This window comes from Dipteris shenzhenensis, chromosome 11, assembly GCF_047967505.1.
Source record: "Dipteris shenzhenensis isolate YYH24624 ecotype China chromosome 11, Dip_SZ_1.0, whole genome shotgun sequence".
NCBI classification, from domain to species: domain Eukaryota; kingdom Viridiplantae; phylum Streptophyta; class Polypodiopsida; order Gleicheniales; family Dipteridaceae; genus Dipteris; species Dipteris shenzhenensis.
Window position 1 is genome coordinate 9,417,184 of NC_141606.1, and position 144,179 is coordinate 9,561,362.

General features: G+C 41.7%; 3 protein-coding genes across 3 annotated transcripts; all 3 read left to right on the forward strand.

Moving 5' to 3' along the window:
* The first annotated feature begins 55,975 nt into the window (after positions 1–55,975).
* Positions 55,976–103,746, forward strand: LOC147896594 (ras-related protein RABF2b-like). The gene is made up of 7 exons (XM_087381369.1): positions 55,976–56,169; positions 56,463–56,540; positions 56,863–57,030; positions 60,976–61,024; positions 81,509–81,582; positions 89,799–89,892; positions 103,089–103,746. Exons 1-7 carry the CDS (start codon positions 56,131–56,133, stop codon positions 103,187–103,189), a joined length of 603 nt encoding a protein of 200 aa, XP_087237495.1. The 5' UTR covers positions 55,976–56,130; the 3' UTR covers positions 103,190–103,746.
* Positions 103,747–115,328: 11,582 nt separating this feature from the next.
* Positions 115,329–117,565, forward strand: LOC147896595 (eukaryotic initiation factor 4A-9). Its single transcript, XM_087381963.1, has 5 exons — positions 115,329–115,412; positions 115,844–115,918; positions 116,025–116,131; positions 116,250–116,680; positions 116,798–117,565. The coding sequence occupies exons 2-5, from the start codon at positions 115,851–115,853 to the stop codon at positions 117,431–117,433; spliced, it is 1,242 nt and encodes a 413-aa protein (XP_087238089.1). The 5' UTR covers positions 115,329–115,412; positions 115,844–115,850; the 3' UTR covers positions 117,434–117,565.
* Positions 117,566–135,154: 17,589 nt separating this feature from the next.
* Positions 135,155–138,137, forward strand: LOC147896596 (protein STRICTOSIDINE SYNTHASE-LIKE 5-like). The gene is made up of 5 exons (XM_087382043.1): positions 135,155–135,756; positions 135,860–135,927; positions 136,005–136,241; positions 136,337–136,469; positions 137,362–138,137. The coding sequence occupies exons 1-5, from the start codon at positions 135,382–135,384 to the stop codon at positions 137,623–137,625; spliced, it is 1,077 nt and encodes a 358-aa protein (XP_087238169.1). The 5' UTR covers positions 135,155–135,381; the 3' UTR covers positions 137,626–138,137.
* The last annotated feature ends 6,042 nt before the right edge of the window (positions 138,138–144,179 follow it).

The following is a 144,179-nucleotide window of genomic DNA, read 5'->3' on the forward strand; positions in this document are numbered from 1 at the left end:
AAGGTCATGATGACCTTGCCAACTAGGTGCAATGGGAGACATATGCCATGCTTTGGGTTGACAACTTTATTGGGAATGCGCAGACTCACTTCAACGAAGCATGCAATGTAGACCCTACTCTTGCACAAGATTTTGATGTCTTCAAGTTAACACAATGGATAGGTGTATGGGCCAAGCACAAGAGTAGGGTCCTTGCATCAGATCGTCATGTCATAGTGGCTAAGAGCTAGGACAAGAAGGCTGTAGCAGCTTATGGGCAAGCTACGTCCCTAGCCATAGGTAAAGAGTAGCCAACCTCTATAGCCTCTCAACCATTGAGAGGTGATGAGGTTCAAAGGGCACAACACATGGCTAGTAACATAGACAAAGTGTCACACTTAGCATATGCCATAGAGAGGGAGATACAAGTTGGCAAGGAAAATTTAAAGTTTGGTTGGTAGGAGCTGTAGGGGGTTGCCATATCACATAGAATATGCTAGAAAGAAGTACAAGGGCAATATTGGGATGCGTACACATGAGAGGCAAGGAGAGAACAACTCATGTAGATTTTACACCTAATCCTTGTACATGTGATCGCAACAACCCAAGAAGAGCCAGTATGGACTGTCACACCATACTTTAATGGCAGTAGCCTATTGTAGTTCCTTCAAATTCTGCCAATGGACCAAGGCAAGTTCACATGCTACTTCCACCATGTTCTAAGGGGAGGAGCAGATCTGATGGCTATAGCAACCAGGGGAGTCCAAGCTCTATTGGAGAAGGAAGATATTGTCTGAGTCAATGTCCTTTGTTGAAATCTCCTCCATATCATCCATGCACTTGTGGATGGTTTAGCAAGGCTCTCGCAAGGCTACACATTGGAAGGTGGATGCACATAGGCCTACAAATGGGCAATATCTTGTTGGATTTCATTGGAAAGTCTAGATGCCGAGTAGGCATCATATACTGGGCATGGACTTCTCAAAGAATTGAAAGGCATTCAAGCATCTAAAGAAGCAATCTTTGGAGACAAATGCCGACTTTGTTGAGTGAGCTTGCAGGAAAGAGGGAGAACATGGGGGCAAAAAAAATGGCTTGCACCCAAGCTACAGGAAGGAGTGTTAAGAGGTAGATAGATATGCCATGCAAATACATATGCATTGGGATGGATCATTGTTGAGATGATTCAATTTTTTGAATATGCCTTGAGTTACCTTGAGGATGATCGTAAAATGCCTCCTTCTCATGTCATTAATGCCATTAAGTGTCATCTAAAAGGACAAATGATGCATTGCATTGTCGATCAGAGAAAAGAACCTAGAGAGACCGGTGATATCTTAAAGAGAGTAGAATGTGAGGGAGAAAAGTCTATGAGGCCTATGGAAGAGATGAGCTTTGCACTTAGGTTTGCAACATTTTTTGGTCTTGTAATATTTTTGGGACCCCATGTGTTAAATTTATTGTAATGAAATTTTTGTCCAAAATAACATTTGATTTTTACCATTCAACAACATAAATAAAGATTGCAACCAATACATTTTGTTAAATTAAAATAATTTTGTTATAACTTATTTTGCATAGCATATGTAACAGCTTGCATCTTGCATGGGATATGTAACATCTTCATCTTGCATCGAGCATAAAACATGTGAAATTTGCATCTTGTGTCCTAGTTCACACATTAGCATCTCACAAATGTTGAATTTGATGCATGTAGACCTTGCATACTATCACACACTGAGCATTCGTTCTCTACAAACAAGTAATACTTTCATGTGAGAATGTCACAAGGAGAGGATACTCCTACTCTACCCCAAAAACTAGAAGGTTCTAGAACAATAGGCAAGCGTCCATTGATGCAAGAGGAGGCTGAAGAGGAGACTCAATGTGTCGAGTGGCTACAAAGGGTTGCCAATGCAGCGCTTGAGTATGTGCCATACACTACTGCATGTACATTTGTGTACGCTTAGCTTGGAGGTCTGTATGTTTTTAATTTTACTTTTTCCATGCTCCTAATATTATATGTATCATTTTTTAGGTCTTTTGTCAATAATTATCACATACAAACTAGCAACCAACAGCATGCGCATTGGTTTTGTAGGTATGCATGACAAAATATGAAGAGGGGAGAGGAGAAGAGTGGAGATGAGGAGAGAGGGCACAGCTAGAGAGCACACCACAAATGACTAACTGTACACTAGATTTAGTTGAAAAAATAGAATATATACAAACCCTTTTAGGGTTAGGGTTAGGGGATCTAACCCTTTCCTTTATAGCACTCTATAAGGTTAGTGCTATGCACATATGATCACGTGATGGTGCTATGCACACATGATCACATGATGTTGAGCGTGAACTCTCAACACCTTCCCTCAAGATCAACATCATGAAGTAGGCCTTCCCTCAAGATGATGATTCTGGGGAATCAAAGAAGGACTGAGCATTGCATTCCATCACACCCCTTTAATGGGAATGTCCTTCCTCTGCATCAAACCAAGAGCTAGTTGGTGTTTCTCGAATAGCTCTTTATCGAGTGGTTTGGTAAAGATGTCTGCAACATTCTCTTTGCTATCACAATGCTGCAATGTGATGTCACCAAGTGACACTCTTTCTCTGATGAAGTGCTCTCTGACATCAATGTGCTTTGTCCTGGAGTGATATACTGGATTTTTGGCCAATGCTTGAGCCGATTGATTATCACAGTATATTGTTGTTGGCTTTGACTCATCAAAGTAATCTATTTTTGATAATAGTCTTTTGAGCCATATAGCCTCACATGCACCTGCAGTGAGTGCTCTATATTCTGCTTTAGTTGAAAACAAAGAAACAGTTGGTTGTTTGTTTGACAACCATGATATAGCACCTTGACCAAGGAAAAATGCATATCCCTATGTCGATCTCCTGGTCTCATGATCTCCGGCATAGTCACTATCACAGTATCCATGCAACCGTGGATGACTTCCTCTGTATTCTATCCCAAACTGTCTTGTACCTCTGATGTATCTCAAGACTCTTTTGGCTGCATTCCAATGAGACTGTTTTGGATTTGCCATAAACTGTGCTAGTGAGCTTACTTAATAACAAATATCTGGCCGTGTGATTGTCAGATATATAAGAGATCCAATGAGTTGCCTGTAGTATCTGTCATTGACTGTAGGCTTTTTTGAATCTTTAGTAAGTTTCAAACTCTGTTCCATGGGAGTGGCTGCAATCTTGCAATCTTCCATATGAAACTTCTTCAGAAGACTGTCAACATATTTGAGCTGACTCATGAATGTGCTATCTAAATCTCTCCAGAACTCAATTCCAAGACAATAGTGCATAAGTCCAAGATCTTTCATGTCGAACTCTGCAGATAAGTCTTGTTTTAGTTTTCTGATGAAGCTATCCTTGCTTCCTGTCACAATGAGATCATCTACGCACAAAAGTGCAATAGTAATGTCTTCCCCTTGAACTTTGTAGTAGAGAGTATGATCTGCATTGGACTTCATGTATCCCAGATCAGTAAAATACTTGTCAATTCTGTTGTACCAACTTCTAGGTGCTTGCTTTAAGCCGTACAGACTTTTCTTGAGATGGCAAACCTTGTTCTCTTTTCCTGGTTCAACATAACCTGCTGGTTGTTGCATGTAGACTTCCTCGTCTAGATAACCATTGAGAAATGCATTCTTGACATCAAGCTGATACACATTCCATTTACTGAGTGTCGCTAGTGATATCAAGAACCATATGGAATCCATCTTTGCTACTAGAGCATAAGTCTCATCATAATGTTGACCATATTGTTGTGCAAATCCTTTTGCAACTAATCTGGCTTTGTATCTCTGAATACTGCCATCTGGATTGTACTTCACTTTGTATACCCATTTGTTGGCTATGGCCTTCTTTCCTGGTGGAAGGTCGCATAAGTCCCAAGTGTTATTTTTATACAAAGCATCCATTTCTTCATTCATAGCAGTTTGCCATTCGGGCTTGTCTACTATGTCTTTGAAGTACACTTGCTCTTCTGTAGCCATGATGGTAGTCATAAGAGCATAGTTGGTGGTTTCCACTTGAATTGCTTTGCCTTTCTGAGCATATGTCAATCTGGCTGGTGGTCTGCTTTCCCTAGTAGACCGTCTGAGCTGTTGTGGCTCTGCTTGGGGTGTTGCTGGCAACTCTTGCTCTTCTTCATCAACCTGTTCTGTAGATGACTATGAAGTCGATGCTTCTATCTCCTGTGTAGGTGAGGTTTTCCATTCTGATTCCTCATCAAAGATTACATCTCTGGAGATAATGACTTTGCGGTTGATGGGATCATACAATTTGTATGCTTTGCTTTCTTCACTATAGCCAACCATGATGCATTTGCATGACTTCGCATCCAATTTCCTGCGATGATCATCATGTATGTGGGCATATGCTATGCAACCAAATATGTGGAGATGCCCAATGTGTGGCTTGTGTCTAGTGAATGCTTCATAAGGAGTCATACCTTGTATCGGTTCGGTAGGAAGCCGATTAAGCAAGTAGTTAGCTGTAGCTATTGCTTCTGCCCAATACTAATTCGGAAGATGCTTTTCACTAAGCATTGCTCTAGCACTGTCTGCTAAAGTCCCATTCTTCCTTTCAGCTCTTGCATTCTGCTGAGGAGTATCTGCACATGTGAATTGTCTTCGAATGCCGTGATTTTTGCAAAAGTTCATGAATGCTGAAGACATGTATTCACCTCCTCTGTCTGATCTCATGACCTTGATCTTTTTGCCTGTTTGGTTTTCTACCATGGCTTTGAATTCTTGAAATCTGGAAAACACTTCATATTTCTCTTTCAGAAAGTAGACCCAACAATATCTGCTGTAGTCATCGATGAAGGTCAAGTAATAAAGTGAACCATTGATGCTGCGGGTCTGGGCATAACCCCATACATCTGTATGAATCAAATCAAGAATACCTCGTGCACGAGAGGTACTTCTGACAAAGTTGGTTCGCTTTTGTTTACCGAAGCAGCATGCTTCACAAACTTTTCCAAGAAACTGTAGCTTCGGAATCCCAATTGCCATATTCTGATTCCTGAGATCTAACAAGTACTTGAAGTTGACATGACCATATCTCTTATGCCATTTTGCAGATATATATATATACACTATAGTATATATTTTATATACTATTATATATATGTAATAATAATAATATATGTAGCATATATTATATTTTATATATATATATATATATATATCTTCTCTTATCTTATCTTATCTTACTATATATTAAGGAGAGTGCGAGGCAAGTGTGCGCCATGTGTCATGTGGAAGGTATGCCACATGTTGCATGGCTAAAGAAGTTGGAAACACCACCTGTCATACAGGTGGAGAGGTTTGAGGGGAGCATTAGTTGCCTAGATAATGTTTGGCATATGTAGTCGAGGTGAGGTTATTCCCTTGATGTCGGCACTTCTTAATCTCTAGATGCACCTCTGTGAAGGAGGTCAAATGTTTCTTCAACGATGAGTTGCATAGGAGCCCTCAAAATTTGAGCATGCAAAGGCAATGACCAATTGGGGTGGTCAAGAAAGGTAGGGAAGTTGATCATTATGGAGCCCTCTATTAATCTAACTCAAGTGTGTTTCGAACACCTTAAAAGAAGCTTGCTAATCTCCTAAGGAAAAGAAGTAGCATCCCTAGCAATATCACTAATGATGCTAGATTTGTGAAAGTTCCATCTGTTGCATTTGAGCTGACATGGCATGCTTATTTGGTACTGTAGCTAGCATCCTGTATAAGCGTCCTTCCTTCACACCTTTTGCTACTAACTGACCTCTTTTGGATTTGTCTCTGATAGTGCATTCATCACCATCGAAGATGACTTTGTAGTTGTGTTCCATCATTTGACCTACTGACAAAAGGTTCTTGCTGAGCTTCGGAACATAGAGCACATCTTTGTCTAATCCTTTTGTACCAGTGAAATTGTTCATAGGGATAACACGTGTCCCTTGAACCGGATTTGGTGTATTGTCTGCTGTGTAGATGACATTCTTTTGTCCTTCTAATGGCTTCATTTCCGTGAACCATTCCTGATGATTTGTCATATGAGATGATGCACCGCTGTCGATGTACCAAGGATCCTATTCCACTTGGTCGACTTGATAGTTGAATTCCTCTTTGGGATTGAAATCAGTGTCTAGGTGCATTGTATGCAATTCCTCGCTTGCAAGAAACATATTTCCATGTTCATTTGCAAAATGACTGTGACTAGAATGTCCACCACAATGATTTCCTCTTCCTTGGGAATTCCCTCGATTACTGCTGGATTGACCGCCTTGGTCATACTGCTTCTTGCGGCACTCTCTTTCATAGTGTCCAAACTTCTGACAGTAGTTGCACTGGATGTTTGACACATTGGTGGATGCATTCCCTCGTCCTTGAAATCTTCCTCGATTGGAATGATTTCCTCTTTGCTGATTTTGATGTTGTTGAGGATGATGCTGATGCTAATTCTGACTTTGATTTTGTTGATGATGACCACTTTTCTGATATGATCTACCTCTGTTTCTACCTTTGCCTCTGCTTCTGTCTGAAGCTATGAATGTTTGATCATTAGAATGACCTTTACGTGCTTGAATGGCCTGAGTCCTGAGTTCTTCACCAAGTAGAACTGACTGAAGTTCTTCCAGTGTTGGAATTTGCCGTTGGATGGCAATACTCTGGAGTAGATTCTCATATCCTTCTCCTAGTCCATTCAGGATTACTTGAACCATTTCTATGGGATTCATAGTCTCTCCTACTGCTGCAAGTTGATTGTTCTAGTCTTTGATGCGGAGTACATAAGCATGACCGGTTTCACTGCTGTTGCGAAAACTCTAGTTGATCTGGTTTCTTAGGGTGAGAATCCTGGATGTGTTCTTAGACTTGTAGAGAGCTGCAAACATATCCCATGCTTCTTTTGATGTCTTAACTATGTTGAGCTATCCTAGCATGACATCTTGCACATTCTGCTTAATCAGGTGATAGGCATACTTGTCTTTCTTATCCCATTCTGCTTGAGCTCGGGCAATGGCAGGATCTGCTAATGGTGTGAAAACTATTTGTGTAGATGTAGATCCTGATGTAGATTATGTTGTTGGTGCTGTGACAATAGATGGAGTAGAGCTGCTGGTGGCTGGATCGGCCAATGGTCTAGGTATAGATCCATCGACATACTCCCATTTGTCCTGAAGCACAAGAATGGTCTCCATTCGGTATTTCCATGTACCATAATTGGAGTTGTCTAACTTAGCAGATGCCTCCAGATTGAGGTTGCTAGTCGACATGGTGCAAACAATGTACTCAAAAAGTGTCCTGGAAAACTCTGTATGAATCAACTGCAAATACACTGAAGATGCCAAGTGAAATCTCTGTACCGTCGGTGAAGATAGAACTGCAGTATATAAAATCTGATCTGTGTTACAAGGCTTGTGGCAATGATGCTAGGAATAGCCAAGAGGCTTTACAAGGCTGAAAAATGATGTGCACGATGCCGTGAGATAGCCGAATAGGCTTTACAATGGTGGCATGTGTGTGTGAAATCAAATGATATCTGCCCACTGAATCAATCTACAATGCCTCTGAACTTTGAAGTCTGCTCACTGAACTGATGAACGTAAGGTTTCAAGTAATGTAATGATGTGAAATCAGATGTGAGTGTATGGACTGACTCCGAGTAGGTACTAGTCGGGAATTTCGAGCATGGCTTAGATTGGCAACTTGGGGAAATTCAAAGCGCCCTCTCTATGGCGATCTAGTCTACTCTGATCTAGATCTAAATCAACCGTCGATCGATGAAAGAGCAGCAAATAATTCCTTTTCTTTTGTTCTTTTTAAGTGCTGGGTCAGATGCATCAATGTAGAGGCAAATGTGCATGAAGGAAGTGGTTTTGACAGCGAGGCTCAAATGTGAGTGTAACTTGCGCCGAAGTGTGTGCATGGTGTGACGAGCGCGCAGAGCACAAAAAAACGAGCGACTTTCCTTTTTGGAGCACCCTCAAATTCTTCCTGGATCAAAAGATATGACTTGATCTAGGTGAAGGGGCAAAAGGAGTGCAAATGTGCTCAATGATGATGTGTCACTGTGAGTCACATGCAGTGATGATGTGGCACTGTGCCTAGCAAGAGGTGTGCCAGTGAAGCTCTGTGCTGAGGTGGAAGGAGTGTTCACATGAAGTGCCTGTGGAGCACTGTGTGTGCCTGGCAGGGGTCAATGCTTGGACAGCTGAGGTGGCACAGATGATCTCAGCAAGGTGACATGGCAATGTTGACATGTCACTGATGATGTGGTAGGTGATGTGGTTAATGACATATCACTGATGACATGGCAAGTGATGTGGCAATTGGTGATGACATGGCAATCGGTGATGATGTGGTAGTCAGTGATGATGTGGCAATCGATGATGACATGGCAGTCGGTGATGATGTGGCAGTCGATGATGACGTGGTAGTCGGTGGTGTGGACTGTTGACGTGGCAGATAAGATGCCATGTGGAGGATAGAGTTCCACGTGTCGATTTTTGGAGGACCGAAATCTTGGAGATGCCGACGAAATCTCAGGATTCCGTCGTCTTCTACGATGGTTTGTTGAGAAGGCCGTTCATTGGAGGCGCTCGTTGGTGAGTTTTGTGACTCTGAGAGCGGTAGCCAAAATCGTCGGGGCTTGTTGAAGAGGTGATTTGGTAGACAGAAGCTTCAGAGCTCGTTGAAGCAGGTCTTTGGTCATTTGGAGGTGCGCGTTGGAGGCGGCTTGCTATGGAGCTTCGCTTGAATGCTTGGGCTTCGCTGGAGTTTGGATATCCACCACCACATGGCTGTTGTCTTTGCCATTGAAGAGAGCAGCTGCATTCGCCATGGCTGGTTGCTAAGCGACTGCTATAGCAAAGCTCGCAAGAGACGGATTGATGTGTAGACGGACGATCCTGAGCTTGATGTCAGCTCCTACTGCAATAGTTCATTCGCCAATGAAGAGAGCATGTATGTGCCTTTGAGTTGTTGTGAGCTTAGAGGTCGTCGGTCAGAGAGCTCTAGTGCGCTCATTGCTTGGTCGGCAAGCTGTGTGTCGAGGGAGCCTGTGAGCTCCTAGTCAATGGAAATGGAGAGGCTTTTGTGTTGTTGGAGCTTGGTGGGGCTCTCAGGCTCAGCTGCTACAGTCCGGGGGTGAAGCCGGTTGAAGGAGAAGAGCGTGGAGGCTGGCGTGCTCCATGGGCTGCTAGTGATGGTGCTTCTTTGTCATGGGAAAAAGGCGAGTCGTACTTTTGTATATTTGCAGGAAAGTATGATGTGCAAAAGTACCTCGCAGAAATAGAGATTGGCGAGGAGCTATTGTGGGGAGCCGCTCACTGCTCTTTTGTTGCAGCCGTTGAGTCGATTGTTGCATGAAGTAACATTGTAGATGACTTCAATGGTCCTTGGGTGCATCAAGCTTGTAGGAGCGGACTTCAATGGTCCTTGGGTGCAGCAGGATGAAGACACTGCTGCAAGGAGTTCGTGGTGCTTCAAGTAGTTAATGGAGGTCACCGAATCCAGTTAGTGGCTCAAGGAGCACAAGGAGAGCTTGTTTCTCCCTCAAAGACTCACTAGTACTCAAAGAAAGTAGACCTCTCTTTTTCTTGACAATGGGATTTCTCACAAAGCTCTCTTCCCCACAAGATCTCACAATCACTCAAAAGAGATGAACTCCTCTTCACAAAATACAGACGGAAATTCTCTCCATGGACGAAATTTTCTCTATCACTCAATGCAAACCTTTCATCGTCGGAATGAAAGAACAATCACACTCTCAATCTCTCAATCACTCTCACACTCTCAAGAATCGCAATGCCTCAGCGGAAGGCAAGGGAGCTCTAATACCATGACAAAATATGAAGAGGGGAGAGGAGAAGAGTGGAGATGAGGAGAGAGGGCACAGCTAGAGAGCACACCACAAATGACTAACTGTACACTAGATTTAGTTGAAAAAATAGAATATATACAAACCCTTTTAGGGTTAGGGTTAGGGGATCTAACCCTTTCCTTTATAGCACTCTATAAGGTTAGTGCTATGCACATATGATCACGTGATGGTGCTATGCACACATGATCACATGATGTTGAGCGTGAACTCTCAACAATGCAATGGAAAGAAGTGAACAAGCTTGTCTTGAAACAAGAGCTTTTGGCAATGTGGCCCTTAGAGGCCGATGAAGCAGAAGCCTCAAGCAGCCATGCGAGGAGACGTAGAATAAAAACAAAGGAAGGTGGAAGCACCCCAACCCAAAGCATGAGAGATGGAAGATAACAAATTGTCAACACGAACGGATTTGACAAAAGGCTAGGTAGATATATATCGAGGTACATGGGAAGGAAGCACACCATAATAAAGTGGTGATGTACTTTGCAAAATTCTTATACGCACACTTCATAAAGGGTATGCAGGTTGACTTCTCATCTTATAAGGATAAGCATACGTATGGTCATATTGAAGTGACGATCACTCACTTACAATTTTCCAAGGCAATGTAGGGTGCACATGGGCTATCGGAGCTACAAGTGGTGCAGCTCTGTCAAGAGTACGTAACCTTGATTCGAGCAAGTCCTACACTTGGACACTAAAAGACCGCAAACTGAGCCAGAGCTGCAGAATGAGGTTATAGCTGTACGTTCCCAGATGAAGAGCCCGGAGGACATGGTTGCAAGACAAGAGGCCCATAATACACATGTAGCAGTGCTGAGTGATCAAATATGCAAGCGTGGAGGCATGGTTAGCTATTTGTTGGCATCCATCTTCTCAACCATATGCCATGCAACCGCTTCCCTCTGATAGCCCTCACAATTTTTTGTGCCCAATATGCCAATGTTTGTTTGATAACTCAATATGCTATTATGCTCCACCTTGTGGCCATAAATTTCATATATATTATCTAGCAAATTACTTGTGCCAACTAGATCTATTTGTACATTTTGTAAAGCCCAACTATCAATGGCATTGTACATGGTGTTAGCAGCTATATCCAGGACCATGAATTTCACTTATTTACAATGTATACATTTTCTATGATGGAAATATAGGACTTTGTTTCAAGTTATATGTTCTTTCAAGCTTATATGGTTGTAATTATGAATGAATAAAGTAATTAAGTAATTAAAATTTATTGAATAAAGTAAGTTGCAATTCTAAATCAAAATATGCAACTAAATGGAAAATCATTTATCAAACAAAGGAAATCCTTACATGTGCATTCCATCCGAATTGGCAAACTAGCAATCCTAAAACAATATGTAGGTTTCTATCTCGCATTAAAATGCTAAAAACTAAATGAGAAAGCATTTTCTATTTGCCATTGAAATATAAATTTAAGACTAAAGAATAAAGTATTTTCCACAAAAAATTTCATAAAAATTAAAGAACTGACCGAGTCATGGATAATTATATGCACTTTCATAACAAGCTCTCTCTCTCTCACTCTCTCTCTCTCTCTCTCTCTCTCTCTCTCTCTCTCTCTCTCTCTCTCTCTCTCTCTCTCTCTCTCTCTCTCTCTCTCTTAAAACTTATCTCAAAAATCAGCCAAAAAGAATGTTACCAAAGGTAAGAAATAGCAATTTGCATATGCTTCTTTTGCACATCATCGCATAGGCTTCTATTGCATATGATGGTGAGTGGTATGCCAGTTGGCATGCTCTTGAGCAAATGAACTTGGTCAAGAGCACTACAATTGGCATTACCACCCAAAGGCCTATGCGATGGCGACATGGAATAATCAAATCTTCAAAGCCCAAACTCTAAACACAAGACATTTACAATGCACGATGAGACAATATCATACTGCCACCCATTGACATCATTATGCGACAAGACAATACCATATAGTGCATGATTTTTATCCCACCCTAAACCTATGATCTACAATCAAAAAACAAGAACACATTTAGAATACAATGAGACATTCAATTCCCACTATCAGTCCCTTCCTCATCCTATTCTTAGGGTTCTGGGATCTGCAATGATGGCTCTGCTTCAGGTTGGATAGCATTAAGTGGGATATTATAGGTTCATTTTGGAACTTTCTCCTCATATCCCACATCTCCTAATATTTCCAGCATTTTATGATTGGCATAGATGTACACTAGCTTCTCATCCCCCGATCCTATAGAAGTCTATTTCATAAAGTACTTTGAATGTACTTATAATGATTCCGGTTTCTTTCTAAGCCAAAGTTTGAGCATGTCTGAGAAAGAACCCTCATTGTAATTGGGCGTAGAAGCTCACATGTGTCACCATTCATGAGAATTTTCCAAAAGATTGCAACTTCTCTGTTAAGGTGCAAGCTGTTGTAGCAGCTCCTTAGGCAACACAATACTGAATGCTCTTTCTTGAGTCACCAACAAGCAAGTGACCTCTTATGCAAGGTGCTCCCCCTGATTTTTGAATTCAGCAATACTTGCATTTCCACTCAATGTAGTCATGAACATTAATGAGACAAAGTCCCATTCTAGACCATGTGACTTAATTTCCCCCCCTGTGCACATGGAATACCTTTTGAGAGGATTGTGACACCCACATAAATCCTCTCGCTGTATCTTTAACAACCTCACAGTGGATCAAGCATTGTGGTAGTGCCCATTTTGGCATTGAGATCCTCTTTTGCAACTTCTTGTTCAACCTTGGGAACATTATAAGGCATGTGAGTACTGGCATGGGCATCACTCGATGCATCCACAATTTGTCTAGTCAGAACTTGTCTTGAAGGTTGTGGATAAGCATTTCTAGTTTTAGGCATTTTTTATTGTGCATTCATAGTCGCAACATGTGGCCTATTTCTGATCAAATCATTGCCATCTCTATGCCAAAACTTAATACTCCTCACTAAAAGTCGCATTCTTGCCTGAAGCCTGCATAAGATTCTTCTCAATCTGCTTCAAGGTTTTTATTCAAACCTCTTCCTAGTCCTTCCATTTCAAACTCTTTTCTTTCTTTGGTATTGCCTCCACTATAGCTTCCCAAATGGGACCCTTAAACCACATCTTTGCATACATATTAAAGTTCTCGAGCTTAATATGCTACATATCTCCCTACATAGTGCACATCGAGCAATCACATTGCAATAACTCATATAGGTGAGCTATTAACTTGGTCCAACATACTGATATGTCCCCCTATTCTTCAATCAACACCAATTCTATTTGTGCCAGTGGTTGCTCCTGCTAAGGTGATCCCCACCTTGGTGGTCAATGCTTAATTTCTAGTTTTCACTCTATTCTGTGTTTGCACCACAATGGGTAATCTGGGCCTTGATGGTGCCCATTCTCCAAACAATACTTACAGTCTTTATCAATTCTGGAATTTTGATGGACCTACATTGTTTGTGTATTCCAATGACCTCTCTTATTCCAATTGCCTCACTGATTCCAGTTGTTTCTCTACTGTGGAGTTGTGTCACACTATATGTTATCGCTGGATCAATTATTACTTGATTGGCTCTTGTTGTTAGCATGCAGGCTACTTGCTATGTCGAATTCATTTGGGCATTTGGATTGTATTAGAAAACCTCCATTTGATGGTTTTTCATGCGAATCACATGCCTTAAGTAGGATGTTGACTTAGTCACTCCCAAACTCTTAAGTTTTTCTTCTAGTTATTTCTCCATCTCACTGGTCTCCTTCTTTGCTTTCTTCTTTTCCTATTTAGATTTCTTTGAATCCTTTTTGGTCAATTTCCTCTTATTATGGTTCCTTGTTTTCTTTGACTTACTGTCCTTGTCATCTGAATCACTATCAGATTCCTCACTATGTACTTCTATGTTGTCATCCGTGTCACTACTATTAGACTCATCTATGTTGAAGTTAACCCATTGTTACAATCATCATCAATGGATCAACTTTTGAATGATTTGCACCTTCATTCTTCTCTTTTGGTAGCATCCACCAAGTCATTAAAGTCCTTCTGATTACAGATCTCCAATTCGCTCACTGCACTATGAATTTCTTTGTGTAATCCCTTGTAGAAGTACTCAGCCAATGTCTTGGTTGTGGGTCTTTTCGTTGCGTGTAATTGTGTGGTGAGGTTTCAAAACTTTTGTGCATAATCAATTTGATTACGAAGACAAGATCACACTCTGACCACTCTCCGAGCAAAGCCATATCTACATCATCCCAAGATGCCATTGGGATGCTTTCATCCACTCATGAGGGTTCTTTTGTATTTACTACTAGTTCAATACCATTTTGACATGGAGACCTAGTACAATTAAATACACATTGTCGATGCTTCTTCTATCACACAACATCAAATCTTGATCAAACTTGTGAATAGAATGATTCCACCACAGGACTACACCTGTTTTCCATCATCTCTACCCAAAACATTAACATCATTTGCAACTTTAGTCTAGTTGGAAGGGTACATGAACAAGGGTGCATGAATAGTAGAATTGCTTGTGCTTTGGGGTTTGCACATGTGTTCTTGATAGAAACTTCTACAACTCTCATCACTCATTATGCTAATTGCTTGGGAAATATACCCAAGAACATTCATGAGTAATCTTCATTAATTGACTCACCACTTGGTACCAAGCCCTCCCATCTCCTTCCCTTCTTCACCCCTCCTCTCCCCTTCCCCCTTCCCTCCCCTCAAAATTTCCCTTTCTTTTCTTTTAGGCTTCTCAACAGCCACGGTCGCCAGAGCATGCATTAGGGAGGCCCAATCCCCGCTTTCCTGTCCCCTCCCCTCCCCTCCCCTCCCCTTCCTCCCCTTCCCCTCCCTTGCCCCTTCCTCACCCTCCCCTTCTTTTCCCCTTCCCCTCCCTTCCCCTCCCCTCCCCTTCCCTTCCCCCGTCCTTCCCCTCTCTCTCTCCCTCCCCTTCTCTTCCCTTCCCTTCCCTTCCCCTCTCCCTTCACTCTCCCCTTCCTTTCCCTCCCTTTCTCTCTCTTTCCCCCTTTTGTTAGTAGCTGCAATGTGAATTCCACACTGATACAGATCAACTAAAAGCCATGAGGGCATGCCAATGCCACTTGGTAAATGCAGTGCATTGATGCTAACATATGTACCAATGGCCTTCCATCGATGATCCAAGGGCATGTACGTGCCATGTGTGCATATCTACTAGATTTTAGAGCTTATAAACTCTCAACAGGTGTTTATTAATACCGTTATGATATCTTGAAGGTCTCAGAGGACTCTTATGCTGTTAAAAATGTCATGCATGGACCATACATACTTACTTACTTACTTACTTACTTACATATAATTTTTTCATGCATTTAAATTATTTTTATTAATTTAAATTGTCAATAAGTGCAATCACTCATTTCATGGCTTCTAAATCACTTGCAACAGCCACCTCTCATTCTGACATCAATTTTATTAAAGATGAATATGGTTCTTAAAAACAAGAAATACAAAACTAGGATTTAATAGTAGTTTTTGCATTATTAGTGCAACATTATAGAGAGATTGTGAAGTTTATTATGTCGAAATGACAGTTCCAGAAAGTAAACTTTTGATTCTCAAATGAAATTTTTATAAAGTAAAGTTTCTATTTGAGAAGGATTTTCAGGATTAATCAAAAGGTAGACATATGAGTCCAAAATTAATGAAATATGTGTTTCATGTTTTGGATCATTAGCCTGTTGGAAGAGTATAGAGACTAAATTTGTAAAGCTATGATGGGATACATGTTGGAAAGCTGAAAGGAAAGCAAAGAGTGGACACAAACTCAGAATACTTGCATTACTTGGTTGTAGAATGAAGAAGAGTGAGGTCCTTAAGTAGGCACCTCATACATGCTCACTGACATCACTGATGACCTCAGAGCTCCACAATCATCTCCTCAATCTACTCCTAGATTCTCTCAATCATCCTATGTGGCTCTCCACCACCTAACTGTGCTTGTGGGCACCTAACTATGCCTCTAGCACTCACACATAGAAACATAAGGTGTGCCTGAGGCATACACCTTGAGATATCCCAACAAACCCCCCCTCAAGGAAATGCCTCAGGCCATGTCAAGGATACATCTAGTCTCATAGTTTCTCATGCCATCTCATGGTGGTCAAGGATAAATCTATGGCTAGGTTCTCATGCTAGCAAGGGTTCCCTTGGGTGTAAGGTAAACAAAAGGGATACAAAAAGACCTTCCAATGGTTATCTCCCCTGCATGTACATGCACACAATGTCTGCAGGAGGTACCATGGAACAAAACATACACATGGCCTACATCATAAGGTGACCAGAGGTGTTTACAAAACACACAAAACACAATAGTTTATTTTCATTCATTTTGGAGGACTATCCAGGCTGAGTACCTTGACATAAAAAGAGAGATCTGGAGCATACATAGAGATGTGTTTAAAATGCATAATCTTCAAAGGATGCCTCATCTTATGGAGGCTCATTAACTATAAGTAGATTTGCACTTTCTGTCTTTGCTTTGGCTCTGCAAAACTTCTCATTATGGTTGTTCTTGCCAAGTGCTTGCATGGATTAACTTTGAAGCAGTCCTTTGAAAGGTGATTTGTCTTTCCACAGTGATTGCAAGGAGTATACTTGCCCTTTTGGACTTTTACAGCATAAGCAGTGTCATTGCCTTTCCTGAGCTCCATATGCCTTTCTTCTTCTTGGAGAGTAGAGATAATACCTTCAAGGTTAGGATTGGGAAGATTTTTCAAAGTGCTAACAATGTGATCATAATCTTCAGGCATACTCTTAAGTAACACTGCCATAGCATCATCTGGAGTAATAGGAGAGTTGATAGAAGCTAATTGAGTCATAAGACTCCGCATATAGTTGACATGAGCTACTAAAGTAGTACCACTTGCCATCTTTAATTCAAAGAAAGAGATTTTAAGTGATAGTTTAGAGATGTGAGAGCTTGCACCAAAAAAGAAAATACATATTAGATCATTACTAGCTACTAACCTAAATAAAAAACTTTAACGTGTGATTAAACAATGATGTACATATACCCTACTGCTGATCATAGAATAGTATATGTCACTTATTACTACGCACATCAAAAGAAAAAAGAATTACACTTTGTATTTGTTATTATTTCTCAATATCATACTGGTATGGGATGGTATAAATATTGAGGAATATGACAAATATAATGTTGGAACCTATACTAAAATTACCTAAGCAATGAATGGATGTGGTAAAGTACCTTCTCTTGGTATATGGGAAGATAAAATAATCTTTCATAAGTTTTGAATTGGCTAAATTCGAGGATTACCAAAAGGCAAGCGACAAAAAGCGAGCGAGCCGAAAAAATCGAGCAATAAAAAACAACAAAATATTTATAAATCCCCCATTTTAGTAGCAAAAAATAATAACTTATTCAAAAGCCCATATGTTTCCTCAATGCTAGAAGGTTAAATATGCATATAACTTTCTGAGGCACTAACACTAATTTCACATCATCCATGAGATAGTTTGTATGTTCAATTTCCAATTCATTGTTTGTATTAAAGACAAACCGAACAGTAACTGCAATCAAGTTCTCTCTTTCCACTAGAGTAATTGAGATCATCAATGCAACCTTCCACATAGGTGGGGTGTTTCCAAGGACTCCTTGCATGGATTACTCTAGTTTCCATGCATATGTAAATGCTTAGCTTTTTTAACTCTGTTCACTCTTGGAATGAAACCCATGTTTCTTTGTTACTGGAAAAATATCCTTCCCTAATGATTTATTCTTAGCTCCCACTAATCTAACCAATGCAACAAATTAACCACAAATTCATATTTTGGTGCATTAAATTTTACTAGATGGTGCACAATTTTGGGAAAAAAACCCAAAATTTAACATCTTCTACCTTTTAATTGCACTCTAGGGATCACTCTTCATAAACCCATAAAGCATGTGCAAGCACGCATGTATTAAAAAGTACCCCTATTCTTGCACTTTACATTGTCATGTAAATGGTTGAACCCATGTATGTGTTTACATTTTAAAATATCTACATATATAAATTACATTAAGTTGCTATTTTATAAATCCCCTCATGCACACAAACAACATGTAAGTCGCCCCACTAAAAAATACCCCTCAATGCACAAAAGTGGTATGTTACATGTTTATGAGTGACCCCCTAGGATAATTGCCAAACCCAAATGGGGTCATGTTACAATAGTCCTTAACTTTAGACTACTCAATTTCAAGAAATGTGTCACATAACCACTCTTTTTAATACTTTATACTTCAAGCAATTATTTTATAAAAAACTTAGATTCTTTCTTTGCTTGCTTGATTTTCCAATCACTTCAACTAATTGTCGCTTGCTTTTTTGGGCTTGCACGCTTTTCTCGCTCGCTCTATTGACTGCCTCAATAAATTCATTATCTCTTGGTTAATGAGAGCTTAAGATCTCTTGAATAATTTTTTTGACCATGATGATACTTGATCAGAATATCCAAGAGATTACTCTTCACATCTCTACTCGTTGACTCGAAGAGTCAAATACACAACTGAGGTTAGTTGCAATCCAAGCAAGAGGGATGTTACAAAATTGTATTTCCATTTTTTCTTGCTATGGAAATTATTTTATTTTAGTCAAGTGTGACTATGGCAAAGTATTCCATAGGAGCACATCGGACAAGGCGGGAATCCTAGTGGATGCTTTGTGGGGTTTAGTTGGGGATGCCTAGCTACATGTGTTTTGCCAGGCTAGATGGTTAGTATTGTGGGTGATTCCATGTTAATACTAATATCACTAGTATTACTGGTGTTATTGCAATTGGTCGCAAGGTGTGTATTTTGATGTATGTATATCAAGTGTACAATTGTGTTGGGATTGGTGTGATGATTCATCAATTGATTGTAAAAACTAACAAAATTGGCTGCTTGAGTATAGATGATGAGTTGGATAATGAGGAACGGAGATGGTGAAGGTGTTTGGGATTGATCGAAGTATCTAATGGCTGTCAAAGGGATAATTTATTTTATAAATTTTGGATGAGGGCATATTAAGCCTTGTGATATATTAAGCCTTGTCATATTTTAAGCTAGTGGAGCTATGTTGAGCAATCCCTCTAATTATGGACAAGGGATGCTTTTGGATGTACTATTATTGGCTCTTTGCTTTTTGGAATTACAATTATAAATACTCTAGATGGGAAGCAAGAGCCACCATCTAGGGGGGCCAGATTGGACCCCATGTAGTGGACTCCATGCAATGCCACTCTCTCTTTCTCTTCTCTCTTCCACTTGTTTCCTTGTTCTTGGTTTCTATGGTTTTGGTATATCTTGAGTTTGTGAGCATGTTTGAATTTTTTAGTAACAATCCATTTGCATCCCTTTATTATCTAGGTAAAAGCTAGATAATGCCTTATGACATTGAACTGGGAACTTTGATACCAAGGTGGCATGTAGTCCCCTACCCTTTAACACCAAGGTGCCATGTAGTCCTCTACCCTATTTCCCCCCTTTTTTTCCCCCTTAATCTACTTTCGAATAAAAGAATCTTTGCATGAGCACCTATGATAATCTCTATGTTCCTACAAAATCTCTTGTCTTTTTTGTGATGATGAAGGTCTTTTGAAAAGACAAAGAGTTGGACTTTTCATAATAATGATTTAAATATGAGATCCATTATTCCTCAACCTCAATAAAAATTCGTATTTGTAAAACCATAACGACATTTGTGAAGCATTTGAGGGCTGAAAATGACATAAAATCCACAATTTTATCAACCATTATGATATTTAATGACATGACCATGTCATTAGGGCATTGATCTCTATTAATAAGTTGGCTTTGCTTCTTGTACCATTTGATTAACATCTGCAGTGCATTTCTTGTCATACCAGCACTCCATCTAATCATGCCCAAACTTAAAATACACATCACAATATGTGGTTCAGCACTCATCTTGATTATGCCCATGTTGGGAGAATTGTTTGCAACAAATTTTTTAATGGTTTGGGGTCTTCCTTGCATACCAAGATCCCACAAAGATTTCTTGAGTTTTGACTTAAGTTTCTCTTTTTTTGATGAGGTGTCAATCCTTCTTCTTTCCTTGTGCTTCTTTTTTTTCTTGGGATTCATTGCACCATTTTTATCAAAAGCAATAGCTCAATTCAAGAGTTCCTCATACATTTTGTTTGGATTCATAATCTTGGGGGATTGAAAATCCATCCACATGCATATAGTAATCATCCAAGTGCGCTTCATCCAATTTTGTGCTCAACTAGTTAATAAGGGCTTGCATCTTTAGAAAATCATAGATAAACTTATTATTTCTCTACGTCATGTCACCCAACTTGGTGTGCTCCTACCTAAACATTCTGAGAGATGCCTCAATCACATGCTGCCAATCCATGAAGTATCAAATCCGAAATTTGTTAAAACATCTTTGAGCGATCTTGAATAGGGTACATAAAACATAATTTATTAGTTATTGCTCCATTAATATCATGAACTTGTAAGAATCTCTACAAGTGACTATAACTATTTTCTTCCTCAATTCCTTTGAAGTCTTAGAATTTTACCTTAATAAGCTGCATAGGCTTTGTCTTGGTGGTCACAGCCTTGAGGCTCCTTGGTCTTGGTTGGACTATCTCATAGCGTGATCTCATGTTTCTATTATTGAATATTAATTCTCTAGATAGGATGAATATGAATATATGGGCTCAAATCATGTCGGATGTTTCTTGCTAGTTTCAAACCTAGCCTTATTGTCCATTTCCTTGGCTTGACGTGAAATCTCTACATGGACTCGGTAGCCTCCTTTGCCTCCAATGGGGAGAAACCAGCTTGATACTTGAGTTCCAAAACCTCTAGATATGATGTCAAACTAGGGGCATCTCCTTTCTCATATATGTGTCCATTTGCCTTTTGGAATGGGTAATGGCTACAATAAACTAGCTAGAAGTTTTCTGTCCACTTTGTTTTGCTAACATGGCAAGTACTTAGTAACATATTGCACCACATCTCTCCAAAGGCCCTCCCAAAAGAAACTCTTTGTGATGCCATAGGGGATGAATGCATCTCTTTGTGATGCCCATATGTGATGCCATAGGGGATGAATGCATCTCCCTCAACATTGACATTTTGTATTGTGAGTTTGGAACCATATAAGTTTTTTCCAAAAACCACAACAAGCCATTATGTAATCTAAATTCATGATGATAGTAGACAATAGACAATTTGCAAGCACACACTCTTGACATGGTGTCAACACATATTTTCTTTGCCCTTTCTATATTCAATGTCAAAGTTGTATGACCACTGAGTAGCCAACCACCTCTTTTTCTTGGCTAACATTTGAGCTTAGTCTCATATTAGATGTCTTTCCAATTTGCATTTGCGTGGAACATTGTCTCACATTCATGACCAAGAGTGTTCACTAGAGAGGCTTTGAACAAAGTCTCTACAACAAGTGAGTAGAGTCATCTTCGACTTCTAGTTCTACTCACAAGCCAAGCCAGATGTCTCAAGGGTCAATCCACATAAGCCACGACTTGAAGAGCATTACTTCTTCCCTATTTATCTCTTCGATATCTTCCAAGCCTCCTATAAACTTGCAAAGAAACTATGCGGGTATATACATTGTATGAGAAGATACCAAAACAACTTTCCAAGAAAGATTCTATTGATATGCAGTGGTCCTTATGCTCCAGATTCATGTTTCAACATAAAAGGGTTTTGTAGAAGAATCAAACATGAAAGTTGTTGAAAAGATAAAACAAGCTAGGCACATTCAGAACGAGTAGAATATTGAAGATCCAATTCAAAACAAGTAAAATTTTCTCAACAAAACACTCCTACTAGTAGAGCAAAGAGGGCAGATGGTAGCTCACATATGCATTGCAGTAGGATATTTCTTATGCTTTTCAAAACTTCAAAGTTCAAAGTGTTGGCCTAAGCAATTTTGAAGGTCTCTAATAGTGCATGAATTCACAACACAATGCATCCATAGATGCACCTGATAGATTCGCAAAATAGCGAGCATGTCTATGTGCTAATAAACTCAATGAAAATATGGGCACATCAATTAGCATGGTTATTAATGTGTCTATCAGTGCGGTTATACATGCATTTAATAGCGCATCTAAAATGTTTAATAGATGGGCATTTAGAGGCTTTTATAAAGGCACAACAGAGTTTGAAATTTTATTGCAAGAGGTTGATAAATGTGCATCAATGCTTGCCAAACATTGCCCATGATTGCCAAAGCACCTAATTTGATAAAAATGACAATGCTATGCATGTGTCACATACAATAATATACTTCTTGGCAAATGCACACATACAAAAATTAAGTGAGGTGAGGAGAATGAGACAATATATAAAATAGTTTTGCCAATATGTAAGAAATTTGGATGATACAATGATGGGCTTGATCTCATCCTCAATGAGATCAACCCTTGCCAAACTATCTACTTTAATAACCAAGCCAATGTGGAGATCTACAAATACATTCATCCCAATACTACTTGTGCTACTGTGCTCATCGAAATCATCATCACCAATGGTAGGCTCATCCTCATGGTGGGTAATGGCCTAAATATTTATATCTCCTATCTCATGATCCTCCTCCTGTCTTGTATCACGATCATCATCACCTCCATGGCCATGATCATCCTCCATATGATCCATATTAGTAAATGTACTATACATCACTTTGGAATGTGGCATAATAGGTATGATGTGCCACCACCTATTATTATCCACCATTGGTTGATAGACAACCTCCTCAAACACAAATACAAACATGTTAATTTCCTTGCGTTGAAGGTATCGAATATAAATAATTGAGCATTTTTATATATGTGTATAGTACCTGTTCAAATTGTTGTGGTAGTACTCAGGTGTGTCCTTGTTGCTTGGCCAAAACTTTGTGGAGTCAATAGCTACAAAGCCACTTGCATGGCATTTGATTGTTGCATTAGGGCCTCTTTCCACCACATCCCTAAACCACTTGACATCCAAAGCATACACACAGAAGCACTAAAAGTCAATCTTAATATCTTGGATTATACCACAATGATCATCCATGGCTCCATTGGCTCCCTCAAAGCTAGCAATGATGCCGCAATCTTGTGTGTTTCTCTCATCATCAATCCATTGTGTCCAAAAAATTCTTGCCCTCACACCATATAACATTAAACAAAGTACACTACACTAAGACAAAATCAATTGAATAAGCAATCTAAATTGTTGAAAGCTCCTAGCTTTGCATAACATTCTATATACCAAATTTTTGCATGCATCTTCTAGCATACTCCCATTATTCCATTGTGATATGCATCCCCTCGTCTCTCTCTTCTCTCTCCATTTTGTCAAGTAGCCAATCGATGTGAATATCCTTTGGAAGTGCACTTAGATGCTCAGGGTATGGCACATGAGATCCATGGTGTGTACAAAAGAGGACCCTTTCTCCTTGTCTTCTTGCAATAGAGGTTTACATTATTAGGCAACTCCATGTCCAATACTTTGCTCTGTCCTTTCCCTTGAGGCACAATAGAGGTCATCCTTAGGTCTTCTTCATCTCTCCATAGTCATATGAGAGAGCTATCCACATCAGCAAGAAATTTAACCCTTCAAGGTCTTCATGAAGTGCTCGAGGAAGAACAACCATCAGCATGTACAGTGTCACATATAGCAATCTCATCCACTAAATGCACTATGAGATGTAGTTGTCTTGTGAGAATAGAACGTGGAAAGGTCTCCTCCACTAAACAAACCACCTTCATTGACATAACTCAAGCATCCTCAAGCGTAGTTGGATCTATTTCCTTTGAGCTCACATACCTAGAAAACCTAGCAATATGAAAACCTTTACATCAAGCATTGATACGCTTCACATTTTGTACAGTGTGAAGTAACTCACAAGCTCGCCCATCTTGTAAATACAATCCTTCATGTCCTTCAATGCACAATGAGAAATTCTAGTAGGTAGTATGATATGAATACATGAGCGATGGTTGATTAGTTGCTTCTACACTCACAAATTTGGAAGGCAAAAGAGATTATGCCAAGTCATACTTACTTGGAGCATCTTGTGCCAATCATGAGATTTCAAGCCATATAATTCCTCTACACCTCTTTTCTTGCTCTTTGTGAGGCTCCCTTCAAACTCCTCATGCATCCAGTGGGAGTACGAATTGTAGTGATAGCTCGCTTCACCACCACCATCTCTATCTTTGATAACATCCATGGTGCACGAGGTAAAAAGACACGCCCATTTGGCCTCTCCTGTGGCCAGGCTTCATGCATCCTCCCTATGGTGCATAGATCCTCCCTTATGCTGAAGGAATCTCATGTCCCAATCAAATGATCCCAAATGGTAGATGCCACATTCTTGAAGATATGCATGGGATCAAGTAGGTGATTGATCTTTATGTGGGACCAATATGGTAGCTGATAAAAGATGGAGTATCTTAAAAAAAGATGGTTTTAGCGTGCAATCTATTCAATATAGCACACAATAGTTACGAACCCTTATCGGATCATGCCATGTGGAGGAGTCATGGAAAGGTCCCAAATTTGCTTCCAATCTCCTACAATGAGTGATTGTGGGGGGACTTCATTCCAAGGGGAGACATATCTAGGATGATCAGGTGGGAGAAATTGATGGTGATTCTCATAGACAACCTTCTTCAAGGCCTCTGAACTAGCAAAGGACCACAAACAAGACATGCATGGTAACCTAATGTAGTGAGACCTAAACAATAGACTCAATTGCATAAGCAAGGTGGGTTCTCAATGCCACATCGATTGCCTAATCATAATTTAAAGTTCAATGCTTACCTGAACACCCATCATAGCCTCGAAAGTCATGCATCATCCACATGAACATTGCCTTGCATGTGAAGTCTCATGGACGAGGGAGTACTAATGTCATGCACCTCGATACCTCTCCAAAGTATCTCCAACTCATCAATAAAAGGCTCCAGATACACATCCATATTTTTAACTTAATGTTTCCTTAGAATTAGAAGGGATAACATAACATGTCCTTTCTTAATCGCCATAGAGGGTGGAAGATTATAATTCACTAATATCACTGGCCATACATTGCAGGAGGTTCTTTTACGACCAAATGTGTTCACACCATCCATACCCCCAATCCAAGCCTCAAGTTCTTGGGTTCTTCATTGCAGCTTGGCCACGTGTCTTCAATATGCTTCTCCACTTGCCATCAGTTGATCAATGGGAGGAATGCCAAGACATGAGCTCTATAATGGATTTGCACTTTAACATATGTTGGATGCGAGGGATCATGGGAAAATGTCATAGAACCTTATGAGGCACATCCAAAGTTTTGAGATCTACTCTATATCTTGCCTCACCACAAGTAGGACACTCTCAAGCCTCCTTATGTGCTCCATAAAATAGAATACAATCATTGACGCATGCATGGATTGTAATCCAACCCTCCAAGAGATGTCACATAGTGCCTCACCATATCTCTTGAGGTTGGTAATTTATTCTCCCTTGGAGGCATATTAGACAATAGCCTACAAATGAAGATCATAAATGAGAAAAAGTATTTCGGTTGATCCATTAGCATAATTCACCATGTTAGAGAGCTTACTTGAGTAATGCATTCAAACTTGCATTGCTCCATCCATAAATGGTCTACAACTTTAGTAACTCAAGGGAGGCACGTAGAATAGAGAATGTGCACCCCTCAAATACTGGTGTCGATATTGTAGTAAAAAGATGGATTTGCTCCATGCTAGCATCCCTACCTAAGGACTGATGGGCAAATAAATCTCGTACCATATCATCGGACACCTCCTCCTCCATGGCCTCATGAGGCAATGGTGGAAGGCTACTATCACCATCACTCCATGCGTCCAGAACGATCCCTCTTGAAGATCCCATCTCATTACTGACGCTTCACCTCCGATTGAGTTTCTTATAGTCGATGCAGACCCGCCACTTGTTGTTTTTCTTTGGGGTGACTACCACTAGTGAAACCCATTCAGTATTTTGAACCGGAACAATAAATCTAGCTTCTACAATTTCTACAACTCTAAGTGCAAAGCATCGGTCTGTAGGGGCCCTCATCTCCGATACTTCTAAGCCACAGGCTTTTGCATCAGGCTTCAGAGCTCTATCTTGTGCTCTATGGCAGTCACATGGTGAAGATGGCGGTAGCTAGTTGCGAAGAGGTCAGGGAAATCTTTGAACATTTCAAGGAACTCATCTTTCTCACTTGGAGTGAGGTCTGGGGAAAGCATAGATTCAAGTTGTTGTGGACTAGCAGTTACCTTTTCTGTAGGTGGCAGGGTCGGAGACACCCCCATCATGTAAACTTCCTCCTCTAAGGACTCCTCCCCCCCATCTGATTCTTCCATTGATTCAAACATCGAGGATGATAGAGTATCACTGTCTTGTTCCTCTTCTTCTTCTGGTTTAGTGGCACCTGGTTGCACCGGATCTTCTCCTTAGAAGCACCAAAAGACATGTGTCTTGTCTTCCAATAGCTAATTGCATCACTCTTTCTCAACTATGGTCTCCCGAGTATGGCTGGGTAACTCCTGCCTGTATCTTCAATGTCCACTACATAGAAATTGACGGTGGTGGTCAACCCATTGACAGTGATGGGAAAATCCTCAATGACTCTTAGGGTGGCAAGTCGTCGACCATCTGCTACCTTGATTCGAGTGGAGGAATGCCTTGTGCATTTCAAATTCAATTTCTTCATGATTCGGGACACCATGATATTAAATAAAGCTCCCCCATCAACACACACACTTTTGACATGGCAATTATCTATGATGACATCTACTATACGTGGGTGCCGATCAATTTCTTCAGAGATAGAAGAGACCTCTCGTACCTTTCCCTTTTTCTTGCTCCTCCTTATTGAGAGCCCTTGCTGCAGTTCACGTCTCACCTTAGGGCTTAATGCTATTAGTTGAGGGAGTGTGATGCTCAAAGACTGATGAGCAAGGTCCTAAATGACCGAATAGTCCTCTTGCCCTGAGCCGATGGGAAAATCCGAGGGCGACCACTTTCTCTTGCGAGATCTTTTAGTCTTCCCTATTGGTGGGTCTGCCATCTCAACATCTGAGGGCTCTATGAAGGACACCTTCTTCCTGGGGTGGCCCGGTCCATGGTTTGGAGAGGGGTCCGAGGTGGTATGACTTATTTTCCTGAGGTCAAGGATCTCTATGTCAGAATCCTCGGTGCCTGATTCACTTAGAAGATTCACCCTTGGAATATTGGGACATTCGGTGCAATAATGACCCTTCTGGTGGCACTTGTAGCACACAACATTGGCACGTTCTCTTGGAGGATGATTGGCTTGATTTCTGATGCCCACCATCTCAAGCCGAAGATCATTAAAGGCCTTGGCTAGGTCATTGACTCCGAGTTCTTTAGCAAGAGGGGTCAGGGGAGTAGGAAGGAGGGGGGCTCGTGGGCAAGGCTGGGGAAATCTTCTAGGTGGAGGATGAGGATATACTCCTTGTTGAGGGTAAGCATCTAAGGGAGGACCATACATTTGAGGTGGAGGCGATGGATACATCCCTAATGAGGGGTGGGGGTATGCCCCTGAGTTAAGATCCCCCAGGTTTTTGTTGCAAGAATTGAGGGGGTTGCAGAGGGACAATCGTCTTCTTTAAAGCAGAGTCAGACTGAACTTTATCAAACTTTTGAGCGATCTCATGTGCTAGCACCATAGTTTCTAGATTCTCCCATTTAAGCTTGAGGCAGAATTTGTCACTTGCTCCTGCTACAAGGTAGCCCAGCACATGTTGAGTCATTCCAGCTCAAAATCCGGCATTGTCCTCCTGTAAAGGGTCTAGGAGCACGGCCGCTCGATCCACATATTGACACGACATCTCACCTTCTGACTGCTTCAAGTTTGCCACCTACAGGTACACATTCTCTGGCTCCTTTTCTTTGCCAAAATACTCAATCATCGCTACTATTAACCTTGGCCAACTTTGGTGAACATCGTCGGCCTGTTTCTCATACCACACTTGAGCCAAACCCTTTAGAAATGTGGGAAGAACCAATAGCCATCTATCTTTAGTAAGAAAGTTGAGAGAAACACAATGGCGCTTGAAGGCCACAAGATACTCATTTAGATTTTCTTCAACCCGTCCACAGAACACGGGAATGTCAGCCATGCTTGAAAAATGAAAAAGAGAAAGTCGAAATGAGGCTTATCTATTGGCAAACAATGGAAAGAGGTAGCTTGAACTAAAAATCAGGTGAAGATACATCCACAAAGCACACATAGGTAGGGTAGGGTGTGACTATTGTATTATTGTGAAATACTACATGGGAAGAATATTTAGCATAGAATAGCTCGTAGACAATCTTAAAAGCACCAACCCTCATGATATCGCATCCATCTTTACAAGCAAGGGTTAGAGATACAATGCTGCATGAGGTTGTTCATCAAAGCAAACAAGAATGCCATGACAAATGTCAACAGTTAGAGAGCTTGCACATCACCTTCAGCTTCTTCTAGTTCTTGTAATCGCCATGTTATTTCTTCAAGGGGTGTGCGGTCTAGCATCCTTCTTTTGAGCAATGTCCTAGAGGACCTTTCTGATGATTTTTCAAAGTCGGTAAACTTGTATCAAATATGCCCAACACTTAGTTTCATGATGACCACTGTGGGGTTAAAGGTCACTGTGCCTTAACCCCAGTTATGTACAATACTCAAACACATATATAAATGAATGAAAAAGAAGATTAGGGTGGTTCTGCACCCACCAAAACTTGTGTGGCTCTCTGTCTCTCTCTCTCGCTCTCTCTCCCTCTTCCGTTCTTGCTTCCGTTGAGAGCACTCTCAACTGGTATCAGAGCCCGGGTGATCTAGCTGAGCGTGCGTGAATGCTTAAAGCTCAGCAGCTCTGTGGGAGGAAGGAGAAGCTCTATGGGAAGCTTTGTGGGTGACTTTACTTGCATCCGAGTGTGCAGAGACCTTGGAGGAACCTTTGGAAAAGTCACTTTGGCTTTACGAAGTGGTTTTGAGAGCCTGTTAAGAGCTTTCAAAGAAAAAGTCGTTTTTTGAGCTTTTCCCTGTTCCGTTCGATGACAGAGACTCCGTATTGACTTGTGGAGGCAACTATTGCTTGCTTTTGGTGTCCACATTACTTCAGGAGCTTGGAAACACCTTCATTCTTGAATCTGGGATCATTTCAGTGGATTTCTGACTCACTGTGTCAGTTCCTGCGTTTTTTACCCGGGTGTTGGAACTCAAGTTTGGAGCAACCATTTGCAGATCTGTCAGTTCCGGTGGACTCAGGAGGTCCTAAAACTTCTATGTTGCTCATCATTCGCACTCCGGTGGAGTTTACAGATAGCTCTGTTTCAAAAAACGTTTTTCAGTCCGTGTGTTAGACCCAGTGATTGAGGCCACGGTTTCCAAAACCGTCTATCCCATTGCGTTTCGGACGCCCAAAAACCCCTACCTATGCGTGATTCGGTGGAGGATTTTCAGAGTTATAAATCTCTGTGTATTCGATTTCGTCTCTCTGTTATGCATTTTTTCATACTAAGGTTTTGAAACCTTAGATTTATGCCACATGGCAGTGGATAAGTGTTGACTCCCATTTCTCATTCATCGGTTGGGATTTTGGAGTTCTGGCAGAAGAGAGATATTTGCAGATTTTCTTGCTGATTCCGATTATGCAATGGCGCCCATGTTTTGAGGCATCTCAGGTTCTATTTTCAGTAGCGCTCATTACCGTGGGACTATGATTTCTTGAGCATACCTTATGCAGATCACTCTGGTTGCAGTTTGAGCAGTGTGCGCTCATTCGTGGTATGTATTGGGTTGCAGTGGATGATTTATAGGCCATTTGGATGCATTGCGGTCCTTGTTGGATGCGCTGATAGGCCCAAATTGCCTTGTGGGATGCTATTTTTTATGGACGCTTTGCACATGGATGCTATTTTATGCTGAGGGACAGCTTTGACACATTGCAGGTGACGCACTGATAGTGCTATGCTCTCTTGGATGAGACATTATTGATGCATATGCAGTGGACGGTGTTTATGCTTGAGTCATTTGGCACTTATTGGCATTTTCTTTTGGGCCAGATTTGCTCATGTGGATGCATAGTATATGCACATGAGTCAGATGCATCTTTTGATGCTTTGAGCTGTGAGCTTTGGTGATATTTCAGTCTATTGTGGCATACACATTTGGATGCACCTAGTATTTGGTGTGATTCTCTCTTGCAGGCACTAGCATTTGGGATTTTGCTTTATTTGCATCATGGCATCCTCTTCCATGCCTGAAAAGGAGTTTTTCAGCATTAAAAAGTTTGATGGGACAAACTTTTCTTTGTGGAAAGAACAAATAAGGGATGTGCTTATTCAAAAGAAGCAGATTAAACCCTTGGCAGGGATTGAAGCTAAGCCTGCAAATATGTCTGAGGATGATTGGAATGAGTTGGATGCATTAGCAAAGTCTACTATTAGACTTCATCTTGCAGAGTCAGTTTATTTCACAGTAGTAAATGAGCAAACTACGGAAGATTTGTGGAAGAAACTGTGTGCTACTTATGAGAAGGAAACTGCCTCTAATAAAGTTTACCTCATGAAGAGGTTGTTTGAGCTGTAGATGAAGGAAGGGGTCTCCATTGCTTCTCATTTGAATGAATTCAATATTATTTTCAGCCAGCTTCAGGCTCAGAAAATGAATTTTGATGCGGAGACTAAGGCAATATTTCTCTTATGTTCATTGCCATCCTCATGGGATACCTTCCGTACAGCTGTCAGTAACTCTGCACCTGGTGGAGTACTGAAATTTGATGATGTTGTGGGTAGCTTATTGGCCGAGGAGATTAGACGGAAGTCTATGGATGGCAACAAGCAGGATGCAGCCTTAAATGTGCAAAGGGGCAGATCACAGTTCAGGGGGAAGTCCCAAGAAAGAGGGAAGTCTCGTAGCAAATCCAAGGCACGGAACATTGAGTGTTACCATTGTGGCAAGAAGGGCCATATGAAAAAGGATTGCTACAATCTGAAAAGAGAGCAAAAGGATAAGAAAAAGAATGCAAATTGGGGTGCAAATCAAAAGGAAGAGAGTCCAAGGGAGGACAAAGGAAAAGTGAAGATCGAGGAGATCAATGCAGTCACACATGATAGTGACAATGATGTTCTCTTCATGTCTAGTTTATCTACAGAGTTGCTTACCACTTCAGATGATGCATATTCCCAGGATTGGATTTTGGATTCTGGTGCTTCATTCCATGTTACTCCCCATAGGGAATGGTTCTCCACTTATGACAGTGGAAAGACAGGTTGTGTGCATCTTGGAAATGACTATGCATGTGACATAGTGGGAGCAGGTGACATAAAGTTTTCTTTTGCAAATGGGTCTGCATTTGTTTTGAAACATGTGAGACATGTGCCTAAGCTGACCAAGAGTCTTATTTCAGTGGGTCAGCTAGATGATGCTGGTTTTCACACCACTTTTGGCTTTCAAAGTTGGAAAATTCAAAAGGGCTTTATGCTTTTGGCCAGGGGTGCCAAGTGTGGGACTTTGTATCCCTTACATGTATCAGGGGTATTTGATCATGTTGTTGCAATAACCGAGCAGCCAAGCACTTCTCTATGGCATTGCAGGTTGGGGCACATGAGCCAGAATGGAATGAAACTCTTATGCCGTTTGGGTTATGTACCGCATTTGAGTTTCTCTGATTTTGAATTTTGTGAGCATTGTCTCTATGGAAAGCAGACTAAATCAGCCCATAAAAGAAGGGGAAAGAAAGAGTTTGAAAAGCTTGATTTGGTGCATTCAGACGTATGTGGTCCCATGCCTACACGGTCATTAGGCGGGGCTGAATACTATGTGACATTCATTGATGATGCAACTAGGAAAGTGTGGGCTTATGCTATAGCTCGGAAGAGTGATGTATTCCAGGTATTTCAGAAATGGCTGGCCTTGGTTGAGAATCAGTCAGGTAGAATGCTTAAATGCCTACGGACTGACAATGGTGGAGAGTATCTCTCTCATGACTTTCAGCATTTCTGTGATACACGTGGGATTAAGAGGGAGCTCACATCCCCTCGTACTCCAGAGCAAAATCCAGTTGCAGAAAAGATGAATCGTACCATTCAAGAAAGGTTGCAATGCATGCTTTCCAATGCAAGTCTTTCTGGTGGTTTTTGGGCTGAGGCAATGAAGACTGCAGTGCATGTGATCAATAGATCACCTAGTAAGAGTTTGGATGGTGGTATTCCTGAAGAGGCATGGAGTGGCAAGAAGCCCTCTTACTCTCATTTGCTTATATTTGGGTGTGAGGCATATGCACATGTGCCAAAAGAGCTTCGAAAGAAGCTAGATCCTAAGTCTAGGAAATGCATCTTTCTAGGTTATGGTGAAAGTGGAGAGATGGGCTATTGTCTCTGGGATCCAGAAGCAAAGAAGATCATACGCAGCCATGATGTGGTCTTCAATGAGAAGAAGATGCATAAGGCACCCATGAGGGATGTGGAAATGAGGAGAATCACTTTCCAGGATGTGAATCCACCTGCATATGTTGATAGACAGCAAGCTGTCCATGCACCAAATGTGCAAGAAATGGTGCCACCAAGTACTCCCACAGGTATACAATCAAGGGTAGATGATGGATCATCTATTGGTGGAAATGATGAGCCAAATGTGGCTGATATGCAAATGGTACAGCAAGCTGAAATGCCCTTGAGAAGATCATCTAGAGTGTCTAGACTGCCTGATAGGTTTGTTCCAGGGGTAGACTATGTGATGCTTACTGATTGCGGGGAGCCTTCTTGCTACAAAGAGGCTATGATGCGTGAGGATCAACACAAGTGGGAGTATGCTATGCAATCAGAGATGAGTTCACTTATGAAGAATAAGACTTGGGACTTGGTTTCTTTGCCACATGGAAAGAAAGCATTGCCATGTAAATGGGTCTACAAAATGAAGGTCACGGGTGATGATGTGCCTAGGTACAAGGCCCAATTGGTTGCTAAAGGGTTCAAGCAAGAGAAGGGTGTGGACTTTGATGAGATATTCTCTCCGGTTGTGAAGATGACCACACTTAGATGCATGCTTGGACTAGTGGCATTAGAGGATATGGAGCTTATGCAAATGGATGTCAAGACAACTTTCTTGCATGGGGATTTGCATGAGGAAATTTACATGGTGCAGCCGGAAGGCTTTGAAGAAAAGGGCAAAGAGCATTTAGTTTGCAAGCTGAAGAAGAGTCTCTATGGTCTTAAGCAAGCGCCTAGAGAATGGTATCAGAAGTTTGATGCTTTCATTCGGTCCCAGGGTTTCAGAAGGAGTGAAATTGATCACTGCCTCTACACTAAAAGGGCTAAGGATAATAGCCTAATAATCCTGGCACTATATGTGGATGATATGCTATTGGCTAGCAAGAATACTTATGAGCTAGATGCATTAAAGGCCAAGTTGCATGAGGCCTTTGATATGAAGGATTTGGGATTTGCAGGTCATATTCTTGGTATGCGCATCACGCGTGATCGGAGTAGGAAACTCCTTTGGCTTTCACAAAAAGAGTATGTTACAAAAGTATTGCAGTGTTTCAATATGGAGGGGGGGAAGGTAGTGAGTACTCCATTGCCTCCATATGTGAAACTGAGTCATACAGATAGTCCCAAATCAGATGAGGAGAGGGCCATGATGGCCAAGGTTCCTTATGCATCAGCAGTTGGGAGTCTTATGTATGCTATGATAGCTACTAGACCAGACATTGCATTTGCAGTGGGAGTTGTTAGCCGGTATATGGCTAATCCAGGAAAGAGGCATTGGGAGGCAGTTAAGTGCATCATGAGGTACATGAAGGGTACCAAGGAGATGTGCATTTGCTTTGGTAAAGGAGACATGCGTGTACTTAGGTACACAGATTCAGACTATGCAAGGCATGTGGATAGTAGGAGATCCACTTCTGGTTATGTGTTCACCTTTGCAGGTGGTGCAGTGCCGTGGATGTCTCGTGCACAGAAGTGCATTGCTTTGTCTACCACAGAGGCTGAGTATGTTGCAGCCACAGAGGGTTGCAAGGAGGCTATATGGCTTGATCGGCTAGTGGGAGATTTGGGGATTCATACAGGTGTACCGACATTGCATAGTGATTCCATGAGTGCTATTCAGTTAGCACGGAATCGGGTCTTTCATGCAAAGACCAAACACATTGAGGTCAGGTACCATTTCATCAGGGAGGTACTTGAGGACAAGCGCATAGAGCTTGTCAAGGTTCATACAGATGATAACCCTGCAGATATGCTGACGAAGAGTCTACCTAGTCAGCGGTTTGAGTATTGTCGTGTATTGATGGGCATTGGATAGTATGCTCACTAGTTGTTCTCCCTTAAAGGCACATTGTCCTTTAAGTGGGAGGTTGTGGGGTTAAAGTTCACTGTGCCTTAACCCCAGTTATGTACAATACTCAAACACATATATAAATGAATGAAAAAGAAGATTATGGTGGTTCTGCACCCACTAAAACTTGTGTGGCTCTCTGTCTCTCTCTCTCGCTCTCTCTCCCTCTTCCGTTCTTGCTTCCGTTGAGAGCACTCTCAGACCACAACCTTTGCATTCCTTACAAATGATCACCCTCCTTCATAGCTTGTGGCTTTATTGGAGCGGTGCTTCCACTCGCTTCATGTGTGATTGAAGTACAAGCTTCACAAGCCAAGAAATCAGCAACTATATTTTGAGCTCGAGGGATATGCTGAATTTTTGCCTCTTCAAATTGTTGGCAAAGTTCCAATGCTTATTGATGTCATGGAACCAAGCCTTCGATCCACACCTTCCACCTTCGACTAACTTGTTCACACACGAGTTGAGAATCTCCTTACACCTCAAGTTGCTTGATGTGATGTTCTTGCACCTTTTGTAGCCCAAAAATGAGTGTCGAGTACTCAGCTTGGTTGCAAGTACTTGCTGGTGCAAACTTGCTATAACAATACACCTCACCCCCTAGTGAAGTGAGCTTCATACCCACACCAGCAGCCTTGGTCAAAGGTTTGTATGCACCGTCAAATTGGAGGAGCCAAGATGTCATCACACTAAGACTAAAATCCAGACATCCCAAGTTTCTCGGTAGTCCAAGATACGTAGAAGGAGAGGGTGGGGAGAATTTAATACTTGAGCAAGACATTCAGCACCAAATAAACTTGTAATCCTTTGTTGATAGTTTATCTTTAGACCAAAAAGAATAACAACTTGAAGCTCAAAATGAGGCACAAAAGGTTGATTAGGTACAAAGGGATTCCTTGGTCGAAACATTACCAACCGTAGCTAAGCCCTAGAAAACTTTGTAGTGAGATCAAGAATAAATCATTCAAGACAAGCTTTTCCTGTACCTAAAGGGATTCCTTGGTTGAAACATTACCAACCATAGCCGAGAGCCCTAGAAACCTTTGTAGTGAGATTAAGAATAAATCATTCAAGATGAGCTTATCCACAGGAATTAAAAAGCATATGCGCCAAATCTCCCCCCAAGCTTGGGGAGCATCCCACCCTTTGATGAATGTCACCCTTTTAATTACCTTCGATGTAGCAAGTAGCTCGATCACCGCACAATGAGTAGAATTGAAATCAAAGTCCTATCACTAGTTCTTCACCTTGAATCATCCATGGTGTATCATCCCACCCATCTTCTCCTTGAACAATGCATTGTACAATCAATTGTTGAAGATCGACATGAAGATCAAGAAAGAGATCTCGCCAATTAGTAGCCGTAATGAGCGGAGGACCAAGCACCAAATCCTTGAACTCGTCGAGAAGTGACATAAATATCCACCCTCCTCGTGTGGCATAAGGAATGAACTTGAAAAAGTTCAGAATCTACGATCTAGTATCAGATGTGAATAGAGCACATAAATGAAGTACTTTTGCTTTTTACAACAAGAGGAAACTCCCTACGGTTAGAGAGTTACAGTTCATGAGATTTCACCATATAAGCAATATCTTTACACTTTCATCACTTTCTATTTGATGTCCCATTGGTAAGTCTTCTTTTTGTGAATGGGGAGGTCTTGGGTTTAGGTCTTGGGTTCAATTCCCACTCCTTAATAAAAAGAGAGGAGAGGAGAGGAGAAGAGAAGGAGAAGAAGATAGGGGCATGATATCTTTTGCAGGGACCCGAAAAGTCTGTCCGCGATGCGCAGGTGCACCAGAAGATGCAAGAACCTAGGAAAACAGTCACGATCTCTCCACGACACGTAGATGCACTAGAAGATGTAGGAACTCAAAAAACAATCACAATTTGTGATCTGTTGGTGATGCGCGTATGCACTAGCTGCAAGCAGGGAGCGTGTGAGTGTTGCAGATGCGCATCAGTGGTTTTGTAGATGCGATCGACTAGAAGATGCGTGGCGCTGCACAGGAACCCAGAAGATGCACAGAAACTGCAGGCTAAAGGCACAAGAACCCAAAAGATGCAGCAAGTCAAAAAACATTTGTGATCTATTCACGATGCGTAGATGTGCTAGCTGTAACCAAGGAGTGTGCGGGTGTTGCAGATGCGCATGAGCGGTTTAGGTGGGGAAAAAAAGATTTAGAGGGGTGGGAATGAAGAGGGGGACTATGGCACAAGGGGGAAGGAAGAGGGGGAAGAGGAGCATGTACATGATGGGAGGTGGAATGTAGAGATGGAGACATCAAGGGAAGAGAGTCATGCTTTATTGGAAGGATGAGGGGGGAAATCAAAGTACTAGCTAGGTGGCTTTACAAGAATGAGCGTGTTCCATCAAGGAATAGTCCCCTCCTTTTATAGCTAAGAGAGAGGGTCTCTCCCAATAAATGCATCCTCCCACATGCATGGTATGTGTGGAAGAGTGTCCCATGTGGGCTAGGCAGTTACACACTCTCAATTGTGTGCAACAACCCTTTGCCTCATTTTTCCACATACATCAACCCCCATATTCCAAGTCTAAGATACTCCCTTGGTCTCTTCCCAATTTTATAATACGTTCAAACATCTAGGAGGACAAGTGGAGGGTTGGCACAAGGAATCTTGCCACCTCATCCTACTTTCCCACTATTTAACTTGCATTCTTGGACTTTTTACACCCGCCCCCACATGGGCCTATCCTACATGGAGGGAATAATCCAATATAATATCCATCTCCACCTATTTTATATTACTTCTCCAATGGTCCTTGGGCCATATCTCACTAAATGCATGCATGGGACCGCCTAGGTGGAGGGGTGGTGCATGGAGGACCCATGCCACCTTATCATTTTATATTATTACTACCATGGATTATGTACAACACACCTTATGGGTCCTCTTACATGGAAGGGTGGCACATGGTCATGCCCTGCCACCTCAACCATGGGGCTTATGCACACCATATTTTATTATACTACTACCACACATACAAGCACACACACATATTTATGCCTTTTACTTTGGTCAAATTTATCCATAACAGTAGTTGCAACACATCAGCTTATGTGAGAGCTTCTTTCAAAGCTATAAAAGATCTATCTTGACGCTCGGTCCATAAGAAATGCTTAGCTTTTCTAAGAAGGTCTATCAATGGATGTGCAATGTATGCAAAATTCTTGACAAACTTCTATAAAAGCTACACAATCCCAAGAATGATCTTAATTCATGTATATCTCGGGGTTTAGGCCATGTGACTATGCATTCAATCTTCTTTAGATCTACTTGAATCCCATCGGTGGATACAATGTGACCCAAATACTCTATCTGATCTTGAAAGAAACTACTCTTTTCAAGATTTATGTACAATTGATTTTCTTTCAAGAGTGAAAAGCAACTTCAAATGTTCTTTATGGTCCTCAATGTCTTTGCTAAACACCAGAATATCATCAAAAAATACTACCACACAATCTTGGTGTTTAAGAAAGATTTGGTTCATCATTCTACTAAAAGTAGCTGGAGCATTAGTTAGCCGAAAAGGAATAACTAAGAACTCATAATGTTCCGTTTGAGTTCTAAAGGCAATCTTGTAAATATCCTCTTCTGCCATACGAACTTGATGATAGCCAGATTATTCTATGATCTTCAGGTCAAGAACTTGGTAATCCAGGCAGTAAATCCTCTAAGGAATAATCAAAAATTTGAGAAAGAAACTTTTGATGTGTAAGCTTAGTGTTTGGCTGAGTAGCCATTACCGTATTCACCAAAATTAGATTATATGTCTTCTCACGTTTTCTAATTGCTCTTTTGGCTTGTGTGTGGTTGAGTAAAGGACTGATCTCAAGTTTCATTGAGCTTTTTAGACATATTGCTTAACTGTCCTCAATCCACATCCGATGTGAATTGTAATCTATCTTAGGATTATATTGATGCCTCCATAGCATTCCCAAGATGATGTCCACTCCCTGTAGGGGTGCCACTAGAAAGTCTCGTGTATCCTTGTAGGGTTGATTGAGATTTCAAGATTCTTGACCTCTCTAGTGCAATTGTACTTTGTTTTAGTAAAAGCAGCTTTACCTTATAGCTAGATGGGAAAGACTCTAGGTTTAGCTTTGCTAAGGCTCTTTTTGAAATAAAATCATGTGTACTACCTCATGCAGAATAACAACCTCTTTGCCATTAATGAAACCTTTCATTTTTAGAAGAGCATGACAATTATACTTACCTCCCTCTTGCTTGGCTGCTTCGTTGTCAATCATGTGCACTTTCACCATCGGGATCTTCTTTCTTTCGAGACACTCAGTGGCTATGTGTCCCACCTTGTTGCACTTGAAACACCTTATTTCTTTCTTTGGAAAATTTCCACCGTTTGGCTTCAAAGAAGAATCTATCTTCTATGGAACAAAACCATTTTTAGAATTAAAGAAAGGCTTTTTATCAAATCTTCTTTTCTTATGGAAGGGTACATGCCATTCCAAATCTTTCCCTTCTTTTGGGATTCCATTCTTCCTCTCACAATTCATTGTAAGAGAAATCGTGGAGTTCAGTGAGCAAGGATAAAACATGTTAATCTCGGCTCTCAACTTAGATTTTAGACCCGCCACATACTTCCTACATTGATCTTGCTTATTAACTTTCTCTAAGGACTGTAATTAGATCAACATTTGCCAAAATCTATCAGTATATGTGGAGATCATTTCCTTATCGAACTGCCTGAAAGTATCCCACTGTTGTCTGGCTTTTGCTTTGAAATGTGAGGGAAGAAAATTTCTCTTGATGAGCTTTTGAAAAGACTTCCAAGATTTTAATGTGGCTTTGACTGTCCTCATAATAAGATCATCGTGAAAATCATTGTTGGATGACTCATCGTCAGATGAATGCCTCTTCTTTTCTTACCATTGATTTTCTTTTCCAATCTCTCCCTATGCTCACACTCATTGGCCAAATGTGCCTGAAGTGCATCTAGCTACTCTTGGAGCATTGGTGGCTGTGGCTGGTGCGCCATGATAATGCGATAAAGACAAATAAAGTGAAACGGAGGGAAATAAGGATAATAAGTGTATGAGAATTAAATGGATGAAATAGAAATGTGATTCAAGTGTATGGTAAGACAACGGATGGTGGAAGATACTAAGTGTATGAAATATAAAGCAAAGAAATCACTTATCTCGCTCTTTGATGGGGTCATACTTTTTAAACACTTTGTTTTGAGATGAGTATTAGAGTATTTTAGGATCTAATTGATAGTTTAGCATTAGCCCCATGGTGACAACTAGAGTATAAGATTCGTAGTAGGAGCTCAGAGTGTTTTCATGGGTAAAGACTCTCGATAGTACATAGGTAAGCCTCTAGCAAAGACTATCAAGTAGTCTCCAACATGGATGTATTCACATCACACATATGATGTTCCATTTTCCTAAGCTTTTAATAAAATAAAGTTGTTCCTTAGTGGTCTATCAACAAGTACATTTCTATTGTTCATTTGCTTGTAAGTTCACTACAGGGTCTATTTCTTACTTTATTACATCCCATAGCTTTGTGTGTAGTCACTGTTGTAAGTTAGTTTATTGTTCAATTGCTCATAATAGAGTTGTTAATGCCCTAGCACTATCATGCTTTGCTGTTAGCTTTGTTCTTATATTTTTGCGATGCTACTTTCCTGTTACTTCCCCCATAATTTTGGCATGGACAATCCTAGTCCAATTATACTGGTGACCATTTTTAGTAGAACAAATCAAGTAGTTTGCTTCCTACATGTAGTCATACTTTATAAGAAACAAAACCCATTTCCAAAACTAGAGAAACCATTTTTTCCTCACTTGACTCCTACAATACTTTATCATGTAATATAGCCTAGTGGTTTGAGGCATACCAAACTCTACTACCATCTGTTGCATCATGCATTTTAATTCTACTTTGGTCGGGGCATCAAGACGTAGAGGCAACTAAAATACACTTGAAACATCCTCCTCTATAAAGTTAATACCTGGGGCTAACTAACCCCCAGACTCTTGCAAACTATTCGTACACCTGCAAATTAATTTTCCACTTCCACCTTGGACATTGGTGGTATCCTTCCAAATCCATATTCTGTAACCATATATGGTTCTCTGGTTTGTTGTCATCTAGGTAAAACTTGAAATCAATAAATGGAGATGATTCAACAACAATATACTGACTTACTCTCCTAGCTCGTTTGAGCTCTAACTCCACAATGTTGCCTTCCAGCTCTTCTAGCTACTATGCTTTTGAATGAAGGTCCTTTTATGGCTCAAAGGACACCTTGCACTTTCCCATGCTATAGATAGAGTTTGAGACTTGGAGTCTGCCTGTGCTACTATAGTTGCACTTGTAGTATTACCAGCTGCTGGCAATGGTCGACTTGTGTGCAATAGCCCTCGCATGCTAAGTTATCAATTGATCGATTTGACCTCATGTACACTGTACTTATCTTGAGGATAAGTATGATGCTAAAATGAATACTAGAATCAAACGTATGCAGTTTAAACCATCCCTTCAAAGTGATCACACGTGTAGACTATCAATCAATTGAATACGAGCTGTCGCCACCACCATATTATATTCAGATATTGTCTTGACTAGAACTTATGACTCTAGATCCTCTGACTGGGTTGTCATCTCTCGTAATCATATAAAAGCTTCATGTAGAATCTAGTAATCGATTTGGGAATACTTTGCCATGTATGTCCGCAATTTGAAATGTTCATTGTTTCAGATCCTCCACAATTCGGCATAGTCCCTGATATCTCAGCTTTAGCTTGCCTAGGAATCTTTGTAATCTAGAATTGTATCTTAATACCAAATTATCCATCTTAAAAAGTTTGATTTAGATATTTTGGTTCACCCATGCTCTTTGCTATTCCTGGGTGCCTTGCACTATATACTAACCCTGAATTTGGTCCTCCTCCAATTGAAGAAATTGTTCATGTTGGATGACTCTTCAAGGCTCATCTTCTAAGCCAAAATCATCATACTAGAGGATATAAATTCCATCAAAACTATAGCCTCTAAGCCATAAAACAACCAGAATGGTGTCATTCCTATGGTGACTATAAAAGCCATTCTATAAAGCTAAATCCAATTTTGTATCCCAATCCTTTTGGTTCTCACATATGGTCATCGTCAAAATCTTCTTCATCATGTTGTTGCTACTCTCCGCCTCTCCGTTTCCTTGAAAATGATACATCGTAGCCATCTTGTGAACCACCATATGCACATCTATCAATTGCTTCACCATGGCATTCAGAAAGTGAGTCCCTTGATCTGACACCAATTTGATTGGGCATCTGAACCGTGTAATGGTAATTTGGTACAAGAATTTTTCTATACTAGTTGTCATATTATCCTGGATTATGCATCACTGCCTGCACTTTGACCCATTTTGTTGAATAATCGATGGCAATCACCACAAACTTTTTGCCCATATACTGTGCTGCCAGCTTAAATGGACCCTTGAAGTCCAAGCCCCATTTCTAGAATGGCTCCAATGGAATAATCGGATTTAGAGGCATCATGTCTACATTCATTGGATAGCACTAGCAATGCTTTGCAAATTCATGCGCATCTTTGATCACAGTTGGCCACCACAACCCAGCTTGAAAACTCTTCTTTGTTGTAATGTCTCCTCAATGTCTCGTGCAAAGTGGCCACCAGATGCTCCCTAATGTGCTTCCATCAATACCACATTCTTTTCATGCTCCAATACACATCACTATAACACCTAACTTGCTCCTCTATGATACAACATTCTAGCAATCACCATGCTCTTCAAAGCCATCCATTTCCTTTGATGTAGTGACAACTCCTTTGGGAAAGGAAAACACCATTTGTAAAAAATTTCATTATGCGATTGGAGCAATATATGCTCGTAATGAGTTCCACATAATATAGGTCTCCATCTAGTACATCATTCAAAATGCGCTCCAAGATTGTTTCCCCATGAAAGGTTTGCTCTTCAAAGCCATCCATTTCCTTTGATGTAGTGGCATCTCCTTTGGGAAAACACCATCTGTCAAAAATTGCATTATGGGAATATATGCCCCTAATGGGTTCCACAATATAGGTATCCATCTAGTACATTATTCAAAATGCCCTCCAAGGGTGGTTCCTCTACGCATCTCCTTTGGGAAAACACCATCTGTCAAAAATTGCATTATGGGAATATATGCCCCTAATGGGTTCCACAATATAGGTATCCATCTAGTACATCATTCAAAATGCCCTCCAACGGTGGTTCCTCTACATCCAACCTGCTCAAATAATGTACTGCTACCAAATACTGGCTTCTTGGCATGTGTACTACTATATAATCAAACTCTTTCAATAGGAGAATCCATCTAGCCAATATTCTTGTTGGTTGCACCTTGTTCACCAAATACAACAATGCTTGGTGGTCCATGTGAAACACAATCTTGTTTCCCAATAGTAGGAATAGATCACGCCTAAACCCTCCCATTCCATCACCAAGTAATTGTGTTCTACACTAGTGAGCATAGGACTTGCATAATAGACCAATTGATACTAGCCCTTCTGCCTTTTTTGCCTCAACACCACACCAATAGCAATATCTAATGCATCCACAAACACATGGAAATCCAAGCGCCAGTCCGATGGTTGTAGTACAAGCACAACCACCACTAACATCTTTTTAAGCAACTAGAACACTTTTTCCTACTCCTTCCCCAAATGAACGGAGCATCCTTCTTTGCCAACTTTGTAAGGAGTTGGCAAACATATGATAGGTATTGTAGGAACGGGTTATGCCATTTCACTTGGCCCACAAACCTTTGTAATTCCTTGAAATTCCAAGGAGCCTTAGCCTTCTGGATGGCCTCAAACTTATGGGGATCAATTGCCATTCCTTCTTTTGTTACTGAAACACTTCTTCCAACAGTGGAACCATCGACGGATTCGCATTTGGATCTAGAAACTCTATTCCACATCTCATCATCAAGCTTTGTCCCCATGTTCACCTCTTCCACCACCATGATTTCTCATTCTCTTTTCTTTAGGGCCGTACCAAACTCTAGCCATTGTACTACACCTTCACTGTTGATACCATATAATCAATGTCCTTGGGTTCTACCTAGCGTGCAATTGTGTGTCCTCATACAAGTGAGTTGGTGGTATGAACTCTTGGGATCTATATTGTTCATGTGGCCAAATTAGATCTACCACTAGCCTCTTCCTAACTTTGAGAACCATTCAATGTAACAAGTGCTCTATCAAGATCTTCACCTTTGTCTTCTTTAAAGGCTGTCAGCTACCCTTCTGAAAAGTTTTCCAATGTAGGATGTTATCATTAACATGAATTATAGGTCTTACCTCCATATATTTTGGTGGTACTACACTAGCACTCTCATCTACTCTGATCTAGACCAACTGTCAATCGATGAAAGAATAGCAAATAATTCCTTTTCTTTTGTTCTTTTTAAGTGCTGGGTCAGATGCGTCGATGTAGAAGCGAATGTGCGTGAAGGAAGTGGTTTTTTTGGCGAGGCTCAAATGTGAGTGTAACTTGCATCAAAATGTGCACATGATGTGATGAGTGCATAGAGCACAAAAAAACAAGCGACTTTTCTTTTTGGAGCACCCTCAAATGCTTCCTGGATCAAGAGATACGACTTGATCTAGGTGGAGGGGCAAAAGGAGTGCAAATGGTGCTCAATGATGATGTGTCACTGTGGGTCACATGTAGTGTGATGTGGCACTGTGCCTAGCAAGAGGTGTGCCAGTGAAGCCCTATGTTGAGGTGGCACAGATGATGTCAGTAGATGATGTGGCAATGATGACATGGTAGATGACATGGCATGGGTGATGTGGCAGATGATGTGGCATAAATGACATGATAGATGACATGGAACTGGTGATGTGGCAGATGATGTGTCACTAGTGACATGGCAAATGACGTGTTATTGATGATGTGGTAGTTGCTTATGTGGCACTATGGATAGGGTTGCCACGTGGCAGTCTGTTGATCAAGTAAGATACTAAACTCAAGGTAAACTCAAGGTTACTTTCTAACCGTGGTAAGAGCTTATCTACCACGTGTCCTGCATAGAACAAGAGAGAGAAAAGTAGAGAGAGATAGAGGTGTAAAGAGATGGCAACAGAGATGATGAAGCTACGGTACTCGGTGTTGAACGATGACGACGAGGCCACAATCGATCATGAGATCATGCTTTTCATGGCATCCAAGAGCACGGGGCATGCAGGGACCCAAATTGGCTAGCCTCTTGAATATGGCAAGGCTTATGGGAGCTCTTTGAAGAGGCTAGTTGGAGTAGAGAGTCACAGGCAAGGCTTTTGGAGCAGACATTTGTGGGTTGGCTTGCATTGGCTTTGTCGGTGAGCGTTGAGGAAGCCGAGAGAGCTGACCATCTGTGCACTGGTCTTTGTTAGAGCCTCGTCTGTTGGAACCTCGTCTGTTGCAAGGTTATGCCTGTGGTGCCCGTTGCATAGGAGGCTAGAAAAGCCATGCTGGACAGAGTCGAGTCTCGTTCTGTGTAAGAGCTTGGAGGCACAGTCCGGTGCAGATAGTTGGCTAGACAGTGTGCTGGAGTCTGCAGGTAGACGTGAGGCTCGAGCTTTGGTCTTAGAGCCTTAGAGTCGTTTGTTTGCTAGAGAAGACCTGTGAGCTGCAATCGATCGTTGCAATAGTGTGGTTGATAAAGCAACGTTGAGCCCGTTGAAAGTTGCACGTCGTGGCTAAGGAGCAAAGTTGTGGTTGTTGTAGCTTTGGAGCACTTTGGCTCAGTTGGATGTTGCTAATAGTTGTTGTAGCTAGTGATGGAGAGGCTTGAAGGAGCTTTAGAACTTTCTGTCTCTCCCCAAGTTCTCTCTCAACCTTGCAGAGTGCTCAAAAGAAGAATGAACTCTCACAAGAAATCTCTCTCTCAATGAAACATCTCTCTCTCTCTCTCTCTCTCTCTCTCTCTCTCTCTCTCTCAAATCTCTCGAAGAAGATGAATGAAGAACTCTCAACAAATGGAATGTCACAAGGAATCTCTCTCTCACAAACACTCAAGAGAAGGAACTAAAATCTCTCAATCTCTCATGGATGGAAATTCCTCTCAAATGGATGAAAATTTCTCTATCACTCAACAGAAGTGAAAGAACACTCAATCTCTCTCATAATGATCTCAATGCCTCAGCGGAAGGCAAGGGAGCTCTAATACCAAAATATGAAGAGGGGAGAGGAGAAGAGTGGAGATGAGGAGAGAGGGCACAGCTAGAGAGCACACCACAAATGACTAACTATACACTAGATTTAGTTGAAAAAATAGAATATATACAAACCCATTTAGGGTTAGGGTTAGGGGATCTAACCCTTTTCTTTATAGCACTCTATAAGGTTAGTGCTATGCACATATGATCACGTGATGGTGCTATGCACACATGATCACATGATGTTGAGCGTCAACTCTCAACAAAAACCCTAACCCTAAGCTTAAGCTCAAGGGGTTCACGTGTATATTTTCATGTTCACGTTCAAACCTTAACCCTAACCCTAAGCTTAAAGGGGTTCGCATGTATATCTTCATGTTCATGTTCAATACAACTTGGTGTATAGGTAGCTATATTGTGTGCACTCCTCTCTCTCTCCCTCTCTCACTTTTGTATCATGATTTCCTTCCTCTTCCTTCCTAACCCTAACCCTAAGGGGTTCACATGTATATCTTCATGTTCATGTTCAATACAACTTAGTGTGCAGCAGGTAGCTATATCATGTGCACACCTCTCTCTCTCTCTCTCTCTCTCTCTCTCTCACTCTCTCTCTCTCTCTCTCACTTCTGCTATTAATTTTCATGTCCACACTAAAGGCTGCAAGTATGCAATCGGAAGTGTACTTTGCCATTTACCAACCTGGTGATCCCAAGAAGGATTATCCAATTTACTTTGCTAGCCTCGACAACTCAATGATGTAGAAATCCACCACACAACCACAAAAAGGGAAGCACTGGAATTTGACATTATTTATTGGAAAATGATTTTCTATTCTATGCCGGTCTCATCAAGCACTACTATATCTTGTGAATCATTCATGTATGACAAGAAGAATAATCAAATGCCTTCTGTTGCTTCAAGAATTCAAATTCAAAATAGTGGTCTGTAAAGGTTCCCAACACTACATTACTGATCATTATCCCATGTCAGATCTAGAGAAGCAACACCTAGAGTCGAAGATGACTTGCCTAACACCACATTGTTCCAAATCAAGGTTATCTCAAAATGGTGTGTTGACATCATTGGATACTTTTAATGATGGGAAGACCCCCACTAGAGTTGCGGCTAGTGGAAGCCCAAAAACTCATCATCAAAGCTACATCATATCACTCATAGCAAGCTGCTGTACAAAATAGGTGTAGATCAAATCCTGCATAGATGCATCATACCACATGAAATCCCACATGTCATCCATGAAGCACATGAAGGCATTGTAGGAGGACACTTTTCTAGAGAAGCCACTACTCAAAAAATTCTGCTAGCTAGCTATTGGTGGCCCACATTGTGGCAAGATGCCTATGAGTTCATAAAAAATTATGATGTATGCCAAATAACTGCCAAACCCCAACTCAAAGTCTTTACTCCCCAAACACAAGTGATGGTGCAACAACCTTTGAAAAATGGGGAATTGACTTTGTAGGACCCATATATCCTATTGCTGCTAAAGGAACATAAGCTTGGTACATAATTATAGCAACTTGTTATTTCACTTAATCGGCTAAGGCAAAGGAACATAAGCTTGGTACATAATTATAGCAACTTGTTATTTCACTTAATCGGCCTCTGACTAAGGCACGCATTTCGTAATAAAGTGATTCAAGAATCTCTCAGGATTCATGGTCATACACCAAAAGAGCACTCCTACTATTCCCAGGGCAATGGTATAGGCAAAATCTACTAATAAAATTATATGCATGATTCTCACAAAGGTCTTGGAACCCAAATGCTCTGTCTAGGCAGAAAAACTAAACTTTCAAAGTTAGCACAGATTTTATGCCATTTCAACTAGTGTATGGTTTGGAGGTAGTAGTCCCATTGGAATTCATCATCCCTAGTTTAAAAGTGGCAATATAGGAGTTCCTTAGTGATAAAGAATCCCTTTAAAGCACGACTGCTCCAACTTGAGAAGCACATTGAAATGAGATTAAGAGCCTACCATGCAATGACCACATAAAAAAGATGAAGGAAGGCATGGTTTGATAGATTTCTCAAGGATAAGGAAATTAATGAAGGTAACCTTGTCTTGCTCTAGTCTTGCTCTACAATGCCAAAGTCCACAAGGGAAAAATAAAGTATCAAGGCCAAGGTCCTCATAAAGTCAAGTAGATCACATCCATTGGCACCGTGCTCCTAGAAAGTTTGGATGGAGTGCAATTCATCTCGACAATCAAAGGTAGCAGCCACTACTACACAACTCGCAACTCATCCACAACTCGCAAGCCACCATCAACAAAACCAAAGATTTGGAAATCTGCACTAGATTGTTACACGATGTGCACTCACTTGCAGATGTACATTTTTGCACATATAGGTAGACCCAATCAGTTTCAAGTTGGGGCCCAAAGGTGATGATTGGGTGCTAGCTGCCCTGTGAATTCCCAGCAAATAAGCATCTAGTTAGTTCTTGCCTAGATGTTAGGACATGTACACTCACATGATTTCACATAGGCACATAGCAAATTCAATCAATAAAAACTATGTAACACGCTTTCATTTCACCCTCTCAAATCATGTCATGATTTCACAACTTTCACAATTGTCCTCATGCACAACTCTATTACACTTGTATACCCACTAATCTTTAAGTTCAATGACCTGGATCCAATCCTATCAAAAATGGATGTAGGATGGGAAGAAATGCTAGGAACCCAACCATTTATGGTGCAAAGTGACAACTTTGATGAAGATTCAATGCATGAAATGGAGCCAAGAGAAATACCAATGTAGCACAAGTCTTGTTCCCACTTCACAACCATTGACGCAGTCGAGTCTTTGGAACTTGTGTGCCCAACGCCATTGGCATATGCACTTTCCAATGGCACACATGCCTTTCTAGGGAAAAGGGGCTTGGAACCTTGTTTGAGTGCCTATAATCCTTGCAACAAGAAACTCCTCCCAAGAAAGCATACATTCAAGAATTTGTCCACTCATATCACTCCAAATATGAACAGGCTAAAATATGGCACCATCACTATAAATCAAAGACCACTTCATATTATTCTCAAAACTACCATGATCCAAAGTCAAAGACATGGTCTTCTAATTGAGCATTTGCAGTCTCTGTCTCAAGATCCTAAGGAAAATTAGGGCTATCACTATCAATGATAGTCTCTTCAAGATCACTATCCCATTCAAGGCCTAATTGTGACTTAGAATTGTTGATTTTAACTCAAAATTGATGATCATGTATGTAGTCAAAATGATGATTCTAGTTGCAGAATCAACGCGATCCTTGATCCAAAATTGTGATTCTATCTAGATGAATTAGCGATCTCCCATATGAAATTGACAATCATCAAGAATTGCAATTTAGACCCAAACCGGTGATTCCATAATCAAAATAGATGTTTGATTTGTTGGTTAGTATAGCTTATTTTACAAAGATTAACCATATCACTAGATAAAGATTATTGAGCACATGGTATCGCAAATATGGGTTCTTGACTCACTACTTCTCCTACTACTTTCTAGTAGATGATTAGTGATTTGTTCACTTGCTTAGGGAAATTCTTAGTAGTACTCCTAAACGACATTTTAGTATATAGTCATACTCTAGTTGAGCACGCTTAACATCTCTACATTGTCTTGAGAATTCTAAGGGAGGAGAAGTATGTTAAAATTATCAATTGTGAACTTTTTCATAAGGAATTCATACTCTAGTTGAGCACGCTTAACATCTCTACATTGTCTTGAGAATTCTAAGGGAGGAGAAGTATGTTAAAATTATCAATTGTGACTTTTTTCATAAGGAACTCATATATTTGGGACTTTGAATTTCTTAAGATAGGAAAGCATATCGCTTGAGCAAATATAGAAGGTTCTAAATTGACCAATCCCTTGGAATATAAGGCAACTTTGAGCACTCTTTAAACAATAAAACTTATTGGGTTATATTAAAGGGAAAGTCACCCCAGAAAAAGACCAATATACAAAACTTGGCTAGCTATAAAGAGCATGCTACTTGTAGCCTATGCCACCTTAGTAGCAAGATCAAACATTAATAGATTCATACTTACTTCTAGTAAATAGATACTAACCAAGGAGTCTTTTTTGTTGATCACACACTGAGATCACTTAGCAAGGATTTCAAGGAACACAGCACAGCATTCTCACAAAATCCCACTTGAGGGTTCTTGTAAAAAAGAGTCTGATTGCAAAGCCCCCAAATTGCAAAGAAGAGCTGCTATAAGGAGAGAGCCACTAAAGTCGATGGGAGACCCCCGGTTACCAACAAGGGCCATCCTCCATTAGGACCCAAGTGAGAAGCATACCTATATGTGGTTTTTTCCATTCAATCTACTGGTAGATAGTTTAAGACAAGTCTTTTGTATGGAGGTTCTACATGCCGGGGATATCAACTTTTTGTTAAGTTATTTAGAGTTCTTGTAATGGTGGTTCTTCCAAGTTTGAGTTTTGGGCTGTCATAGCAACTACCTACGCTCTTGAAGTCATGCCTTTCTCAACCATAGGACTTCCATCTCATCCAAGGGCCACACTCCATGCACCTTGTCATGAGTCATGCCTTTTGTCCACCATAGGATCTTCTCTCCATCCAACAGTACGGGTGCAGCACCCTTTCTCCACCATAAGGTAGTCCCAAGGGTTTGCATGTAGTACTCGATCTTAGCCACTTAATCTACATCACAATCTGATGGCCCATAAACATCACGACTACCATTTGCATTTTCACGCACTATCAACTTGCCTTGAACCTTTAGATCAACATGTGATCCAAAGGGATCTACATTTAGAGCATCCCAAATGATGCCACATGGCTCTCCCATCTAATAGCTAGAGTACTTGGGTCATTCTCCTCCCTTGGTGTTATGTAAAAATTCAAAAATGGCCCTCACATAAGTTCATCCATGATTCAAGTATGAAGCATCCTTTTGTTTTGACAAATGGATAGGAGGCTAGCAATCCTCCATTCTTAAATGCGTTCTCCTCCCCATTAGTTGGTTGGCTAATCATATCTTAGATGTTTGCTTTAGTCCTTAATACAAGAGTCCCTTCCCATTTTTGAGTTCAAAACTCCCTTTGTGTAAGGCATTGACTCTCGGAGCAGGTGAAAAGATTTGGTCGAGAAGGAAGAGTTAGGATTTATTGGCAGTGCTGACCCTACACCAATCTATTGTGCTAATACCTTAGCATGGACTAAGAATCCAATTCATCAAACGACCGAGCATATTTAGGTGTATGAGAACTTCATACATCAAAAGATCCATTCGAGTGATATGATACTACATCATTGTAACATAAAAAATAATGTTTTCACAGCTTCGACAAACGTCTTGGAAAGGAGCTATTCTTCAAGCATCAATCAAGTATCATAATGATGGCGCTTTGCTTAAAGGAAGGTGTTTAGGGTAAGGGAGAATCCTATCATGGAAAGATTCCAACACTATGAGGAAGCCTTTTATCATCATTTGCTCATTGTATTACAGAGTTGAATTTTCTTATTATCGATATGTTATTTCACATTCAACATGATGCTAACGTTAAGGGAGGGGCTTGAGAAATGCATAAACTTTGAGGACCAAACTAAGTGGTTGACATAAGCAACTCTAAAGACAAGCAAAGGAGGATGCTAATGAAACTTCATGTGAGTCTCATTGACTTAAGCCTTAAGGATGTGTAGGAGGAATCATGGAAGAAGTGCAACCTTACACAATATTTCATAAAGATTGAGGACCACATAGATGGTGGACATTGGCAACTTTGAAGACAAGCAAAGTATTTTAGGTTGACATACACATAAGTTTGTTGACCCACTTGAACCTCAAGGATGGTGGACAATGGCAACTTTGAAGACAAGCAAAGGATGCTAGCTGAACATACCCATAAGTTTTTTGACCCGATTGAACCTCAAGGACATGGTACGAGGCATCTTAATGAAGGCATGGAAGCTTGTTTTTGCTTGCCCCCCCCCTTCTCTCTTTCTCTCTCTCTCTCTCTCGCTCTCTCTCTCTCTCTCTCTCTCTCTCTCTCTCTCTCTCTCTCTCTCTCTCTCTCTCTCTCTCTCTCTCTCTCTCTCTCTCTCTCTCTCTCTCTCTCTCTCTCTCTCTCTCTCTCTCTCTCTCTCTCTCGCACAACATAGCTCGTAGCAAAGCAAGGTTCTTGTATAAGAATGTGCTTGTTGATTCGAGTGTCCCATCAAAATCACGTCTGAACAAGGGGAGCACTTTGTCAACTCAATCATTGCCATAATGACGAAGGTGTTCCTTGTACAACATAAAAAGTTAATGAGTTACTACCCAAGGGCAAAAGGCTAGGTTGAGTCAACAAACAAAGTGATTGAAAGGATCATACACAAGACAATGAACAACAACCAAAATGATTAGGACTACAAGTTGCACACAACAATTTGGGCATAGCAAACTGCATCCAGGTTACAACAATGCTGACCCCATTCCAACTCGCTTTTGGTCTTGAAGCTATGGTACTGATCGTATCCTCTTCTAATCTAGTGTTTCCCAATAATACTCCTCTTTTGCCTACAAAGGAGCTACAAAGACACATTTTTCAAGGTGTAGACTCAACTTGGAAATGCAACATCGTTTAATATGGATCCTTAAATGTAAAAAATGTTTTGCCTTCTTGCCTTGTACTAAGTTTGCGTGTGGTAGTGCAACACATGAATGGTCAAGAAAAAGCCATAAAAATTTGACTAGATGATTGTCCAAGATCAATGAAGTTAGCAGGCTGAGGGCAACTTGGATGTAATCCAGCAGAAAAGGAAGGCATGGCATGAACACTACATCAAGAAACAAAAATTCAAAGATGGCATGCTGGTCTCACTCTACAATTTTCCATTCGAAGCACTAAAATGAAACCTACAACATCGGGATGGGGTGGACCATACCGAATCAAAAAATTATTTGAGAATGGGACAATACCACTAGAAGATCTCAAAGGAATTAAACTACCAAAGTAGATCAATGGAATCAAGCTCAAAGTGTTTGGCGGCAAGCCAAATTTGTTCAGGCAGAGTTTGTGGTTGAAGCACCATAAGAATAAGAGCACCAACATCGAATCAAAGGAGGGCAAAGGATGACCCAAGGCAAGTCAAATCAGGATTAATGGGTGGAATTGCGTGCATGATTAGTGGGAAAAGGTGCATGCCCTCAGAAGATTGGAGCTTGAAAGAGTGCAAATCCCTGGGTGAATAGCCTAATCACAATAGAGAAAGGCAACAATGGTAGCGCACATTGACAGTTAAGAGACTAGTTGATCAAGGGATAACTCCACAACTAGTTGATCACTTTCACAATCTGCCACAAGCCTCCGGCTCCCCATCCATTCTCTGCATAGCCCACAAACCTTCTACTTCCCCTACAAGCCTTACACCTCCACCCATGATGGCTGTAGCAGAATAGAAAAGAAGAGGAACATGGAGGTGATAACCACAAAGTCACAACGCTTCAAAGTAGAAAAGCCAAAGGGACTAGGGCTCATCCCACTCGAGAATACCTACCATTTTGGCAATGATATGCTTTTAACTCATAGGCTTAGCTAATTGCTAGGCCCTCCCCTGCATACAATTCTATGGTAGTGAAGGCCATCAACTCATAGGTCCCAACGACGATGATGTTTGACATAGTAGTGCGACAGATCACAATCATAGAATAATTAGTCCTAAAAGTTCTTAAAATGCCAAACCCGAAGGGGGTGACAATGCCCATCATTTTGCATAAATAGCTAAGTGTGTAGAGTGTAGCTGCATGTTGTTGTATCTAGTCAATTGGCCACACAATACATAGATGTTCTCCAATCTCTTTTGCATTTATTTTGCAATACAATCTATCTATCGTCCTTTTTCTTGTTCAAAGTATTTTTCAAATTGCACGTTGCACCATTTCACCACTTACTAGTTATTTGGAAAAGGCAATTGCCCTACCACCAGATGTAGGATGACACTAAGGATGTTAGCCCGAACCGTAGCATGCAATCTACACATTTTGGCATTAATAAACAAATTGAGATTAATGGTAATTTTGACATAATGTAAAAAACAAGAACTATTCTAAATTTGGCAAAATTGGTTTTCTAACCTTCATTTAAAATAAAAGATCTTCCCAAGTAAGATTATCCTACAAAAAGTGTGGAAAATCATCTTGTTTCCAAGTATTAAGTATTGAATTTCCAAGAATCTCAAACTAGAGAAAACAGATTACATACAGTGAAACTCCAAGTATAAAATATTGAATTTCCAAGAAACTCAAATTGATAAAAAATATTACATAAAATCAAACTCCACTAAACATGAGATGTGTATTTCTAAGTGAAAAAGAAGACACCTTTCATGTGCTTTTTTAACAATACATACCAAGAATGAAAGAAATGTATACAAAAGTCATAGCACGTAAAGTTTAAAAAACATCTAGAGGATCACTCCTTCTTTTTGGAATCCCTACAAAGTCACCTCGTATTAGTGAATTGGTTTTTGTTTTTGCAGCATTTGGGGTTCCAGTTGCTAGTGACAATTGGGGCTCCAGTTTGACTAGTTGCTAGTGACAATTAATTCAAGGGACCTTGCCAAAGGTATTAATGGTCAATCATTGGTGTGTTTTGAGAGGAACCAAGATGAGAACAAGCTAAGGGCTCATGAGGTCATTAGCTATGCCCTAAGATATGTTCCACCAAAATGTTGACTAATCGTACCTTATTCTCATAGGTCTTTATGTCAACTGGGACCACTAGTGACTTATTCTTAAAAAAAGCTTCTTACTATAACTTTGCCATTTCTAAAAATGGATTGGTTGTTTAGTTATGATTTGTGAATGTTCCAAAACTTGACCAATTAATGGTACCTAATGAATGCTTCTTATTGTTCTTCCTATATTTAATTATATAATTTGACATGTAAATTCATAAATGAGAAGATGTGGTCACCTTTAAGGGATACTAAAGGGTTGGTGAAATCCTCCTTTAGAACATGACTAGATGTATGGTCTAGCCAAATTTTGGAAAAAGAAGAAAGGAAAGATTTGAGTCCACGCTATCAACGGATGAAGTACATGTGTGCTTTGCTTTGTTACATGCCATGAAAGGTAATAATGCATATAACTTATAAGATCGTTGGTAGCCTTGCCAAGGTAGTAGCATGCTTTGGTAAGCTCTAAATTGTGCTGACAATTCATCCATGGAATGAGTTGAGGAGAATGTTTGGCCATCCGAAGCTTCGGAGTTGAACCATTGTAGGAGGTGAGCGTATTGACTAGAACATGCACATGAGTTCTTTGAAAAAAAAAGAACATGCACATGAAAGTGTATACCATATGCTACGTTAGGGCCTAGAAATTCAATCTTGCTTTCTTGGTGTACCCACCACAGAAAGGCATCCATTCTAAGAAGGAATTTTGGATTGCAACTTTCTTTGAAACAAAAAAAGTAGGTGTTTTGCTTCTAGAAGCCAATTTTTAAAAAGCGTCCCCAAATTTTAGGTACTAAATACCCTTTGTGCCATCTTAAAAAAATATTATAATGCAGTAATGGATGAAACTTATAGAAGCAATGATATCAAGGATAGACGTCAACGGCTATAGGTAAAGGAAAATATTTATATGGGAAACAATGTTCACATAAAACTTGTAAACTATATACAATGAACATGGAACATTTTCATTTTTACCTTTAAAAAAGTATTTTCTCAATTTTATAAAATTGGCAAAGTTTTAGGCAATTTAGTTATAGTTTAGCTAAAAATTATGCAAATTCTCAAGAAAAACCTCATATTCATGAAGACAAGTCTAACTCTCCTAGCCCAACCCATGATGCAAGAAGTGGTACCCTGCCTAGGACCAATATTGCGTGCAGTAGTGCCTTAAACGAGGGCAACCAGCTTAAAAGGCAGACCTCCTATTGTTCCAGCTGTGCTGCCACTGCTCCGTAGTTTTGAGAAAACATGTTTTCTATGAACATTGAGAGCCTGTGCACCCGAGAAGAACCATCCGAATGACATGCAACTACCTGTATTTCAGCTATCCCCTACGTGAAAATAGGGTCCCAAGGAGCAACCGAGATGTCCCAAAAAAAAGAGAAAAAGATTAAGCTAGGTTCAATTGGCCTGCCTTGTAGTTTTTCAGTCACATAGGTATGGAGCACTGGGGTTTTGTTGCTGGAAATGTCTCACATGCATGCATAAGCGAGAGGCGGATCGGGCAACAAGTGGAACGGTGCGCACCATGTGCAAGTTATCCCGCAAAAGAGAACTCAAAAAATAAAGCCCCTGGTTGGTGTCCTTCAGTGAGACTTGCAAACGGCAGGCAAAAAAACAAGCGAGGTGTGTGAACCGGGTTGGATCGGAGGGGGGTTGTCAAAGGAAGGGAAGCAGGAAATGCAAAAGGAGCTTTTATGATTAATATATTTATAAAGTTAACAAATAAATAAAGATGTTAATATAATGCTAAGTGAGATTAGGTGGCAGTGTACGGCATCTCCCGTTGTCGGCTTCATTTTCTTCTCTTCTTCTTCTTTTTCTTCTTCTTCTCTTTTATTGTGTGAAATCTTCTCTGTTTTAAACGTCTGTCTGTGTGTTCTCCATCAATCTCCCTTTGATCTCTGCTGCTTCTGCTTCTTCTTTCCCATCCTCCAGCCCCATCCTTCTCCCCTCGGTTTTCAATGGCCACTACCGGCACCACCAATATGCAAGCCAAATTGGTAACTCCTCCCTTCCCTTCTTCTCCCCCTCATAGCTTTCCCTTGCTCCGATTTCCTCCCCCCTCCCTCCTTTCTTTGCCGCTGTAGCCTGATTTGCGCTTTCTGATCCCGCCGATTTAGCATGTTGCCGAACGCGCTACATGTAGTTTCTTTTCGAGACGAATTGTTAGTCGTAGCTTTTGATCTTCTGTTGTTAAAGGCGCGAATTGTTCCTGAAGCAGGTTATTCGTGTGCTCCCAGATGTTTCGTACCGGTATGGCTTTTGACTGACGATTCTATGGCAACATGGACAGGTTCTTCTGGGGGACATGGGAGCCGGTAAATCGAGCTTAGTGTTGCGTTTCGTTAAAGGGCAATTCTTCGATTATCAGGTTTCTATGCCAGTGCTCGCCACCTGTGATTTCCTTCTTATAGAAAAAAAACGGAAAACGCCACTATAAGTTAGAGTGCGAACTCTAGAGGTGATCTCTGAATCTATGTGGTAGACGATGCTCCACCTGGATTGTTAAATGTGACAATCGGCTTGTGAAATCGGGCCTCTTAGTGTCAAAACTATCATCTGCTTCAATTTAACACAGCTCCCGGCCTTAACTCTTTGTATTCGAATATCTCTTGCTTTGGCACATTGCGACACCATTCTGGGGATTTGTGTGAGTGTAATGCGTTATTAATCACGATGTGCTGGCATCACAGGAGTCGACAATCGGCGCTGCATTTTTTTCTCAGACATTGGCTGTCAATGACACTACAGTGAAATTTGAAATATGGGATACAGCAGGACAGGAAAGATATCACAGCTTGGCCCCCATGTATTATCGTGGAGCTGCTGCAGCAATTATTGTTTACGATATCACCAATAGTGTAAGTTCCCGCAGACCTGAACTAAAATGAAGCTGGCAATCATCACAGAGGCTGACCATCTGAGGCCTTCATGTAGTCTCACGATGAAGCTCACAGTTTATAGTAAACGATAATGTCATATCTGTTGACTTCGTTGAGCAGCGCATAATTTATCATAGCCTGACTTTACCTTAATCTACAAAGCCAGTATGAGGACGATAGATATGGTTTGGACGGTATTGGCTCCATGTGTAACGCTGGACGTTTGGCCCTGATGAACTTCATGGGAATGATGAAGCTGATGGTTGGTAACTAGGTGTGAAAAACTGCAATTTTTGTTTGTTTTGCTTCCACACTTTGGTCATGCTCATACTCATACTCTACATATAAGTTTTTTGCATGGTAATAGTTATTTGACCAAAATATTTCTGATATGCCCAAATATGCAACGAGCGCTTCTGAAATTATCCTGTATTATAGATCTTTTGCACACGTACGAGTATATTATCCTTCATAAATGCTATAATCCTCTGTTTTTTGTGTGTGTGGAATTCATAGCTTTTTGTGTGTTCATGATTGTGGAACATCCAAAACCTAAAGGCGGGAGCTTCAAACTCCATCTTCTGTCTTCAGAGTTTGTTTATCAGACCTTTTAATGTGTATGCTCTTTCACATGCCTTAGCCGTTTCCCTTTCACCCATGAGGCTCTCTAGGAAGGGTTAAGCAAATTTATTCACAGAGAGCCAGGGGTTCTCTCTCCCTTGCACAAGATCTTAAATAGTGTTAACTTGAATTGCCCCATGGGATCCAAGCACTGTGTCCCAAAGGGTTGAACCCAAGACGTGAACACAGACACTTCATGTGTGTGTGTGTGTGCGTCACAAGGACACCATTTTCTTGGCTGGGAGCATTCCATTTAGGGCAAAGGAAGGGGAACGGCTAGAGAGAACTTGGGAATGGTGTTCTGGAACATTCAGAACGCCTGAATGTTCCCTGAATGTTCCCTATGGGTTGTTCCGTTTGACTTCTGCTTCTTCCCCAAGCGCTTGAATGTCCCCTCTGGGATGTTCCATTTGGCTTCTGCTGCAAGCCCCAGCTCTAAATCTATCCTCTGCTGCCTTCTTGCCATCCCACAAAGTTGGTCAGCCTCTCCATCAAGTGGCAACCTCATCAAGGTGAAAAGGAGGAAAACAAGACTTGGATAGCTGGCAATAGTGACAAACAAGAGATCAAATGGTGGGAAGAGAAAGATGAAGAAAGCACATCGTTGAGGGAATGCAAGTGGTAAGGGGAAACTTACAAAGCCATAGGAGAAATTTGAGAGAGAGAGAGAGAGAGAGAGAGAGAGAGAGAGAAGAGAGAGAGAGAGAGAGAGAGATGGTATGATTTTATTAAAGTTCGTGTAAGATCTATGGGACTGACGTTCACTATTAGTAGTGGGAGAGAGAGATGGTATGATTTTATTAAAGTTCGCGTGAGACCCTTCAGTATCTATGGGACTGATGACCACTATTAACTAATAATGGTCTTTTACACCCAGTACTTGTTGAGCTAGCTTGTGTGCTAGTCGGAGTACTTTGTTGCGATGTGCTAGTAGTTATTTTATATAGCTTCCTCGTTTTTTGGATGGCTGCTCCAGTAGATTTCTCAGGTTGTCTATTCTGTCCCTGTATTGATGTGTGCATAAGCTCGGCATTTAGGAGTACATGCTGCTCATTTTCTCTCTCCTGTCAAAATCTTTCCTCTCTTGGGACTCTGGGTCTTGCCCATGTACCCCTCTCTACTTCTAAATCATGTGAGCTGGTTCTCATTTTGCAGATTAGATGCCTTTTGAACATTGAAATGTCCTCTCCGAGGTATTTCTGGATTGCATAGCTGACCATTGGGTTAATTTCCTGTAATGAGAGAGAGAGAGTACTGTCTTTAAAGGCTTCATGGGCCTATGACACAAAAAAATGCATCCAAAGTCAATCCAAGTACAAGCCCAAGGGAGTGCACGAGGCAGGTTGGCGTAAAGCAGCTCCAATGTTATTACAAAACATAACTATGTTCTAGTCCTATCATAGGATGACCATCATTACATCAGTCGAGAGTCTTTATGCTTAATTTGAATTACCTAATTTCCCCTCCCAGTAAACAGCCCTTTGCCTTCTTTCCTAGCTTCCTTCACTTTGGTAAGTTCAATGGTTTTTTGTTTGAGCTGGGTCGTGGTGCGCTCCTCAGATACCCTTGCTGCCCTGTCTCTAAACTTTTCTTGTGCTTGTGCCCCCCTTTTAAGGACACCGCTTATGTCTTCCTGATCTCACTCGACATGGAGTATTTTTCTCCTTGAGGCGATTCGACTTTATCTTCTGTATACTCCTCGTCAAGCTAGCAGCCCCCCCAGCCTTGGTTTCCTTGCTTTCTCACCTCCTCAGAGAGGTCCCATCTCTTGTTTCCTTGACCTTACCTGACTGGTGATCATTTCAAAACAAGCTGTGGTGCAGGCGGGGATGTATTGTATATGTGTAATACCTCTTGGATGACTTCTTGTTTGCCATTGCTTTCCATGTTGTGAAGTTTCCTTTCCATGACTGCAAGTTGAAGCTTGAGCTCTCTAATTTCTTGTCTACAGGAAATAAATCTGCCCCTGCAGATCTGAGGTAGCTGTTGATGGGCGTTGAGGCAGCTGCAACAGCTCAGTAGGAGTATCTGTTGGTGGAGGTTGAGGCAGCAAAGGTCTTCATCTTTGGGAAGCCTTGACTGCTTAATGATGGCCTTGACCGTGTGCACATCGCCCAGTTGGAACCAACTCCGAGTTGGGCGGGGGCTCAGCCCAACTCAGAGTGAGAGTGAAAAAGCGCCCGCCCCCCGCTTCCTCTAAGAGAAAAGGGAGGGGAGGGTCTAGGAAAACTTAAAATTGATTAATTAGTTGGGTCATAGGTGTGATAGGTTCATTTAGTATTGTCTCGGCTAACCATTGTGAATAACTAGGCTAGTCTACTGCCTCTTATCTATGTGCGATGATTCACTTGCCCACTTCTATGTCTACTCCTTCGTATTGTCCTTTCACTCGCACTCTCTTTCTCCCCTGCCCAGTCGTCATTTGATTCCTCCTCCCTTGGATTTTCCTCGCTCCTCCATTGGCCTATTCTTGTTCCTTGAATTCTGGATGTTCATGCCCAGGTTGATCTGGCCTCCTTCCTTTTGAGGACTATCTGCTGGTAATGTTAAATCAGTATCCACAACCACTTTTTTAAAAATCACTGCCATGTATCCAGTAAGTGTCTTTTTGAAGTTTACACTGTTTTGCTAAAGCAGCTTGAATGTTTTGAAACTGCATAAAAGGGTTGATTGGAGATTTCATCATTCTTTAATATATATGGTCTATTATTCATTATGCATGCATACTGTCACAGTAGGCTGTAGCCATGGCTTTATCAAAGTTTTGCATCCAATGATTTGTATGCTTTATTCTTTGTAGTGCAAATATGGTGATCGATTTCTTGCTATGTGCTGTCGTATTTCTTGAGATCTTGCGGATGCATGAGCGCATGGGGAACTTGCTTAGGGTTATCTTAATTGAGCATGATTAGGTTTGCAAAGACTTCCCTAAATGTTTCAATGTTTTGCCAATTCATTGAGGAATTTTGATAACCAAAGTCTCTTGTTGTGATCTCTTTGCAGTCTACATTTCACATTTTGTTGCATATAAATTTTCTTTGGATTCAGGCCTCTCAATTGTGATCCATTGTACTCTGAGAGAGAGAGAGAGAGAGAGAGAGAGAGAGAGAGAGAGAGAGAGAGAGAGAGAGGGAGGGGGCGGGGGCGAGGGCTCTGATACATCTAGTTGTGGTGTTTTTTCGAATGTTTGACTAAGATGCTCTCCAAGATTTTTTTTTTTTTTTTGGGGGGGGGGGGGAGTTATGCGCGCTATTCTACAAATATTAAGGCTAAAGAGATATAATGTTTGATGTTTTTTTGTAGGATTCCTTCACACGTGCAAAGAAGTGGGTACAAGAGCTGCAGAGACAAGGTAATCCTTTTGTTTTATCTAGTTTATTTTTCTTGACTTTCTTGCATTCTTGACAATAATCATGTGTTGTTTTTTATGCTGTTAAAGAGAGTAAATGGTATAGTTCGAATGTGGCCTTTTTGATTTTACTCTTGTAGATATATGTTCAGAATTCCAACTTGAAAGATGGTGATTTTGGTTAAAGTTGTTTAAGGTGCTTGAAAGTGTAACTGCATGATGGTTGGATATTCAATAGTCTCAAGGCAGGCAACTTTTATTGTACACCAAATCTGTTGGTATGGAAGGTACATGCAAATAGGACATACTTTTCTTACAGCTGAATTTAAAAAGGCTTACCAGCAACGAATTGTACAAGAACACATAATAGAATAGTGGTGGGTGAATGTAGAGGTGCTTGCATGTGTGCATGCTTGTGTTGGGTGCATGCATGCACTTATAGATTTTTATCGGTGAGAGCCTGCCTTGTAATACAAGTTGAGCTGCCACTCAACAACACTCAAGTCAACAGCAGGAGAGCCATGCAGACAGGCTTCCTCGCACAGATAGAGTCTAGACGATAGCATGAGACACAAACCCCTAGGGTTGAGCCTTCCGAGGGGACTTGGACTCGGGTTTCAAACCCAAGAAGATTTAACAACTCTTCCAAGACTTAAGGGAGGCAAGATACGAAATGAGCTCTTTAAACACCACATGAGATGTGCTTGCATCAAGTAGCATCCACACTAATTATGTTAAATTTGAAAATATGAGTACTTCTCAACATTCAAAAGAAAAATGCCTTCTAAAACATCCAGATGGTCACCCAAACTATCAACTTCATCACATACAAGAGAGTCTAGCTACTATGACATCCACCTTGGGAATCGTGATACAAGCCCCATCCAAGGTTTCTAGAAACATCTCCTCTGGTGACACGACCCCAGCACTCCTGAAACCTGTGATCTGCAAGCAAACACAAGAACACACCAAACGTGAAGAAATTGAGCAGGCTGCTCACCACCCAACCATGACATCTACGGGATGCAATCCCGAATTAGGAGATGTCCCCTCTGAGCCACAAGCTGAGCCATTGGCACGAACTCCCAACCGGATCGTAACAAGCTTGGTGTCCCATACCACCAGGTGGCGCTGTGAAGCCTGGGATCTGCTGCGAGGAACTCATACTTAGAGTAGTTTCTAACTTCTCAAAAACAAGTGTCCAGAAGTTACTTGTAAACTTCGAGTCCATGTCACTGACTATGTCAGAGGGCAAACCATACAGCTTAAGCAAGTGGTCCACAAACTCGTGAGCCAGCTGAACAGCTGAAATAGTTGTTCTAGTAGGTAAGAATCTAGCCATTTTTGTCAGACGGTCCACTATGGCCCAAATGGAGTCATGACCCTTGCGCGTTCTTGGTAAACCGGTAATAAAATCCATGGAAATACTTTCCCATTTATTACTCGGGATTTGCAATGGCTGTAATAAACCCGCGCTTCTAAGGCGTTCTGTCTTAGTAACCTGACAAACCCGGCAACCTACCACATAGTTTTCTATAAATGCACGCATCTTAGGCCAATAAAAGGTATGCTTCACAAGAGACAGAGTCCGATGTATACTTGGATGTCCAGCACTAGGAGCATCATGACACTCCCAGAGAATCTTGGATCGAAGATCCATAATATTTGGCACACATATCTTTCCATTCCGGAACAGTAATCCGTTCCTAATCATCCACTGACCTCCTGCCGCCTGTACTGTAGGTGGCACAATCCTTGAGTCGTGGTCAACCATGGAGCTCCCATCTTGGACTTTCTGCCAACAAGAATTGAAATGACTATCAGTTGCGCAAAGCCCTCTCATAGCTTTGAGGATATTTCCGTAAATGACATAGCATTTACAAACTTGACTCGACCTAAGGCATCCGCCACACTATTGAGCGAACCCTTTCAATAACGTATGTCAAAATCAAAATCTTGCATCAATTCTGCCCATCTAGGCTTTCGTCCCCTCAATTCAGACCCATCACACACATACTTGATTGACTGGTGATCGGTCAATACCAAAAACTTCGAACCATACAAGTAGTGTCTCCAAACTTTTAGAGCATACACAACTGCATATAGTTCTTTTTTTGGTGTGGGCCAATGATGTTGGGTGTCGTCTAGCCTCTTACTCTCAAAAGCTACAGGTCTGCCCTCTTGGAATAAAGCTGCCCCAATCGCAAAATCACTCGCATTCACCTCTAAAACATAAGGCCGGGTTGGATCGGGTAATGCAAGAACATGTGCTTCCTTGATAGTTAACTTCAAGGTTTCAAAAGCCTTTTTCAATGCATCATTCCAAGAGATCGGCTGGGTAGACCTGCGTCCACGACCTTTCAATATGTTTGTCAGGGGTGCCGTGATGTGTGAATAATCACGCACAAACTTCCGTAGAAATACCGTGAATCCTAGGAAAGAACGAAGTTGTTTCACACTCTGAGGGATAGGCCATTCCAAAACCTTCTGGATACGATCCATATCAATGCTAATACCTTTTGAAGAAAAATCGTGTCCTAAGTAAATGATCTCCTTCATAAAGAAGTTACATTTACTCATCTTGGCATAGAGCTTATGCTGTCTTAGAATAACTAAGACAATTCGGAGGTGTCCTATGTGATCCTCTAGCGTTCGGCTATATACCAAGATGTCATCTAAGAACACGACAATGAATTTGCTCAGAAAATCTCGGAACAAATCGTTCATCATTTGCTGGAAGGTGGCAGGAGCGTTGGCCAAACCAAAAGGTAATATGAGAAACTCGTAATGGCCATACCTAGTTTGGAATGCGGTTCGATCTATGTGTCTAGCATAGATACGGATTTGGTGATAATCCGTACGCAAATCAATCTTAGTGAATACTTCGCTCCGGCCAAATGATAAGGAAGAGGGTATCGATTTCTAATTGTCACTTTATTCAATCGTTTATATTCTATACACATTCTCCACGAATTATCTTTCTTCTTTCTTAAGAGGACAGGTGCTCCCCAAGGTGATTTACTTGGGCGGATATAGTCCATATTCAGATAATCTTGTAGCTGTGAAGCTAACTCATCCTCCTCAAGCTGGCTCATCCTATAAGTTGGAACACTAATAGGTTGAGCCCCAGGTACTAAATCTATGCGATAGTCTACTGCCCGCTTCGGAGGTAAACCTTCTGGCAGTTGAGTTGGGAATACATCTATGAAATCATCCAACAACATTCTCAATTCACGGTTTTCAAACACACTTAAATCATTTTTGTTAGTAACAGAAAGAGGATTACCAAAAAGCGAGCAGAGAAAAGCGAGCGATCCCAAATAAGCGAGCAAGATTGAATAGGTTTCAAGCGATTGAGAACCTCATCCAACATCTTATTCCTCGCAATATCATTGGAACAATTGATGTGATCATAAGAAAATCAAACATATTCCAACAATGAAGGCATGCCTGAAACTCACAATTAACTTCTCTTTTATCCTCATACTATGACATTTGAGTCATTGTGGAGAGGTAGAGACACAACAATACATAAAATTTGTGATAAAAAAAGCAAACACTACTTAAATTGAACATCCACACATCAAGATAATGGTAGAATATATGGCTGAAAATATGTAAACATGATCATGTGCTACATATACATATCATGTCTTTTATGCTTGCAGAAGATCGTCCATACATTCGATCCAAAAACATGGAAGCAAAACCAACTATGTTAAAAGAAAAAAAACACATTTTTAAGGATTAATTTTGCTTAGTGAAAATACCTATGTAATCTGGACAATACCATGCTTTGAAAAACTTAGGGAGCCAAAAAAGATTTTGTCCCTCTATACTTTTATTATGACCAATGTCTGAACGATAGTTCTATCGGAACTAGAAATGAATGCATCTAAACCACTATGTTTATTGCTCATCCAATATCCTGTAGACTATTATGTTAAACTCAATACGTGACCACAAACTCAAGCATAAGAGGAGCATGATTCAAGTGAAATAATTGGCAAAGACACTCTGTAACTAGTATCCTGTTGCATCTAACGGAAAATATGCACCAGGCGTTAACAAGCTTCTATTTCCACCCCTATAAGCAAACTCGTATCTTGTAGTATGAAAAACTTTAAGGAAAACATTGCACTTAATGCATCGATTAAGCCAATGACCACTCATTAGGCACAATCAAACAATCATCAAGGAAAGTCTAGTCAAGCAAGTTGAAGCGAAAAACCAAATATCTATTCGGATCTATGTCGTGGTGTATCCGCCAACCATGAGTAGCAAAAGAACCTATGAAAAAAGCAAAATAGGGATTGTTCCACTCTACCATGACCACTTTCATGCTACAAATAAGGGAATACATAGTCGTTTTAGGATACTTTTTGTAAACTACTCGGTGCTTTCTATCAATTCAGACAACGGATTTTGTAGAGGCGTTTGAATGAAATGATTGCGAGTTGCCAAACACATATACTTGAACTTAAGAGATTGCAATTAAGCTGGAATTAAGACTTATACAGCTTAAACACAAAGTGACATCATTGGAAATTGCAATATGATTGAGGGGCCAAGACGCTCCCCCCCCCTTATCCAGGCTCACTTTATTCTTGGAAATGGAGATACAAGACCATGGTGCAATGCACCTTCCAAACTGATGAACTTAGTGAAAGCCTAGGACCTAGATACAAGACTGAAGATGTAAACTACTCGGTGCTTTCTATCAATTCAGACAATGGATTTTGCAGAGGCGTTTGAATGAGATGATTGCGAGTTGCCAAACACATATACTTGAACTTAAGAGTTTGCAATTAAGCTGGAATTAAGACTTATACAGCTTAAACACAAAGTGACATCATTGGAAAATGCAATATGATTGAGGCGCCAAGACGGGCCCCCCCCTTTATCCAGGCTCACTTTATTCTTGAAAATGGAGATACAAGACCAAGGTGCAATGCACCTTCCAAACTGATGAACTCAGTGAAAACCTAGTACCTAGATACAAGACTCAAGAGCATATGTGCAAGGTAGACAACAAAAAGGAGGACTTCAAGCTCAAGTTTCAACTCTTGGCTTGCCCCATCCACAAGGAAGAAGCCTGTAACAATCACCACTTACATCCAACATTAGAGACAAGCACTAGTTTCTAGAAAGATAGTAGAAACAACATGAAAGTGCTGGAAATGAGATAAACTTGATAATACAGGCTCCCTTCGTGACTTGATCCTTTTGTAGATGAAGTCCTTGATGCCTCTGAAGCTACCTTGGGTGAGGAGAGTGTGGAAATGGGGCTGGAATGAGAACAGCTTAGAAAAACAACCTGTAGGCTAGAGAGAGAAAGCTTTTATGGAGTGATAGCTGTAGAGAGAGAGTGCCAATGCTGATCTCAAGGGAGGGGATGTAAGAGAGGAACTGCTGCTGTTCCAGAGGTGCACAGAAAGGCAGATTTCTGCAAGGGGAAGGGGCTGGAACAATAGAAAGAGAAATTCTGCAGTAGAGAGAGAAAGACTGCAGCAGGAGAGAGAAAGGGGCTGTGGCTGCTCCAGGCTAGGAGAAGGAGAGAGGATGCTGCTGTTGTTCCAGAAGAGCTGAGAGGGGGCAGATTTCTGGAGAGGAGGGGCTGGAACTGTAGAGAGAGAACGTGCTGTTGTAGAGAGAGAAAGTGCTGCTGAGGTGAGAGAATGGCCTGGGGAGAAGCTGGCTGCACCCAAGGAGCTGGAGAGGTTCTGCTGCATCATCCAAAAGGAGGGAGAAGAAAAGTGACGAATTTTTCATGTGAGGAATGAAGGGGAGAGGCCTTCTTTTATAGGCTCAGCCCCCCCCCCCCCCAGGCCTAGAGGGGAAGGTGGACACTTGTCCCAGATTTTTGGTGGGCTGCAGTCCCAAAGAGGACAGCCTACAACCTGCCCAAATCTACCAGATTTGGGGCCAAACACTTGGCCTGCATGCCCTGCCACTTGCCATGCATGCTGCCACATGTGTGGGACAGGTGGACTGACCTGCCAGCTCAGATTCCATGTGGCAGTCTGCCACGTGTCAGCTGCCACGTCACTCACAAAAACCCTAAAATTTTAAAGTTGTCAGAATTCAATTCTGATCGCACCCACGGGTTCCTAATAGCTTAGACTATCTATTGACGTACTCTAAGGTCATAATTGAGCCATACTGAGCTCATTTGTTTGTTGTCTTATCTTGTATCTCCATTACTCTTGGCATGCTTCCAGGCCCACACCCAAAGCTCAGGGAACATTCTCTTGAATGGTTCCTAGGTCAGTATGCAATCTGTGCATTTGATTGGTCCCATGTTTGGGTACTCAGGTGGGGTGTGGTTTCCATATGTTCCTCTCAAAGAGAGGCCATCACTCTTGTGGGTCACTAACGCCCATAACCCCAAGTAAGGGGGTCCACCCTCAAATGCTAGACCTAGTCCCCATTGTCCGTAATTGAACAGTAGGAAAACATTTCATTTCTTAATAAGCATACTATTGAAAAACAAAAAGAAATAGTACCAAGCAAGTGGATACATGTTGAAGCAGGATGACACAAGAGCATATGTATAAGGTAGACAACAAAAAGGAGGACTCCAAGCTCAGGTTTCAACTCTTGGCTTGCCCAATCCACAAGGAAGAAGCCTGCAACAATCACCACTTACATCCAACATTAGAGGCAAGCACTAGTTTCTAGAAAGATAGTAGAAACAACATGAAATAGTGCTGTAAATGAGATAAACTTGACAATACAGGCTCCCTTCGTGACTTGACCCTTTTGTAGATGAAGTCCTTGATGCCTCTGAAGCTACCTTGGGTGAGGAGAGTGTGGAAATGGGGCTGGAATGAGAACAGCTTAGAAAAACAGCCTGTAGGCTAGAGAGAGAAAGCTTTTATGGAGTGATAGCTGTAGAGAGAGAGTGCCAATGCTGATCCCAAGGGAGGGGATGTAAGAGAGGAGCTGCTGTTGTTCCAGAGGTGCACAGAAAGGCAGATTTCTGCAAGGGGAATGGGCTGGAACAGTAGAGAGAGAAATTCTGCAGTAGAGAGAGAAAGACTGCAACAGGAGAGAGAAAGGGGCTGTGGCTGCTGCAGGCTAGGAGAAGGAGAAAGCGTGATGCTGCTGTTCCAGAAGAGCTGAGAGGGGCAGATTTTTGGAGAGGTGGGGCTGGAACTGTAGAGAGAGAGTGTGTTGCTGTAGAGAGAGAAGGTGCTGTTGAGGTGAGAGAATGGCCTGGGGAGAAGCTGGCTGCACCCAAGGAGCTGGAGAGGTTCTGCTGCATCAACCAAAAGGAGGGAGAAGAAAAGTGACGAATTTTTCATGTGAGGAATGGGGAGAGGCCTTCTTTTATAGGCTCAGCCCCCCCTGCCCCCCAGGCTTAGAGTGGAAGGTGGACACTTGTCCCAGATTTTTAGTGGGCTGCATTCCCAAAGAGGACAGCCCACAACCTGTCCCAAATCTACCAGATTTAGGGCCAGACACTTGGCTTGCATGCCCTGCCACTTGCCATGCATGCTGCCACATGTGTGGGACATGTGGACTGACCTGCCAGCTCATATTCCATGTTGCAGTCTGCCACGTGTCAGCTGTCGCGTCACTCCCCAAAACCCTAAAATTTTAAAGTTGTCAGAATACAATTCTGATCGCACCCACGGGTTCCGAACAACTTGGACTATCTATTGACGTACTCTAAGGTCATAATTGAGCCATACTGAGCTCACTTGTTTGTTGTCTTATCTTGTATCTCCATTATTCTTGGCATGCTGCCAGGCCCACACCCAAAGCTCAGGGAACATTCTCTTGAATGGTTTCTAAGTCGGTATGCAATCTGTGCATTTGATTGGTCCCATGTTTGGGTACTCAGGTGGGGTGTGGTTTCCAGATGTCCCTCTCAAATAGAGGCCATCACTCTTGTGGGTCACTAATGCCCATAACCCCAAGCAAGGGGGTCCACCCTCAAATGCTAGACCTAGTCCCCATTGTCTGTAACTGAACAGTAGGAAAACATTTCATTTCTTAATAAGCATACTATTGAAAAACAAAAAGAAATAGTACCAAGCAAGTGGATACATGTTGAAGCAAGATGACATTCCCTCCGTCTTTCATTCGGTTGTCCTCAACTGGAATGCAATCTAGGATTTCAGGACACTCCTGAAATGTAGCTCTGTCCACCCATTGGGCATCGGTGGATGGGAGTTCTCTGAACTTTTAAAGGTACATCTTGCGAGTCATGCCTCGACGTCCCGTAGTGAAGTTTTGCAGAATTATTTGCTCTGGGATCAACAAGATCGCAGTGTCCTTTACTTCAGGTGCATCGTCCAGTGTGGGCTCTTGAGGTGGTTCCCCAATGAAGGGTTTCACCAAGCTTACGTGAAAGACATCGTGGATCTTCCAATGCTCTGGAAGTCTCAATCGGACTGAGACATAATTTATTACCTGCAACACCTGAAAAGGACCATAATATCGAAAAGATAGCTTGAAGTAGATGCGCTTTTTGCCTACTTTGGTTTTTAACCGGGCTTTCTCAAATTTCAATAAGACCCATTGGCCTTCTTTCACTGCAAAAGCCCTCCGCAAAATCCGTTGTCTGAATTGATAGAAAGCATTGAGTAGTTTACACTTTTAGGGTTCATTCCCGACCATTGAAAAGGGAGCCAATGCTATCTGTTTGTATTCATAAAATCTTTATGAACATTATCATGTTCAATATAAGGATAGGAGCCAGCTCAATGGGTAGTCTTAAACAAATATAAATACTATTCGAATTTTAACCTTATGCAAAAGCTTTTTTTTTAACACAAAGTAAAACTTGATTATACATATAGATGGGAATCAGGTCACCATTGTAAGTATGGATTTAGTAATTAAGCTGAAAATATTCCCTTAGAAAAGGGTCATAGCTCAATCAACATAGTATCCATATTATATATCCAAAATTTACAAGATCTCATTCATACCATTATAATATTTTCATCACTTGTCATAAGTACTAACCTCAATTGGCGTTATGTATTTGGGTTTGAATAGTGTTTAGTTTAGGATATAATGGAGCAATATATTTATGTAATATCTAGTGATCATAGTTTCTAATATAGGATAAAATGAAGCATAGAGTAACGTTGTCATTCAAAAATGATAATATACCTTCTTTGACCATATACAAGTATCATGCATTCGTAAAAAAAGTTAGTCATAAAATGCAATATAATGTGCCCATAATGCATGTACAGTAAATTTTCACACATTAGAATGTGAGAAAGGGAATAATTTAACTATGAAATCAGGGATCAATATAGGAAATGGTCTTCTATGCACACATGTATGCTAAGGGTCCATCTAATACAATATTGGAAATTAATGTGAGTATGAGTGTATGCATCCATCGGTGATGTATATGACTGTATGCATCCATCCGTGATGTACATTGTTATACTAATCCATGGTGCTTTACGGCTTGAGTTGTTTGTAGCGCAATTAATCACAACAATGTTGTATTTTTTTAAAGAAAAATGCCATAAAAATTTCATGTAGCAAAACACAAAAAAATAAATGGCATTTGTAGCATTAATCCAAGCATTTCCTGCAAACAATCTCCATCCCTCCCTTTCCTGCTTATTCCTTTCGGCCACCTTCACCCTCTTTTTGCCCTTCAAGACTGCCTCTTGCCTCCTCGCTTCCTTGCTTCCTCACCTCCTCACCTCCTTGCTTCTTTGCCTTCTCACCTCCTTGCATCATGCTTGTTCCTGGCGATTCCAAGACCGCCGTCCCTCCCCTCACTGGCCAGCTCCTCTACTCCTCACGTCGTCCTTCCCCTCATTTTGGTGTCTCCAATGAATAGCTTGGGGGTCTTGTTTTTGGAGGGGGGAAGCATAAGAATGTTAACACGTTAATGCGCTGTCATTTTCGTGCTTCTGTCACCCAAAAACATGACTTGCAAAGCCCTTGCTTAAGCTTGAATGAGCCGCTTGATTTTGGGGGTGTAATGGTAAAAAATGGTAACATGTTGAGCCATTTTCGACCATTATGCCCCCAAAATCAAGAGGCTCATTCAAGCCTAAGCAAGGGCTTTGCAAGCATTGCAAGTCCAGTAAATGAAATCAATCAGATTAGGAGTTGGCAAACTCGATTTGGGAGAGGTCAGAAATACTGTCTTTGAATAATGCCTTGGATCATGGGATGGGGTTCTCATGGGATGGAGTTTTGATTCCTCTTGATGCTGAATATCCAAAATGCAGATGTACCACTGCAGTGCTTCTTCAATCTCTCTTCATACTCAGAATTCTCTTCTGAATACCAAGTTGCTGAAATCTCTTTATAGTAACCTGCTCAATAAGCTGAAACATATTCTCAACAAACCGGTCAGTATTAAAACGATTCTCTCACCCAAATGTGTTATTGAACTAGATAGACTTTGGCTATAGATGATTTTGCGATGGAGAACTACTTAGTCTATAGAAACTAGACCTTCAATCTCTTTTTCCAACTCTTCTATTTCAGCCCTATTCATCCTATCAGACGCTCTACACGGGATTTTCTCCGTCTATACTCCACAATGAATATGTCTACTCTCTATTCAGTTCACACATCCATACACCAGTGTTGGCTGAATGGATAGCATTTACTCTTGGTTCTATGTTCACCGTAGAGTCTTGGGATGAGGAGGTAGAAGCCTCACCCTCCTGCTTGGATGCTTTGCCTTTCCCTTTTACAGAATTGGTTTTGGCAATTTTGGCTAATAGAGTAGGACATTTATGCCATGGATGCCTTGGCTTATGTTTCTTACATCCGAAACATTTACCCTCCTTAATTAGCTTTTTCTTCTCATCATCAGTTATGGAAGGAAATGGTATCCATCCAGGATGTGATTGGTTGTTAACATTTTTTACAATGGCTTTCTCATTTCCTTTGTTGAAGGGTTTACGAGGATTGAATTTCCTCTCAGCAATCTCAGCCAATTTAGTGAGGTCTTTCAAGGTGGTTGGGTTGAACATTTCAACCTCATACCTCACTTTCGGGGTTAGGGCAGCTAAATACTTCTTCCTTTTATCATCCTCACTCTTCTCAGGTAACTCTAAAGAGAGTTTCCAGAACCTAGCTGTAAATTCAACGTTACTCTCATTTTCGAATTGCCTCAACCTTTCCCAGCGGAAGGTCAATTCTTCTTCATGCCTTGGAGGTATGAAAGTGGCCTTAAGCTGCTCTACAAATTTGGACCATTGAAGAATAGGCTCTTTTCCCGTTTGTGATAAGGACCACCACATTAAAGCATCCTTTTGTAGATGCAGTGTGGCAAGAGCAAGCTTCTCATGGTCGGTCTTATCTTAATGAGCAAAATATAGCTCAAAATGGCGAATCCAATTGAGGATTTTATCCGCCTTTCTTGCTCCATCATACTTTGGGAACTCTATTCTCTATGGGGTTGGAATTTAGCTCTCTTTGAGGGGGTACTTAAATCGTCATCCCCAAAATTCAGCACTCTTAGTCCCTAATTTTGTCATAATAGACTGTTCAATCATATGGCTAAACTGAGAAACCAGCTTATCAACGGGAGACTCCTCTCTCCCTCTTGCACTTGCCTTATAATCCATGTGTATGGGATTTTGAGTTAAAGGCGTAAACTCAGCGTCTTACTCTTGGATAAACTCGTTTCTCCCTTCATTTTTGAAGGAAAACTCCCTATCAAGAGATTCTTGAAGGAGAGATGAAGGTGATTCTATACGTGGGTTATCATACAGTATACTCAATATGTGTGTGACTCTCATCTACATTATCCTCTTTAGGAGGAGGTGATGGTGTTCTCTCCCTATGTCCTTCTGGTAGTGGAGGAAAAAGGACAAGTTCATTATTAAATATCCCTCCTCCTTCCATTCTTTCCTTTTAGTAATACAAGAGAAAATGGCTTGCTGTAATTTCAGAAAAGGGGTTTATTTTACAGCAAAAGTCAAGTGTTGTAGAGTTGGTGGTACTTATCCGACTCCCGCTTCGCTTGTGTCAAAAAACTTCTTCATCTGACCTCTTCTTCCTTCTCTTTTAGCCTTTCTTCCTTGTTTTTATGCTGTAAACTGGTATACTCCATTTGGGCTACTTGTTTTGAGCGGAATGGTGCTCTAGATACCGTTATAGGGGGTACTTGATGGGTGGATCACCCCCTTAAAATCTTGTTCCAGTCCGACTTTTCGTTGGGGAGAACGGGGGGGTCTCTTTTCCTCACGGTTTAAGGGTTTTAAGGGTCTATTTGCACGGTGGTGGGGGGGGTTGGTGGTGGTGTTTAGGACACCCTGTTCCCTGTCCAAAGACCACAAAAATCAGAGAAAGCCCTTACCTCAGGGCTTCTAAAACTGAAAAATCCTGGCTTCTAGGACTGCTGCAATTTTTCACACGGGTGCCTGCCAGAGGCCTGTTTCGCGCACAGAGTTCCTCCCGTCCCCTTCACGTCCAACACAGGCATGTTGCTTCCCGCATCCTTTTTTCGCCCGCAGCTCTCCACGCGTGTCCTTCTTGCCGCTCTCTTGTCTTGCGCCTTGCATGCAGTCTTTGCCTGCGCTCTGTCTCCTACGACTTTTTTCCACGCAGCCTTCTCGTATGCTTGCGCTTGCTGTCCGTACCTCCATCCCATACACTCTTCTGTCCCGGTCGGGGATTGTGTCATAGCTCTGGTACCAAATGTGAAGAAACAGCCTTCTTAAGAATGCAAATGTGTGCAATGCATGCAGAATTTGAATGCCAATTGGCCCTCCAATGGGGAAGAGCGTCCTCGTGAGAGTACTTGGTTCTATTTTGACCTACATGCAAGGTGGGAGAGAGATGGCGGATGAATGTAATGTGAATGAAGAATGCTACGTGAGATTCACAATGAAAGGGTGATACCCTTTCACTAATGTCCCTTGAGATCACTCAAGTTCCGTCTTTCCATTTACTATCCTTAGCCTATGACCCATGCATCTACCATTCAATGCACCTTATTGCACCCTTCCCTTCCTATTGCCCTTAGGACCTAGACACGTGTATGCGCATTTTTATTAATAGAATAAGTATCACATGTCCAAATTTGATGCCAGCTCGACTAGTCCTATCTTCTCAGATGATCCACCGCCATAACAAATCGGTCGGTGTCCATCATAAATACAAATACACGTTACACCATTGGCGTATAATATATACTAATCACGGATTAGTGATTTCTCTTGTCATGATAGGGGTCCCATGAACCTGTTGCCTGTGATGATGAATGGTTCTGCCCTTGACTGAAGGTGACGTGTGTAGTAGTAAAATAAAAAACATGTGGATATGATAGCCCTCATGGAATCTCTAAGGGGTCTTGATTTTGGCCATGATTTGCACATTCTAGCACTTGACCCATACATCAATTTCCAACATTTGAGGCATATAGTGGCTTCGCCCACGCAACGTTGCCAGCTGCAATCCAAGCATCAAGCAATCTCATATTCTGTATCCAGAGACATCATGGGGGATAGAGCCTCTTTTTGGTAGCCTCACTAGCAATATGTATTGGAAAAAAAAAGTATTCAATTATTATATTCTTCCTTGCTATATGAATGCTCTTAATGCATCCAAGTTGTAGAACTACTTCAATACTACTGCTTAGTTATATTGTATAATAACCTCCATATGTATGCTCGTGAGACAACAAAAAAGAGACCTGGCAGCCCAAAAATGACAGCGCATTGATGCGCTGCCATTTTTGGGATACCAGGCCTCTTTTTTAATGTCTCACGAGCATTAACGCGCTGCTTATTTCAAGCATTCAGGCCCTAAAAGTAGGACCCCATATCTTTGGACCTATAAATTCAAATGGGATCATGTCATATATCAAATCGAACGGCGTTAACGCGCTGCTTATTTCATGCATTAGATATAACTTCATAAAATCCTAAGTCATGAACTTAATACATTAAATGTTCAAGCATAAATAATAGTCGTGAAGTTAATACATTAAAAGCATTAATCAAGACCTAATGCACCGTATCAAACTTTGGCCTTAACTCTCGTTCCATAGCCAACGTAAGGCCAAAATTCTCATTCTTAAGAATATGTGGAAAGACCTTCTGTTTGGCTCACTTATGGCAAAAAAATTTAATTCTAAATAATAGGTGGAGTGAAATTGTGTTTGTGTACCCAGTACACTTTAGATACCAATCCGTGCACATGACATTCGGCAAGGACTCCGGGTACCCCACGATCACCTTGAGCCGAGGAACCTCATCATCTGCCAAAACCAAGGCCATGGTAGGCAGGGACTCTACTGCTGGGCCAAAACACGTTCCGATAGAAGATATAATGGAACAATACTCCTTCAGAAGGTTGGGGAAACGAGGCGTAACTGGTCTACTCCACAAGGGCCGGAGTGATGTCGGGAAACTCAGTTGGAGAAGAAAAACCTAGCTGGACAAGAAAAATCTCTCCCCCATAGATGATGACCTCTTGAATGTGGTCACCCTCTAAGGCCTCTCGCTTGTATCCAATCACGAACGTGGCTCCGAGTGGGAGTAAGGCCAACAATGAGTGATGTCGGGAAACTCAGTTGGAGAAGAAAAACCTAGCTGGACAAGAAAAATCTCTCCCCCATAGATGGTGATCTATTGAATGTGGTCACCCTCTAAGGCCTCTCGCTCGTATCCAATCACGAACTGGCTCCGAGTGGGAGTAAGGCTGACAATGCGGCCGGCTACTGCTTTGTCCTGAAATGACTGAAGGGCAATCTTCACTTGTTTGTCCTCTAGGGAAAAATGTAATCCGAAGGGCTGTGGGATTCGAGGGAGCTGTCATGAGAGCCCCTCTAGCCAGACCAAAGAGGTCATGACCTTGATTTCGATCCCGAGAACCAAGAACAAAAGCTGCGTCTGCTACCAGGAAAGAGGAGGGTAGAGGCGGGGAAAAGGAGGGAAGGGGAACGAAGGGGTGGGAAATGCAGGAAGAGGGAAACAAATGAATACTGCAAGCAGCCCCGGAAAAAGGGTGGGAGCTAATGGAGCATCTTCATCGACATGTGGGTGTTGGCCCATAGGGTGGTGAGTGGAGTATCTGGGTCACCATAGGGGCATATATAAGCAAGGCAGGGCTGCCACATGGGCAGCGTGTATAGAATGGGCCTGTATGACTGCTACATGGCAGTCAGCTAGGGTCTGCAGGGTCAGATTATAGCTGTATGGATGTACCTGGAGCAGGTCTGCCTGCGCAGGAGACAGCTACAAATGGGATGCTGCAGGAGCAGGTTGGGGCAGGAAAGGCAGGTCGAGGCATGCAAAGAATGGGCCAGAACAGTGTGCATACTGTACGGCTGCTTGTGTTGGGCAGATGCGTCTGCAAACTGGTCGGCCAGTCTGTGTGGCTGGCTCGGTTGTTTCTAGGGGCCTCCGACCTTATAAAAGGGGGCTTAGCCCTGGTGCTTATCTATTCTCCAATTCCCTACTACTGGCTGTCTACCAGGGCAGCAGAGAAGCCAAGGATCATCCAGAGATTGGGCAGAATGGTCTGCAGATCAGCTATAGGGTGAAGAGAAGTACCCTGCACTTGGGATTTATGGGTTCTAGTTCCAGCAGCAAGCAGATCTGAGATTGTTGGAGCACTCAATCTGCAGGTTCTGATCAGGAAGAGCAGCAGCAAGGAGTGTCCATATAAGCAAAACCAATACACAGCCCACTGAAGCTCAATGAGAGCACGGAGGCTGATAGAGATTGGAGGTGTCAGAAGAGGTCGACAACAGTTTTGGGTGGTTAGGGATCCACATCTGGGCAGCACCCTGCCTACTAGATGGTGGCACCTGAACACATTCTTTTGTATCAGGTTTTGTCCATTTGCTTTGACTGTTTTCTCCACTGTTGCACTGTTCAATGATCTAAGTCTATATGCATCTCTCTATGCATTTGTATACACATTAAGTAGAGATTTCATTTAGCACACTGGTTTTTCGGCATATGATTTTGCTACCTCCACCTCTGTTTTCTAACAACGGAAGGAGGAGCGGGTGTGAGGCGGAATAAGCAGCGGAGGCTTGGGGGGGGCATGGCAGGGCTGAGATGGGGAGGTGGAATGGCATTGGGGTGGAGACAAAGTGGGCAATGAGGAGGCAGCGGAGAGGAGAGGCTAGGCAAAGGGGAGGGGCAGCTGTTTTCGAACTGCTGCCTGGAGCACTGCGAACAAGGAAGGATGGTTGTGGTAAGCTGTTTGTGAACCGCCCTTCTGGCTGTTTTGATAGCTGCAGTGGCAGACTTTGTCAATTGTAGTGTCGGATCCTGGTGGGCAGTGTATTAAAAAAAATGCGTCAGAGTATCATGATCTACATCGATGTAGAACTCTAAACGATACAAATAATGCCTCCATGTTTTCAAAGCATGGATAACTTATTGCGTACAACTCTAATTCATGAGTTGGTACTTTGTCTGAGGTCAAGTCAGTCAAAGGCGATGCTATCTCAGAATGTCCTTTGATATGCCTTCGAAAAAATTGGACAAATCCCAATAATAATCGTTAAGCGGTCAAACTTTGAGGCATAGGCCAAGTCAGTGTCGCAGCCACTTTCTTTGGATCCATTTCCACCCCATTAGGAGTAATAATGAACCCCGTCTTACAATGCTCATTGCAGTTTTGTTTTTATTTACATACGGATTGGCTTTCCTCAAAGTATCAAACAATTTTCTTAAGTGTTCATGATGTTCAGCAATACTTTTTTTAAAAACAAGGATATCGTCAATAAAATGTACTACAGACTTCTCGATATATGGGCGTAGTAAATCATTCATAAGCATGACGTATGTAGCTAGAGCATTGGCAAGTCCAAATGGCATTACCAAGAACTCATAATGTCCAAACTTGCCTCTAAAAGCGGTTTTATACGTAACCACACTTTTTTTTTCCCCCAAAGATACGTAACCACACTTAAGATCTATCTTATTGAAAATTATGGCTCCATGTAATGCATCTAGCAATCGTCAATCCGAGCCATCGGATACCTGTGCGTAACAGTATTGTTCAATCCTCTGTAACTTGTACAGAGACGGAAAGTATCATCTTTCTTCTTCTTCAATATCATTGGCGATGCAAAAGGTGAGAAACTGGGTTGAATCTATCCCAGCTTGAGGTATTTCTCCAATTGCCTTCGCACCTCAGCTTCTTCAGTAAAGTTAACCTATAGGGAGACCTATTTACAGGTTTTGCCCCCAGGATGAGTTCAATTTTATGTTGAACATTCTGCTGTGGAGGCAAACCATAAGGCAACTCATCCCTAAAACAATTAGATAACTCCTCTGCAATTTAATCAGCCAACTTAATGAAACAAACAATCAACCAAAACACAAAACTATCACGGGCGATGACACAAACTATCCTCCCAGTCAACCTTTGGAAGCAAGCTTGATAGATCTTATGTTCATTTCGCATGTTGTATGCTTTTTCAGAGCCCCCGGTTCCCTAGATGGTTCCTGCCACATGTCACAAATCTGAGCCCTCACTTATTGCCTTATAATTAATTGTCCCTAGGCACTTTCCTTAAGTTGGTGCACTTAGGCTCCTAACCTTGGAATCACCTAGTCAGTGCCAGACCAGACCTTGAAATTGACTCCTTTGACCATATGAATAAAAGCTCAATAAATATATTACATAAGTCGGTCTTCTAAAGGAGAATGTCGACTGACCCTTCCAAGGTCATGTTAGCTCAACTAGAGCATAACATTCCAGTCTTAGCTCTATCCATAGCTAGGCGAATGTTAGCTCTTGCAAGTGCTAGCATCTTCCGTAGATTCGAGATAACCAAATCCTATCATTCAGCTTGAAAATAAAATCCTTTACTTGTAGCGACTGAGGAAGAGGTTCATAAACTTTCATTACACATTCTCTAAATTTATTAGTGTATTCAGCCACAGTGTAAAATTTCTCCGACGAAGGTTTCAGTGCACACTTGATAATAAAGCACAATAAATATATTACATAAGTCGGTTCTCTAAAAGAGAATGTCGACTGACCGTTCCAAGGTCATGTTGCCTCAACTAGAGCATAATGTTCCTTCCCTCTTTAGGCATCAGCGTCCTTGATGACGAAACATGGGAATCCGTGTACAGATGCAGATAGCATTTTCAGATTTCATCATCGAGGATGCTGATGCTTGAAGAGAGAAGGAATGTTATGCTCTAGGTGAGGTAACATGACCTAGGAAGGTCAGTCGACATTCTATTTCAGAGGACCGACTACAGTGCACCTGATAATAAAGCACAATAAATATATTACATTAGTCGGTCCTCTGAAAGAGAATGTTGACTAGGTCACGTTACCTCAGCTAGAGCATAACATTTCTTTCCTCTTCAGGCATCGGCATCCTCGATGATGAAATTTGGAAATGCTAACTGCATCTGGTACACAGATTCCCAAGTTTCGTCATCGAGGACGCTGATGCCTGAAGAGGGAAGGAACGCTATGCTCTAGTTGAGGCAACATAACCTTGGAACAGTCAGTCGACATTCTCTTTTAAAGGACTGACCTATGCAATATATTACTGTGCTTTATTCAATCAATGGCTGGATTCTTCTTCGAATGCCAAGCCTTTTCCAGGGCTGTATCTACGTGAGCAAGTTTGATAATTGTAGAAGTCAAAAGCAAGCTGGACTTTGAAATGACCAGGCTTGGCATTCTTAGAAGAATCCAGCCATTGATTGAAATAAAGCACAATAAATATATTATATAAGTCGGTCCTTTAAAAGAGAATGTCGGGGACCAAGGTCATGTTACCTATATTCCTTCCCTCTTCAGGCATCAGCGTCCTCAATGATGAAACTTGGGAATCCGTGTACTAGATGTAGAGAGCATTCCTCAATTTTATCATCGAGGATGGTGATCCTTGAAGAGGGAAGGAAGTAACATGACCTTGGAAGGGTCAATCGACATTCTCTTTTAGAGGACTGACTTATGCAATACATTTATTGTGCTTGTTTTAATCAATGGCTAGATTCTTCTTAGAATGCCAAGCCTTTTCCAAGGCTATACTATGTGAATAAGTCTAGTCATCTCCGAGTCCAACTTCCAAGCATAGTCCTGAATCCGAAGTTCCAACTGGGTAATCCTTTGGTCCCATACTTTAGTTGAACTTCCATCTCCCATCTGGACTGTATATGCATAGTCAGATGGACTAGTCTTTAATTTCAGCCTCTTTATGAGCTTGGAGTTGATTACATTGTGTTGTTTGACTTAGCCTCGCGGATTTTCTTCATGTTGTTCTTGATTTGTGCAACCAGGCTTCTATGACATCTGAGCAATGGTCAGCCATCCGACTAGAATACTTTTTAGGCCTATAATTGGCAATATTAGGGCCAAATGTAAAATGTGAATATCAAAATAAAAAAACTATGAACCAAATTAGCAAGGTCACGAGCGATGGTGCCTGCTTGTACCACCTAGCCAACATGTGCGTAGCATGAACATTAACACGTTTTTCCTTTCCTACATGCATACAACAGAGCCGACAGCTCCCTAGATGGTTCTATTTGCCACGTGTCAACATTATGAGGTCCATTCTTGGTACACCATTTTACCCCTCTCTTGGAGTACATTTATTACCCTTGCCCCTTGGCTTTCACAAATATTTGGTGCACCTAAGCCCCTAGCCTTAGAACCACCTAGTTTGCATCATTTTGCCCTCACCAAGGACCTTGATATGAAATCCTTTGACCATATAAATAAAGCACAATAAATGTATTACATAAGTTGGTCCTCTAAAAGAGAATGTCGACTAACCCTTTCAAGATTCTTCACTGACAATTTTGCATGCAGGCGTACCTTGACAGGGGTTGTTAACGCGTTTTGGCTTCGTTAAGGCTTCCTTCTCAGTTTGACAATTTTGGGAAGCTTCAAACCTTGAAATAAGGGTGGGAAGCCCTTGGATTCCTTTATCCAGGACTTTAGAGAGATGACGGCTAAATTCCTTGAGTTTAGCTAGTAGACGCTCTCCTTTTCTAAGCCTCACACTGATTCGCTAGCGCAGGGTGATTTCTTGAGCAAGGGGACTATTTTTCAAGTGCGATAAGCCTGGTCACTTGTCGAACGGGTGCTATTTAAACTGTGATAAGGCTAAAGAAGTAGTCCATGTAGTAAGACTACAAGTAATCATCTTCACATTGCTAGTCTCAATGTCTTTTCTTCTTGTTCAACTTGTGAGCATTGTCATTTCAATTTCAATGTGTTTGGACCCCATGATTTAATCCGCATGGTGGGTTGGATAACGGGCATCCAATTCATGTTGTATTTGATGATGGGAGTACTCACAACCTTCAATTATGTAAGGATGACATTGAATAGGTATACCTAAGCTCATAAAAACTTTTGGTAATTGCTTATTTTCCATGTATTGTGATGTATTTTAAAAGCATATGGAATGCATATCATTAAGATGTTGTAGATCTCAAGTGAATTGTTATTCTTTCATTTTTCCCAGATGATTGGAATGAATGTTAGTGTGAAAAATGCCTTAATCAATGATGTGATTGGGCTTGCTTGCAGGAAATGCAAATTTGGTGATGGCCCTTGCGGGAAATAAGTCTGATTTAGCTTCCAAGAGGAAAGTTGAGTCGGAGGTAAGACATCATTTCATGCTACTTATCAATGATATCCATGGCTAATACTTAAGAGCTGATTTCATGCTACTTATTGAAACAGCTCCTAACAGGTTAGGCGCCACTAACCTGGGGTTCTAGGATCTCCTCTATCTCCATGCTAACTTGCAAAATCAACAAGCGTTAGTGTACAAGCACAAGGACACCTTGGGTATAGGTTAGTGCGTCCCTCAGGATCACCCCCGAGCTAGAGGCTAGGTACCTCTGACCATAGTCCATCCAAGGTAAGATTACGTGTCCCAGACTACACAGCCCCATCTGCGCACATATGTCATTATGGTGACATAGGCCTGGACGGGCACTCAATCTAGTTGGGTCTTAAGACTCTACTCCCAAGAATGGCCCATGTCACCACAATGTAAATATCCTAAGTCAAATTATAGTTGACCATTTATCTAATCATAATTAAAGAGTTTTCATATGTGTTAATTATGGTCAAAGAGTTCCTTTAATGGTCAAAGAATTGACTACGGTCAAAGATACTTGACTCTGGTCAAGTAAGCTTGACTTAGGTCGGAGAGACTTGGTTTATTACCAAGAGGGTTAACTGCGGTTAACTAGAGAACCACAGAGCTGACTATGGTTAGAGAGTGTTGACTTCGGTCAACGAGACTTGGCATGCACCAAGAGGGTTAACTACGGTTAACCAACTTCGGCTGGAGAGACTTGATTATAATTAAGGCGCCTCGACCCTTGGTCAAATCCCCTTAATTATAATCAAGAGTGTTGACTCCGGTCAACCAGAGAATAAATATATTTATACATATATTTGTTATATGTGCACATGTGTTGAGTGGGGACGCCCACCGTGACTAGAATTAGTCCACAGTGTTATTTGCATGCAAAGTGCTAATAATTAATGGGTACCATGGTGGTGTGCTTTAATTAATTGTTGCAGGTACTAGGAAGGGTTATTTCCCTAAGCGCTTCGGAGCCTAACAAGCATCTAGAAGGCGGTTCGTGTGACCAAGTGCTTCGAAGACTCCAGAGTCGCCCTTAGTGGCATGTAATAGGACTTAGTCTAGATTTTAGACAAGTGGCATGTTGCCAATTTGAAATGATCTTGAAGCTCTTGTAATATGGTTTTAGGTTCAATTTTGTATCAGGCAGCTCTACGCTGAACTCTTGTAACAGCTTTCTCTCTTCATGAATAAAAACCTTTGGGGGGTCCAGCCCGATGCTTTGTCCTGGGCCCTAGTGCATCTGTAGAGAGAGTGAGGGAGTGAGGAAGAGCTTATGAAAGAGTAAATTGAGCGCAAGAGTTTGGAAGAGTAAATTTGTTTCGCAGGATTTTGACGTTGGTTTTGGAAGAAGGTTACATTGGTATCAGAGCATGGTTTCACAGCTTCCTCAAACTGTGACGATCCAAGAGGATTTGTGGACGTGAAGTCCCTGGGTGATTGGTGATTAGAAGATCATGCCACCTGTCGAAGTTTTAATTTGGCTGCCTTCAAGAAGCGCCAATAGTAAGGGTTAGCGTCTGAAGCCAGTTGATTAGAGCGAGGTCATGAGACAAAGAGCCCAGTGGCCTTGGTCTTCAAACACCCCTCTTTGCTTGATGCAGATAGAGTATTGCTGTTAGCTGTGGGGAAAAGAACCGACGCTTCCACACAACTGTGATACGAAGAGCCAATGGGGTTCTTGTGATCACGCAGGGTGCCAAGGGTGTCTGAAGGACTATCCACGCAGGCTATGCTCATGGAAGCGTAGTCTGTCAACCAACGGAGATTCGGTGGTAGAGCTGCGTACGGAGAAGACCAATGACCTCGATAGAGATCTCCACGCAGAGCACGTTAAGAGGCACCTTCACGCGGGAATATGGCGTAGTTTTGTTTGCTTGACGGTGGCCGGGTTGGTGACATTGAGCGCTGATAGAAGTCCCACGACGGAGGTCTCTAGAAGACGCAGGCGCTACACGCGAAGCAGATCAGCTTGCCAAGGTCTCTGACCTTAGGCTGATGTGGCAACCAACCTGACGTGGCAGAGGTAGTCTTGGTCAGCAGACACGTGGCAGAGGGGTCTTGGCAGTGGTTTACTTCCTACACAGGTACTCATGGAGTTGTTCACCTTGGGAACAATTATGCATGTCAGATTGCAGGGATTGGCAGTATACAGATAGTATTCCTTGATGGACGCATATTTATGCTTGATGGTGTTCGCCATGTGCCGCAAATCAAGAAAAATCTGATTAGCACTGGCTTGTTGGATGACAGTGGTTACCACACCACATTTGGGGATTCCAAATGGGTGATTACTGATGGCCAGGGTGTAGTGGCTGAGGGTTATAAGAGTGATACCTTGTACCCTCTTTATGTTTCCAGTGTAGGTAATCATGTTGTTGCCATAACCGAGCTGCCAAAGGTTTCATTGTGGCATAGCCGGTTGGGACACATGTCCGTTAAAGGAATGCAAGAACTGTCACGTTTGGGTTATCTGCCGTCTCTTTCATTTTCAGATTTGCCTACTTGTGATCATTGCATATTTGGCAAGCATTCTATGACTCCTCATAAGAGGAGAACTCCCCAAAATAGAGCACCGCTTGATCTAGTGCACACTGATTTGTGTGAGATGCCACAACTATCACTAGGGGGTGCAAAGTATTTCATTACTTTTATTGATGATGCCACACGCAAAGTGTGGGTCTATTTCTTGAAGCATAAGAGCGATGCCTTAGATGCTTTCAAGAAGTTTGTCGCTCAGGTTGAGAATCGGACAGGACGCAGGCTGAAATGCCTCAGATCCGATAATGGGGGTGAGTATGTGTCACATGCTTTTGTACAGTTTTGCGAAGCCAAGGGCATTAAACAAGAACTCACAGCCCCTCATAATGCATCTCAAAATGGTGTGAGTGAGCGGATGAATCGAACTATTCAGGAGAAAGTTCGATGTATGTTGTCTTATGCTGCATTGCCCCATGGCTTTTGGGCAGAAGCTGTGCAAACAGCAGTTCACATAATTAACAGGTCGCCGAACAAGGCTTTGGAGTTGAAAGTGCCAGAGGAGGTGTGGTCTGGCAAGCCACCTTCATATAAGCACTTACGTGTGTTTGGCTGCGAGTGCTTTGCTCATATACGCAAAGAACTGCGCACCAAACTGGAGCCAAAGTCTTTCAGATGCATCTTCATGGGTTACGGTGACGAAGGTGAAATGGGGTACAGGTTATGGGATCCCGTCAAACGGAAGATTATACGCAGCAATGATGTCATCTTTAAAGAGGATAGTGTACACAAAGAACCCGTGCAACCTGTGGAATACAGGAGGGTTGTTTATGATGATGTCGGACAGCAAAGAATGCCCATTAATATGCAGCAGCAGGCTGCTGTAGATAACCCTGTTCAAGAGGGTATACAGGCTGAAAAACAGCCAGACAATTTTGCCAATGATGCACCACTGGATATGCCAGCAAATGGGGCTGTAGAACAGCCAAATATGGTGGTACAGCCACCCATCATGCATGACGAACAGGCTAGACAGCAGCCTAATTCGGAACATTTTGTTAGGAGGAGCACCCGTGTACAACGACCTCCTGACCGGTTTGTTCCAGGAGCCAATAATGTGGCTGATTTGATCATGCTGACAGATTGTGGTGAGCCTTCCAGCTTCAAGGAAGCTATGGGAAGAACAGAGAAAAGGAAGTGGGAGAATGCCATGCAGTCAGAAATGGACTCCCTACTTCAAAATGATACATGGGACTTGGTGCAGCTACCTGCAGGCCAAAAGGTTTTGCCATGCAAGTGGGTTTACAAAGTCAAAGTGGATTCAAATGCTTTACCGAGGTATAAGGCCAGATTGGTTGCCAAGGGATTTAAGCAGGAGAAGGGCATTGACTTTGATGAGATCTTTTCCCCTGTAGTCAAGATGACTACTTTGAGAGCAGTGTTAGCTCTTGTTGCTCATGAGGACATGGATTTATGTCAGATGGATGTGAAGACTGCTTTTCTTCACGGAGATCTCCATGATGAGATCTACATGAGTCAGCCAGAGGGATATGCTGTTAAAGGGAAAGAGCAGCTTGTGTGTAAGCTCAAGAGGAGCTTGTATGGACTCAAGCAGGCGCCAAGAGAATGGTACAAGAAGTTTGATGCCTTCATGCAGTCCCAAGGGTATCATAGGTGTGAGACCGATCACTGCTTGTACACCAATCAGCAGGAGATTAGTGCTTTGAAGAAGCAACTGCATAAGTCTTTTGACATGAAAGACTTGGGTGATGCAAACCATATTCTTGGTATGCGGATTATTCGTGACAGGTCCAAGGGACTTTTGTTTCTGTCACAGAAGGAGTACATTGACAAAGTACTGCAGAGGTTTTAAAATGGAGAGGGGGAAGTCTATAAGTACCCCGTTGCCTCCACATTTAAAACTCAGCAGTAAGGACAGCCTCAGATCAGATGATGATAAGGCTGAAATGGCCAAGGTTCCGTATGCATCTGCAGTTGGTTCTTTGATGTATGCCATGGTTGCCACTCGTCCGGATATTGCTTTTGCGGTGGGAGTCATCAGCAGGTATATGGCAAATCCAGGCAAGCGGCACTGGGAAGCAGTGAAAGGTGTCTTGAGGTATCTCAAGGGTACCAAAGACTTGTGCATATGCTATGGTAGGCAGGATGCATTGGTGCATGGTTTTACAGATTCAGACTATGCAGGGAATGCAGATAACCGGAAGTCTACTACCGGTTATATTTTCACATTTGCAGGAGGTGCTATATCATGGGTGTCTCGGTTGCAGAAATGCGTTGCATTGTCAACCACTGAAGCTGAATATGTTGCAGCCACTGAGGCTTGCAAGGAAGCAATATGGCTTACTCGGTTGGTGGGAGATTTGGGCATTACAGGAGATATGCCAGTTTTGCATTGTGATAGTCAGAGTGCTATCATGTTGGCAAAGAATTCGGTCTTTCATCAGAAGACCAAGCACATAGATGTGAAATACCATTTCATCAGGGAGGTACTGGAAGACAAGCGACTTGAGCTTGTGAAGGTGCATACTGATGATAATCCTGCAGATTTGCTCACTAAGAGCTTGCCTACAGAGCGGTTTGCACATTGCCGCCACATAATGGGATTAGGATGAGACCATTCTTATTTTATGGTCTTGTATACAGTAACTGTATATTGCTGTAATTTTTATTCTTTTCTCCCCTTTAGGCACATTGGCCTTTAGGTGGGAGGTTGTTGGGGTAAAGGCACATTGCCACCCTTTAAAATGTTATGACACCTATGACTGTCTTAAGACAGTCATAGGGTGAATCCCTAATCCTAATAAAACTCTTGAGTTTGTGGTGTGGCTCAACAGTTTACACACCCACACTTCTTGTGTCTCCCTCTCTCTCTCTGTCTTCGTAGTTCCACTCTCCCACTCTTTCCCTCACATCCACCAGTCACTATTCCCTGAAAGATGGGTATTTAATGAAAGATGACTGCCTATGCATCACCCAAGAGATCAGGAAAAAGATTTTGGAGGAATGCCATGCACCTCCCTATGCTGGACATAGAGGAATTACAGCAACAACTCAAGCACTAGAGAGGTATTTCTTTTGGCCAGGGATACATCAGTTTGTTACTGAATGCCTTACATGTCAGAAAGTGAAGTATGATAGATGGAAGGCACCTGGCCTACTTATGCCTCTTCCCGTGCCTCAGGCACCGTGGGAAAGTATTTCAATGGACTTCATTTTTGATTTGCCAAGATCAAAGTCAGGGAATGATGGGATTTGGACTGTCATTGATAGATTCAGCAAGCAAGCTCATTTCATTCCGGTTCGTAAAACCATAAAGGGAGATCATATGGCTAAGCTTTTCATGGTTCATATCTTTAAGCACCATGGTATGCCTAAGTCCATTGTCAGTGATCGAGATCCCAGAATGACTAGTCTATTCTGGGGAGCTTTATTTGATAATATGGGGACAAATCCGAATTTTTCTTCTTCTTTCCATCCCCAGACAGATGGTCAAAGTGAAGTAGCAAATTCTACAGCATTGGATATGCTGAAATGTTATGTGGGTGACCAAGGTTCAGACTGGGAAAAGTACCTACCATTGGTAGAGTTTGCTTACAATAATACAGTACCGGCTCTACAGGGAAAGCCCCCTTTGAGGTCATCTATGGGAAGGTGATTTTGCCACCTATACCAAGGACGAAATATTTGCAGCTGATTAGTTCGTGAGAGACCTCCAGACAGCTTACAACCAAGTCTGGACAGCAATTGAAAGGTCTCAAGAGAAGCATAAAAGAGCTGCAGATAAGCATAGGAGACAATTGAATCTCAAGGAAGGGGATGAATCTCAAGGAAGGGGATTGGGTACTTTTAAAGTTCGAGAAAGCTAGGCTCCGCAAGTTTAAAGGCAAAGAGAAAGTGTATGCAAAGTTATCTTCCAGATACTATGGTCCTTTCAGGGTTACAGAAAAGATTAATGAGGTTGCATATAGGTTAGCATTGCCAGAGCAGTGGAGGATTCACAATGCATTCCATGTGAGTCTTTTAAAGAAATTCCAGGGGCGAGAGCCTACAGAGAGGATCCACCAGAAGTGGATGAGTCATTGTGGTGACACAGGCCTGGACGGGCACTCAACCTAGTTGGGTCTTAAGACTCCACTCCCAAGAATGGCCCCTGTCACCACAATGTAAATATCCTAAGTCAAAGTACAGTTGACCATTTATCTGATCATAATTAAAGAGTTTTCATATGTGTTAATTATGGTCAAAGAGTTCCTTTAATGGTCAAAGAATTGATTACGGTCAAAGATACTTGACTCTGGTCAAGTAAGCCTGACCTCAGTCGGAGAGACTTGGTTTATTACCAAGAGGGTTAACTGCGGTTAACCAGAGAATCACATAGCTGACTACGGTCAACGAGACTTGGCATGCGCCAAGAGGGTTAACTACGGTCAACCAAGATGTGCCAACTTCGGTTGGAGAGACTTGATTATAATTAAGGTACCTCGACCCTTGGTCAAAGCCCCTTAATTATAATCAAGAGTGTTGACTCCAGTCAACCAGAGAAAAAATATATTTATATATATATTCGTTATATGTGCACATGTGTTCAGTGGAGACGCCCGCCGTGACTAGAATTAGTCCACAGTGTGTTATTTGCATGCATAGGGCTAATAATTAATGGGTACCATGGTGGTGCGCTTTAATTACTTGTTGCAGGTACTAGGAAGGGTTATTTCCCTAAGCGCTTCGGAGCCTAACAAGCATCTAGGAGGCGGTTTGCGTGACCAAGTGCTTCGAAGACTCCAGAGTTGCCCTTAGTGGCATGTAATAGGACTTAGTCTAGATTTTAGACAAGTGGCATGTTGCCAATTTGAAATGAGCTTGAAGCTCTCGTAATATGGTTTTACATTGAATTTTGTATCAGGCAGCTCTACGCTGAACTCTTGTAACAGCTTTCTCTCTTCATGAATAAAAACATTCGGGGGGGTCCAGCCCGACGCTTCGTCCTGGGCTCTAGTGCATCTATAGAGAGAGAGAGGGAGTGAGGGAGAGCTTATGAAAGAGTAAACTGAGCGCAAGAGTTTGGAAGAGAATTTGTTTCGCAGGATTTTGACGTTGGTTTTTGAAGAAGGTTACAGCCCAAGTGAGCAATACTCTCAATTATTTAGATACATGGTGTCTTAGGGGTCTCAGGCTTAGGGACTACCATTAATACCATGTCCCAAGGTTAGGATACATGCCATAGGTTAACCTGACCTCCAAAACTCTAGCCACATTATGTCCAGACATGGACATAGACTTATCAATGATATCCATGGTTAATACTTAAGAGCTGTACTGAGGTGTGCTGTTGGCTTTTTCTTATCTTTCTTCCCTTTTTTATTTATTTTTGGGGTTCCCTTTGAGTTGATTGTTTTGAGTTCTCTTGAACTGAGGCATGAGATGTATCATTTCCTTCAGGCTAGATTATAGTCAAGACTATTTATGAATGAGAGGAAAAGCGATGGAATAAAAAAGCAGAATGAAAGGAACAGTTCTCCTATGAGGGACTTGGATTTTATTATGGCAGCTATTAGCCCAATTCTTTTCATAAATATTATGAGCATAATTTAGACTAGGGTTATGTATGACCACAGACTGGTAGATCAGTCTTGTCTTTTGGGCAAATGTAATTTTTCTGTTTCAAATTTGGAATACTCCTCTGAAGCGGGTTTTTAATGCTGTGCTTTCTACTTTCAGGAAGCTCAAGCATATGCTGAAGAGAATGGCCTTTTTTTCATGGAGACTTCAGCTAAGACTGCACAGAATGTGAATGAGCTGTTTTATGAAATCGGTATGTAATTTCTCACCCCCCCCTTTTCCCCTCTGCATAGTTTACATCTACAGACTTTGTCTGACAACCTTTGGGTTGTACAGCACATGGAAGAGTGTGCATGCAGCTAGAGCAACATAAGTGATCCCTAACAAACACAGTTATTGTGTTGCTGAGTGCGAAATAAATTCCAAGGAGTAGTAATAAAGTGTGGCAGATAAGAGATGCATGCAGTGAGGTTGAGTCATATCCAGAAAGTCTGGTAACTCGATACAGGAAGGGTGCCAATAACTTTTGCCCAAATGTAGAAATAATATTTGCTGCTTAAAATCTATGTAAAAAATCATACATTTGAGTTACTCCTTACTAATGCCCCAGAAACGTTTCATCAACATACAAGGCAAATCTCTGGTACTCTCTCTCTTCTCCCTTCCAGTATCCCCTCTTCATTACATTGACATCAGAGCACTTTCTTTGGGATCACCTTCAGAGCGTTTCCAACTTTGCAGCTATTTGGCAAGAAGCCAACACTGACTATTGTCAACAATCTGCAATGGCACTTTCTGCGCTGCTCTAGCTTCTGTTGTCCCATTTGCTCAGCCAATTGCCACATCAGCCGCCCATCAGCTGTATTCAGCATCCGCTCTAACCGTGCATTAGTCCAAGCCAGATGTGATTCAATTAAAATACACACAAGTTTCAACCACATAGTCAGCTCAGCCATCTGCTCCAAGTCGTTGGGCATCCTGTACGCTTGTTTGTTGTTTTCTATCCTTTGCGCAGCCCTGCAAATCGAGGGCTTTCAGCCATATGCCATCACTTGTTGGTTGCTAATTGCCATACATACTTTTGTTGGCCTTGCCATCCATACACACCTGCTAATAGTTGGTCATACACTGCTGTCCTCATCAGCCTTCTTCTGCACATGCTAGCCTTTGACAGATTACCTTAGATTAGTCCCAATCAACCAGCTACGGGTGATAACGTTTATGGCATCTCATAGTGAGAGAGAGCTTCTTTGTGGGCGTGCCCGCCTAGAGAGAGGAGTGGGCACACACACTTGCATCAGTGGGTTTGGGGGGCTGGGTAATTGATCATAATCTCCAAGGTCAGGGCAGACTTCAGGCCCGTTTAAGGGTGATTGGGACAGGCCAACTAGGCCCAAGGTTAGGGCAGGGTTGGAGCCTAGTTTTGGGCACCCGAACAGGTTGGGTCACCTGACCTGCCTGGTGACACATCCCAGCACTCCTGAAACCCCTGATCTGCAAAATAACCACACACAACATCAGAACTGAGCAGGCTGCTCACCACCCAACCGTGACATCTACGGGATGTGAACCCGAATCAGAAGATGTCCCCCCGAGCCACGAGCTGAGCTACTGGCACGAACTCCCAATCAGATCCCAACCAGCCTGGTGTCCCATACCACCCGGTGGCGCTGTGAAGCCCTGGATCTGCCACTGGGCCTTGGGCTACGCTAAGATGCAGGCGCGCGTCCGCGACACAATCCAGGATCAGACCTAGCACCTGGGAACGAGACTTGCTCCCAACTGCACACTGAGAACTGAACCCCCTGGGCCCCTTTTATAGACTCGGGCCCCGGCGCCAAAAATAGCAAAGACCTATAAATAGTTCATACCCTTGCCACTCAACCCGAGAATCAAGCCTGCCTAGCTCTAAGCCTCCCCAGGCTAACCTGAGCTAGTTCTGTGTACCTAGTACACGTCAGATACCGATCCGTGCACATGACATACTCCCCCTCCTCTAAGAACTCACTCCTGAGTTCGGTAAGAAATCGGGAAATGTTCTTTGGAGGTTTTGTAACGTCTCCCATGTTGCATCCTCCTCAACACGATCCTTCCACTTAATCTTGTATTCCGTGATAGTACGATTTTGAATCTGTCTTTCACGAAATTCAAGAATAGATTCAGGTTCGTGAGGAATAAAAGTTAAATCTGTAACTTCTATAATCTCATGAGGAGAAACAATTTGATCATCTGCACCCAATACTTCTTTCAGTCTACTGACATGAAAGACTGGATGTACTTTAACATCAGGAGGCAATTCTAGTCGATATGCAACTGGTCCAATTCTTTTAATGACCTTGAATGGGCCACAGTATCTGGGGGATAATTTCGGAACCAAACCAGTACTTAGGCTCTTGGATTCCTTAGGAATTCTCAAATATACCATCGTTCCTTCAGAGAACTCTCTAGGTGAACGATGTCTATTAGCATAAAATCTGTCCCGATCTTGGGCACTTCTAATAGACTCCTTGGCAAACTGCAACATTTCCTGCATGTCTTGCAAGAAGTTCTTAGCAGCATCATTTTGAATCCCTTTTAATCCAACCATAACTGGTGACTTAGGTTGAAACCCGTACATAAGCATAAAAGGACTATAACCTGTACTAGAATGCTTTGCACTGTTGTAAGCAAATTCAATCATGGGTAGATATTCTTCCCATGAAGACTGTCTCTTAGATACATATGCCCGAAGCATGTCTTCAACCAACTGGTTGACCTTTTCTGTACTGCCATCAGATTGTGCATGATCTGAGGAACTCATACTTAGAGTAGTTTCCAACTTCTCAAATACAAGTGTCCAGAAGTTACTTGTAAACTTTGAGTCCCTGTCACTGACTATGTCAGATGGCAAACCATACAGCTTGAACAAGTGGTCCACAAACTCGTGAGCCAGCTGAACAGTTGAAATAGTTGTTCTTGTAGGTAAGAATCTAGCCATTTTTGTCAAACGGTCGACTATGACCCAAATAGAGTCATGACCCTTGCGCGTACGAGGCAAACCAGTAATAAAATCCATGGAAATACTTTCCCACTTATTACCTGGAATCTGTAATGGCTGTAATAAGCCCGCGCTCCTAAGGCGTTCAGCCTTAGTAACCTGACAAACTCGGCAACCTACCACATAGTTCTCTACGAATGCACGCATCTTAGGCCAATAAAAGGTATGCTTCACAAGAGACAGAGTCCTATGTATACCTGGATGTCCCGCACTAGGAGCATCATGACACTCCCAGAGAATCTTGGATTTAAGGTCCAGAACATCAGGCACACAAATCTTTTCATTCCGGAACAGCAAGCCGTTCCTAATCATCCACTGACCTCCCGCCGCCTGTATCCTAGGTGGCACAATCCCTGAGTCCTGGTCAACCATGGAGCTCCCATCCTGGACTCTCTGCCAATAAGAACTGAAATGACTATCAGTTGCGTATAGCCCTCTCAAGGATTGAAATAGGTCTGAGGATATTTCCGTAAATGACAAAGCATTTACAAACTTAACTCGACTTAAAGCATCCGCCACACTATTCAACGAACCCTTACGATAACGGATTTCGAAATCAAAATTCTGCATTAGCTCTGCCCATCTAGCTTTCCTTCCTTTCAATTCTGATCCATCACACACATACTTGATTGACTGGTGATCAGTCAATACAAGGAACTTTGAACCATACAAGTAATGTCTCCAAACCTTGAGAGCATACACTACTGCATAAAGTTCCTTCTCAAGTGTGGGCCAACGATACTGAGTGTCGTCTAGCTTTTTACTCTCAAAAGCTACAGGTCTGCCCTCTTGGAATAAAGCTGCCCCAATCGCATAATCACTCGCATCGGCCTCTAAAACATAAGGCCAGGTAGGATCGGGTAATGCAAGAACGGGTGCTTCCTTGACAGATAACTTCAAGGTTTCAAAAGCCTTGTTCATTGCATCATTCCAAGGGATCGGCTGAGTAGACCTGCGTCCACGACCTTTCAATATGTTGGTCAAAGGTGCCGTGATATATGAATAATCACGCACTGACTTCCGAAGAAATACCGTAAATCCTAGGAAAGAGCGAAGTTGTTTCACAGTCTGAGGGATAGGCCATTCTAAAACCTTCTGGATACGATCCAGATCAATGCTAATACCTTCAGAAGAAATCTTGTGTCCTAAGTAAATGATCTCCTTCATAAAGAAGTTACATTTACTCATCTTGGCATAAAGCTTATGCTGTCTTAGAACAAGTAAGACAACCCGAAGGTGTCTTATGTGATCCTCAAGCGTTTTACTATATACCAAGATATCATCTAAGAACACTACAACAAATTTGCCCAGATAATCTCTGAACAAATCGTTCATCATCTGCTGAAAAGTAGCAGGAGCATTGGTCAAACCAAAAGGTAATACGAGGAACTCGTAATGACCATACCTAGTCCGGAATGCGGTCCTATCTATGTGTTTAGCATAGATACGGATTTGGTGATAACCCGTACGCAAATCAATCTTAGTGAAATACTTCGCTCCGGCCAAACGGTCTATCAAATCATCAGAACGAGGTAAAGGATAGCGGTTCTTAATTGTAACTTTATTGAGTCGTTTATAATCTATACACATCCTCCAGGAAGAATCCTTCTTCTTTCTTAAGAGGACAGGTGCACCCCAAGGAGATTTACTTGGGCGGATATAGCCCATATTCAGGTAATCCTGAAGCTGGATAGCTAACTCATCCTCCTCTAGCTGGCTCATCCTATACGGTGGTACACTGATAGGTTGAGCCCCTGGGACTAAGTCTATGCGATGATCTACTGCCCTTTCTGGAGGTAAACCTACCGGCAGTTGAGCTGGGAATACGTCCTTAAAATTATCTAACAACGTTCTCAATTCTCGGTGTTCAAACACACTTAATTCATTTTTGTTAATTACCGAAACAATAAATGAAGAAAGTGGAATCAAAACACACTGATAGACATCATAATGAGAAGTGTTCAATATATTCTGAAGCTGCATCGCAGATACAATAGGCCCCTGAGAAGGGATAATCTTATCACACTGAATACAAAATTGGGTGCCTTTGTCTTCAAAAGAAAGGGTATGCTCCGTCCATCCGATCTGGATATTGTGGGTTTTAAACCACTCTATCCCGATCAGCAAGTCTACATGCTCTAAATGCATAACATAACATGTGAGAGCTCCCGTGTAGGCTTGAATCCGGATGGGAAGCGCTTCAACCTTGCGATCCCAAAACTGCTTCCCGGCTGGAAGCTGCACCTCGTAGGTGTGGTCGCTAGGTACTGTGGACAGCCCCATCTTCTGCACAAATTTGTAATTAACAAAATTGTGAGAGCTGCCCGGATCAAAGAGAATGTGAACCCGTTGGTCCCTAACTTCTCCATAAACTCGGAAAAGATCATGGGAACCAAACAACGAAGTATTAAAGGTACAATTGCAAGAAAGGGGGCAGGTAATGACATTTACTGAAATACCTGTCATCGTAACCTGGTTGGCTCCCTTGGCTGCGGTACGCGGACCTGCCTGGAGCTTCGGTCCTAGCACCAATTTCTGGTTCTTCCGCTTAGGACACTCATTCTTCGTGTGGCCCCGCTCCTCGCAATAAAAACACCGGCCCTCTTTCTTGAGCCTGAGAGTGCGAAGGAAACGGGCTTTACCATTCTTCGCAGGAGTTAAGCTTTTCCTGGAGGCGTTGTCCGTAGACTTCGTCTCCCCAATACCAGTCGCATGCTGAAAGAACTTGCGTTTGTTCTTTCCGCTGGTCTCGGTAACTGTGGTTGCCTTGGTTCCGGCCATGGTATCATCATATATGCGCGCATATGTCATGGCCTCCTGCAATGTTGTGCACTTGTTATTCTTAATCTGTAACTTATAGGAGTCTGGCAAACCATCCACGAAAAAACCTAACAAGGTTACAGGATCCATTTTAGTGGCCCTGGTTTGCAGATCCCTAAATCTCTGAAGATAGACTTCAAAAGTTAAGTTCAATTTTGACATATCGAGGGCTTTGAGCTTGCCGACGATATCGTAGTCATCTTCCTTCTTCAGGAACTCCTTCCTGAAGATACCCTCAAATTCTGTCCAAGTGTCAGGCTTAGGCTGGAGTTCTTTCCACCAAAGCAAGGCTTTACCTGACATAAACCCTGCTGCTAGCTGAATCTTTTTCTCGTCTGGATAGGGGTGAAATTGGAAGTGAACTTGCCACTTGTGCAGCCAAGTGTCAACCACCTCCTTTGTTCTTGATTTCTGGTCACCTGGAAAGGGATCCGGAGTGATATTCGGGCCTAGCACGGAGGCCATGGCATCCACATGCGTGAGTGCCTGAACCGTGCTAGCCAGAAGAGTCAAGGTAGCTTGTATCCCTTGGAGTTGATGTGTCAACCCCGACTGATTAGCGTTGACCTGCTCAAATTTACCATCTAGAGCAGTCGTGAACTCACTGAAGGCTTTCTTAGTGATCAGGTCGTCATAGAGACCCTGATCATCCTCTCCCACTGGAGTGTAATCTAATTCCTGCTCTCCCATAGTGAACTCGGGATTCGGAGCATCAGACATGGCTGAATACTAACTCGATTACAGGCTGAGAGAAATAAATAACTGAAACGGAGCACGGAGGGAGATGGAGTAGAAGAAAACCGTCCCAGATAAATCTGACAGAAAGGATGCTGAAATCTGGAAGACCACGAGCCCTGGTGCCTCCCCGAATCTGCAACCGGATGCGCAATCAACGATAGAGGCTGTACGGACTGCTGACGTGGCCTGTACGGCTGCTGACGCAGTCCGTACGGTGGCTGTAGGTGCAGGCGCAGCTGCTGTACGGAGCAGCTGCAGGTACCGAAGTTGACGGTACAGTCCGTACAGGCTGTACGGCTGTAGCTGCAGCTGTACGGGCTGGTACGGGAGCCTTGGGAGCAGCGCTGGGCTGACGCAGGCAGGGGCTGCAGCAGAGGAGCTGGTCGAAACTGGGCGCTGCTGAAGGGCGAGGCGGGCTGGCTCAGATCTCAAGGTAAGATCTCGAAACTGGGGCTGCTTGTGGGTTGCCTAGCACCCAGCCCCCACCTATATAGGGTGCAGGGCGGCCTAATTTGGAAGCTAGGCTTCCAAAGAAGGCTGAGCCCCTCCAGCTTTGGAGGGGTGCTTTTACGAAAAAAGCACCTGAGCCCCTCCAACTTTGGAGGGGTGCTTTTACGAAAAAAGCACCTGAGCCCCTCCAACTTTGGAGGGGTGCTTTTTTTCGCAAAAAAGCACCTTCCTCCTGCCCTTCTTCCTGCGCAGGCTGCACGCAGGCTGTTCGCAGCCTGTTGCGCAGGCTGTGGTCAGCCTGTTGCGCAGGCTGTCCTGCCCCCACAGCCTCGCCTAACTGCGTCCTTTCTACTCCCCGCATACTCTACTCCCAGGCTGTCAATTTCCTGCCCTTCTCACCTTCCTTTCTGCTCTCCTTCTCCTCCCTCAGACTTCTCTCTGTAGCCTTCAGAATTTTCGATTCAATTTCACTCCTCTTCTCCTTCCTTTCCCAGATATTTCTTCACCCCTTCTACCTCAGGTAGACAGCAAAAACGCAGCTGGAAATCTCGAATTTTAGGGCATACCTGGAAGAGAAATCCGTCAAATTTCTCGCATCAGAAGTTCCTACCTCAGGAGTTGGCTCTGATACCAACTGACACATCCCAGCACTCCTGAAACCCCTGATCTGCAAAATAACCACACACAACATCAGAACTGAGCAGGCTGCTCACCACCCAACCGTGACATCTACGGGATGTGAACCCAAATCAGAAGATGTCCCCCCGAGCCACGAGCTGAGCTACTGGCACGAACTCCCAATCAGATCCCAACCAGCCTGGTGTCCCATACCACCCGGTGGCGCTGTGAAGCCCTGGATCTGCCACTGGGCCTTGGGCTACGCTAAGATGCAGGCGTGCGTCCGCGACACAATCCAGGATCAGACCTAGCACCTGGGAACGAGACTTGCTCCCAACTGCACACTGAGAACTGAACCCCCTGGGCCCCTTTTATAGACTCGGGCCCCGGCGCCAAAAATAGCAAAGACCTATAAATAGTTCATACCCTTGCCACTCAACCCGAGAATCAAGCCTGCCTAGCTCTAAGCCTCCCCAGGCTAACCTGAGCTAGTTCTGTGTACCTAGTACACGTCAGATACCGATCCGTGCACATGACACCTGGTCGGGTCAAACCGACCTAACCCAACCCTGTTTGGGTTGGGTCAGCCCGACCTGCTGGTCGGGTCAGGCCAACTCTATGATTGGCCAGTCAGCTTGCTCTAAGCAGGCCAACCAGGTTGGGAAGGGCCCTATTTATAGGCCCCCCCTCTCACGCTTCATAGTCACTTGGGTCCTTTACTTGCACTTGTCTCCCTCTGGCTCTGGCTGAGGTTATACTCCAGCATATACAGTTTTCATTGCCTAATCTTGTGTCATTTTCTCTCTCTTTCTCTCTCAAATGGTTCTGCACGTGCACTACTTTCATATGGTACAGAGCAGAGGTTGTCCAGGGACCGGGAGAGCGTCGAACTGACACAGTCGAGGCTGTGTGACGTAGATCTGAAGGTAAATTGAGGGGCTAATCGTAGATTGCAGCGCCTGCTACAAGGTGATTCAAGGCAGGAGGCACAGGTGGCTGTTCAGAGCAACCTGCCTGGAAAGCATAAGGGGTCGATAGTTTGTTGGAGATGGTAGCAAGGGTGCCTCTTTCTCTCTCCCACACCCCCATTCACCATTTCCTCTCTTCTTCTTTGTCCTGAGGGCTGTTTGTTTTCAGGTTCAGGAGAGGCATGTGAGGTTGGTGGACTGGACCCCCGTGTACGAGTAAGGAGGACAAGCTCAATGGCACAAATTATGCCCATTGAAGCTGAACATGAAACTTTGGTTCTTGCACAAGGGCATGTGGGAGATTGTTTAGGGATTCAAGAGAAAGCCTGGGCGTCCACGGAGCTCGATCCATTGTGCAGACCGTGAGGACACTTTCCTGGAAGAATTACAGGACTGGAGGGAGCGTGATTCCAAGGCGCATTTTGCAATGGTGCAGACTAGTCTCCCTCGTAGTGTAGACATTGACTAGTGCTTTGGAGGTGTGGTCCGAACTGGAGGATCTCTATGCCAGGGATTCGTCCATGGGGGCTGTCACTTTGCACTCGAATTTTGGCTGCCTTGATTCTCACTAAGCTGCCACCAGAGTACAAGATGATTTCTCAGTGCCAGGTCATGACAAGTTCGTTGGATTGCGATGATCTATACTCCCTTCTCTTAGAGGAGGAGTTGGTTCTCTTATCCTAGGGCAAGCTTTAAGAAGTCTCTCAGAAGTCTCCTGATGGTGGTAAGGCATACGTAGCAGTACAGAATACAGGAAGGCAGAGGTGCTATGTGTGTGGAAAGAGAAGGCATCTGGCCAAGGATTGTCAGTCAAAAAACAAGGCTGACGACACAAAACTCAGATTCATCTTCCGACCAGTGTGGTACTCCAGAGGCATCAATTGCTTAAGGACTCTAGGTAACATGTGCTTTGTGACAGTAAGGCACGTGTAACAGCCAGAGAGGGTGTGTGGGCAGGAGAGAGGGCTGATTGCAGCTCCTATCATTTGAAAGTTTGGCAGGCAAGGCAAGACTACGGGGATATGGACCAGATATGCTCGAAACTCATTGCTTGATCTCATAGAGACTATGGACACGGTTGTGTTCCAGAGCTCATTGTTCAATGTTCTTGGACATGATTCACCAGAGGATATTAGGCCACAGTTCATCATTCCCCTTCTGGAACTCAATGCAGACTGGTATTCGATATCAATGCTGAGAAAATCTCTTTGCTGTTCAAGGTGGCATTATGTTTCAAGGATCCGAGCTGTAAGGTGCTCTCTCTGAGGTGAATTTAGTATTTGTGGTGTTGAAGGGTCCATGGTTACGTCTTCTTTGGCTTGCATCTTCAGATCATTTGTACACCATGAGCTGCAGAGAGGGTGTTAAAGTATATGGCATCTCATAGTGAGAGAGGGCTTCTTTGTGGATGTGCCTGTCTAGAGAGAGTAGGCATACACACTTCCATCAGTGAGTTTGGATGGCCAGGTACATGAGCATAATTGCCAAGGCCAGGCAGACTTCAGGCCTGTTTAAGGCTCGCTGGGGCAGACCAACTAGGCCCAAGGTTAGGGCAGGGTAGGGACTTAGTTTGGGCACCCAACCAGACCTGTCTCGTTGGGTCAAACTGACCTAACCCGGCCCTTTTTGTGGTCGGGTCAGGCCAACCCTACGGTCGGCCAGTTAGCATGCTCTAAGCAGGCTGACCAGGCTGGGAACTCCCTCTCACTTCATAGTGGTCACTTGGGTTCTCTACTCTCACTTGCCACCCTCTGACTGAGGTTGTATTGCAGCATATATATACCAGTCAAAGCCTAATCTTGTGTCAATTTCTTTCTTTCTCTCTCACATGCTTGTGCACTACTTTCACAACAGGATCTTGGTGCCTTGGGTGTTCTAGGTGCTTTATTGGAAATGTCCTATCGGAAAAGTCCGTTATAATTTCCTAAGGCGTAATTGTCTTAAGTGTCTTATCTGCCTTATTTGCCTTATTCCTGAACCAAAGTGGCAAAGGAGTGCCACGGGAACAAAGGGGGCATATGGTTGTTGGAGATAAGTGCACACTAAGTGTACTATTTGCCTAGTCTACATTTGTCTAGTCTAGTCTAGTCTTTGTGTCTTGAGTGTGTGCCATGTGGCACCTCTACAATTATCCCATAAGCACTCTTGCTTTATGTCTTGTACTTTGGCCCATATATTCATGGGTCACATCATTGCAATCTATCTAGCTTGTGTCTTGTCTACACTCATCTACAAGGTAACTCTTTGTCTGTCTTTCAATCTTGTTCTTATTTTACTTCTAGTTTTCTAGTTTCTAGTTCTTGCTTTTATATTCCTACATGGTATCAGAGCCATGTAGATCCCTCTTCTCTCTCCTCAGTCTGCTGTAGCCATAGCCGCCTCTTCTCAGATCCCTGCCACTCTCTGCGCCACCGCTTCTCTCTGCCAGATCTGCGCGCCAGATCTGCACGCCATTGCGCTGCCAGATCTGCTGCGCACCATCTCTGCCAGATCTGTGCGCCCATCAGCTCTTGTCCCTGCTGTAGCTCCCGCTCCTGCTGTCGCTCCTGCACCTGCATCAATGTATGTACAACTCGAAGTACAGCCAAGACTGTCCGTACAGTCCGTACGACTGTACGGAATCTGTACCTGCACGTACCATCGCTTCGACATTGTACCCTCTGCTGGCAGTTCGCCTGTACCTCTTTCAACAGGCTGCACCTCTCCAGTTGCTGTTCGTGATCTGCGCCATCTTCACGGAGATCTGCGCCATCTGTTCGTGACTGCACGGAGCTCGCGCTGCCTGCACCTCCTGGACCGCGCCCCTTTTCTGCGCCTCTGCCTCTGCCTGGGATTAAGGTACTGTGCATTGCCTCTTTCAGTTTGCTGAGCAGTCCTTTTTTTGCTGGTTCCTCATGCTTCGATGGGCTGTCACATGCTATGGCCTTGACAAGTGGTGAGCGAGCCGGCTTCTTGGATCTCTTCTTTCATTTATTTCTGCAATCTTGTAAGGGAATAGACACTGCCCTTGCATCTTAGCAAGAGGTAAGACCTTCCCACATGGCCTCTTCTACTCATTCTCTCATGTCTATTGACAAATTTAATGGGTCCAACTTTCATACTTGGCAAATCAAAATCAAGTGCCATCTTATGAAAGGAGGTCTTTGGGACATTGTTCACCGTGCTGCTCCCGAAGATCCCGACATTGAGCAAGTTGTCACTGCCAAGAACGACAAAGCCTATGCTATCATCTTGCTCGGTCTTGGAGATGATTACATTCATCACATCTCCGACATACAGTCTGCTCCTCAAGCATGGATCACTTTGGATACCCTTTTTGGACCCTGATCTAAAAACTCTAAGATTGCACTTATGATCTCATTCTAGTAAAGTCTCCCATCTCCGAAGATATTGTTATTGCTGTGCTTCTCAAAAGCTTACCTGGCACCTATGCTACTCTTGTCACTACCTTCAAGTATCACAATAATCCTTCTCTTGAAGGTATCATCAATGCTCTCCAAGAGGAAGAAAGAACTCAACAACGAAAGGTAACTGACACTGCATTTTTAGCAAAGAAAGGAAGTTCTAAGGTAAGAAAGCTTTGCACCCATTGTGGCAAAACTAATCATATGGAGAAGGACTGTTTCAAGGCTCATCCATGCACCATTTGTGGCCGTGATAATCACCGGGAGAGGGACTGCTACTCCAAACCCTCTACATCAGCCCCTGCATCTACCTCAGCCCATGTTGCTGCAACATCTCCATCAGCAGATCCTGTTGTTCCTTCCTCATATGATGAGAAGTGGGCTTTCTGATTAGTTCATATTTCTTGTCTACCACTTTGACCACCGATGATGTAGGTCAAGGGGTTCTAGTGTCTTGGTCTTTCTGCTTGTCTACAGCCAGTCTTCTGTCTATCTAGTCTTGTCTGTCTGTCTATTTGTCTATCAATTTGACTGTGTTTTGTTTTAGATCCATCTTGTCCCTACCCTTGTGGACCCATATGAGGATATCACTTGAGGAGGGGTGTCTCAGGATCTTTGTCTGTCATGTCTTCTGTCTTGTCTCTCAGTCTATCAGTCTTTATGTCTGTCTTCTAGTCTTGTCTTTCTGTCTTACTCCTAGTGTCCACTTAAGGAGGGTGTTGGAGATAAGTGCACACTAAGTGTACTATTTCCCTAGTCTACATTTGTCTAGTCTAGTCTAGTCTTTGTGTCTTGAGTGTGTGCCATGTGGCACCTCTACAATTATCCCATAAGCACTCTTGCTTTATGTCTTGTACTTTGGCCCATATATTCATGGGTCACATCATTGCAATCTATCTAGCTTGTGTCTTGTCTACACTCATCTACAAGGTAACTCTTTGTCTGTCTTTCAATCTTGTTCTTATTTTACTTCTAGTTTTCTAGTTTCTAGTTCTTGCTTTTATATTCCTACAATGGTGACGATGGATATGATGCTTTTTGGCTTCCTGTATGTATTCTGGTTCTTTGCAAAGCCTGATCTGAGTTAACAAAGCTCTGCATTGTAAATCAAAGGCCAACATTTGGCAAATCTCCAAATGCAAATAAACACCAAAAATATTTTTCCAAAATATCAAATAAGATTTTAGAGCGAAGCAAGTATGCTTAAGCTTTCTACCTGGTCCAGATATATCTCACAGTCCTGCACGATGATGACTTTCTGGATCTTTGCGAACTCTCATTCGCCGAGTCAGGGTTTTTAACTTTACAGATATGATGGTGGTTTTTACTCAAGAAATTGTGTGGGTCTGGAACACTTTACTTCCATAAAGAGTATTTACTATCTGCTCCTTTTCATGTTTTTGTCATGATGCAGCAAGGAAGCTACCAAAAGCTCAACCAGTTCAACCTCCAAGTGGGATGTTGCTGAGTGACAGGCCTGTGGATAGAGCAGCAAAGAGTTCGTGTTGCTCATAGGGTAATTCAAGGCATATGGATTCACGCTGTCATCTTCCAATGTGTGATGCTCACACTGTTGTGCAGAGTACTTCTATGAAAGAAAAATAGATCGCAACTCTAATCTTGATCCATACCCAAGGCGCCCTCTCTAAAATTTGCTTGGTAAGTCTAGGCTTAATATGTGAGGAAGAACTGGTATGGTGATTACAGGGATGAATCTAGTTGGCTCTTTGACTCAAAAGTATTTTGGCTGGTTGGACCTGGTAAATGATGCCATTGAAGACGGTCGTATTGAATTTGTAGAATTCGGAAACTGCTGGTGCAGATTGAACCGCACCAGATTTGTGGTATTGTAAAAAGTGATCATACTAATATAACGGCTTCCTGGACTACGGGCATGTATATTTTTTGTATAGGAGGGGTGGTTTCAATGTTCACCTTCTCTGTAAGATATGATTTTTTTTGGGTGTGCAGCATGGGTAAATGGTTTACATGCAATGGATGGTATTTAAGAAACTCCAGTGAGTGTAGACAAGTTTGGTAAATCATAATTGTCCAATCACACGTTATTTTAAGAGGATCAGATTGCTTCTCCTTGGGCACACAAAGCAAACGACGTCAGAGAAGAGGCTATTCATTTTGCACAAGCTAGATCTGAAGCAGGTGAGTAAAGTGCAATGGAATCGTGTCATATGAGCAGGGTGGATTTGAGATTTGAGCATTTTTTAGTCACTCTTTATAAGCTGTACATGATTATCTGTTTTCATTTGTAAGTTAATTTATGAATTTGCGCAGGATTTGTTTTAATTTTGACATTTTATATAAGCGTGCACTTGACAATGTATACTGAGTGCCCAATGCAATGCTTTACAGGTGAATGTGGTTGTTTCTAGTTGAAACCTTCACTAAATGCATGTTACCATGGTGGCAGTCACACTCGTGTGTGTGCGCGCTTGCAAATGTTCATACATACATGGTGAATGCAGATTTGCAACAATGATAAGTTACCTCTTTGTCAACATGCATGAACGCATGCAATACTAACTGCTACCCCTTTGTCAATATGCATAAATTCATCCATACTTCTACCAATAACAAGGCTGTAATATGTGTTTATGCATCATCCTAAAGACATGGATGTTCATCTTCCATTTCTGCATTGTACCTATAGCACTAGTGTGAAACGCCAGAAAGCTGCCCTATCTTTTATTTCACTGCCTTCCCCTTGTTGCTTATATGTGCAGCCATGTCGATTGATCTTTGAAGCAAGAAGGCATGTCTACAATAATTTTTGAAGCAACAAGGCATGTCTACAACAATTTGCGCTAGTATGTGAGAGGCGATGTGAGCAATAGACTAGGCAAGGGGGATTAGTCTACCTTGGAATCCACGTTTGCCCTTTGGACAGGAGGTCAAAGCCTCATATTGCTTGATTTTATCTCATGGCTACGGAACGTAGGCATTCAAGATGTCAAATCGGCAGTCTTGAAAGTCATAGGTAGGGTCAGTAATTTGAAAACAAGCTTGTCCTCTTCCTCTCATGTTGTTTGGGATTTGTATTGATGGATTGGCATTGACAAAGTGAGGTAGGTTTTACCTGCATGAATTGCTATCCTTTATCTTGTTGTATATAACACAATATGCATGAATTACTATCCCTATCTTGGTCTGTGTGTGAGGTAGGTGTTACACGCATGAATTACTAGGGATTGGGTGGGTGGGTGGGTGTGTGTGTGTGTGTGAGAGAGAGAGAGAGAGAGAGAGAGAGAGAGAGAGAGAGAGAATCGCATAAGTATGTGGATGATCTATGGGTGTTTTGAGTGGGTGTTTGGGGATAGTTGTGTTAGGAAGGTCAACCTTGGCAAAAGTAAGGTCATGATCTTCAAAATGAATGTCCATCATGAGACTCTTTTTTGTAGAAGAGCAGGTATGGAATGTGTGTGTCTTATAGTCACTTGGGATAAGCAAAATGTCATCTCTCCTCCATTTGGTTCGAAGATTGTGATGGCTTACGCCCTTGTCGAGTGCTATGCTAAGCGAAACTATATAACTCAAAAATAATCTCAAAGACAAAAACTCAGTAGTCGAAACCCAGCACTGTGGTAGTTTTGCAAAGATATCCCAAATCTTTGTATGTTAGGTTGTCTCGTGCTTTGGTGGAGGGCGTGGTCTCCTCGACCTTTGTACTCGAAGAGCAATGTCAAGGGTGACACCTCATCTCGGGTGATCTCATCCAAGGAGGGTGGAGATGGGTCGAACCTCGATTGTGCGTGCTCTGGTCGCTCTTCATCGCATGTGTGGACTTTCGTGCAGTGTCGTCGATTGAAGTGTTTGGAGATGTGACTTGTGTAGAGGAAGCTCCATTTTTTAGTTCTAGGGGCGACTTTGCTCATGAAATATAGAACCCTCCACTAGGGGCCACCAAGTCCTTAGCGTCAGCTTTGAGACAACAAGGTCACAAGTAAAATTTGGAGGGTTGCTTTTGATCATAGTTTTCTTCGTGCTTTCATCCTTAGATTGATGGACAAAATTTGAGGCAAGGAATATACTATTGCTTCATGTAATATCTTGGGAAAAGTACATGAAATGATAATTTTAGAGTAGGGAGGCCAAGAGATGTCAAGGTTTGAGTTTGTTCGCTTCTCCACTTTACACTTGGCTTTAGAGGATGGAGGGCAAGAGATGTCAAGGCTTGAATTTGTTCACTCCAGCGTACACATGGCTTTAGACGGTGCATTATTACATTTCTTTAAAGGTAGGGAGGTCAAGAGATGTAAAGGCTTGAGTTTGTTCACTCCTCCACTCTACACCTGGCTTTAGATGGTGCATTATTACTCAGATTTTTTATGCTAGTTCAGGCAGCAACTAACCAAATCATGTTGCAATCCCAAAACTTTGAAAATCATGTACCCTTGAAAGTAAAGCTTCTACTCTATTGTTCCACCAAGATTGCAATAGGTGATGCCTCTTTTGGCACCATCGAGAACTAGGAAGAGCCTATTGTTTGCCTATTGCTTGTATGATTTTTTGCCTTGGAGGGTGGTGAGAATCAAAGCACATGGACTTGAATTTTGGTCGATGGAAGTATTGAAAAATGTAAAGCTAGATTGATAATATGCCAGGAAAGCAAGCATAGAATGTCAAACCTTCTACACCTGTAGCCAACTCTAGAAGGAGCATCAAAGCCACCATTGTCTCATTACTACTTCTATGATCAAACACACACAAACGATTTTTTGACAAAACATAGGAGAGAGACTCGCATAACTACATTGAACTTTTGAAAAATCAAGATCTTAACATGAATATCATTAGAACTAATCATCCCCTTTACATGGCTATTCTTGCATATTTATCTGATGAGCTTTGAATTCAAGATCCATGTCTATGGATTCAAGACAACTTTTAGGCTAGCGTATATATTTACTTAGCTACTAATTATCATGGATGCACGAGATATCCATCATGAAAAAATAGCAAATATACTGATGCCACTCAACTGGCACATGAAATTTCGAGGGGCATCTTTGTGAGTGTTCACTATTTAGAGTATACAAAGCAACTACTCTATTCAAAGATAGATCTCAACATAAAATACATGCCATTTTATAGATCTAATAGAGCTATAAGCCTTTCCATTTCACAAAACTTGAATCCTATTGAAATGTTAAAAGATATTAAAATTTAATACCATTTGTAGCATAATGTAAACAAAGAGTACTCACAAAGGAATTGCATTTTGTTCCATATCTAAACAAAACTTTTAGCATCGTGAAATAGGATTTCAAGTATGATGCACTATTTTTTTTGAAACAAGCCAAAATAATATATTTGTCAAAAGATGTAAAACCTGAAATTATCTAGCCAAAGGATAATATATGAACACATAGAGGACATCAAGATATCAAGAAACAAGATACTGCCTTAATGGCTAATCTAAAGTAAATAGAACTTTGGAGAGGACTTTAATCCTTATGAGGGACCAAAGGAGTTGTCGATGTCTTTTCTATTCACAAGAAATAGACACCCTATACATAGGATCTGGATGGCTCGGCTACCACATGCCAAAGGGTTGTTCCCCTTGACTTCCTTCTTCATGGCTAGGAATCCTCTTCATCTCCCCATCATGATGGATCTAGTTCTCATGGAAGGATGAGGAAGTTTTGTCCTTTCTACTACTCTTGACCAGAAGGCGGTTCATCAAGCTACTCCTTACCGAGTCTTTGCAAGTATAATCTATCAAGTGGGGTGTGTATACAAATGGGGGTGCATGAGTTCTAAAGCACAAGAGGTAGGATGTTTACATGGTGGCAAAGGTGGAATGATAAGGTAGCAACTAGGGGGGTTCAGGATTAGATGGCATAAGTTGGGAGATAGATACAAAGACAAGTAGAGGCATAATCGGTTGTGTTATGATGTAGAGAAGGGGAAAGGGGGAGGGAAGAACAAAAGATAAAAATTTAACAAGGTAATTTAAACCTAAATCCATAATAAGGAATATCATCTATAGCTAGCTTATTATCTTTTTGATGGATGTTAATAGGAAAATCCCTCATATCACAACAATATATATTGTAATAGTTCACCCTCAAAGGAACATAGTACTGGTTTAAGTCGTGATGAGGAACAAAATTATTACTTGAATGCAACAATCATCCCTCTGAAAAATGACCAAGTAGAATATCATTTGGGTAGTATGTAAATTTGGAGACCGGCCTTTGAAAACATTCATAGCTTGGGGAATGCAAGGATTGCATTTGTGCAAAAGAGGACAAGGTGTTTTAGGAATCCACGTCTTATTGGGTCTATTGGACATATGGCCATATCATGGATGGAAAGCAACTTTGCTATGATACAGACGTGATGCCTGCAATAAGTAAACTACACTTGATGTGGATAATTACAAAAGATTTGAGGTTTACACCCTATAGAAGGACAAGATTTGGAGGGTGATGAAAAGACTACTAGCTATAGTCATTTTAGCAGATTGTGGAAGTCTGAAGAACTTTAACAATGTGCAGATACCAAAAAAAGTAAGAAAGGGAGTATGTCGTATAGATTGTGGAAGTCTGAAGAACTTCTTTAACAATGTGAAGATACCTAAAAAAGTAAGAAACGGAGTATGTAGTATATGTGCAAACGTCAAGAGTCGATGATGACAAGGGGTATCGACCTCAAGCGGATGAGGTATCAATATTTTGACATGTAGAGATCGATGCTCTAAAATATTTTGAGTCTTTTTTGTAATTTTTGTGCTTTTTTATATGCAGATCAAATCAATAGTGCTCTTAAGCACCATAGAGCAATAAACTCAAGAAATGCTCCAAGTTGGCAAAGCATTTAAGAAAGTGGTTAAAGAATCTCAAAAAGTATCTTGGGATCTTTAAGGATTATTTGCTACACTTTATGAGAGTTCTAAAAGATGTGAAAGAAGACACATTTGTGCAAACACATCTTGTGGGATGTCATTCGTATTATGAAAAGCTCCAAGCTAAGGTATTTTCAAAGTATCCCAATTTGTACAATGATCCAAATCTATGGGTCACAATAACTCATTGCATTATCACATCATGGGAAACCCCCTTTCCAAGAACATTATATATCTAGCTTGACAATCAGCAAGAGAAAATAAAAACCAAGCATTGCTTGCATATATGTGTGTACTTGTGTTAGTCATACTCACAATCAAATAGATCAAATGTTTAATACATTCTCCAATAATTGATCTTGAAATTCAAGCATTATATCAAGTTGGTGCCTTATTGCCTAGTTTAAACAACATGCATGCTTCAGATTGTGATGGCACATATGAAAATAAATAGCTAAAATATCCGAAATCAAAATAGAGACTTGAAAGAAAATATCTACATGAACAAACTCCTTGCACTTTAATAGTTTGTAGCCCTTTGAGATGGGACCAAGACCTGAAAAGTGAAAGCATGCAATTTTGTCAACTCACTTTTCTAGCCCAATCATAAATCTCTTAGGGATTGCTCACATTGCAAAATCAAAATAGAGAGATGAAAGACAAGATGAGTGTAGGTGCCCTGCATGAAGAATAATGTGTTGCTCTTTGATGTAGGACTAGGACCCTCATAAGTGATAGCATATAGTTTGGTCATCTTGTATTATCCCTATCCAAAACCTCTCAGGAACTACTTAAAGCACAGAATGAAAATAGAGACATGAAAGACAAAATGCTCTACATGAAAAAACTATTTATAGGTCAATGGCTACATCAAGAATTTGTAGATTTTTCAAGTATGACTATGACACTGAGAATTTATAGCATACAATTCAGTCATCTCACATAGCTAACTAATTCTAAACCTCATAAGAACTACCTACATGTACTCAACTACTTTTAAAACCCTTAATCCTCTAGTGCTAACTAGTCTAAGTGACCCCTGATTCATCTAGCTATGGGCCTATCATCAAAACTAGTCTACACCATCTTAAAAATTGAAAAAAAGTGAGCCCAATTCGACTAACCCTAGTAAGTACATTATTTTACGCAATGAAGATCCATGTCCTACAAATGTGAAGAAGCTATATGTAGAGTAAGATTTTGGCGCCACAAAACTATATTAATCTATTTTAAAGACAGATGAACTTTCAATGCAAACATTGTGTTTAACTCAATGCCATTCCTACTTTCTCCCTTGAAATCACTTTTCTCTTCCATAATCATCTTAAGAGTTACCTCAAGCCTAGTCCTTTAGCCTAACCTAGTAGCTCTAGGCATAAGATTATACAATTTAAGACCATGCATTTGCTCTCTCTACCTGAGTCAAAATCAGTTAAGAACTTCAATGAAATTGTATCAAGGTAAAATTTTAGTATATACTAAGGATGTCATGCCAAAAAGTCCAAGAATGGGTGTCATGCCAAAAACAGAGGTAATGAGAGAAAATGAGAGCATACATGGACATTAGATTTTTGGAAACCTATGTACTTGTTGTAAAAGAAAATATTACTAAGTCATATATAAGGATATCATTGTATACATACTTTCCTAGGGAGAATAGAGCTATTCTATTATCTATCACATTGTCCTTTTTGTTCATCCTTATTTATTGATTGTCTATCAAAGAGTTCAAGATTCCATCATTTGGCCTTTGAGTTATGATTTAAAATTCTATTATGTTGCGCGAGTCCAAACGTTTTGTTTTGCCTTCCTTCAATCCCTTTAATATAAGAGTAAAATGTCATTCCCTTGTTTCACCACCTACTCCAAAAGCGTTTTCTTAAAGCATTATATGGTAGGACACAAGCAATTATAGCCCCACAATTAATATATCAAGAAACAATTTATAAAATATTTGTACATGATAGCTATGCTTATGGATGAAAATGTGACAAAATAGTTAAATTTTGGGTACATAGAGGCTCTAGAAGAGTGCAATACACAAGTGATAAACAATCAACTCATATAATGATACAAAATAGCATTTATTTTTTAAAACAAAAAATGTCCTATCATAGTGGCTTTCTATTTTTATGACAAAAATCCACATAAAACCCATGAAGCAATACACCATTTGAATTTCCTTTAATTTCTTTCCCAATTATGAGAAAAAAAGAACATTTCCCTTTCACACTCCAACAAAGGATCTTCATATTTATGTCCCTTGGAAAGGCTACCCGTCGTCAAATTAGTGGCCAAAGGGGGGAGCGAGGGGAAGACTTGGCTACTAATAGAAGACCTAGGTTATGGGTTCAGTGACCTCCTTTATGCCATCTAAGACCATCTAAGACCTAGGTTATGGATTTAATGACCCGCTTTATGCCATCTAAGACCACTCCCACCTTACGAGAGGAACAAACTTGGCTTCTTCTTATGCCATCTCGGATACCCATGCCCTTATGTTCGTAACTCAATAAAAGAGTTAGAATATGATCATAGGCATAATATATTTTGTGCTATGATACCTTATGTTACAATTAAACCATGTAGCTCATATTATTGATCATGAATATGTGGAAATTGATTAGCCCATTCCTTAACTAAGCATTCATTGCCATAATCACACATACTTTCTTGCGAAAACGCATGGTTAATGTTTCATGATGTATGTATGCATATGGCAATGCTCTCACATACATAGTAATTCAAATATAATCATCATTTATACATAAAGATAACAATTTAACACACACTTACCATGTTTACAAGGAAAAGACTTCATAAATAGACTAGAATTGAAACATAGAAGGAAAATACTTCATAAATGGAATTGAATTGAAACATATGCAACAAAATAACCACTCATGCTGCACGATATGGGGCCTAAATGGGAGGACCCGACCTTGAGGGAACTTTACTTACTTTCCAAGGATACATCCACTTAGGGCCCTTGATAAATCATCTTTAGCAACATACCCATGAAACCCTCATGATCTTGCATGAATTCTCATTCCATCATCCATGTCTCATGATTCCTATAATCGAAGGAAGGAAAACACCAAGGGAAAGAGATACCAAACTTCTAGATGCTCATCTAGAAGTCAAGGTAGTTTTAACATAAAAAACAAAGAAAATTTGATGAAAACATAAGGGATGGCCATAATCTTTTATTGAAGAGTTCATCTTAGTCTTGCTAACTCGAAAAGTGAGGGAAAGGGTATCACACTAAAAATTTGCAAGGGAATTCATGCCTTCAACAAAATGTTAATTACAAGATAACTTGCAACACTCAACACAGAGTAAACATGCAAGAAAACAGACAACAAACCCTTGTATCTTGATGAAGATGCCATCCAAGAGTTATGCTCATGCATTGCTCATGCCCAAGGTGGTGGAGACGCAACTAGGTGTACGAGATCTAATTTTCCCCAATCAAATGGTCTCATTTCTCATAAGTACGTCCATTGGTAAGCTAGGCTATTGGTATTTCCCTTAGCCTTAGCACATCTCTAGTGCAACATTAAACAAATGCTTTTTTTTCTAGCCTTTGGGTAGCCATTTGGCATAATATCTTTTGTAAGCTATCTTTTGTAAGCATATAGCTATTTAGTATAAAATCTTTTCCCTTACTAGGGCTATGGCCATCATCAACCTTTATATGTACTTAGAGCATATATAAGATCATATCATCAAGTACTCATCATGGCACTTCATAGCCACATTCCCATTGCACACGTAGATTAGCAATACAATGGATGGTCAAGATTTGCATTATAGTAAGCTTGACACATGGTTAAGATTTGCACATAAATTCAATGTGTAAGGGTATCTTTAATCACAATATTTGTGAATGTAGGTCTTTAAAGCTGGAGTATGTTTGAGCGAGTTGTACCTTGATGAGATATTATGCAAAAATTGATGTGATTATAGGGTTTGAATGCTCTTTCGTTCATAATGTCAATCATTAAGATATTTCATATAGCAGTTATGCACTTAATAACCTACCAAGATTATCCACAAAGGTATTCCATGTAGCTCAATAACCTACAAAGATTATTAGCAAGTTGTGCTGCATCACATGCAATCGATTCCTTAGTTTTATGCCCTACTATCTCATACAATAAAGAAAACAAATGCTAACCTTCTTTGATTCTACAAGTCATATCTAGACCCATCAAAATTTTGACTCGGACTGATGTAAGTCCATTGATGTTTGTCATGATGTAAGCATGGAGGAAATCTGGGAGAAACATGGGTGCATTTTGATCACAAACAATGTGTTAGAGGTTGGGATAGCATGGGGGACATCTTCTCATTCTATTCTACCTTTCCATGGTGTCTTTACAAGCTTTAATTGAGTCGCAAGGTGGAAAACACATAATTGATTAAGGCACTAATAGAGAGAATTGCTAATGAATGTTGATATGGACAACACCAAGAAGAAGAGCATATGTTGTAAAATAATGTCAATGGCATGTTAAGGATCTAAGGGAGTAGGTAGAGCAGCATGATTTGAGCATGATGTAGACAAATATGATACGCTTAGTAAACCACAAGATGATTGAGGCAAGGTACAATCAAAACAATATGGTATGGTGATAAAGCGGGGGTTGTAAAGAGGAGATTGATTAATGAGTAAGTCCCTCTATTTATGAGAGGGGGGGCTCCCCTCTTATTTATGAGGGTAAGAATTCAAAACACTTTGACAATTTTTTCTTTCGCAACATATACATGTAACCTAGTAAAAAGATCCTATAAAGTGGTAAAATATGTTTTAAGTCCAAATCTCCCCTTTTTATAAAGATTTTAAGCTATCACTTTGATCTTAGCTTCATTGGGTTTTCGCCACCTTTTCATCTAAGAAATCAATTGACTTTTGCCATTGAGATATAAAGGCCTTTTCAATTAGGTTTCTCCTTAGGTCAAGTTATGTGTATGGAGTAATTTGTTGAGATTATGGGCCTTGAAAATAGGCACATGGGAAAGCAAACTAATAGGGGAATTAGCTATGGCCCTTTAGAATAGATACATGGTAAGTATAGAGAGTAAACTAATAGAGGAATGAGGTTAGAAAAGTCCTCCCTTCATGAGACTCACAAGTCAATTTACCTTCCATGTCTTGCATGTTTTATTTAGATTTGGCACCATGTTTGGTATGTGGCAGTTTGCTTTCTCTAAGTGGTAGCAACACAGTTAACACAGCTTGACACTATTCAAGTAGCGCCACTAATAGCAAGAGAATAATGTTAGCAAATAATACCTTAGACCTCTCCACCGTTATCTTGTATGATCAATTGATTTCCTTTGAAATTTGGATATTATTGCCTTCAATCCACTTGTGTGTGGGGAAACTTTGGCTTATATTCCTTTCGAACTTTATATAAAGTTAGTAAATGACCTATTGAAGCAGGCCTATGAAATAAAGAAATATAAAAGGCTACATGCAAGCAATATCTTATACTAGTTCCTTGTCAACCTTGAGTACACCACTATCCTTTACCAAATACTAGGTTTGTATATTTTGGCTACACCTTTAGGTAAGCTTTAGTGATGGTGGCTATGAGGATGTCTTTTATGAATTTGCCATGCATTTACCGTTTAATGACTAGGATAATCTTTCAATGTGGCTTAAAAAGCTAGTTAGTGCAAGTTAACAATAGGTGCCACCTTCTTCCATGTGTGAATGAATAAGTCCCATCAATCCTAGCAATGGTCTTTGACGTGACTTGTTGGCAGATGTACACAAACTCTACTTATAGAGTGTAAATGGTGGGTCAAGGATTGTGAAGTAACTCTATCAAGCCATATCTTCATCAATTGTTGAACCATGGTTGGCAAGATAAAGTGAGGTTACCAACAAAGTTGATTAATACATCGATCTCTATCAATAACCTTTGAAATTATGGAAAAAGCAATTACATAAGGTTCATCTTAGCAATCAATGGTGAAGTTTTCGAGTTCCCATTTTCCTCTTCATTTACATTTGATAATTGTTTGCTAGTGATATCCTTTTCAACAAACTTTAATATACAAAAATGGTCGGTTATCCTTGAAATGGAAGAACTCCACACTCAAAAAGGGTAAATTGACCTTAAGATTCCTCTTTGCATAGAATTCCTTAGGCTGACACCATTTCCTATATCTTACTTTTGGAGGTAGAATAAAGAGGTCTCGAAGTTATCCATCTATTGGTTGAAGTTTTTAGGGTCTTGGCCTCTTTTCTTGTTGTCAAAATTAGATGACCAATAAGATACCTAGCTTATTATCCTCTTAGTTTAGGTCATGTGAAAAAAAGGAAAACGACACTCTTCAAGATATGACTTGACTCTAAGACTTCTCGCTTATCCCCACTCTGGGTCGAGTCTGAATTAGCTAGGTTAAAAATGGAATAAAGTTGGGATAGGCCACACTTTTTCCCATCTTTTTCAACATGATGGGAAGAGCCAGTTGTCTTCACACATATTTCATAAGCCAACAAGTCTTCACACATATTTCATAAGCGCACACTATACTTTAGGGTTGAGGAGGGGGGTGAAGGATAGGAAACGAAATTCTCTCAAGGGAGAAACAAGATGGATGGAGTCGTGTCCACGTGAGGGGGGGAAGAGGGGTAAACTTAGGGCAAAAAAAATCGGTGGGAGGGAACCGGAGGTAGGCGGTTGGAAAGGGGGGGCCGACCGGAAGTGGCCGGTGGCAAAGAAACCCTAAAACCCCGTTGCCTAGTTGGGAAGAAGTCTCCTTGATCATTCTTCTTCAGTGTGAGCTGCAATCTACTGCAGCTCTGTGGCTGCCCCAACCTCCTCTGCTTCTCCATAGCCTTCTCTTCCAAGCTCGGTAAGTCTTCTCTTCTCTCTTCCCTTTCTTTCTCCCCTCCCCCTTAATCTGTATTTCCGCTTTGTGGCTCTTCATTCAATCCAGTAGCTTTGTTTCTGCGCTTTCCTTTCCTATCGCCTGTTTCAGCTTTCGTACCTTGCATTGCTGCTCCTCCGCCTCCTTTGGGCTTGCTTATCTTGTTCTCGATTTCACCCCCGCAGTCTTCATTTTGTCAAGGATTCTTCCGTAAGGTGGAGTTTTGTCTTCAGGGCCTGCACCTGGTTCTCTTTTGGTCGTAGTGGGTACTTCCTTTGGTTTGCCACGTGATTGCAGCGATTACCTTGGTTAATGATCTCTTAGATTCTGTCGGCCTGCTCGCCTAGCTACGCGTCGGTCCCCAGTTGTTGGCGTTCGAGTTCTCTGCCTTACATGCTTTTTGTACTGCATCGCAGATCAATCATGGCAGGGTTGGCTCCAGAAGGATCTCAATTTGATGCTCGTCAGTATGACTCGAAAATGGATGCTGTGTAAGTGGAAGATCCATATCTTTGGCTGTAGGATTGCAGTTAATTCAATCTGGTGGTGTAATTTTACTCTTCTTGATGGATATTCATACGTCTCCGTGCTCACCAGGTTGTCAGCTGAGGGGCAGGACTTAATATCATCTTGGGAGGAGGTTAATGATTCTTTTGATACGATGGGCCTTCACGAAAACCTTTTGAGAGGGATATATGCTTATGGTATGCAATCATATGAGTCTTGTGTGTATATTCACGTAGTATTGGATGTCTAGCCCTGTTTACACTGTATTATAATGCGTTTGGATGTTGTCTTAATTGTCTGATTTTGTACCTTTAGGTTTTGAAAAGCCCTCTGCCATACAGCAGAGGGGCATTGTACCTTTCTGCAAGGGCCTCGATGTTATACAGCAGGCTCAGTCAGGAACTGGAAAGACTGCCACTTTTTGTTCTGGAATATTGCAGCAGTTGGACTATAGCTTACTCGACTGTCAGGCACTTGTGCTTGCTCCCACACGAGAGCTGGCCCAGCAGATCGAAAAAGTTATGCGAGCTTTGGGTGACTACCTTCAAGTCAGGGTTCATGCCTGTGTTGGTGGGACCAGTGTGAGGGAAGATCAACGTATATTGCAGGCTGGTGTTCATGTCGTTGTAGGAACTCCTGGCAGGGTTTATGACATGCTTCGAAGGCATTCTCTCAGGCCAGATTACATCAAGATTTTTGTACTTGATGAAGCTGATGAGATGCTTTCGCGGGGGTTCAAGGATCAGGTATTTCTTGCATTCTGAGCATTGAGCAGTGGTGCATTCAGTGACCTCATTTTTGCTAATCTATGATTTGTAATGCTATAAAAGCTTGTCTGAAGATGTTTGGCCTCCTGTCTGCAGATTTATGACATTTTTCAGCTCCTTCCCCAGAAGATTCAAGTAGGAGTGTTCTCTGCTACTATGCCTCCTGAAGCCCTTGAGATAACACGGAAGTTCATGAACAAACCAGTAAGGATTTTAGTGAAAAGAGATGAGCTCACTCTGGAGGGTATCAAGCAATTTTATGTGAATGTTGACAAGGAGGAGTGGAAGCTTGAGACACTATGTGATTTGTATGAGACGGTTGCTATTACTCAGAGTGTTATATTTGTCAACACTCGACGCAAAGTGGACTGGTTGACAGATAAGATGCGAGCTCGTGATCACACAGTTTCTGCCACGCATGGTGATATGGACCAGAATACCCGGGATGTAATCATGAGGGAGTTCAGGTCTGGTTCATCTCGTGTGCTGATTACTACTGATTTATTGGCTCGTGGAATTGACGTGCAGCAGGTATCATTGGTTATCAATTTCGACCTCCCTACCCAGCCTGAGAATTATCTTCATCGTATTGGTCGTAGTGGTCGGTTCGGAAGAAAGGGTGTTGCCATTAACTTTGTCACCAAAGATGATGAGAGAATGCTTCAGGATATCCAGAGGTTTTATGGAGTTGTGGTGGAAGAATTGCCCTCAAATGTGGCTGATCTCATCTAAAGATCTTGCGTTAACTATGATGACGACAAATTGAGGACTTGTTATTTTTATCACAAAGCTGGGAGATTTTGTCAACTCCTTGAGAAATTTGTTGTAGATGCTCTAGTTAATTATTATTGTGTCATGTTTTAAGTGAGATTTACGATGACTATTACTCTGAAGCTGTTCTTGGTTACATGCCAATGTTAGAGTAAACAGGCATTTGAGTTATGTGGCCAAGTGCATCTAGGCAGCTGGGAATGTAATAGTTTTCATGAGCTAAATGCCTTGCGTTTCAAGTTTTGGTGCCTTAGACCTCCTTGCAGGCTATTCGGTGCTCATAATCTTGTCTAGGTATATTCTAGATCTGTAGGCGGCGTTACAGTATATGGACTAACAAGCTTGTGTATGAATCCTCCATGATGCCATATGAGAATGCATTTTCACTATGTATATCCCGTTTTCAGGCTGGCCTGATTTTTGATCTTGTGATGACTTGGTAACTTATAAAGCAGTCTTTTTGTTTAGCTTTCCTTTTTCCAAGATAATGAAATGCCTCAAACTACATGAGAAACTCTAGCACGAACTACCTTTAGCTAAGCCATTTGCTGCTGGTAGGTTATGTGATTAGATTGTAATGCATTGAGTAGTCTGCTTAAATCCCAACTCAATGTAATGGATCTCTCAGTAGACAGTTTCTTCTAGACATTGTGTAGCACTCTGTCCCATTCCTTGTTTATTGGGTGGTTTGCTTATTTGTCCAGTGAGTGTTGTGTTGGGGCGGTATAGTGAATGGGTTCTGCAAAGCCCCCCCCACGTACTGAGACATGACTATCAGGGAGGTTCTCGAAAGCTTTCAAGGGAATAATGGCAAATGAAATATAAGTTTGTGACATGCAGTGCGGTAGTGGCTTACTTGGACGATTGGTGTGAAGGAACTCTGCCAGTTACAAAGTAAAGATTTCAACTCTAAAATCACACCTTCAACCCTGGCTTCATGTGGACTTTTTTTCTCAAATGGTTATGAAAGGCACAGGTCATTATATCTGTTCTGATGGAAGCTTGCCCTTCTTAGCCCTCAAGGAAACCTGAGGGCCCAAGCCCAGTTATGGAACCTATTAAGGGTGGTTATCTGGCAAAATAAAATGCCAAAGGTTAAGGTTTTCACCAAATCCAACTTCCCCCAGACTTTCTGCAGCTACCTCAGTTTGAGATCCTGGATATTCAGGACTATTATATACCTATGTAAGATTAGGATATACCCAATCATATAAAATCAGATTTTAGTTATTCTAAATTCAGATCCATCCCCTAGCATCCCTTATCTATCCTCTACTATTCCTTGGTCTCTCCTTTACACCCCCGAAATGAACCTGCAATTGCCATGTTGCTTGTGGATATGACCTCTCGACTGCCACTCCTCAGCTTCCTCGTGCAGTTCCTGCTCCAGACTATCATATATAAGTGAAACAATTTTGCATCAACTATGTCACTCGAGCAGGTCAATGTTATAGGGGTCTCAGTACCATGACGGGGCAGAGGGTTGTCCTTGGGTGAACTTACATGGTAACAATCGCAATGGACCAAAATCGAGCCTAGGAGTTGCAGACCACTCCCTGTCCTTGGTTGAAAACTTACATGTCAACAATCTCGACAGAACAAATTTGAGCCTATAAGAAGTTGCAGACCACCCTTTTTGCAGACCACACTTTTTGGAGACTGCCTGTCCATAACTGAGGCGAGTTGAATGGAGCTGATTTTTTTCAATCTTTCTGAACTGCTAAGGGTGTCAAAGAATCCTAGTGACAAAATCCTCGAGTAGAAATGATTTCATTGAGTATTAGTCCACCTCTTAAAAGTAAGATGGACAAGGAAGCGTAAAGCTACTTGGCCAGCAAGGTCCAAGTCGTCATAATGTTGCTTGCAAAAATTGGCAGTCTCTAGGAGACTGTCGTAACCGATTGACCAATTCTTGGAGAACCAACAATGTTGACGTTGATCCCATAAATCAAAGCATATACAAAGTCCTCTATTATTTAGCCATTTTGACAGCTTTGGGCTAATCTGTACAGGCCGATGTTAATCAGGGAGTCTATTAAGCAAATATTCACCTCACCTCCCAAAATTGCGGATCCCAGCCACCATACATCTTCGCATGCATATATCAACTTGGTCAACAGATCAGACTACATGAGAGAACAATTTCTTGCCACTTTGCATTGGGGGATGTTTTTAGGTGAGCATCTTTTGGTGAGCGTGCACAAAATGGTGAGCTCTCTCTCTCTATCTTCTATCTTCTCTTTGGATGTCTCTCTCATCTTGCATGTACTCTGTTTCTTCTTCTCCACCCCCCTGCCCCCCCCCTCCCCCCTCTCTATCCTTTACATAACTTGCCACAAAAAGGTTTAAGAAGGTGGTTGAAAAGTTTTCTTGTAAAATAGATCAAGTTATAACTCAGGATATTTATGAAACATTTGAAATAAGTATATGTCGAAATAAAACCATTTGCTTAAGATGTCAATGTGGATTGTCGAGGTTTATAACATGACATTGATCAATCATGAAATGAGTCGTGACTGTAGACAACAAACATATAAGATCCCCCCCAAAAAAACCACCCACAAAAAATGTTGATTTGTATTATTTTAAAAAAAACTACCATGTGGTATTTTGGTCATTAAAATGCCACGTGGTAATTTTTTTTTTGGGTGGAAAAATTTTCAGCTCTCTAAATGGAGAGAGAGAGAGAGAGAGAGAGAGAGAGAGAGAGAGCACATACAAATACAAAATAATTTTAAGCATTTTTCCTAAAATAACAAAAAATCTAAGTTTGTATGATTGGATATATTCTAGTCTTCCAAAGATATATATTTTTTCTTTAAAAAGTTGCCAAAATTGCCACATGGCCTTTTGGCGACCAAAATGCCATGACTGCACTGCGGCAGTGTTCAAAATGATAGATTGCATCTAATTATTACACCAAGAACTAGTGCAATGGTCTCTCCAAGCCAACCTTCAATTTTAATGATCTGCATGGGTGCGTACTCAGTAACAGGTGGCAAAGCTGCAGCAAAAGGCTGCACGATGATAAGTGATCAGGTGGCATGGGCCAGAGACTGCATTGCACGAAGCAGTGTAGAGATGCCATGTGTTGAGCATGTAGTGTTCTAAACAAATAGATTTCATCTCATTATTATGCCAGTGCGCCTTCATGACGTCGGGAAAATTTTCGATGAGAGCGTGGATCCGTGCAAAATTCAAATATTCACCCAAGAGAGTATCACATCGCGACCCCCAAAATGGCCCCGAAAATAGTTTCGTGATTGGCTACACCCAAGCAAATGTTGACCCGCAAATCCATGAGGCCCTCAAGTCTCCAATTTCTCAATTAATCCACTTAGACTAGGGTACCAAGGGGGGTGTTAGGATCACATGAGGCCTATTCTTTCAACATCACAAAGCAACACAAAGGATATTCATCACTAAGGGTTTACAATTCATAAGATGTCTCACACACTCATGTACAAGTCTCTAAATAGACAAGGGAAAGGAGTCTAGTTGTCTTGCATAAAGCACACCACAAGTGTCCACATGCAAGGAGGTGATTACAACCAATTGCCACATGGCATCCAAATGTGTTGGAGGCATAGCATACAACTAGAACCTTAGACAACCCCACTTATGTTTAGATAGTTGCAATGTGGTGTTGGATGTTATGATAATCTAATTTTGAATAGGGTTTGATGAAGGAGCGTAGTTGTGGTGCTAAGGAATGCAAACATGCTAAGATGAGTTTGCGAAGGTGAGACCTTGTTCTCTCATTTTTGCTATATCATCTTCATGCTAGTCTTCTTTATGTTACGTACCTTGTTAATAGTGTATGAATTCTTGTACTAATCCATACTTTCTCCTCCTTTGCTAGTTGCTATTGTTGTGGAAGGTGAGGGCTTTCCTTTTCCCCATTTACTATGTAGTCTTCGCACAATTCTTCTTTCTACCATGCAACTTGCTCCTTGTGGATTCTCATAATCCACACTTCCTCCTCCTCTATTAGTTGTTGTTGCTGGATGAAGAAGAAGAGAGATTTTCTTTAAAGGTTGCTTCAATTTGAGATGACAAGCATGCATGTTGGAAAGTTGTTGCAATAAAGCGGTAGTCATCATTGGTGGTTCTTGAACAAAAGCATGATTGATCGATTTAAACACTGAGGGAATGGTAGGATTCCTATGATGAACCATCCCTCCCCCCCCTCCCTTCACTCCACCCTCACTTGGTCTTATCTAAGGGCAGACAGCACTGCACCATTGGGGCACAAGGCCCTTGGTTGGTGATCAAATATACACACACCCCACGCTCTTGCACACGTTAAATCACCAACTAGGCCCTTGGCCATTGTCCCAGATTTTGATAGGTTGGAGAAGGAGCAATGGAAGATGATGGAAGAAAAAACCAAAGAAGCCAAAATCAATTAGAGCCCTTTAAAACTAAAAAGCAAATAGGATTCACACCATTAGATCTTTATGAAGCAATTGTTTGTGGTGGCTCATAAAAAGAAAACCTTCGTTTAGGTTGCCTATGAAGCAACACTAATCAATTGAAGGATGTCCACATCATCAATCGCATTAGTAGTGTGACATGAAGTAAGGGGTAATAAACTTCATGCACCTCTTCACGTCTTGCTGCTTTCGAACTGAGTGATAGAGATATTCATCACTAGGAAAGGGACATTAAAAAGAACCTTTTATACCAAGAGACCACACCATACTATGCTCCCTTATATGAGAATGAAAATGGTAACATCCCAAGTGATGTTGTACTCAAGCATAGGGAGAAGGAAAGGATCAGCGGAGGCCATAATCTTAGCAAGCCAGTCTGTGCCAAAGAGAAGAGCGATACATTGTTGAAAGAAGATCTTGCAGCTCAACATGACATGAACTGATATATATCTAGGAGTTTGAAAGGTTGATTGGGTTGGATGGGTAGGTTCCGAGGAAACATTGCACCTCCTTCATAGACACCTTTACACTTAGCTCAAAACACTCTCCAAACTATCATTAAACACAGAGGCCTATAACTTTCAATAGAGACATGAAATCAAATATTTAAACACATATCAAGATGCATCTTGAAATGGGCTTCAGTCTGATATAAGTTTTGTAAGAAACAGAGAAGCAGTCGGAAAGATATGGGCAGTTTATTGGGCATGGGTAAAAATTGTCTGAAAAAGAAACAGCCACACATAGAGATAGTCATAGATTTTTTTTGTTTGACATCTAATACAATAATTGAAGACACAAGATGATGCTCCTTGAAGAGAGCTTCACGCTGATATAAGTTTCGTTCAAATCGGACCATCGAGCGAAAAGTTATGAGCAAAATACTGATAAGGCATCAAACTGTCATGAAAAACATCTACTCCTATTGGTGCCAACTTGGGAGAATACTACCTCCATGATTAGACTTCATCAATGATCCAAGTCCCATAGAGGTCACCTAGGAGGGAAGGAAGAGCTCCCTTTGTGACTTGGGAAATAGATAAATCATGTATGCACAATGAGTGGCCGAATAGACAACACTTTTGAGCACTTTGGAAGAGAAAACAATGGAAAAAGGAAAGAGACACCCAAGAGAGAGAACCTGAAGTGACCTTCATTACCAATAGAGTGAGACTCCACTCCAATGCAACTCAAAATACTATAAACACAAGGGAGAAGAATAGGTTTCATACGTACAAGAGGGAGCGGAAACTCCAAGACTACTCATAGAGAGAGAATGAACTAGAGAGAGGTGGACTCAAGAGTCTACACAAGAGAATATCTACAAGAGAGAGAGAAGGCTCATGGAAGAGGCTTGAGGAGGGTAGAGCTACAGCAACATGAGGCCTAATGGTGGAAGAGATGATGAACAAGGGAGGGGAGGGCTCCTTTTATAGAGATTTTATCACCCTCCTTCACCCATTTACAATTGCCGCCTGTAGATTCCTTTCCCCATCAATCACATGAGCCCGTATGTCACCATTCACGTCCTTTTTGGCTACTCTTGCCATGTGTTCCATCAAAAGATGCTCAAGACTCTTAAAATATTGAGAAAGTCAAGAGTCTCCCCACATGGAGCCCATAGGGACCCTTTCTTTTCCATATGTCCACATCCTCCTTATTCCACATGGGAATTCTAGAAGGATTCATCTTCACTCCACACTCCTCCACATGCCTTCCACACGCTTGGCATGTGGCCTCTCTTATATTATTGGAACACATGGACATGAGCCCACCTCTTTATATGACTCACTCTTCCTATTTTCTAAAAACCCCATAATATCCCGTACACAAATAACTCTCATCCCATACCAAGGTATTTATAATTCATACCTATAGTATTTACAATGATTCATTCCACTCATCCTCTCAATCCCATACAATATCTTAGAAAATAGAAATAAGTGAGAGCCGCTAGGCTATCACTTGATACTCAAACTCTTATCAAACATAGAAGAAAACAATAGCAATACCAAATAAAAAATATCAATTTCTGGCATCACATCTTCCCCCCCAATAGATCCTCTCTCATGACAGAGAGGGTCTGCTGGCCCTCAAGGTAGTCAAGCATAGAAGAATTTAAGGCGATACTCATTGGTGCATCTGGGTATCACCATGCCGTCAACATTCTCAAGCTGATAGGTTCCATTGGTGACATTCATATACATCCTTATGGAGGCGTGGCCAAAAGTAACCAATCTCTGCTTCTGTTATGGAGTTAACCCTCGAGGAAACATGCCTTCTTCTAGATATTGCTGAACATCTTGTAGTTTTGGCCATCCAGTGTCTACCAAAGAAACCACTCCCTGGTCTTGTACTACAATGGCTTGAGTAGCTAACTCATCTGTCCTTTGATTTTCTTTTCTATTTATATGAACAAACTTGCAAAAATCAAATTGACTACATAGTGCCATAGCCTTTTGATTAAGCTCCTTCAAATGACGACTTCTTGTCTTGTAATTCCCTTGCATTTGCTTTATAATAAGCTAAGAATCTCCTCTTACTTCCAATTCTTTAACTTGACTTTGAAGACAACCTCCAAACCAAGAATCAAAGCTGAGCACAAGATTAAGTTGAAGCCAGAAAGCAAGCCAGTTGTGCAACGCTTAAGGCGATTGGGGGTGATCCAAGTTGAGGCACTAAAGAAAGAGGTAACACGACTACTTGAGGCAGGATTCATCTTTCCTGTTGATGATTCAGAATGGATATCTCCTGTAGTTGTCACACCAAAGAAAGGAAATAAGTGGCGGGTTTGTGTGGACTTTAGTCCTTTGAATGCATGCACTAAGAGGGATCATTTTCCTTTGCCATTCCAAGATGAAATACTAGACCAGGTAGCAGGGCATGAGATGTATTCTGTATGTGATGGGTATTCTGGGTACTTTCAAATTCGTATTCAGGAGGAAGATAAAAAGAAAACATCATTTGTCACACCTTGGGGAGTTTTTGCTTACAGAATGATGCCTTTTGGGTTGACCAATGCACCAGCTACATTTCAAAGGTTCATGAGTCAACTGCTCGAGCCTTACTTGGGAAAGTTCATAAGAGTGTTTTTGGATGAAGATTTTTGCATTTATTCTTGGCCCATAGATCATATGGAGAAGTTAAAGATGGCCTTAGCTAGGATTGATGAAGCAAAATGATGTCTAAATCCTAGCAAGTGTCATTTAGCTCAAACAAAAGTAGTCTTGTTGGGGCATATTGTGTCTGAAGAAGGCTTGCAAATGGATCCTGAAAAGGTTCAAGCAATCATGGCATTGCCAAGTCCTGAGAGTGTCACAGGTGTTCGTAGAATTCTAGGAAAAAGCAAGTATTATCAACACTTTTGTGATGATTTCACAGAGATAGTGCATCCCATGAACTTGTTGACAAGAAAAGGAGTTTCTTTCCAATGGGCGGTGGAGCAACAGGAGTCTTTTCAGCAACTTAAGGAGGCCTTGAGTAAGGGCCCAATATTAAAGCCCCCTGATTGGTCTCAAGACTTTTATGTAAATCCAAGTGTATCTTTGCATTCAATTGGTGCTGTATTGCTACAAAAAGGAGAGGTAGGTAGAATGTAACCCATCTATTATGCCAGCTGACAACTTATAGAGGTGGAAACAAGGTATGAAGAAATGGAGCAGCAAGCCCTCTCTTTGGTGTTTTCAGTCTTCCAAAAGTTTTGCTCCTATTTATTACCTCGGCCATTTTTCTTTCTTACCTCTCAATCTGTATTAGCATATATGATTCGCAAGCCTAATCCTGGGGGGAGATTTGCAAAATGGTTGTCAGAGCTTCAAGAGTTCTCCTTCTCTTTTGTCACTGAAAATACCACTAGGTCCACTATGGCAGATTTGCTCACATGACAGCAGGATCTAAGAGAAGAAAAGAAATATCAGGAGGACAAAGGGAGACACCACTGACAGCTTTCGTCTTGTAGTTTGATGGGGCTTTTAGTTCTTTACGCCAACAAGGAGCCGGGGGGATGGTCTTGATGAATTCTAAAGGTCAAGAAGTATGGGCAAGAGGACAAGAGCTTCCAAGTATCACAACTAACAATGCAGATGAGTATAAAAGAGAGACTAGTCAAACCTGTGAATAGCTTGTTGCAAAGAGGCATGGAAAATCATCTAACATATCCAAGTACTAGAGCTTCTCACTACCTGATAGAGAATCACCAAGAAGCTCTTCATTGCGTTGGCATCATTTAGTGTGCTCCACATCCTCCACATGAAGTGTCTCTATAGGATCTTCTTGTACCACCACCTTGTTCCCTCCTGACTCATCCCGATCAACACCAAGACAAAGACCAAAGGCCACTCCTCCCACCTCACCCTCTGAGCTGGACTCCTCTGAGCTACACCCTATCTCTTCTTCTTCATCGGTTAAGTCAAAGCTCGAACTCTCTGATGTTGAAGACTCCTCCTTGACAACTTCCTTTTTGTGACTTTTGATGTTGTAGCACACCTTCTTATCATTTCCCTACAAAATCAATTCTCCAATATCCCACTTTTGAACAGCCTTCACCTTGCATAGCCAAGGCCTTCCCAAAATCAATGAATAGGCACGTGCATCTAGCTTAGTAGGGATTACCTGAAAAGTAGTTGGCATAGAAATTCCACACACATCCAGTTCTATATTCTTCACAACTCCCAAGGTCTTTACCCTAGTGTTGTCAGCCAATTTGATGCGATAAGGAGAGGTAGTACTAGAGTATTTTTAAATCAGCATCTATCATGGTCTTTTCACTCATGACATTAATGGATGCACCTCCATCAATGTAAACCATCAATATAAACATTAGAAATCACTTGACCACCGTCAATGATCACATCAACCACAGGTACATCATCACGAAGCTCTATATCTACCTTTTGCACAACAAGAATGGTACTTTTTTTCTTTGACACTCTTGTGCTTGCTAGCTTTCCCCATTCCTTCTGTAGTTTTGGAGACAAAGCAAGTAATTGACCAAAGGTGATATGAGCTTCCTTTTCTTTAAGGTTGGACAACAAGTCATAGCTTCCAATGCCTTGTCCTAAAGGAATGTTTGACTGGCTAATTCTTCTTCTAGATGCCCTCTATTTCTTAATACGGCATTCCTCTTCCTGATTTTCCTCATCTACTTCTTCCTTGCTTTCTTCTCCTTCTTTTGCTTTACCACACCCCCGTTTAGCCATCATTACCTCTCTTCCTCATCCCCTGAAGAAGCTTCTAACAAGGATACTTGTTTTTCTTCTTTCTTTCTCAATCTAGGACACTCGAGGCGATAGTGAACTTTTTCATTACATTCATAGCAAGTGACCCCACTCTTATCTCGAGGCCTATCTTCACTCTTTGGTGCTCTAGGTTATCGTGCATTAACCAAATGCAATTTCAAATCAGCAAACTGTACCATCAATTGGGAGATATTATGATCTAACTCAGAGGACTTTGGTACCTGAATAGTGTCCATTACCTCCACTTTTGAAGTTGAAGCTGTTGATGCAAATTCTGCCATCAATTGGGAGATATTATGATCTAACTCAGAGGACTTTGGTACCTGAAGTTGTTGAAGCTTCTTTCTTGGTCGCAATGTGAAGTGCCTCCATGTATGTTTTTGGATCTTTACTCATTACTTTTGAGCGAAGGAGGCTTCAAAGCCATAACAAATTTGCTCATCTTTAAGTGCTCCATCCCTACGAGACTTTGAGGGGCCGATGATGCAGATGCCACAGCTCGCAAAGCTGCCCTTTCATACTTTTTCCATAAAGTTTCATATTGGATTGCCAACGCAGAGACCATCTCACCCTCTTCTTGATAGAACTGGTCCAATTGCAACATTAAAGCATTTGGCTACTCCACTGCCCCAAATCTCTGCTTCATTCCGACAAGGTCTCATGCCAACTCAAGGCTACACCTTCAAGAAAATCAGGCAAAATCTCTGCCTGATCCTTCATGGACCATCTAGAAAGCCGGCATCCTTGAACAAAATCCCAAAGATAAGACTCCGAGTCTTCCCCTTGGGTCCCTTAAAACACTGGAACCTTCACCATAATGAAACACAAAAGGGAAACACCAAGATCCAAATAATATCCCAAACAAGATCCCACAGAGCCTTAGTATACCAAGTCCAACTTATTATGCATAACCACTTGTTGAAAACCCTCCACAATGTGATCCTCAATAAAATCCTCAAAAATAAGTGACCAACCAGCACCATGAAAACATTGTGTATACATGCATTCAAGAATCACCCTTCTCACAATTGGAAGTGCACATAATGGCTTCAAGATATTGTGCTCTTCATCATTTTCATAGCAAAAGAAGTTGAAAGCATTGAGAATCACCACTCCACTATTATAGTCAATAACTACCCAAAGACTCAACTCTTCTTCACACCAAGCTGCTAGTGCATGAAACAATCCCCAATCTATCATTGTGCCTGCTACCGGCATTGTCGATTCACCAACATATTCAAGAGTGCAAACATAAAGGATATGATCATAATGACCATGGGAATAGCTTGAGCATCACCTTAAACAGGCTGCAATCTCTTCTAACAGAGTTCTTCCAGGCATCTTCTTTATCACATCAGAAAACACATGCCTATACTAGGCATAACATGCAATCAAGTACACCCAAGACCATTTAGTAAGGTGGGATTAATCCAATACCAGACGTACCCAGCGTCTGCACCAAAAGATGTGACATGTAAGTTGGGGATAATAAACTTCATGCACCTCTTCACTTCCTGCTACTTTCGAACTGAGTGATAGAGATACTCATCACTGGGAAAGGGACATTAAAAAGAAGCTTTTATACCAAGAGACCACACCATACTATCCTCCCTTTACAGATGGTAACATCCCAAGTGATGTTGTACTCAAGCATAGGGAGAAGGAAAGGATCAGCGGAGGCCATAATCTTAGCAAGCTAGTCTATGCCAAAGAGAAGAGTGATACATTGTTGAAAGAAGATCTTGCGGCTCAACATGACATGAACTGATATATATCGAGGAGTTTGAAGAGGCTGATTGGGTTGGATGGGTAGGTTCCGAGGAAACATTGCACCTCCTTCATAGACACCTTTACACTTAGCTCAAAACACTCTCCAAACTGTCATTAGACATGGAGGCCTATAACTTTCAGTAAAACATGATATCAAATATTCAAACATATATCAAGATGCGCCTTAAAATGGGCTTTGTTCTGATATAAGTTTCGTAAGAAGCAAAGAAGCAGTTAGAAAGATATGGGCAGTTTACTAAGCGGGGTAAAGACTGTCTGAAAAAGAAACAGTCACACACAGAGAGTCATAGATTTTTGGTTTGACATCCAACTGAAGACATAGAATGATGTTTCTTGAAGAGAGCTTCGTGGTAATATAAGTTTCATTCAAATCGAACCATCAAGCAAAAAGTTATGAGCAAAATATTGATAGGGCATCAAACTATCATGAAAAACACCTACTCCTTCTACTGGTGTCGACTTGGGAGAATACTACCTCCACTTATATCATATAGATGGTCTTGCAGATGAAGAACCAGTACTGCGTGGTCATAGGCAAATACAGCGTTTGTCTTCTATGTCCCTTTGCCATGAGTAGTCTTTCTCTGTATGCATTTGAGGGTTGAATAACATTGCATTGTTGTTTTGTTAATGGTGTGTTGCAGCTTCTACTCCTTGACGTGGTCTGCTTTCCTCTTAAGGTCACATTGTACATATGGGCCTACTAGACCATGGATGTCACAGGTGGTTGTTTATAGCAGAGGTGTAGGAGTATATTCACCCCACGAGTGTATGGATTTTGTATAGACCCAGGAGCAAGGGTATATATGCTTTGTATAGACTGGGGAGTATATTCATTTTGTATAGATCCAGGAGCCAATATATTCATTTTGTGTAGACTTTGGAGTAAATTGATTTTGTATAGAGTTGAAGCCAGTATATTTGTTTTGTATGGAGTCAAGAGTGAGATGTATAGTATATTCATTTCAGGAGGGTTATTTTTTTTTGTATAGATTCATGGGGATATTTGTTTCATATTGATCCATAGTATGTTCGTTTTATTTGGGTCAGCAAGCTTTTGCTTGCATTTTAAGATTAGGCATCGTGTCTTGGAAATCTCGCCCTTCTCGGATGTTCTCTCTTGGAATGCATTGATCTCGCAGGGAGCTCGCAGGATACACATAACAGGGCCAAGGTAAGCAGGTAATGGATGCATTCAGCATGAGAGCTATGATATCATATTGTGCTGCTCTTATGGACATGTATACATTATAGGATACGTATAACAGAGATAGGGTGAGCAAGCACTGGACTGTTTTTGAACTTATGCAACATGAGGGCTATGATATAATACTGTGCTGGGCATTGCTCTTCTGGACATGTATGGCAAATGTCGTGCTCTCTCTCTCTCTCTCCCCCTCAGTGCGTAGGTCCCTTCTCGGAATTTTCACTGTCTTGGAATGCATTGATCTCATAGGAACAACACAATAGGACCAAGCCCATGGTCTTTTGGCAATGATCTTTTGGACATGTATGCCAAGCATGTGCTTGAGGAGCTTCCAGCTCAGAATGTTCTCTTGGAATGCATTGACAAGGTCAAGGTAAGCAAGCACTGGATTGTTTTGAAAGCATTCAGCATGAAGGCATCCCTCCAAATGCAATGACCTATGCTTGCATCTCTAAAGCCTGTGGTAGTTGCGAGAGAGAGCTGTCTGCAAAATATTATCGTGCAAAATATTATGTGTGCTTGAGGAGCTGCCTTCACGAAATTTGTCTCTCTTGGAATGCATTGAAATCCTCTCTCTCTCTCTCTCTCTCTCTCTCTCTCTCTCTCCTCCTATGTATAGGCCCAAGGATGGTGGACCTATTGTTGCTGCTCCTTGCTATTGCATTGCCGCTCCTTCCTACTCCTGGATTGCTGCTCCAAGTGATGCCTTATGAGCCCTAGAAGGTGCCCTTTTATAAGGCCCAAAACCAACCGACCTAGTAGGGGGAAATGGGCCGACCCAGCAGCCCCCCTATTGGCCGACCTGCCTACTAGGCTGAGCCAGTAGGGCTCTATTTAAGGCCCCACGGCCAGCCCTTTTATTGCTGCTCCCGGCCACCTGGGTGCCTAGCATATCTGCCCTATCCCAGGGCCTATTGTAGGCCTGCCACCTGCCCTATCCTAGGGCCTATTGCAGGCCTTCCTACTCTTGGATTGCTTCTCCAAGTGATGCCTTATGAGCCCCAGAAGGGGCCCTTTTACAAGGCCCAAAACCAACCGATCCAGTAGGGGGAAATGGGCCAACCCAGTAGCCCCCCCTATTGGTTGACCTGCCTACTGGGCTGACCCAGTAGGGCTCTATCTAAGGCCCCATGGCCAGCCCTTTTACTGCTGCTCCTAGCCACCTAGGTGCCTAGCATATCTGCCCTATCCCAGGGCCTATTGCAGGCCTGCCACCTGCCCATAACCCTCCCCTATCTGCTCCATCTTCCCTACCATCTGTCCAGGGCCTTTCCTACCCCAAACCATGGTCCAATGTAAGCCCCAAGGGTTTGCCAGACACCTATAGATCTGCACCACAGCTGCACCTCCTTCTTGCCTTGGATCCAGGCCATGTGGACCTCTATATAGTCTGCTCCAAGCATTCGTACCAAGCTGTACCCATGCTGACAACATCGTGGTCTTTCTTAGTCTCTTTACAAAACCTGTTGTTGTCCATCTTGGTGCCAGGTACTCATTTCTTGTGTTGCACACATGGCTACCCATGTGTTGCCAATGTGGTAGTCCCCTTGCTCTGTTGTGAGGTGCTTGCCCATGTGGCAACCCCCTCTCTCTCTTTTTCCCTCGGGGCATGCTGCCCACAAAGGCATCCAATCAAATGCTCATGTGGTAGCCCTAGCCCTAGGTCCACCTCCCCCATGCTCTCCTCATTTGGGAACTTACAGATGGGGAGGTGACTTGCCCATTGCCAACATAAATGTATTCCCAATAGGGCTGAATACAACTCAAAGAATAAGTACTGTATGGAGGGATGAACCCTCATTGTAGATAAGCGAAGAGGGATGCTTTGATGTAGACCCTAACGCTGCTGCTGCTGTCCAAAATGAAGGGGCATGGAAGATGTCCTATAGACGCCAGGGATGAACTAGATTCGTTGCTCCTAATCCTAGCCTGACCTCAGCTACAAAATACTACTGCTGGCTGCACTCTTCAACCCTGGAAGTGAATGATGAAAGAGGCCAAGGCGGCTACCTTTTATAGGCTCCCTTGGGCCTTAGAAATGACCGACCAAGGTAGGCAACCCCCTGGCCAAATCTGTCCCGATCAAGCTAGTCGGACTGCATCTGCTCCAATCACCGACTACCACGTTGGTGATGTGGCTATTGTGCACTAATGTGGTGCTGTCTGATGATTGTCTGCTGTTGTTGACTACCTATGTGACAGCTGGCTTGGCTACCTATGTGGTAGCTAATGTGGTTGCTTGCATGGCAATGTGTGCTGGCTGTAGCCAGCATGGCCACGGGCTCTGCAGATGCTTCCATCACTCTTTGTCTCTCTCCTTTCCTCACTGCTTCCATCACTCTCTCCTTTCCTCACTGCTTCCATCAGTCTCTCCTTCTCTCTTTCTCTCTACATCTCCCACTCTTTCAAGGCACACCCACAGATCACTGCATCCAAAGGGCCACCCTCGTGTTGCATGCATTCGAAATAGGCTGAGAGAGAGAGAGAGAGAGAGAGAGAGAGAGAGAGAGAGAGGGAGCTGAAGGAGACGTATAAGGGCTGTAGTCTTAGCTCAAGGTGCTGCCCACCTAGGTTGGCTACCCGGATAGCAAGGTGGAAGGGATCACTGACAGAGAGTCTACATAAGCTCAGTGGAGCATGCAGTATTAGGGATCTAGAGGTGACAGCAAGATAGTAGTACAACATTTTGGTAAGGTCAGAGGACCATGTATTGGTGGGACTCTAAGCCTCTCTTTTGTATTGTGTCCTTCTGTGGTTGGACAGAAATATCTTTGGCAATAAGAGGTGGAGTGGAGGGAGAGCTAGGGGATTTGCCACGTGTTGTTATGGTGCCCTTTCCATCTTGACACGCCATAGTAGAGTCACTTGGGCATCACTATGTAGGAGCAAGGCAGAAGAGAGAAGCCATCTACTAACATGAGTGAGGACTCAGAGGCGGCAAGTCATGACTGTAGACAGCAAGCAGATATGAGTTGGGAACTTTGGCAATCGGACTGACCAGAGATGTGAGAATAGATTGGTGTCACGGTGACTAGTCTTCACGGCTAACGAGTGATGGAGTGGAGTGGAGAGTGTGCATAGCAAAGAACAATCATGCAGATTGGAATAGTCGAGCTAAAGGATTGGCTACACACTGGTAGAGTGGATGGCAATGCAGAAGAGCATGGTTGGCAACGCAACAGACAGAGCACAGTGATTGACCTCTTTTACTGTTTTATCAACAGTAGAAGGGGAAGCATAGTCTGGATGAGGGGTTGCGAGGCAGGCACGTGTCGGTCCACATGGATGCACATTGTCTGTTAGACAGCCACAAGGCAAGTTGCTGACATGCGATGCCACGGCAGTGAGTGGTTTAAATGAAATATTTTTTTTTCAAAATTTTGTGCTTAGTTTATATATTCACACACACACACATAACATTTTTAAAACCTTTTAACAATCCTTTGTCAAATGCTTTTCATTTAATTTTTATTTCTTTTTGAAGGAGAGAGAGAGAGAGACTTTATATTATGTATACAATATTTACATTTCATGTTTAATTTATATATATATATACACATATATAAGTTGCCTTTTAAATTAATCCTTTTTTAAATGCTTTTCATTTAATTTTTATCGCTTTTTGGAGGCATGAGAGAGAGAGAGAGAGAGAGAGAGAGAGAGAGAGAGAGAATATTATATATATGATATTTATTTATATTTATACATTTCATGTTTAGAGAGAGAGAGAGAGAGAGAGAGAGAGTAAACATACGTGCACACAAACACACACACACACACACATGTGGGTAACAAGGCAATAGGGTGGGTTTATGCTTTATTTTCAAATATGTGGCACATTGTGAGGGCTCTAGAAGATAGGCTCAAATGACTCCACATGTAACAAGAGAGGCTAAGACACAAGCTTGACAACCATGTGTGTGGAGTGGGCATGCGGTGAGTTATTACCATGAAATGACACACGTGGCCTTTGTGCAACAAGCTACCACCTTCAAGCCTCTAGCCATACCCGCACACGTGCGTGTGCACACACACATATGTACATTTATACATACATACAAATGTACATACATATGTATATACTTACGTGTGTATATATGTATGTTTATATAGATAGAGACATGGTGCAAAATCGATGGAATTGACACACTTATGTGCATGGGTGCAGATATTCTAGCCATGTGCATTCAAAGGTGCACATACATCACATGAACATATACAGACACTTTATAGGGACACAAGCACACATGTACATGAGTACACAATCATATTGGATTGCACATGGACATATAGATGCATACATCCAGTTGCATTGGCCTACACATAGACACACATGCAATCATCCACAATGCACAAAAAAACCCACACACTCCCAAGCAAACATACAAACATTATCATCATACACACACCTCTTCTTTAAAAACAAGCTTCTACAAAATTGCATTTCTTCAATTTTAGGACTTGACTTTAATTAATGTCATTCTAATGTTCAAATAAAAATTCTTCATGTGTGTGTGTGTGCGTGTGTGTGTGTGTGAAATAAATAATATATATTTTATTTATACCTTCAAATGAAAAATCAATATAAAATAATTAATGTGATGATTGATTATAGTCGGTCAATTTAATTCAATTAATTTAGATCATATTATTAATAAAGGCACTCCTAGGGATTCATTTGGATTTGATTAGAAAATTTAATAAAAAGCTTACAAATGTTGAGATTTGTATGTGTGTGTGTGTGTGTGAGAGAGAGAGAGAGAGAGAATGGAGATACAATTTGAAAATTTCTTAAAGTTCCTTAAATTTAATCCCTCGAAATTAAAGGCAACTTATGGTCTCAACTTTGAGACCCAGCGAAGCGGGTCTATAACCTGTCGTAGACGGGTCATGCTACTCGTCTTTATAGAGAAGGTCAATCTACAACATCCTGATGTATATTGAAGCTTTTTCCTTATAGAGTAGTTCAATTTCTCGAGGTATATTGAAGTTACAACATACGAATGTAGATTGAAGCTTTTTCTTTACAAGAGTAGTTCAATTTCTCAAGGGATATTGAAGCTTCGTCATGACAGGGAAGTTCAATGTACAAGAAAAGTGTGGAGCTAATTCCTTGTGAAGGGATTAGAAAAGAGGTAGATGGATTAGATAAGAGGTAGATAAAAGAAGTAAGAACGGCGTGAAGCTTTAATTGGAAGAAGCTGATCAAGATTTGCTGCAGTAGATTTGGTTGGCCAAATGCAACTCCTCACCACCTCGTGCTTGGTGCTTGTAGTCGCCATAGCTTCCTGGCGATGGCGATGCTTCACCCAGCTCTCTCCCATCGATCCCCTCCCCACCCTCCTCCCTCCCCCCCCTCCCCGCACTGGCGTCTTCTCCCCCAACTCCCACCTCCACCTTATCCAGAAACTCGGCGTTGGCCTCCTCCCCCGTCCTGAAGACCTCGCTCTCGATGCCTCTGGTGCTCATCTCTACGCTGCCTGCGAGGATGGCTGGGTCAAGCGCATCCAGCTCCCCCATGGACGCGTCGAGAATTGGACCAAAGTCGATGGGCGCCCCCTTGGACTCGCTGCTGGCTTGCACGGCGAGATTTTGGCCTGCGAACCCTCCCTTGTACGTATTTGGGCTCTCACGGTGGATGCAAGTTTGGATCTATTCAACGCTTGCCTTATCTATCGATGGCTAAAAAGATATCTTGCTTTGTGTTTTTGTGCAGGGATTGCTCAACCTGACTCGAGGAAAAGTCACAGTGTTGTCCGACAGCGCCTGCGGTATCAAGTTCAAGTAAAACCCCACCGGTTGCTCGTCTTCCACCGACAGAATTTGGGATGCGTTTTCACACCTTAAAGGATTCTTCGCAGGTTTGCCGATGGGCTAGCGGTGGTCGAGGATGGCTCGATTTACTTCACAGACGCTAGCACGAAATTTGGATACGGGGAATCCGATTTGGATGTGCTGGAGGGTCGTCCCAATGGTCGTCTCCTAAAGTACGAGCCAGAAACCGGCATTACGAGCATAGTGGCGACGGGCCTATACTTTCCGAATGGAGTTGCGGTATCGACGGATCAGCGTTTTGTGGTGTTTTGCGAAACCGCCAAGTAAGGACTGCAGAAACCATGACCAAAATTGAAAGCTTTCAGAACTGATTTGCATTACTAAATCTTTGCCATGATTGTGCATACAAAAATTTCAGGGTACGTTGCCAGAGATATTGGTTGAAGGGCGAGAGGAAAGGGGAGGCAGAAATTTTCATCGACAATCTGCCAGGGTTCCCGGATAACATACATGCCAGCGAGCGCGGAACCTTTTGGATAGGGCTAGTGTCGGTAAGCACCGACATACTAAGAAATCCGTTTGCTTGACCAGTTCTTGGATGCATTGCTGATTCTTCTTATACAAAACTCATCAAGACATTGCGTCTGCGAGAGAGAAACTATGTGACGGACTAAGCTGCTTCTTTTGTGATTAACCTAATCTGTCTGTTCTGCCCATCAAATTTGGATCTGATTCCTTAATTGCAGAATCAAATCTGTCTTACCAAAATCCCCACAAATCTGCAATAGCGATGGATAAAATTAAGTCTCGCAACCAACGCAGGGCTGAGTTCTTCTCACCGCTTGCTCGGAATCAAATCTGTAAGATTCCGCAACGCTGACAGTGTAACTGTCATGACATGCTCCATTGCTCCCTCAAGGCTCTAGCCTCCAGTGCTGTTGCCCAAACCGATCAGTTCCATAAATTGTTAAACATATCGTAAGCGTTGGTAGGGTCCTGCCCTGACAGTAAAGATGAAGGTCGCGGCCATCTCGAGATCCTGACGTGATCTCTCAACCATTCTATGGTCGTTCAACGCTAATCTGATTTTGCGACTTGTTCCCGAAGCAGTTTGTTCAGAAACAACCTGAAAACCCTTGCGATTTGCTCCCTAATCAGTTTGTTTCAGAAACAACTGGAAAACCCGGCTTACTAGTCTTCTTATCTAGCTTGGTCTGCGTCGATAATCGCAGATGTACTCATTTGAAAACCGTCGTCGCAATCTGTACTTGCTCACATCAAATTGATCTTCCAACAATCTCAACAAACCAGTTATCTGCGAGTTCGATTGCACGGGATTGTGATTGTTTCCGATGCGTGCTGAGACTGAATCTACACCTGGTCGAAAGATTTTCTCGATTGCAAGTTTCAAAAGCTAATGGATCTATCTATGTGAGTGCGCAGGGAAGGAGTGCGTGGATGGAGAGGATGCTAAGCTTTTCTTTTATGAAGCATTTATACGCAACACCGCAAGGAATCAAGGCTCTGGATGTAGCTCAGAGGATGGCAAAGGTGTTGGAGGTGGATGGTGAAGGCCAACCTCTTCGTTTGTTGGAAGACCCAAATGGAGCAGCAATCGGTTTTGTCACTTCAGCTCTCGAGGTTGGAGACTCCCTCTATTTAGGTGGTCTTGCCTCAAATTACATTGGGAAGCTCAAGTTGTATTGAGGTCTCTATCACATTGGAAATCTTAAGGCCTCGCATAACGTCTTTCCATTGGGAAGAAGTAGCTTCTTCAGGTTTATAGTTTTATTGAGGTTGCTCGTAAAGTCTTTCTAATGTTCTACATTTGATGTGGACTTGTTTAGAAGTTTCTCACTTCACTAAGATAATACCTTCACTAATATTGCACATCAAGGTTTTCTCTATTCAAATGGTCTAGTTAGTGGAACTATCCTTAGAGTGTCCCACTAAGATAACATGGTTCACTAACATTACAAATGGAGGTTTCTCTATTCATATGATCTTGTTATCATTTTCCTACGAGGAGTGGTGATGGAAACATTTTTGAGTTTTGATAAGGTCTTTCAACTTTCAGTCCCACTTGGCTATTTGTTGTGAGCTGCGTTTTATGTTGTAGTGCATCCTCTTGATGCTTTGTATCCAACTTTTGAGTGTAGCCTTGTTTACAACTCAAGTCTCTTTAGAGAAGGGTAGTACTTGGATGACCCTTTATTTCAAATGACAATGAAAAAGTCGAGTTGGATTAGTGTAATCCATAATACTATACTTCCTCTCAATACCCTAATGGGCAATATCAAATTGCTAATTCTCAATGATAGCCCACCTTTTATTGAGTTGGATGGTTTAAGTTTTACTATGGAGTTTACAACCGTCCTTTCTAAAAAATTTAGACCACAATGTCTAGTTTGGTGGAAAAGAGAGGATCTGTAAGACCAATCTATCACATTTGGTGTTCTCGACTTTTTTTTATCACTACCTATTCTGTAATAAGAAATATAAAGTTTCAAATATGAATGAAATTTAATTATAATGTTAATCAACCTCCATGATTAATATCTCTGTCTTACAAACTAACTTAGATTGATAGTTTGATAGTGAACATAATAGTACATTGTTACGTGAATCCTACCCAATCATCATGCCTACGATACAATTCGTAATGGCCTCTTACAAACACGAAACATTTGTATACAATAAATAATGTTGGCAAGACCAACTCGCGTTGTGCTTGGGAGTTGATGAGAACAATATTGCTATCAAGATTCTTATGTAAACAATGACCTTCAATAAGGTTAGCTCATTTTATGGCCGTGTAAGAAATTCACAATTTCTATTCTTTTTTCTTTCATCCAAAATATGAAAAAATAATAAAGTACTCAATAAAATATATGCAATAGTTGTAAACATGTCAGTGAATGAAGGAATAATGGTATTCTTCTATATTCGACACGCATAATCCATGAAAATTTGCATTCAACGATCCTATAAGTCAGTTCTTTTCCTGATAGATTTTGCAGTCTTCAGGGCAATTCGTTTAGCTTCTCTGTCAAAACTACATAACTAATCTTGTCATATCCTTGCTGTTCAAACTTTCCAAAGCTTCCTGTCATCGTCAACACTTCATTTTATCAAAAGGTGATGAGATTGTGAAGCAATGGGACAACATTGCTAAAAAAATGGCAACGTGGAACCACAAACACTACAGAGCAGTCCAACAAGAGACGACATCACCATCTTCATATGATTTAGTGGATCAATATGCACCTCTTCCAAAACAATAGCACGTCAAAGAGAGAACATGAGGAGAGAAGGCTTACAGCATATCGACTTATGGTGTGATAAAAGTATTTACCCAAAATGTCTAGTCAAAAACTCTACTCCTCCATTTTCTAATTTGACAACGATGGTGAAGTGAGTGAGTGATGGGAATAAAGGTATGCATGGATGTATCATAACTCAATCTACAGTTGCGCAAATGTGTATATGTTTATACGAGTAAGAGGCGGCCATGAAAATGCAGCAGATGATAGATTGAAAGGCAGCTACAAAACAAAATTACATACAAAGATGAAGGAGAACTCCATTGGGAGATAGGCTTAGAAATAGAAACATTCACAACATTGCAAAATTAAAAGCGGGCCGTGGAGGGTGCAAGCAGAGAGTTTAGGAAGCAAGGTAAACTTTTCTTTGCTTTTTCTATTTTGGATTCACCATAAAGAAAATGTTCAATATTGTTGTATTAATGGCAATTAAAAAAAATTCTTATGTGTATGCTTGTTGTAGAAAACTTTTGGAGAATGTTATCCAAATGCCTTTCCAAAAACAAATGAAAGGTTTTTTGTCAACTACTATTCCGAAAAGCATGCTAAAGGAAAAAAACATAAAACCATGAAACACAATGTTGTGCAAGAATGCATAGATAGCAAGAAGGTTGATGTGAACTTAATCCAAGAGGCTCTTGATGAGAGTGAGTTAGCAAGAAAGGTTACTCCTCTCTTTGGGTCATTGTTTGCTTGGGGGATTTTTTGTATATAGGTATCTTGCATGTCCCATAACTTATGCATTGCTCAACGGAATTCGGCAAACTTTGTCTTCAAGTTGTAGTACACATTCCAAAATTGAACATGAGACCAAAAATTTATGGATTAAGGAATTGGAACGAGACCGTTAAATCATTACAAGTGCTATGTTGCATGTGAAGCATGCATCCTAGAGACTATATCCTATAGCAATTTATTGAAAACATCAAAATTTTATTCTATACATACATGCAACCAAGTAATCATTCCAAACTACACTACATGAGTTTCTCCTCAACCTAAGGACACACCTAAATGAAAACATTAGGCATGCATTAATGGGCCTCCAATGTTGTGCTGAAGTGATGCACACCCATTTGAGGGCAGGCTCCATAACTTTTGTTTGATTTGTTGAAACCAAAACGGATTTAAAATTTGAAACCCAAGCTAATGGGACTTCTGCATGGTGGTCTTAAAACACTTATAGTTGTTGATATTGGTATCTTGATTCACCCTAAAATGGAAGAAGTTGAAAATGTGCAATTTGTGTATGTGCAAATATCTTTTAATAAATCCAACACTATTTAAAATTTTGAATTGTTTCCTTTTCCATGCACTTACTTGCTATATGGCTTAAGCATGCCAAAGGTCATTGCATTTCATAATACTTGGCGGCTGAAATTTTGCTACTTCCACAAATTTCAAATTTTCACACCTCCCACCAACCGAATCATGGAATATTAAGTACTTACAACTTGTCCATGCCCTACAAACGTCCTGCAACCCACACGCACCTCGACGTGACCTTGCGCAGACTTTGGTTTGGCATTGTATTCTTTTGGGTAAGTTGTCTTCTATTCTTTGCTTGCCTCACAAGCTAGCTTCTTTGGGTCTCTAGTCTGGACAGATTGTGACCATGGTGTTAATGGCAACAACATGGAGCTCACCATGGCTTGCAAGAGAAGTAGACAGAGGTTGCATGACAAGAAAGCTGAAAAGCTTGGTCAAGGCACAAGGAATAGATTGCGGGTCGAGGAAAGGGTCATTGTTTGCTTGGGTGTAGCCATTTTTTGTGAGGTTCAGGGAATATTTGTATATAGGTATCTTGCATGACCCATAACTTATGCATTGCTTAATGAAATTTGGCAAACTTTGTCTTCAAGTTGTAGTACACATTCCAAACATGAATATGAGACAAAAAATTATGGAATAAGGATTTAAAACGAGACTATTAAAACATTACAAATGCTATGTTGAATGTGAAGCATGCATCCTAGAGACTATATCCTATAGCAATTTATTCAAAAACATCAAATTTTTATTCTGTACATACATGCAATCAAGTAATCATTCCAAAGTACACTACGTGAGCTTCTCCTTAATCCAAGGACACACCTAAATGAGAACATTAGGCATGGATTAATGGGCCTCCAATGTTGTGTAAAGTGATGCACACCCATTTGAGGGCACGTTCCATAACTTTTTTTTGATTTGTTGAAAACCAAAATGGATTGAAAATTTGGAATCCAAATTAGTGGAACTACTCCATGGTGGTCTTAAAACAATGATAGTCGTTGGTATTGGTATCTAGATTCACTCTAAAATGGAAGTCCTTCAGAGTGCCCACTACAATGCCTTTATGAATGGAAGACACTTGGGTACAAGACCAAATTTGGATGTTGAAAATGTGCAATTTGTGCATATGCAAAGATCTTTTAATAAATCCAAAACTATTTACGATTTTGAATTGTTTCTTTTTCCATGCGCTTGCTTGCTATATGGCTTGTAAGCATGCCAAATGTCATTGCATTTCATAATACATGGCAATAAACCTAATAGCGTGCCAATAGGCCTATTTGTGTTTTGAAGCATGTTAGGCCATATTGCCCCCACCCTGCAAATGCCCTGCAACCCGCACGCACCTCAACGTGACCTTGCGCAAACTTTGATTTGGCATTGTCTTCTTTTGGGTGAGTTTTCTCTTCTTTGCTTGCCTCACCACCTAGCTTCTCTGGGTCTATTCTAGGCTGATTGTGTCCATGGCATCAATAGCAACATGCAGCTTGCCATGGCTTGCAAGAGATGTAGACAGAGTCTATGAGACAAGAAAGCTAAAAAGCCTGGTCAAGGCACAAGGAACAGGTTGTGGGTCTAGGAAAGCGATGGCACGGTATTGAAATGGCAACGGAAGACACTTTTGTAACATTTGCGAAGCAAGAAACAGCGAGAAGAAAGAAGACTCCTTGTAGAGAAGCAGTAGGAAGCGGTTGCTGATGAACACATTTGAACATTGCGATCAAAGCGAAGAACACGAGTTGTGGTATCATGATTGGTGGGAGCATTCAAGGCAGCAACATCAGGCCATTTAGGTGAATACCAGTCTCGAGTCTTCACAAGCTTTAGCCTGCACCCCAAAGTTCATAGAGTAACAACCCTACCAACACCTTGGGAGATGTACGCCCAAGAGGCGATGCTCTCTAACCTAAGAAATGGCCTACAGAAAGTGAAAGGGGTACACAAGCTGCAAAGAGGGCAACATTAGCTATGTTGGTATCCCCTGAAACAAAGGAGAAATGGCGTAGGCACACAATGTCAAAGATGTTGTCAATTAGAAGGACCAATATGGCTGGGTTGAACATAGAGCAGAAGCAATGCACGATCATCCCGATCCAAGAAGTCTATGGGCTTCAATAGAACGCAAGAAAGGGAGAGACAGCCTAAATGCGGAAGTCATTGCTATGGTGATGACGTTTTGGCATGAAAATACAAGAGTTTCTCCAAATAGAAAGGACATCTGTAAAAAGCGGACGGGACGCAAGGTGTTTGAGAAGCACATCATACATGTGTTGGAGGTGTTTGAGGAGCACATCATACACATGCTTGATATAATGTAGATCAATGGAGCCTAAACCATCCCGGTGATTGTTTGTGATTGAGCTTAGGGATAGTTTATTTGTTTCATTTCTTAAACCAAGCTTGGACTAAATGTGATATTGTCCTTAACCACCAGCCCGGTGGTTGGAACATCATGTAACCATAGGCTGGTTCAGCTCAATCACATCAGTTATGTGATTGTCCTGAACCAGCGTGGTTGGACAGATATCAATTGTTGACTAGCCCGGTGGCACAACTGAGCAAAAATTAACAGCAATCATATTTCATAACAAAAGAGCAACATATTGTTATTTCACTAAACCAGCCCGGTGGTTGAAACATCATGCAACTATGGCTGCTTCAGCTCAATCATCACTTATGTGATTGTCCTGAACTAGCATGGTTAAGCAGAAATTAATAGCTATATATTTTGCATCAAAAAAGCAATATATTATTATTTTACTAAACCAGCCCCATGGTTGGAACATCATGCAACCGTGGTTGCTTTAACTCAATCACCATTTATGTGATTGTCCTGAATCAACGTGGTTGAACAGACATCAGTTGTTGATGGTCTCGATGGTTGAAATTAATGTGTTTCTTAGTACTTGAATTAGTTAAATTTAATTTCCTACTATTTGGGTCATATACCACTTAATTTCTTGACCGGGATGGACTTAATCTAATTGTCCTAAACCAATCTGGTGTTGGTTCAAGACAAACATCAGTTACTGATTGAAATTGTGAAATTCAAAAATGAAAAGCAATATATTGTTATTTTCTAATTGTCAAATGTCATTTTAATTCAGAAATGAAAAGCAATATACTTGTTATTGTCTAATATGTGAAGTTGGAGAGGATCTCCTTTCTTCTCTGAGTCTCCTTCAAGTTGAGATGGCATTTTCAGCCTCCGCCTTGTTTCTTTATTAGCTCATTTTGAGCTACTTTTTTTCCTCATGCATTGCATGATGTACTCCCGCATTTGAGCTGTGAGGAGTTCATCCAACATTGTTCTCACATAGAACATGAGCATTCCATAGTCTTTTGTGTATGCCATAGATTTGCAGTAGGTGGGTCGCTGTACAGAGTTTCGGGGCTAGATTTCATAATGGGCTCTTAGTTGTGTCTGTACTACACTTAATAGGAAGAGAGTTCATTGAGCCCGGCCTTCTCATTCTTCTTTCATACAACCTGACATGTCCACCCTTCATCGTTTGACTGTTTAATCAAAATATTTCATCTCACATTAGTTAGTTGATCGAAATCTTCTATCTCACATTATGGTCCTTGGCCTATCAAAGGACACTCTAGTCACATACCTTAGAAAACATCACTTCAGTCACTTTGGAAATATTATAATATTAT

Bases quoted from the DNA above. Each gene is read 5' to 3' on its own strand.
- LOC147896594 (XM_087381369.1), top strand. From the start codon at position 56,131: ATGGCCACTACCGGCACCACCAATATGCAAGCCAAATTG. The intron at 56,170-56,462 runs GTAACTCCTCCC...CAACATGGACAG, and splicing joins CCAATATGCAAGCCAAATTG to GTTCTTCTGGGGGACATGGG. The intron at 89,893-103,088 runs GTATGTAATTTC...GTCATGATGCAG, and splicing joins TGAGCTGTTTTATGAAATCG to CAAGGAAGCTACCAAAAGCT.
- LOC147896595 (XM_087381963.1), top strand. From the start codon at position 115,851: ATGGCAGGGTTGGCTCCAGAAGGATCTCAATTTGATGCTCGTCAGTAT. The intron at 116,132-116,249 runs GTATGCAATCAT...TTGTACCTTTAG, and splicing joins GAGAGGGATATATGCTTATG to GTTTTGAAAAGCCCTCTGCC. The intron at 116,681-116,797 runs GTATTTCTTGCA...TCCTGTCTGCAG, and splicing joins CGCGGGGGTTCAAGGATCAG to ATTTATGACATTTTTCAGCT.
- LOC147896596 (XM_087382043.1), top strand. From the start codon at position 135,382: ATGCAACTCCTCACCACCTCGTGCTTGGTGCTTGTAGTCGCCATAGCT. The intron at 135,757-135,859 runs GTACGTATTTGG...GTTTTTGTGCAG, and splicing joins TGGCCTGCGAACCCTCCCTT to GGATTGCTCAACCTGACTCG. The intron at 136,470-137,361 runs GTAAGCACCGAC...GTGAGTGCGCAG, and splicing joins TTTGGATAGGGCTAGTGTCG to GGAAGGAGTGCGTGGATGGA.